Consider the following 144179-nt stretch of genomic DNA (forward strand, 5'->3'; position numbering starts at 1 on the left):
TTTATGTACATATTTGATATTGCACTTTGTGTATACCTTGTGAAAAATATCTACCAAAAATAAAAGATATCTTTTTTCACTTTGTTGTCTGAGTCACAGTAAGCTGCATGAATTGACAGTGAGCTCTAAGTTGTTGACCTAACAAATGTGTCTGGACTCCTTTTGAGCCTTTAAATATATAGGGCAGACCTAACTCTTCTGATTCATGGTTTTTCCTCCCCTGCTTGTCTGCCCTGCATCTGATCCAGGGGGCCCCTAGTTGTATTAGTGGCTGGGAACACACTGCCTCGCAGTCACAGCACAGTTTGCCCCTTTGCTTCCTTGTAAATGCAGTACACAGTTCAAACGTACTTCAAAATTAGCTGGATTTTTTCACCAAAATTGGTGCAGACATTGCTGTATATCTCTAGACGTGTTTCTGGGTTGAGCCCTTCATCAGTAGACAGCAGCAGTATTAGAGAGCAAAGAAAAATCATCTGGGGTATTTATGTTGCACCAACTCTGATGAAACACGTCAGCAAAATTTCAAGTAAGCATTTAAACTGAACTGTATATACCAGGATGCTAAGGAGTGAACTTTGCTGGGAGGTGAAGCAGTGTGCTCCCATCCCCCTTCTGGTTAATAAATAGCATATAACACTCTGTCTATCTATCTATCTATATTTCTATCTATCTATCTATCTATCTATCTATCTATCTATCTATCTATCTATCTATCTATCTATCTATCTATCTATCTATCTATTACCCAACATCAATCGCCTCTGGGTAGTTATAGTTAGGTCTGATTTTCCATGGACTAAGTGTTTTTTGCCGCCATTTGGTGAATCTTCTCAAATTTGTAAAAAAAAAAGTCCATCCACCGCGGTTCCTTCCTGGAAAGTTTCACAGTGATCCATTAAGTGGGGGGCCAGGAAAAAAGGGTGTTCCCAAAACAGAAAATCCCCATGCATTTTTCATAGACTTTTTGGGAAATCGATATTACAGAACTGGATGACACCAAATTTGGCAGGATGGTGACTTTTGCAATTTAGTGTAAATCTGTTCAGTAGGTTTGGAGATGTTAAGCTCCATACATATTTTTATTTCTGGATGGTTAGGTTCAAGGCACTTTCATCCCAATTTTAAATAAATACAACCTTGTGCTTGCCCTTTTCGGGGAGCAAGGCTCTTGTTGGAGAGAAGCTCTGATTGGCTGCCTGCAACATGAGGAGAAATGTTGTAGGCAGCCATTATAGGACTCGAGGACTTTGTTCCCTGTCCAGAGGTTATGAAAACAAATATTATAAAAGTAAAATGCCAGAATTTGTAAAGTGCGCAGCTACCTCCGGAGAGGTGTCCCGGCGCTAGGGGCCATTGGGAAGATTAAGCAAGCTATTGCCCAGAGTCACATGGTGCTGAGCTAAGCTGCCGCCAGCCCAGGGATTGAACGGTGAACCCTCTGGTCTGGAGTCAAGCACCCTGGCTGCTGCGCCACACCTCTTCCACTATGAAGTGGCATATTACGGATACTCTGTCCCCTAGGCCCTGACTCCCATCGGGCAAAAAGTTGTGATCCCGTGGGACTCCAACAAGACTCCTGACACTCCCATGGGATTGAGTCTAATTTAGAAAAATAAATAAATACACGTCAGTCAGGGTTTGAATGTTTATAATATTTGTGGGAGGGAGCATGCACCCCCCTCCCTGAACCAGATATGGGCTCCCCATCCCAGGGGCAAAACTAATTAAAAAATAGAGAGCTGGGGCCCTGGGACCCCATGCCCCAGAGCCAGATACGTTTATAATAAGGGAGGGGTGCATGACCCTCCGTCCCTGAGCCCAAATGGACCCTGGGAACCACTTCATATTGGGCTACAAATTAACTAGAGGGAAGAGGGGCCCTAGACCTCCCCTTGTGGCCCCCAATGTTATCCTTGGCCCTAGAGGATGGGGTTCCCAGGGGCCCATTCAGACTCGGAGAGGGGGGCCATACACCCCCTTCCCATAATATTAAAGTATTTGGCCCAGGGGGAAGGGGACTTCTCACATTTAAAGACTTGGGGAGGGGGACCATGCGCTCCACTGCCCTTTATTTAAGGTATGCGCCCGGGAGGTGGGGTCTCCAGGGCCCATTTAGGCTTGGGGAGAGGGGAAAATGCCCCTCCCCTAATAACATATTTTTGGGCCTCATGGGATTTGGTCTCTGGTGCCAATAGTGGGTTTGAAAGGGGAGGCCACACACCTCCATCCCCTTTATTAAAAAAAGAAGGCACCAGGAGCTGGGGTCTCCCAGGCACCTAGACACTCAGGGAGGGTGATGGGGCACCCATTCACTATTTAAAAACAAAAGGCTGAGTGGCATGTGGTTCCTGGGGTGAATAGTGGCTTGGAGAGGGGGGCTACACAAGCCCCTATCTAGGCAGGGGCCCGATAGCTGGTTGGTTCCCACCAGGGGATTTATCGCATGGCCTTTGACCGTGCATGTCGGGGGGTTGCTTGACCATGAGTGGTTGGCTGCAGAAACTGGTGGGGAATTGGTTTACATATGGCAATAAAATGTTACTATAAACTTTTTTTTTTAACCTAGAAATTCATCAAAAAACCAATGGATAAATGACATTATTGTTAGGTGAAGGTTTCAGTGCCAACATAAAGTTTTGAACTAATAAAAAAACTGAAATTCACCAGTTACAGACGTCTCTAGCATCTATATCTCATGCCCTCCCCATTCACTGCTAATTTCCCCACATATTGCATCACTGTCACTCATGACATCATTGATTACATCACTGCAGCATTTGAAATAACATTATGGATGTGAAGGATATGCATAGTGGAGGCGTGAGTTATAGTTACCTTAGGGCATGAGTTATAGTTACGAGAGATAAACGTAACTGGCGATTTTCAGTTGTTTTTTACTTTAAAAGGTTACGTGGGCAAGCAATTTTCACGTAATTATAATCCTACTTTAGCCTTTGGTTTTCAAAATTGTATTGTAGCTACCTGTATGCAATTATTGCTACAGTTACTCAACTTCGTACTTTAGGGCCTCATTACATGTCTGGCGATCCACTGGCTGCCAGACTCGCAGAAGCGTTGGAGTGGTGGTCTTCCGATTGCCCTATTACCACCAGGGTGGTGGGCTACCCTAGAACCACCACAAGCTCCAGGGATGAGAGATCCCTGGATGTGGCGCAGCAGTCTTGGGGCCGCAATATGCTTTGCAGGGCTGCTGTGGCCCGCCAAGAATATTACAAGTTTCCTCACCGCCACAGCACCGCCATGTAAAGTGTGGCTATGAGGAGACAAAGGGGGCCCTACAGGGACCCTGCAACAGTCCATGCTGTGCAGGTGTTGATTTTCATGTTCCCATTGCGGTGCCTATTTCATTTGCACTGCTGTGGTAACGATAAAGAACCGCCCACCAGACAGGAGAAAACTCCAAATCTAGTGAGCGGTTCAAGTACGAGTTTAGCGGTGCGGAAGTGGGACGGTCCTTCTCCTGTGCTGCAAAACTCATGATGAGGCCACTGTAATTGTTACTATTCTGTTTCAGTGACTACTCTGAAAGCCACAATGTCTTACACTCTTTCTGGTAAGCGCTCTCTCACTCATTAGGTTTTATCCTCGCGCTATTAATAATTAGAACATTGGAATGTTGGGAGCTCCATTGTAAACAATGGAGTTCTCCGGGCTTATAATGGCTGGTATAAGCCTGGAGCTTCAACATTCCAATGTTTCTTTGTTCACAGCTCTGGCTGTGAACAAAGGCTTCAGGGAGCCTGAGGGGATTCCAATCCCCTCCCATAAGGCTTTTTTTTTTTGTTAGAACATTCCGCCCTCTAGTGGCAGAATGTTCTAATATCCTTATTGCCCTTCGTAGCTGGCTATACCGGCTATTAAAGTCCCTTTCCCTTGTTAAAGGCCCTTGCCTTCAACTCGGGCCTTTAACGCTGGAGAGGGCCTTTAATAGCCGGTATAACCCTCTACGGCGGGCTATAAGGCTATAATACGTCTTTCTCCTTGTGTGCAATGGAGGGGTTGCTTTGTCAAAGTGTCTGGCTTGGCAAGCATCTGTGCACTTACCCTACCTCTAATGAAATCGAAGTGTGATATTTAGGCCGCCAGGGACACGTTTTGTATTCATAAAAATCAATAACTGGAGAGAGAGAGATGTTGGCGCCATAACAATCCTTACAGTCACAGTAATTTCTTTTATTTATTTTTTTTTTTTTTATTTCTGAAATTCTTTATTGTATATAGAAAAATATAATTTTACATACATGGAAGAGGCTTATACATGAGTGGAAAGAAGAAAAGAGAGAAAAGAAGAGAGAGGGGGGGGGGGCATTACATACTCTTGAGATCGTTCGCCAGTTCGTGGTCTCATAGTCCAAAAGTCTCATAGTCTGGTAGTCCATATTGCGCCCATTGGTATACCTTGGCGTTTGTTGTCAGGCGGCTTGCTCCCCGCGCCACCCCGGGGGACAGTAGAGAGAAGTCTAGGTTATAGGTTATAGGTTGAGTAGGAGATGTGCTCGGTGCTCTGTTGGCACTAGCCTATTTCGGCCTGTGGCCCCAGATGTTCATGGCGGCTTGTGTGATGATGACAGGTAGTGATCTAATGATCCCCACATGGTCGACTGTTTGTGTGTCTTCGGTGTGTATTTTGCTGTTATGTTGTCCGCCCCCCTCAGGAACGTGACCCAGTTGAGCCACGCCTGTGGAGACGCCTTTGATGTGTCCTTCCAGTTAGTTAGGACGACTTTGACTGCGGCTGTCAGCATGAGATCTATGAGGTCCCTGTCCTCCGTTTTTGTGATCGCCTGGGATGTAAACCCTAGTGCTAGGCCTGTGAGGTCTGTTTGTATGTCTGTGCCTGTGATCTCGTGGATAAGTGTTCTGATCTTCCCCCAGAAGTCCTTGATTTTTGGGCATTTTAGTAAAAGGTGTTCTAAGTCTCCCCTTTCTTCATCACAGTTCCAGCACACGTCGCTGTCTCTAATGCCTACAGTGGCTAAGCGAGCTGGTGTCCAGTATGCCTTATGTATCAGCCAGAATTTTGTCTGGTTCAGCGTGGCCGTTATTTTTTTCCGACTGGTGGACCTCCATAGCTCTGCTCTGGCTTCCTCACTGAGTGCTTGACCTGCTGCCTCCCCCCAGAAGTTCATGACCTTGTCATTGAGTCTGGTGTGTTTGGGGCTTAGGATCTTGTAAAGGTGTGCTACCTGGTGTCCCAGTGTGTTCAGACTGTTAGCCAGCTGTATTATCGAGGGTGTCTGGGTGTTGAGGTTTGCCTTCCTTATTGCGACCTTTATCTTCAGGAAGTTGTATAGTTCTACGCTCTCTAGGTTGTACTCTCCTTTTAGGGTGTCAAATGTTACGTCAGCGCCCTTTTTCTTAAAGTCATTGGCTGTGGATATGCCTTGGCTGTACCAGTCATGCATGTCTAGGACCTTACCCCTGTATTTTAGGGATGGGTTGTGCCAGATTGATTCGAAAGGCCCCCTTTTGATGCTCGTATTTAGCAGTTTGTCGATCTTGAGCAGAGCTCGTTTTGTGTTCCTGAGTATCGGGTTATTTTTTATTGCCGGGTGTTTGGTGGCCGTGAGGAGGGTGATGGGTTTCATGCCGTTTAGCAACCCTTGTTCTAATGTTAGCCATGCCGGGGTGTAGTCCTGTCTTGGGTCTAGCCAGTGCAGTCCCTGTCTAGCTAGACACGCCTCGTGGAATCGCTTGAAGTTTGTTATGTTTAGCCCCCCCTGTTCTTTTGATAGTCTAAGTTTTTGCATACTTATTCTGGCCCTCTTCCCTCTCCATAGGAAATCATTCAGTATCTTGTCTATCTTTTTGTGGAAGTCCTCTGTGTTGGTGAGGGGTAGCATGGCTAGCATATAATTGAGCATTGGTGTGATCATCATTTTAATTGTCTCCACCCTCCCCCACCATGTTGTGAACTTTGGCGACCATCCGTCTACCTTGGCCTTGATTTTCTGGATTATAACCTGTTCGGTATGTTCTAGTGTCGTGCTCAAGTTCCTCTCGAAGAGGATACCCAGGTACTTGATAGGTTTATTTTGCCACGCTAGACCTGATGTGCCGAGTACTGTCCTTGTTGTGTGGATGTTGAGGGGCTTGCATTCTGATTTATCCTTGTTAAGTTTGTACCCTGAGACTTGGGCGTACCTCTCAATTGTGTCTGTCAGTGCCTTGATGGATCTCTCTGGGTCCTCTGTCATTATTAGCACGTCATCTGCGTACGCTGCCAGTTTAAAGTTTTCCCCTCCTATTGGCACCCCCTTTATGTCTTCGTTAGTTCGTATCATTGTTAGGAGCGGTTCTATCGCTAGTAGGAAGAGGCCGGGTGAGAGAGGGCAGCCTTGTCGTGTGCCTCTGCCTAAATTTAGTGTGTTTGAGGTGCCTCCGTTCACAACCACTCGCGCTTTGGGGCTGTTGTAAAGCGCCATCACCATTCTTCTGTAGTTGGGTCCTAGCCCAAACTTCCCCATGCAGTGATCCAGGTAGGGCCATGAGACTCTGTCAAACGCTTTTTCGGCGTCCAGGGCTATCATGACGGCCGCTTTGCTGCTCTGGGCCGAGTGGTTGATGATATGGCATAGTAGTCTGGTGTTGTCATGGGACATGCGGTTTTTGAGGTATCCTACCTGGGAGTTGTGTATGAGTTTAGGTAGGTAGGCGTTAAGTCTATTGGCTAGTATCTTCGCGTATATCTTGCAGTCTACATTTATGAGTGAGATCGGCCTGAAGTTCTTCGCCTCTGTCATGTCTTTCCCTTCCTTTGGTATGACTATTATATTTGCCTCCGCCATTGATGGAGTCATGCGTCCTTTGAGGACGCACTCCTCAAATACCTGTTTCAGAGTGGGTTGGAGTGTTGTCAGGTGTTGTTTATAGAACCCAGCTGTGAATCCGTCCGGCCCTGGAGCCTTGTTCTCTTTGAGGCCGACCGTGGCCTTCTTTATCTCATCCTCTGTGACCGTGAGCTCTAGAATGTCTCGTTCCCTGTCTGTTAGTGTGGGTGTAGCTATGCTTTTGAGCAGTTCCTCGCCCCCATCTTCCTTTAGTGTGTCATCTTTTGTGTAGAGACCCTCATAGAAGTCCCTGAAGACCTCGAGGATGTCTTTATTGGCGGTCTGGGCTTTGTTGTGCTTGTCTTTGATTGCCCCAATTGTGTGTTGTTTTTGTTTCCCTTTCAGGTAGCTTGCTAGGTTTTTCCCCGCTGCTTTGTTGGCGGTGCAGAGGTTAATTGACTTGTATTTGTTGATCCAGGTCCCTGCTCTTTCGCTCAGTATCCTGTTGAGCTCATACTTCCGTTTGGTTAGCTCAGTGAGTGTGTTATTGTCTTCCAGGCTGGCTATGTGGCTGTTCTCTAGTGTTTTGATTTCTTTCTCTAGGTCTGCGATCCTATTGTTTCTTGCCTTGTTCATTTTCCCTTTTATTGTCATTACTACCCCCCGTATGGTTGCTTTAAGAGCATCCCATAGTACCTCTCTAGGCGTCTCTGGTGTGTCGTTGATTGTCAGGTATTCTCGGATTGCTGTGTCTATCTCTGCCTTCGCTTCTGTGTGTTGGAGGAGGCCGTCATCAAAACGCCACCTGCGTGTTGGCTTTTCATTGTGTCTGCCTGATAGTGACAGGCTTATGTGTGCGTGATCTGATATGGTCCTGGGTCCGATCTCTGTGTGGTCTATTAGGTGTGTGTGTGTTCCTGACATCAGTATGTAGTCTATCCGACTGTAGGAGTTGTGGGGGTTGGAGTAGAATGTGTATTCCCTGGCATCCGGGTTGCTTAGGCGCCACGGATCCTTCAGGCCTAGTTTCGAGCACAGGTTCTTGAGGATGTTAGGGCTAGCGGTTGTGTGGCGTCTACAGGGGTGCTTGTCTATAGCTGGATCCAGGACTTGGTTAAAATCCCCTGCAACGATCAATAGATCTTCCATTGGTAAGTTGTGTAGCTGGGCACCTATCCCCTCCCAAAACTGTTTGTCTTCACTGTTCGGGCCGTAAATGTTTGCGACGTGGTAGGTCTCTCCTGCTCGCTTGAGGCTGGTCACCAGTGTTCTTCCCTGGGTGTCAGCTTGGTAGCTAGTGATAGACAGGTTCGAATTCTTGCTTATTAGTGTTATTACCCCATTCTTCTTGTTTTGTGCCGGCGATCCCACCACCTCCCCTATCCAGTTGGCTCTTAATCGCAAAATGTCTGCCTCTTCTAGCCTGGTCTCTTGTAACACATAAATGTCGCTCTTAAGTTTCCTTATGTGGTCAAGCACCTTCCTTCTTTTAACAGGGCTATTTAGCCCTTTGACATTTAGGGAGACTATTTTGATGTCTGACCCTATGCTGCTCTGCCCGTTATGTGTCATTAATGCTGGTGTGCGTTCGCTGTGCTGGTGGGCTTCTCTTAGGATCATTTGTCCCCCTAGCCATGTGCCTGTTTATGTGTTCCTGTTTCTTTGTGCTCCTACTTGGTGCTGGTGTGAAAGAGAAATAAAAGATGCAAGAGATGCAGAGAAAGAAAAGATAGTCAGTAAGCCCATGTACAAAACCTCCCCCTCCCCATTTCCCCTCCTCCCCCCTCCCCCACTCTCGCCTTCCCACCCCCCGCCCTCCCTTACTTGCAAAAAGGGTGTGCGACGACAAAGTTCCTCTGCCCGCATCATCCCTGAGGTAGAGTTGGTTATATCTTTGGCAGTTGTGTTCTTCCATGTTCGGGTTTCTTTTTTGTCTTTTAGCCCTTCATTCTCTCAGTCTCTATCTGCATCTGCATCTTGGGCTTAACCTTCAATCCTATGTGCTGCATATACGCTGCTCTGTGCGTCATGTCGGTCCTCACTGTTCGCTTCTTTACTCTAATTGCTCCTCTAGCGGCGACGCGCTTCTCTTTGCTGCCCCTGGGCTTTTGTTCTCTTCCATGTCTTCCACTGCTGGACCTTGAAGATATTGTTTTAGGGCCTCCGGGCATTCGAAGAACAACGTCTTCCATTTGTCTGTCACCTTGAATTTCGTCGGGCTGACAAAGCTGAACGTGGCTCCTCTTCTTCGCAGGGTGTCTCTTTGCGCCAGGAAGCCTTTCCTTAGTTCCACTGTCGGTTTCGAATAGTCTTGGGTCAGTACTATCTTGCTGCCAGCCCATGTTAGATTCTGATTTTTCCTGGCGAAAGCAAAAATGGCCTCAGTCTGATTGAGTCTCAGCGGGTTACAGATTATCGCTCTTGGGCCTCTGCCTGTGGTTGGTTTTCCTGCTGGTATTCTGTAGGCCTTTTGTACCTCAAAGCCTCTCTGGAAAGTGATACCTGTGAGTTTTGGGATCATCTCCTCCAGCATGGCGGAACAGGAGCCTGCCTTATCTTCAGCTCCCTCTGGCACTCCCAGTATTCTTATGTTGCCCCTTCTGGCCCTATCGTCCTTCTCCGCTAGCTGTTTTTGTACCGCCTGCGTGGCTTTTCTCAGCTCTGTTATCGCCTTGGTGTTCCTGCCCGTTTCATCTTCTACCAGGCTTACTCGGCTTTCTGCAGCTTCTATTCTTGTGTTTGTTTTGTGCAGGTCCGCTCTGATGGCCGCCATCTCCAGTTGCATGTTCTCCAGCTTGAGTTTTGTCTCTCTTCCCACCTCATTGCCCTCGTTTACCTTCCGCAGGATCGTTTCCAGCGTTACCGGTTCTCCTCTTGCTTTGGTTGGGGATCCTTGGTTGTCAAATTTCGGTTTTTTCTGTTGGTCACCTGCCAGCTTCCCGTCGCTGCCTGCCATTGTTCGGATGCCCCTCCTTGACAGGATGTTGATCAGTCTTCCTCCTGCTTGCACCACCTTGGGTGTACTCGTTGTTTGTGCCTTTACCGCCTTGGGTTGGACAGCTTGTCTGTATCTGCTTGGCTCTCTGATGTGTCTTGTTCTCGTTTTTGCTTTTGCTCCGGCCAGCGTGCTGGCTGCCTGGTTGTGGCTCGCACGGCCACTGGTCCGCTGGTCCCTTTTGCTATTTTCGGCTTCGCTTGGCTTCGCGTGGCTTCGCCTGGCTAGAGGGGGTTGTGCTGGGGTGCCTGGGCGCTTTTGTCTTGACAGGCTGGGTATCTCGCACCCCTCCTACTGCTCAGCGGGCTTATGAGCTGCGCTGTATGTTTCCTCTGTTTCTGTTTCTGTGTTTCTTGTGGATATGTCGCCTTCTCAGGCTTGGGGTGCTTGCTTCTGGCTTCTGGCTTCTGGCCCTGCTCGTTGCCTCTCCGGGGCTGTGTTTCCCGCTTCGCCTCAGTTGCGGCTTGGCATGTCGCGGGTCTTCATTTCGCGCTGTTTTCTGCGGGTCACCCTTAGTCCGCCTTAGTCTGCCCTTAATGCAGCCCCACCTTTCTTGGTGTTGCCCCGCAATCGCTGCACCTGTATATTAGGGTCCCCTGTCACGCTGTTTCTGCGTTGCGCTGATCACCCTTAGTCTGCTGTTTATGCAGCCCCCCTTTCTTGTTGCTGCCCCCGCACTCGGCTTGCGTCGGTGTCAGTGCTAGTGTCAGTGCTAGTTGGCACCCTCCCCCTTCGCTCTTGCGTCCTCTGGAGCACCCTTCTGCTGTGGCTGATCTGTGTTAGGCACTCCTGCCTCCAGCTGATCCGTTTGTTCCGTTTGTCTTTGTGTCCTTGTTATTTGTGTCCTTGTTATGCCCCTTGTTATGCCCCCCCTTCAGCGTTGTAATGACTCCTCCGCTTCAGGCGCGTTCGACACACCGCCTCCAGCCTCCGGCTGATCCGTTTGTTCCGTTTGTCTTGCCTTGTTATTTGTGTCCTTGTTATGCTCCCCCCTTCAGCGCTCTAATGACCTCTCCGCTTCTGGCGCGTTAGACACTCCGCCTCCAGCGCTCACCTACGGAGCTCTTGCCGCCGCCCTTCGCGCCTTCCTTGAGCTCCGCTGGGTCCCGCTGGCGCTCTCTGGCATTCGCCTCTCCTGTCTCACCATCACTCTTCTTGGCTGGTATTACTTCCGGTTGTCTGGCTCTTCCGCTTCCGGGTCGCTTGGCAGCCTACCTTTCACCTTCCGCTTCAGATCGGGGAAGACTTCCGGTAATGGCGCCTCACCTCCGCTCACTTCCGGCTGCCTGGCGTCGACCCTCCGGGCTTCGCTTTGAGGACACTCCGCTTGCAAGGTAGGGGGGCACTTACTCTCCGCTCCTTCCTTCCACACTGCAGTTTGGCTTCTTCTTCTTTGTGTTGTCGTCCCTTAGGTGGCTCTCGCTATCAGTCAGCTGGCCTCGCACGCTTCAGTTGCGGGTGTGTCTTGGGGGTGCTCCGGTCCCTCTGAACAGCCTCGGAGGTGCCGCGGTCGCGTCTCCGACACGGAGCTCCTTCGCCTCACTTCTTGTTCACCGCTGTCCTTCACCCCTCGCTTCACACTGCCATCTTGCGTCTCGCTTTGTTGCCTGCCCGGTATGTTCGTGGGCTAATTTCTCCGTCGTTGTTGTGCTTCCCGTTCTTCCTGCTCTTCGGTTCGTTGCGCAGGACCTTCCTACACCTTGTGCACTTTCTATTGTTCCGTGGTAGTCGGTATTTTCCTGTTTGGCTGGTGGTTTTCCCCTCAGGGATGTGGAGCTGCCGGACCTAGACGACCGTCTCCATTGCCGTCCAAGCCACGCCCCCCACAGTCACAGTAATTTCTATATAGAAATAAATTGCTCGCCTTCGTTCCAAATGTATCATCAACAAAACTGTGACTTGAGAAATATTTCTTCTCCGTGGTAGTAGCTACTATACAGTGCAGTAGTCATTCTTAAGTGTAAAAATAACGTCCATTGAGAACAATAAAAAGTAGAATGTGCCCCAAGACGTCATTCAGTGACTGCAAAGATTTCCTATTTCAAGGTAGTTCGCCCCAGGCAATTATCTCCTAAATCTCAAGAGGCAAAGTGGTGTCTTTTGCACACAGACTGTCTACCCTTGAGTGCTCCAAGCACAGGTCAAGCAGTCATCGAGAGATAATGTGTTCTCTTTTTAGACGAGAGACTCCAGCAGCCTGGTAAATAAATGTCTGGTCTGGTCTACATGAAAGATGTAGCTGTTTGCAAAGGACTTCCACAGAGCAGAGTCGACTTGGTCCTAGGGGTGATATAAACTGGGGAATGTGAAACAGCATAGCTTTTTTTCACAATATTTGCAAACTTCTCTGCAGTTGCAAAGTTTTACGACGCTCCATATTTCCAAGAAAATCGTGCCTTTTGATACTATTTGTACTTGCAGAGATATTGTCTGCTTACATATGCCATTGTGTATCGAAAATTGCTGCAGACGGCCGATATGCAGAAAAAGGTCTCCATACATTTTCCATCTTGGCAAGGTTTAGTTATAATGAGTAAAATCTGGAAATATGATGGGAATTGTATTCTGATGTGCAGCATAAATTTGCAAACTTCCAAATTGGGAACTTTGCAAAACAGTGTCAGCATGAAAGCAACTGCCCACACCCCTAACGTAAAGTACTGTGATATGAATCTCAAACCAGTAAGGAGGAAAAATATCTGTGTTCTGTCATTTAGCATTACTGACCACTCTTTCAGTGTAACTCTGAACATTCCAAAGCTCTAATTAAAATTGGTGATAAACAGTGAAAATGTTGTTTCTGGAAAACTTGAGTATTGCTTGAAGTAGAATTTAAATGTAACAAGAGCAAATAATAGATATTGGTTGATAGGAGTAGATACAGAATTCTGTAAGAGTAACATTATTTGCACCTAACTCAAATTTAAGTGCACAAAGGTGTGGAAAAGTTGCATGTTCATTTGAGATTGGTAAATCCTGATTCACAACAAACACAAGGAGATGATGACACAGATCTGGGTTGAATCCGTCATTGTTCTTTAGCTCAGCTTGCGACCCCAGTTCAGCAACAGCCGTATGCAAATCAGTCTTCACACTGTTTCCTATGGGACCAGTCCAGCCTGAACTGCAAAGCCAGGTTTCCCTGGAACGGAAACAAGCATCCTGGGACCAGTTTCGGGCAACACCTATCATCAGCCAGTCTAGATTTAATCCAGTAACAAAATGAGAAAGGGAACAACGTCTGGGCATTTCTTCACATCGTAGAGCGAACAAAGCAAACACAAGGAGATGACGGCTGGAGCACTTAAACTTTTTAGACACTCCCCCCCTCCTTCAGTCACAGATATGGGTTAAATCCATTATTTTTCTTAAGCTCACTTCGCCACCCCAGTTCAGAAACCCCTCATCAGCCAGGCTACCTTGAATTCAGGGGCAAAGTGAGCAATGGACCCACGTCTGGGCAAATTCTGTCAACTTAAAGCGAACAAAGTAAACACAAGGGGATAATGGATGGAGCACTGAAACGCTTCAGACACTCACCCCCAGTCACATATCTGGGTTGAATTCATCATCATCCTTCAGCTCACTTTGCCACCCCAGTTCGGACCAAGGCATATGCAAATCAGTCTTGACCCTGTTCCTCGTGGGACCAGTCCAGCCTGAACTGCCAAGCCAGGTACTCCCTGGAATGTAAACAAGCATCCTGGGACCTGTTTCGGGGCAACACCCATTATCAGCCATGCTAGATTGAATCCAGTGGCAAAATGAGCAAGGGAACCACGTCTGGGCATACCCTCACAATGTAGAGCGAACAAAGCAAACACAAGGAGATGATGGGTGGAGCACTGAAACTTTTCAGACACACACCCCCAGTCACAGATCTGGATTGAATCCATCATCGTCCTTTAGCTCGCTTTGCCACCCCAGTTCAGCCATATGCAAATCCATCTTGACCCTGTTCCTCACTGGAACAGATCAGCCCAAACTGCAAAGCAAGGTTTTCCCTGGAATGGAAACAAGCATCCTGTTTCAGGGTAACACCCATCATCAGCCAGGCTACCTTGTATTCAGTGGCAAAATGAGTAATGGACCCACATCTGTGCATACCCTCCCAACATAGAGCAAACAATACAAACAGAAGGAGATGATTGACGGATCACTGAAACTTTTCAGACACTCACCCCCAGTCACAGAACTGGGTTCGATCCATAATCGTCCTTTAGCTCACTTTGCCACCCCAGTTAAGGCCCAGCCATATGCAAATCAGTCTTGACCCTGTTTCTCTTGGGAACAGTCCATCGTGCACTGCCAACCAGGTTTTTCCCGGAACGGAAACAAGCATCCTGTGGCTGGTTTCAGGGTAACATCCCTCAGCAGCCAGGCTAGATTGAATCCAGTGATAAAGTGAGCTAGGGACCAACATCTGTGCATACCCTCCCAACTTGGAGCGAACAAAGCAAACACAAGGAGATGATGGACAGAGCAATGAAACTTTTCAGACACTCACCCCCAGTCACATATCTGGTAAAATCCATCATCGTTCTTTAGCTGACTTTGATACTCCAGTTCCGACCCAGCCATATGCAAATCAGTCTTTTCTTGACCCTGTTCCTCATGGGAATAGTCTAGCCCGAACTGCCAAGCCAGGTTTTCCCTTGAACAGAAACAAGAATACTGGGACCAGTTTTGGGGTAACATCCCTCAGAAGCCAGGCTAGCTTGAATACAGTGCCAAGGTGAGCAAGGGACCAACGTCTGGGTATACCCTGCCAGCTGAGGGTGAAAAAAGCTAACACAAGGAGATGATGGCCCGGAGCACTGAAACTTTTCAGACACTCACCCCCAGTCACAGATCTGGGTTAAATCCATGATCATTCTTTAGCTCACTTCACCACCCCAGTTCAGACCTAGCCATATGCAATTCAGTCATGATTCACTTCAGGTCTTATGGATTTCTCAGCCATAAACACCTCTTACTGCTGGGCAAAATAATTATATTTTTTATCAGGTCATTCGAAGCTCAGTCTGGGCCCAAACTGATAGTGAAAATACTGAAGGCAAGGAAATTACTGGGCCCTGTACGAAATTGCCATATTTTGTGTGATGTCCTCACAATTTTTGCCCTATCGGTTTTTCTAGTGTTAGAACTCTGTGTACCCTATCCCAGCTAAAAAGAAGTAAATTGCCTTATCCCTGCCACAAAAAGTAAAGGGCATGTGCTCCCCCTTTTAACATGTTAATATTAGCTTAAACCTAATTAGTGCAATTAGCTTTCCTATAAGACCATAGTTTATGTCATAGAAATACACCCTTAGCATGGAAAGTTAAATGCCATCTATGAACAGCGACGCCTATTGTGCGTCTCACAACAGTGGCAGAGAACACCTGGCTTCAGGTCAACCCTCTGTTGTCTGACAGCAACAGTTTGAATCCTGTTACCTACAACTGTCAAAATTACTATTTTGGAGGGTGGGAAAACCTTATTGTAAATAATAAATACGCTAGCCTTAATCGCACTTTGCTGCGCAAGTTGTAGGATGCATAATAACTAAGAGTAAAAAATGTGTAATACTGGAAATGGCATGTTCGTTTAGTGAATAGGTCCTAAACAACATTATCACTGGTTAGGATGAACTTGGGACATAGTAAACGTATAGATTACACCCTTTATTCTATAACTTTTGACATGCACCAACTACAGACTCAATTGAAAGATTTATTTTTATATTTAACAAAAATCCAAGTCAGATATTCAATAAATATATTCGAAGATAACTTTGAAAAGTAACCTTTACAATGAGAGAAGCTGTTGGAGGATAATTTGCATTTGATATACATTAGCTCTCCTGCAACTGCCCTGCCTGTACTTGTCCTGAATATAGTGTGAAAGAGGAGTTAGAAATTACTCCGAGAGCAGAAACAATGGCTTGCAGACAGGGAGGCGTTTTCTTACCCTGGCAGGAAGACCAGCTGGGGGTCTAGGAGCTTAATTTACTTCAAATGGTCCTGGCCTGTCTCCAGAAAATGTTAGGTGACACTTGGAAAGACCCAACGTTTTTCCTGTAGTCAAGCTGGCACCAACCCCAGAAAGGGGAAAGCTGTGCCTAGAACTGGTTTTCAGAGGAGGGGACTGCTCATTAACCTGGACACACCTTTTGGTGTGCTCACAGGCTCTTCACAGGTGGAAAAGGTTTTCCCCATTTTGAGAGTGTGGGACACTGTGGGGTTGTTTACAGTAGGGCAAAGAGGAGCGGCTGAAAAAGTAGGTAGGGTTGCCCCTGGGAATGCTTACCCCATTAGTTAATGAGTGCCCAGGAGTCAGTTCTACCCACAAGCTGGTGGCAAGTGTGGCAGTTCAAGGTACGATCCTTATAATACTTTCCAGACCTGTGGAAGATCATAAGAGCACTAGACATGCTGTCTGGGATCTGAGAGGAGCCCTATGGGATTGGTCATTTTCCTCTTATACCCAAGTCAAAGAAGAGGACTTTAAGGGTCATTTGGCTGACCTCCTGTGTGGCTACAGAGACACAACAAGCTACAAGACTCCTTTTTTATGAAGTACCCAGATGATCTGTGGGAACTGGATGCGACTGAACTTTGCTGTTAGCCTATTCCTGGCAACCTGAGAGTCTCTAAGTGCCTCTATGACGTCCTTTCCAGCCTTAGAAGTGTTCTTCTATATTTGTTCGGACACCAGAAGAAAGTCTGCAAAGTTCTGAACATTTTTCCTAAAGCGCTTCAGGGGGACTTCCACTGCATTGTATTGAACTTTAGCTTGTCCAAACCAAGGCTCCCAGCACCTCTGAAAAAAAAAAACAACAGGCCTGATTACGAGTTAGGCAGTCCAATGGACCACCGGATCCCATGGTGGCAGTCCCTGTAACGCCAGACTGGTGGTCCATCCCACTGTATTATGAATATGACAGTGGGACTGCCACAGGATCGCCCCAACCACCGTGGATCATGGAACCCACGGCTCTGGGCACGGCGGTCAGAGGCCCTAATATACTGGTGGTGCCACTGCGGATACACTGAGCATATTCTGTGTTTTCTCACTGCCACAGTTTTCATGGTGGTGAGGCTGCCATTAAAACTTTGGCAGTGAGGGCCCCCTATTGCCTCAGGGGCGTAGAATGCCTGCAGCGGGGCACATGATGTGATCCCCTGTGTGCACTCACCCCCTTTTCTGCATGGCATGGATTTAACAGTCCATGCTGTGCAAGAACGGTCTTTGGTATTCCCATTGCGGTGCCTATTTAATAGACACCACCGTGTGAATGCCAAATGACTACCTGCCAAAGCACAAGATTATTCATAATCTGGCAGACGGCCAACGCTTCAAGACCGCCAATCTTGTAATCAGGCCCTAAGTCTAATTCACCATTGGAAGTTAGAACATTTTATAGAGAAATTACCCACGATCCACACCTCCAACAGGACCAAAATGCTTCAAGTATCATAGGCTTCAGTTCCGCTGTGGTGGCTACAATTTCAGTGGAAGCACACTCAGGGAAGATTTTTCTTCTCAAAAAATGAGAAAAAATTAGAACTGCGCATGCGCGGGCACCTGCGCATGCGCAGTTCCCAGAAGAAGATGCGATGGAGACGCAGGGGAGATTTGCCTTGTTTTTCCACATAGATCGGGGTAGGCAGAAGGGGCAAATTTCTGCACATTCCCTGGGCAGAACGGAGTTGTCCGCCCACTCCTAGAGAAAAGTAAAGAAACTAAGGGCCCGTTTATATCGCTCTTGCACCACACAACTTAGTACAAGAGTGACACAATTCTTTAGACAGATTTTTGAAGCCACGCAAAGTCACTATGCATGACTCTGAGTGTTTCCAAAAACCTGGAGTAAAGCAATGCTGTGCAAATCACTGTGTTGCATAACTTTGCCCTGGGAAGGCATTCCATGGGCGTTGCAGGAGTGTTCCAACACAACTCTCAATGATTTTTGACGTATTCCTAGATCGACCTCTAGGAACGACCTCTGACCCTGCCCTCAGGCTAGGTCGCCCCCACGCCGCTGCTGCCTGACAGTCTTGGTTCCCTGCCTGCCTACCTTACCCAGGACGGTCCCAGCCGCCGCTGAGCCGTCCATCCTCGCCGCACTTTCCCGCCGCTGCCTCCCTGCGGCCCCGCCCCCACCAAGCCCATTCGCCGCCCCGCTCCTGCCACCCAGCTGCTCCTTCCTCCCGGTTTCCCTCTTAAGGGGGCCGTGCGGCAATGCAGGGAGCGACCTCTGACCCTGCTCTCAGGCTAGGTCGCCCCCACGCCGCTGCTGCCTGCCAGTCTTGGTTCCCTGCCTGCCTACCTGACCCGGGACAGTCCCAGCAACCGCTGAGCCATCCATCCTCGCCGCACTTTCCCGCCGCTGCCTCCCTGAGGACCCGCCCCCACCAAGCCCACCCCGAGGTGCACCCACTGGCCCTTCACCTGCCAAGCATGTAAATTCACCTGCTTCCGAACTTACACCCCGCTCACCGAACACAGCAACAACAACAACAACAACCACCTCAAGTGCATCCTCCTCAACACCCGCTCCGTCCACAAACACGCCGTCGAACTCTGGGAACTCCTTGATACTAGAGCACCAGACGTCGCCTTCCTCACGGAAACCTGGATGAATGCCTCCTCGGCCCCCGACATCGCCATAGCCATCCCGGACGGCTACAAGATCACCCGAAAGGACCACGTCAACCAAACCGGAGGAGGAATCGCCATCATCTACAGGAATACCATCAGCGTCACGATCAACGCCGAAGACATACTCACCACCGCCGAACACCTACATTCCCAGATCCACACCAACCCCCAAACCACCCTCAGAGTTACACTCATCTACAGTCCACCAGATTACACTGGACCGACCACAGCTGCATCCACTTCACCTTAAAGAAAACCACCTCCCACCACCAGACACTACAGATCCCCCGCAGATGCTGGAGCAAAGTCACCACAGACCAGCTAACCACATCGCTGAGCCAGAACCCACCTGTCGACACCCCTGACAACAACGACGCAGCACACAATCTCGCACAGTGGATCACCAACTGCGCCGATGACCTCGCTCCACTGAAGAAACCCCCAGGCAAGACTACCAACAGAAAAACCTAATGGTTCACTGACGCCCTCAAAATCACAAAGAAATCATGCCGAACCCTCGAAAAAGCTTGGTGCCGCAAACGGACATCAGAAAACATGACAGCCCTCAAGAGCACCACCCGCGAATACCCCCAGATGATCCGCACCACCAAAAGGACATCGTTCAAAGAGCGGCTGGACAACAACACCCACAACAGCAAGGAACCCTTCAGCATCGTCAAAGAGCTCTCCAACCCCAGCGCCAGCAACGACGACATCACACCGTCGCTCGCCTCTGCAACTCCCTCGCCACATTCTTCCACCGCAAGATCGCAGATATACATGACAGCTTCGGACCCCAGACTCCACCTTCAGCCACCAAACCAACGACCCCCACCACCAGCCTCAGCGCATGGACCCCCATCAGCACTGAAGACACCACCCGCATCATGAACACCATCCACTCTGGCTCCCCCTCCGACCCATGCCCTCATCATATCTTCAACAAAGCCGACACCATCATCGCACCCCACCTCCGGAACGTCATTAACAGCTCCTTCACATCAGCCACCTTCCCTGGAAGCTGGGAACACGCAGAAATCAACGCCCTTCTGAAGAAACCAACAGCGGACCCCAAAGACCTCAAGAACTTCCGCACATCTCTCTGCTCCCCTTCCTGGCCAAAGTCATCGAGAAGACCGTCAATAAACAGCTGACTGCATTCCTCGAAGAAAACAACTCGCTCGACCCATCCCAATCCGGATTCCGAGCCAACCACAGCACAGAGACCGCCCTCATCGCAGCCACCGATGACATCAGGACCCTGATGGACAACGGAGAGACAGCCGCTCTCATCCTCCTGGACCTCTCGGCAGCCTTTGACACCGTCTGCCACCGCACCATAAATAACCCGCCTCTACAACACTGGGATCCAAGGAAAGGCCCTGGACTGGATCACATCGTTCCTCTCCGACAGAACCCAGAGAATCCGCCTCCCTCCCTTCCGCTCAGAGGCCACCAAAATCATCTGCGGCGTACCCCTGGGCTCCTCACTCAGCCCAACCCTCTTCAATATCTACATGAGCCCCCTCGCCGCCATCGCACGCAAACACAACATCAACATTATCTCCTACGCCGACGACACCCAACTGATACTCTCCCTCACCAAAGACCCTCTCACCGCCAAAGCCAACTTCCAGGACGGAATGAAAGAGGTCACAGAATGTATGAAGCACAGCCGTCTGAAGCTCAACTCGGACAAGACGGAGGTCCTCATGCTCGGACAATCCGCATCCACCTGGAACGACTCCTGGTGGCTCACGACACTGGGCACCGCACCGACACCCACGGACCACGCACGCAACCTGGGATTCATCCTGGACTCCTCCCTCACGATGACCAAGCAAGTCAACGCAGTCTCGTCCTCATGTTTCAACATCGTGTGCATGCTTTGAAAGATCTTCCGGTGGATCTCCACCGAAACCAGAAAGACGGTCACCCAGGCCCCCGTCACCAGCCGACTGGACTACGGGAACACCCTATATGCAGGAACCACAGCCAAACTTCAGAAACGCCTTCAACGCATACAGAACGCCTCCGCACGACTCATCCTCGACATCCCCCGCCACAGCCACATATCCACCCACCTGCGAAACCTGCACTGGCTCCCAGTCAGCAAGAGGATCACATTCAGGCTGCTCACCCACGCACACAAAGCGCTCCCCAACATGGGCCCGAATACCTCAACAACCGCCTCTCGTTCTACACCACCACCCGCCAGCTCCGCTCCACCAGCCTCGCCCTCGCCACCGTCCCATGGATTCGCAGAACCACCACCGGAGGGAGATCATTCTCCTACCTGGCAGCCAAACCATGGAACTCCCTCCCAGCACACCTACGACTGACCCAGGACCATCTCACCTTTAGGAAACACCTCAAGACCTGGCTATTCGAGCAATAGCGGCACCATCCTCTCCTTTCAGCCCCTTGAGACCCTCACGGGTGAGTAGCGCGCTCTACAAATGTATTGATTGATTGATTGATTGATTGATTTACAAGAACTTGTAAACCCTTTCCCTGTCATGCAGTGCAGCAAGATAAGGTTTCTTGATGTGCTGCATTTTTATGACTTCCCCATAAATAGGCACCTATGTTTCCTTTGCCTGCAACAATGTAGCTCATTTTAGGTGACAGAGAATTCCAAAATGCCTGACTTGTGGTTAGAAACCTGGAATCAATTATGAACAATCTATGAGCCAGCTGGATGAACATAGTTGGCTACTAACATCTTAGCTAGCAAGTGAATTCTGCCAATTGCACATAAAAGGACTAAGACATTTTTAAGGCTGGATCAGTTTGTCTAGATATAAAGTTACCTTAGACATTTGAACCTGAAAGTACATTGCTGGCGTCTTTGTTCAAATTTGACTGCTGTGTTGTCTAAGGCAGCAGTTATCACCCTGTGGTACGAGGACCCCTGCTGGTCTACGAAGCAAACGCAGGCAGTGCGCGCCTTCTTAGAAAAATGAATAATATTAACAAACTCATAAGGTGAATATAAAGGAATAAGCAAAATGCAAAATGGAACAAATTTGAACGTTCCGTTAGTGTGAAGGAATTTGCAATTGGAGATTAAAAATTGGTGTCTTCAGATCAATTCGTTGGAGCAGTGTAAATGCATCAAACAGAATACTTTATGGAAGATGGGTGGCCTCAGTTAACTTTTGAAAAGCCCCAGCCTTCCCATTAAAATCAACATTTTAATTTTGTTTATTTGTCTGCAAATGAAATACAATATTTCATAATTTGTACATTTGTTGAATGCTTGCTTTTGTATGTATATATATTGTTTAGGTTCATCAAACTTGCTTAAACTGGGTTCTCAGCTTCCAGTAATGACTCAGTGGAATCCCTGGATTCCAGTAATGATCCAGTGGGGTCCCTGATTTCTAGGAATGATTAAGTGGGCGGATACGTAGAAGTCAAAAGGTTAAGAACACTGGTCTAAGGCATAACACATAGGTCGAAGTAGCTGGTGAAGTCTGTATACAAATCCATTAATGTCAAGAGGGTGTGAAAAACATATGCCCTCACAACCTGAGCCTTCCATAATAGGACATTACTATATTTAATGAAGGCAAAGGCTACCTTTCTCACAAATACAATTTAAAAAATGGGGTATTATTCTGGGTACTTTCAGTCAGTTCCATTGCTATGCACACCTCTTTCCTTCAGGTGTACATTTAGAAGCACAGAGAAGTGTAGGAAAGACATTGAAAATTAGGGACATCTGTTTTTTTTAATTTTATTTTAAATATTTTTATTTGAGTTCCCCTCCCCCTTTTACATTGTACAGAGCACACAATAAAAATTCATTACATTTTACCATGCAGGATTGTCATAAATCATAAAGAAAATTATACAAATAAATCAAGCATAAAAGATAAACTATAAGTGAAGGCAAAGCAGGACATAGTTACAATAAGACAGCAATTTAACATAATTCATTTTCAAATCTACCCCGGATCTCTCTCTTTCCACTTCTGTATATGATCCCATATCTCATATCCAAGTTTTTTACTTATTCTTCCCCTCCTTGCATAAATCGCTTTCTCAAGGTTAAATATAGCTAATAATTTATTCAACCAGTGATGAAAAGTAGGTGGCAGTCGATCTAGCCATGCTGTAGCAATACAGAGTCTTAAAACAGCCATAGCCACAAATACAAAATATTGATAATTAGTCTTATCTATTCGATCCTCTATTCCTAGAAGTATAAGTGATGGTGTTAGAGAGATTTCTATGTTTAATGCTTTTTTAAGGAATTGTTCAATTTCCTCTTGAGTTGTTTTTAGGTGTGGACAAGCAGCAAACATATGGATTAAATCAGCCTGAGCACTGTCGCACCTCGGGCACGTAATGCCAGCCACTCCTCCCCACTGCGCCAACCTGGATGGAGTATAATACAGAAAATACAGCGTTTTAAAGTGCTGTGCCTGGAGTGATGCCGAGCATAATAATTTCTGCCCTAATTCCAAAGATTTAGAGAAACTTTCCTTCTCTATACCCACTTTTTGTACCCATTTGCCTTCATATTTTTCCAGATCATTTGGTTGATATTCTATTAATTCGGAATAAAATCTTTTAATTGTGCAATCTATACCAATCTGTATAGTATCCAAGATTGAATTTGTTGCAAATCCCGCCGGCCCTCCCATTTTTGTCAAAATAAAACTTCTAATTTGCGAGTATTTAAAGTAATGGTTAGTATCCAGCCCATATATTGTTTGTAAATTATTAAACTGCATCACCCCCTGTGCTCCTATCAGATCACCCAATTTGGAAATCCCATGATTACCCCAATCCGTAAATACTGCCCCAGAAAATATATCACCAGGAAAATTTGGATTATTACTCATCCTAGTATAAGCATTATATCGTCCTAGGCCAAATTTTTTCGAGAAGGAAAACCAAATCTTATATGCAGCCATTGCCGTTTTGAATTTAATTCTCTTAAAATAACTATGTTCTACAAACTTCAAGAGAAAGTTTTCCGCTTGATAACCTAGTACTATTGAGTAAATTGCCAACGTTCCTAACTCACAATATCCTTCACTCTCTGCTCCTCCGAGCAGACCTGTCATATATTGGAGGCATGCTGCCCAGTAATATAATTTTAAATCCGGTAGGGCCCACCCCCCTCGTTCCCGCGGTAGCGCCATATATCTAAGTGCCCTTCGGGTCTTCCCATGTGCCCACACAAATCGATTTACCATATGCTCCAGAAGCTTAAACCATTTTCCTTCGAATAATAAGGGTATAGCCCTAAACAAATACAAAAACTTAGGGAGAAAAATCATTTTGATTATGTTAGTTCGTCCTACTATTGAAAAATGTATATTATTTAATCTGTCCAAATCCTTCTTAGCTTTGTTTATTATTGGCGATATATTCAACTCCACAAGATTGTCCAGATCTAGAGTTATTGTTACCCCTAGATAGACTCCACTATGAACCACCCGAGAATCAGTACAAACTATTTTGCTATTTTTAATAATTTGTGTTTTTGCAGTATTGAGGGCATAACCAGACACTTCTCCAAATAATTGCGCTTCTGCCTCAACCAACTCTATGGCTTCTGTGGGTCTAGATGTTATAATCGCCACGTCATTATCATAAGCCAGGAATTTGCAAGGGCCCCTAGCAGTCTCTACTGGGGAGATGTTATCATTTAATTCTATACGCCTTATGTAGGGGTCCATATAGAGGGCAAATAGAAGCGGGGAGCAAGGGCACCCCTGTCGTGTACCCCTCTTTATCTGAAAGGGTAACGTATACCTTCTGTTTACTCTTATACGAGCAGTTGGTCCTGCATATAATACCTGTAGGGCTTTCACTATTCCCTCCCCAAATCCATCCTTCTCAAAATAAACCAAAGAAAGTCCCAGGAGACCCGGTCAAATGCTTTTTCAGCATCCAATAACATCACTGCGAGCGGGTCTCCTGAAACCTCTGCAAAATCAAATAAGGTAATAACTTTTCGTATATGATGGGTAGTACCCCTCCCTGGAATAAACCCATGTTGGTTAATACTAACCAAACTGCCAATTGTCTTCGCTATTCTCAGGGCGAGTATCTTCGAGTATACTTTCGTGTCTGTGTTATTGGCCTATAAGACCCAGGTTGTTCTGGTGGCTTTCCCTTTTTCAAAATTATAACAATGTCCGCCCCTGCCCAACTATTTGGAATTGATATACCTTTCTGTGCTTGCTGCATTGTGGCAATGAAATCCTTTTTAATTATATCCCAAAATATTTTATAAAATTCCAGTGGAATTTGGTCAGGTCCTGCAGCCTTCCCGGGCGTCAGGCTGGTTAAAGCGATCATTATTTCTTCTGGTGTAAACAAAACCTCCAATATATTAGTCTGTTCTTCTAATAGTGTACCTGCTGGTATATTGTCTAGGTAATTCCTTATTTTATGAATATCAGTCAAGCAATCTTGATCATACAAGGAAGTGTAAAACTTTCTGAAAACTTCTTGTATCCCTTCTGAATCTGTAACTACTGCTCCTGCATCATCCTGTATCTCTCTTATTTGCTCTATAGAGACATTCTGTCTTGTGCGAATAGCAAGAGTACGGCCAACAGTTTCGCTAAATTCATAGCTTCTTTATTTGTTGGCTAGATATATTCTCGCTGCCTTGTTAGCTATAGCTTCTTCCGCCTCCATCCTTGCTTTTGCTATTCTCATCTGTACTTGATCTAAGGGGGCACCTCTAAGCACACTCTGAGTTAATTCCTCCTCTGCCTCTACCACTGCTTGAGCTAGTTCCGCCTCCCTTTGTCTAATCCTTCTTCGACTTGCTACACTAAAGCTTATCGTCTCCCCTCTAATGGCCGCCTTAAATGAGTCCCACATATTCCCTGTTGACGTACTACCTCTATTAATATCTAAAAAGATCCTGATCCAATTCCTCATATGCATAAGGTAGGCATCATCCATAACACTCTCTCAAATGTCCAGACTCGGGGCAGGTCCGTACTCACCCCAATATTTAATGGTAAGACCAGGGGATTATGATCGGATATTATCCACGGTAGTCTTTCAATCTTGACTTTTGGTTGCAGAGAGTATGAAATAAAAAAGTAGTCTAGTCTAGCACAGACCTTGTGCGGGGCTGAATAATAAGTAAATCCCTGCTCAGTAGGTTTTAAGGCCCCCCATACATCCACTAACGCATTATTTCTTATAAGTTTATATAGTGAACGCTAAACTCTCTTTTTCCTACCATGGTAATCCCGACCGGGGGAAATTCCCAGTCCTCCTGCCCCATTAATATTAAAATCCCCAGCCAAGATTACATTAGGTGACCATGCGTCTAATTCCAAATCCAAAAAATCCAGAATATCCGGATCATCTTCTGTTGAACCATATACACTGCCTACAGTAATCCATTTCTCATTAACTTTACACTCTATTAGAACCCACCTCCCCCATTGATCTTCAAGTTTCTTCCTTACTGTTATATCCCTGCATTACGCTAATATTGCCACTCCTCTATTCTTAGCCCCTTGCTTAGAATATGCTAACACGTTAAATCCTAGTTGTTCTAGTAGGTGACCTTGTGTCCCTTCTACATGGGTTTCCTGCAGACAAACCAAATCCACATTTAGAGATCTTAACCAAGTTGCAACCCTCTGCCTTTTAATTCGATCATTTAGACCGCAAACATTAACCGTAACTACACGTATACTCATTAGTGTACATCAAATGGATTTCCCATCATGCTCATACAAATAAAAAAATGTTTTTAATATTTATCTCTTGGTATAATACATTCTTCCAATTGGACACATCAAATTTTCCTACACTGTCCTGCATGTGATAACTCAAACAAAAAACACTGTGCTCTGTACCCCTCCTCCACTCCCTCCCCCCTTCCCCCTCCCATGAAATATATCCTATTACTTCCGATGTTTGGGGGCCGCCATCAACGACTTAGAGCCTTCTTTTCTCCCTTTGACCTCATCCAAGTATGCCTGTGCTTTGATTTCTGAGAAGAAGGTTTTTGTATACCCATTAAAAATAACTTTAAGGCGACAAGGAAACATTAGATAGGCCTCACAACCGAGATTTCGAAAGGGGGTTATCAATTACCTCATACGCCATCGCCTTTCCACTGTCACATGACAGAAATCCGTCCGGGTAAAAAATGTTGTGCCGTTGTAGGATCGTCTGGCCTCAGGTTTCGCTTTCTCCATAATTTCCTGCCTTAAGAGGTAATTTCCTACATATATCAAAATTGCCCTAGGTTTATCTGATATTTGTTCTCTCCTTTGTACCATAGGGAACCTGTGAGCCCTCTGTATCTCACTATCCCAATTCCATACCGACAATTCTGGGAAAGCCCCCTTAAGTAGATCAACAACAAATGCTCGCACATCCTGCCCCTCTTTTCCTTCCGCGACCCCTAGAAGTCTAACATTGTTCCTTCGTTGTCTATTTTCATAATCTTCGAGCTTCCAATGGACATCCGACGCCATCTTTTCCTGTTCGTTTTTAAACTCATTCCATTTCCCAACATTCTCCTCTAGTCTCTCAGTTCTGGCCTCCACTTCTGTAACCCTGGCTTCCATGTCTGCATAAAGTTTATTCACCTTGTGTAGTGAGCCCTGTATTTTTTGATTGGCCTGCTTCGCCCTCCGAGACTCACTTCTTGCCTCCCCCTGCATTTGTTTCAAAGGTATTTTTTTGAGTTTGAAGTGGAGTAACGGCACCTTCTTGGTAGAGCTGAGAGGTTGCTGAGTAATCCCAGTCTAATTTTTTGAAAATTAGGGACATCTGAAGGATTTTGGGGGCCCTGCACCAACCTCACCCTGTTTGGAATAGCTTTAAATGTATGATCCAAATTCAGCTCTTTTATGCTCTCTATGTCAACATCTCTGACAGTGCAAAGGCACACTGTTCAAATTCTAAATGCTTTTACATCTAATGTTCAGGAATAGTGATAATATTATAACTCAGGAGCACACTAATATTACTGCAAGTAACCGCTGACGCACTCCCATTTCTCATCGGAGAGCTCCTGTTGTGATCTAAAATAAACTTTTTTAATGGATGTTGCATGAAACATAAACTCAACATTCTCTGTAACATGTATGTAATAGACGTCCACACATCACTACATTAAAAATAAATAAAAGGAAATTATATTTAAAACAATCTGGTTAAGAATTATTCAAGGCCATCATGGCAAGACTCTGCAGAGCAGAGCTGGCTCTATCAGCAAATGTCAGCGAATGTCTATTACATGAATTAAAGGTTTGCGGGTGCAAGCCTCATTTGCAAGGCCCACTCCACTGGCAAAATAACACGTCCCCTCTCCTCGGTGTAAAGTATGAATCAGAAAAAATAATCATCACAGCGGAAATGCCATGGGCCTCATTTATGAGAAGTGACGCATCGCTGCGTGAAAGCAGTGATGCGTCACTTCTCAGTGCGCCCTCCTTGCAACATGATTGATGCATTATATTTACAGTGTGACGCATCATTGCGCAAGGAGTTACAGATACGTCAGTATTTCTGACGTATCTGTATGGCCCAAAAGTGACGCATTCATGTAGTGTGTCACAAAAGTGACGCAACTCCAGCAATGTGTCCTTTTACATGGGGCAAGCCCCATGTGAAAGGGCCTGCGTCAGTCTTACGCCTGCTGTGAGGTAGGCACAAGATATTGACGCATTTGCGTCCTAGAAGTGGCGCAGTAAAATCTAATAGATTTAACTGCATCACTTCTACGACCCTTTCTTGCGTCAGAACGCCCCCCCCTGCATACATTATACCTGGCGTAGGTATAATGTGGGGCAAGGGTTTACAAAGTGATGCATCTACCTAGATGCGCCACTTTGTAAATATGGCGCAACAAGGCACATTTTTTACTCCACGGATGCGTCACAAAAAGTGACGCACCAGCAGCGTGAAAGTGACGCTCGGCCTCATGAATGAGGCCCCATGTATATAAGAATGCATGTCTTTCCTCACATTTGTCTGTAAGCTTTGCAGAGGGACAGCACATAGCTAGAAGTAGAATGAAATGCCACTGGTACCAAGCACCTTTCTTCATGATGCAATGAAAGTTGTAGCCTGGCCTGGAGATATTACAGTTTGGTGTAATGGTGTGTCATTTTGGTAATTTGCCATTATGCTTTTGACGTAATATTCCTGAAGTGATACTATCATCCCGGATCGTGTAACTAAACGCCATTCATGACAAAAAGTGTAACGCAAGAGTACACAGACTTGATTTGATTTCAATTTGTAAAGCGCAAAAATTACTCAGAGGCATCAAGGCGCTTATAAGCAAGTGGATGTTGCGTGTGTTTGTATAACCAGCAAACCTACCACTTTATCTACCTTTACTCCACCAATGTGTGTCAATTACAACTGCAGAAAAATCCCCGTAACTTCCACACTGCTAAATAAAATATGTGCACGTAGAAGCACTGCAAATCTGCTTTTGTGATCATGATTGGATGACGCATGAGAAATTGTCAAATTGTCTGGGCTAAACAGAGAAATTGTTTTCTAAATTCGACTGCTTTATCAATTTCGGAAAATGATATATATATTTTTCTTATTTACACATTTTTGGAGGTCATTCCTTTAAAATAATAATAATAACTCAAACGATAGCGGGCCAGACCGAATCTTTAACAGTCTGTCTGTTTGTTTTCTTTTTTTGCGCTGCCGGTTTTGCTGAAAAGTGTAAGGATAAGGCTCATTAGAAAAGGGACAAAATAATTTAAGAATAGCATCCACTGTTTCCACAATGCCTTGTTAACTGATTCGTAAAGTACATTTATTTTCTAAGAAAATAATAATTCATATCCTTTGTTTTAACACGATCCGGTGTAAAATCTCTTACGCAATCCATCCTCTTATGAACTTCACAGTTATAAACCACAAAACTAGGTCACACAAAAGCAGGTCATGATCCAAATGTCTGCTTCATTTTCAGTCCACTAATCCCTCAAGATTAAAACACAGAATCTTAATTTACTAGAGTATAACCTACCTCCCACGAACACCTGCTTCATATACTTCGAAGCAAGGGAGTACAGTCCAAAGCCTTGGGCTGGCTCCACTCCTTCTTATCCAACCGTACCCAAGCTGTACACATGAGACAGTATCACTCTAAACCAAGCACCATCGGCTGTGGGGTACCACAGGGTGCCTCTTTGAGCCCCACCCTCTTCAATGTCTATGTTTCATCTTTAGCCGACATTGGGAGGAAGTGGGGCATTGGAGTCTGCTCATACGCTGACGACACACAGCTGGTGGTGACTATGGATGAAGGCCCTGAGGTCATCAAATCCAAACTACACAACTGTCTAGGAGAAATGGCCCACTGGATGCACAAGCATTCCCTGAAGCTGAATGCCGGGAAATCAGAGATCCTACTATTTGGGGGAGCAAAACATGTATGGGATGCCACATGGTGGCCCCCTTCACTGGGAACGGCCCCCTCTCCCAGTCAACAGGCCAGGAACCTGGGAATCATTATGGACGATACTCTTTCCATGAAAGATCATGTCAGATCACTCTGCGGGAAAAGTTTTGCCATACTCAAACTCCTTGCTAAAATATTCCCTTGGCTACCCTTGGACTGCAGACGGTCCGTTACGCAGGCACTACTGGTCAGTCGCCTGGATTATGGTAATGCACTTTTCAATGGGATGAACGACCATCTATTCTCACGTCTGCAGATTGTGCAAAACCAGGCGGCTAAACTTATTCTTAACAAAAGTAAGCGCGACTCAGCATCAGAGTGCCTAAATAAACTCCACTGGCTCCCAATGCGTCAGAGGGCTGCCTTCAAGCTACTCAGTCATGCTCACAAGACCCTACATGGAACTGGCCCTTCGATACTGCAAGGAAGGATCGAATTTTACAAACCTAACAGAAATCTGCGATCTTGCCAATCTGCATTGGCAAAGCCTAAACGCATCCATAAGGTCAGAACAGGTGGACGTTCCTTTTCCCACCTAGCAGCCAAGAGATGGAACGAGCTCCCCCCCAAGCTAAGACACACCTCCAACTATCTTCAGTTCAGAAGGAATCTCAAAACGTATCTCTATACTAAACCATAAATCCCAGCTGTCACCCTAGCAGCTTCTCTGGCTCTTAGCGCCGTGATATCCTTCGGGATGATTGATGCGCTCTATAAAAACCACAAAATAAAAATAAAATAAAATAAATAAAATATGCCTTTTCAACTTGTTCAGTCAGACGGAAATCACATTTAAAAGCAGTGGATTCCTGAGGAAATTGATGTATTAATTTTCCACACCTCTGGTAATCCCGAAGAAATGATAGGCTGCAGGCAAACTGATTTGCTGCCCATCTCAAGCAGGCGAAGGTCACTCAGGTGTCAATCACATCAAACATCATGTCGAAAACGAGTTCTTGTTCAAGTTAAGAGCACGTCAGCAGGCTGCAACAAGGAAAGGAGTAACATTGATGCATACATTGTTTTTACTTTTAATGGGTAGCCACACTGAGGAAGGCTAGTGATGCAGTAGATATCTGCTGAATGTTTTCCCATGTAGAGTGGTGGATTGTGTACTTACATATATTTCCTCCCACCATTGATAAATTGATAACAAATAGGTTGATCAGGCTAATTGCATCAAGTCTGTGTCTCATTTCTGCCCAGGCACCATCATTATAATCCCTCCTCCTGGAAGGGGGGGCTAATTGTTACCTCTTACAGACACCCTACTTTGCAAACAGGAAAACATGTTGGGTAGGTGAGTAGGACATGGGTCGGATGAAGAAGCAAGCCGCTGGTGCTACCTGTGGGTGAGGACACAACAATGATATCCCTCAATGATAGTCCTAAAGTTAGGACTACTAACTTCTGTGAATACCGAAATGAGTAAGTGCCTTCTGTGAATACGAAAATGAGTAAGTGCCTTCTGTGAATACCAAAATGGTAGGAAGTTTAGGATTTTGTCTTAAGTTAGTTCTGTGAATCAGGCCCTTTATGTCACTGTGACTTCAGAACAGGAGGCGCACTCTACTTCAAGCCCTTTGCGATCTTCTTCAAGCAGGATACACAGCACACAGCAAAGTATTTGTCCTCTCCTTAGCAGAAACAGCCTCTGCAGACCAACTTCAAACAGCACACAGCTATGGGGCAGTACTTCTTCTTCAGCTTTCCCAGCTCTTCTCCTTCTTGGAGGTTCGTCTTGAGTCCAGAAGTATTTTAAAATTCTGTGGTCTGGGCCCCACTTTTTATAGCACACATTCCTTTGTTCTCCCGTGGCAGAGAAACTCTTTGCCCAGCTAAAACCAGGTCTTAACTTCCTGGTGCAGCTGCCTGGCAGGCGGTGGAGACAGCATTGCCCAAGGCAGATCAGGCCCATTCAGGTGGAAAAGAAATCACCTTCCACTAATCACTCCAAGGCCGGACAGTCAATACACAAACCTAGAAGAGGCACACTGGATGATTAAGTAAGAAAATACCCACTTTCCAAAAGAGGTATTTTAAAACACAGAATGTTAAAATCATCATTACTAAATAATGCATCTTTATATTCCAGGCATACTAATCTTTACCTTCCTATCTTGTTCCTATGGACAGTTATATTTATAAGATGATTACTGTTGAAAGGCTCTCTGTCCTATGGGATGTATGGAATATATATATATACATATATATATATATATATATATATTCACTGAAAAAACCATAGGTTATAGACCATATATAGTTAGGAATTAGCATTTAAAAAACCTTATTTTACTCACACAAAACCATTGAAATTCCATATATAGTTAGTTGCACTAACTATATATCGCGCACCCGCAATCCACTGCTGATCATGTCACATATTACATCATTCATGACATGGTCAGTGACATCACTGATGACATCACTGATGACATCTCAAATGACATCACTGATGACATCACTGATGACAACATCCAGTGACTGTATGTTTCTGTAAAGTTAAATATGTCTTACATATTGAAGAATGAGTGGATGTATAAGTGTCTGGATGAAGGATTTAGTAGGTGCGTGACTGACTGTATGAGTGAGTGATTAAATGTGTCTCACTGAATGCATGGGTTAGTGACTAAACTGTCTTAATTTGTGCATCATTATGTCTGTTGTGATGTAAACTGCTGCATGTGTTGATCATTGGCTATACGAGAGGTTATATGTGTTATTAATTGGTTGCCCAAGTATTTCTATGGGAGATTGAGTTTGTGTGGGGGTGGCTGGAAGGTGTGTGACTCTATGCATAGATGTGTGAGCAGTTTATTCACTAGGTGTATGAGTTCAAGACTGCATGTGGAAACAGCTACATGGGCAGTTGACTGTGTGCATGAGTGTATTGATGAGTGAATGGATATCTCAATGCTACATGTCATAGTAAGTACATATGTTAAACACAGTACATGTGAGAGTTGGCATATATAAATAACTGTGCATGAGAGCCACTGAATGAGTGAGTGGTTGTATCGATCATTGTGAACTTGTATCAGGGATTGTATAAGAGAGTAAATATGTGTTAGTATATGTTTCAATAAGTAAGGTGTGTTTAACTGTATAGTTGAAGAAATGGAGGTGAGATTGTTTCTTTGCATGACTGACTGGGTGTGTGAGTAACTCCATGGATGAGTGGCAGTGTGTGAGTGTCTGTATACACTGAGTGTATCTAAGGTTATATTAGAGTCTGAAGAGGTTTATCGTATTAGCACAAGAATGATGTCAAATGAGATGTCATCAGTGATGTCATTTGAGATGTCATCAGTGATGTCATCAGTGATGTCACTGACCATGTCATGAATGATGTAATATGTGACATGATCAGCAGTGGATTGCGGGTGCGCGATATATAGTTAGTGCAACTAACTATATATGGAATTTCAATGGTTTTGTGTGAGTAAAATAAGGTTTTTTAAATGCTAATTCCTAACTATATATGGTCTATAACCTATGGTTTTTTCAGTGAATTTCAATGGTTTTTTAATAGCAAATATCATAAGCTGTCGAATGTCAAGTACGTGGTAAGTAAAAACATTTTCGTGTTTATGCACACTGATCTGCTTTGAATGCTGCCCCCCACCCCTCATTTCTATTAGGAGTACTCTCTCTTTGCAGATAGTGAAGGGTAGTTAACGCAGGTCTTTGCCCCCGTTGCCCCCGTTGTAATCCGTCGTGCCTGCTTCTCTCTCCATTTGATTGATTGTTCTCTTTGGTTCATTCTCTATTTACAAACAAGCACAGAGTAGCAATACTCTGTTTAGTCTTTGCAGATAGCGAAAAATCGTGTAAAAAAACAAAAGGAATCGAGCAAAATCAGTAGGCCACTAATGGGATCTCTTTTTGACCTCCCTAAAATAGAAACATTAGGAACAACCTGTTGATAATACCAATGTGTATGTACATAAGCGGCGTTCATTTGTGTTCACAGTACCCCTTGTTGATTGTTTGAATCGAGCATTGAATTGTTCGAAGTTGATTCTCTTAAGAATCTTCTCTGCCTGCAAACGAGGAAGAATAGGAATATTCTCTCTCCCTTTGCAGATAGTGAAGGGTAGGTAACGCAAACCTTTAACACGTCGTGCCTATTTCGTTCCTCATTGATTGATTGTTTCCCCAAACATTGACTGTTTGGGAATTGGTTCTTTTTGGAGGTATTCCCTGTTTGCAAATATACGTAGGAAAATCTTTGCAAATAGTGAAAGGGTACGTAATGCGGACCTTTCTCCCCCGTTGTAATCTGTCATGCCTATCTACTCCCCACTGATTGATGCACCTGTTTCACCCGGACCATTTACTAGAGATACGTCATCTGGCCCGACCAGAGAGCACCCCTAGTGAAAAGGACATATGCAATAATAACGAAGTGATCACTGTATCCTGTTAACAGAAACTTTAGCATGAAACAACCTGGAAAGAAAAGAATAGGAAAACGAAAATCAGTAGGCCACTGATGAACATGAACTTTTATTAAACAACGAACAAAGAAACGATAACATAACGTAATGATAAAACCTATTAATGTCCTAGAAACAAGAAAACGTTAAAATATGCCAGTGGTGAGAGACCAGAAAAACAGTAAGAGAAACCAAATCACCCCTCGCTGTCCCACCGCCTGCCACGCCAAAAAAATCGATAGACTAGGGAAAATGCAAGTCAGTAGAACATCCGCCCCCACTCTGGAAACTTCCAAGGTGGGGCAGGGTTGCGGCTACGCCCAGCCGGGAGCAGCCCATATAAGGCGGGTCCTGCTGCCACGCCTCGGCCAGGAGATCCTAACGTAGGGTGTAGCCGGAGGAGAGGCCGAGGCCAGCGGGACCCGGCCAGGGGATTGCCTTTACAACGCTGAACAGTTGCAAGGGGGGGGGGAATGTCTCCTCGACCCTCCCATCTCTCTCCCAGTCCGGCCGCGGTGGCCCTTGAGAGTTGCAGGTAGTCCCGCCACATGCTCTTCCGGTCCGGCCACCAACGGTCGGGGGGCCGAGGCCGACGGGATCCGGCTGCAGCCGATAAACCAAGAAACCCGTTCATGGGGCCAGAGCCAGGGGCGTCCGGCCGACATCTACCGGAAGCCCGGCCCGAAGACGGACGGGACACTTCTTCTTTCTTGAATAATGGCTGCGACAACACTGGGGGGGGATGTCTTGCACATGCCTCCGACCCCCCCCCCCCTCGTCCTCATCGCCTGGTCCGGCCATAACAAATCTCAAGCGAGACGCCGTGGGGTGCACTGGGAGGGAGAGACGGTGCGAACAGGCCTCTCCCGCCTCCCCAGGTGGAGGCTTCCCAGCTGCACCCTCAGAGCTCCAGACGCCCGGAAAAGGGTTCTTCCACTGTGGCCATGCTGCAACGTCTCGCCCGGCAGGGTGGAGCCCGTCCGCTCATTTGACCCCGCGATCGCCAGTAGCTACCGAACTCTCAAAATGGCGGTCGACCTGGCAAGAGCGGGCCCAGCATAAAGAAATGGCCCGGTCACTGGTTGACTCCACCACCGTAGTCCTCCACGACCTTGAAGATTCTAGAGGAGCCGCGGGAGTCTCCGACCCCCGATGGGGAATGACTGCCATGATCGCCCGTGGAGTGACGAAACTGTATCCGCGGGACGTCGGCGCTCCCATGCTGGCGCCAGCCTCACTTTGAATTACTAGAATCCTGCAGACCTCAGTTCCGGTGAAAGCACAGTGTGACCCGGTAGGAAAAATTGTTGCACCCCCTCCCCTTTTTGACTGATAGTTCAAACCACCGATCCTTTCCTTTGCCCTTTTAACGGAACTTTGGACTGCCTCCCCCTCTTTTACATTTTCTAGAGAAAACAAAACATTAACCACTACATTAGCATAGCAGTTGACACCAGAACTGTTTTCAAATTGAAAACCAACAACATCTTCAACAGAATCCTTTTTGTTTCTGCTGTGACCCTGCTACAGCACAGGCATTGTCCCCAGCAGTAATTCTGCAATGCCGGTAAGAATAGCTGTGGTGCCTACTGGACTCACTCACCCCCGCGGCGCCCCACGCCGTTATTTGCTGGGCGGCAACTTACTAGACATCACTTTCGTGCCATCTAGATTTCAGCGCGTTCTGCTGCCTTGGAACTATTCGCACAACAGACTGCTACTGACGACCCACCCCCAGGCAACATCTTCTGAATTTTCATAATTTGAAAGAACTAGTAACATGTCCTCATCAGGAATTCAAAAGAAATTGCCACGGTCTCTTCGTTGTTTAAATGTTTTTACTGTTTTTGTTTTGTTGTATATATTTATATGTTATTAAAGTTTTATATTCCTACTACTTTGTTGGAGTGCTATATATTTTTAATGTGACACATAATTGTAAAAACTTTGATGTACAAAGAGTCATTCCTGGAATCTTCCGCTTCAGGCTCGGTCCCCTCCCCAATCACAATACAGGATGGTTTTCAGATAGTAGGAACACGTGTGGTGTGACGGATCTCATCGGGTGTGGGCCTTGATCTACTATAACTCCTTTGAAGAGGGGTGATTCTTTACAGCTGGGGCCATAAACTACATCTGCAGGGCTAGGTGATAGCCTGGACAATCGGACACAGAGGAAGAGGAGTGTCAGAGGGTGCGGTAGTGAATAGGGCGAAAGGGAGGTGTCGGGCGGGCACAGAGTGTGATTTTCAGGGAAGAGCAGCGCAGATGGGGGGAGGTTTATTGCCGATGCATAAGACAGAGAGCAGGTGTGACCAGTGCCTGGGGAAGATGCTTGCGAGGGTGGGGAGCCATGCTACGAATCGACAGCGTGCAGAGAGTGGGTCTGGTCAAGGCATCTAAAATGGCTGCCGTGCACGACAAAAGTGTGGCATTTCAAAAAAGGCAAGATGGCGCAGACAATGTTTTTCAACACTTCCTCATTTCCTTCGAATCGAACGTTAACAGACGTTGGTGCATATTACCAAAGTTAAGCGATATTTATCGCTAACGATGCTTACCAACTAATTTTTTACCGCTAAGCATCGTCAGAAATTATCGAAGATAAACCTTGCTATTATCAAGGTTTATCGCAAATGCGATAATAAACGGCCGCAATGCATGAATATCGCTAAAAAGTCAGCGATATTCATGCATTACCGAGCTAATGCTCTTAGCCATGTTATCCACCTCCCATTGGATAACATGGCTAAGAACTGCTCAGGGCAGGTGTTACTTTTTGGAGATATTCGCGCTTAGCGCGAATATCTCCAAAAGTTGGTAATAGGAGATAGATATCTTGCATGTTGTAATGCAAATTATTGTGGTATATGGAACTCATACCATAATCTCTCAGGAAAGCAGAAACTGATCCTTTTGGGACCGCCTAAAAAGGCCTAGGGGGTGAGGGGTACTCTACTTTGCCCCCTTTTCACGTTCCGAACTATTTTATTTTACTCTCTTCTGTAATTACACAAAATAGCAGCGATAAGATGCATCGGAGACACACAGTGAGAGAAAGGAGGCCGGAGATGAAGAAGAGATGTCAAATACACATTGGAGATAATATAGTGGCAGAAGGGAAGTAAATATGAGTAAACTTACCATGTAACATAAAAATGTTGCACTCTATACTATAAGTCTCATTTTATACTACAATCACTTCGCTACAACCTCATAAATTAAAAATAAAAATGAATAATGTCTCAAACAATTTTTGATTTCTAAATATAAATTTATTCTTCAGAATTTTCTAAATTTGAAAGAACTAGTAACATGTCCTCATCAGCAATTTCCTCATGAAAAGTCTGCAATGATGATTCTTGTAACTCTATGGTCTCCAAACATTCGATAAATTCGCCATCAACAGATTGATCAAAAAAATCATTCAAGTCATCTCCTCCTTGTGACAATATTTCATTATTGGTGCTGTCAATTTCAATCAATGTAGTGGAATCATTCAAGTCATCTCCTCGTGACAATATTTCATTATTGGTGCTCTCAATTTCAATCAATGTAGTGGAATCATTCAAGTCATCTCCTCCTTGTGACAATATTTCATTATTGGTGCTGTCCATTTCAATCAATCTAATGGAATCATACAAGTCATCTCCTCCTTGTGACAATATTTCATTATTGGTGCTCTCAATTTCAATCAATGTAGTGGAATCATTCAAGTCATCTCCTTGTGACAATATTTCATTATTGGCGCTGTCCATTTCAATCAATCTAATGGAATCATACAAGTCATCTCCTCCTTGTGACAATATTTCATTATTGGTGCTCTCAATTTCAATCAATGTAGTGGACAATTCAAAAGAAATTGCCACGGTCTCTTCATTGTGAGCCATTTTATTTTGAAATTGCTTGCTGTAAATTGCAGAAAAAAATAATCACTTTCATTTATCGTTTTTAGTAATACATAATATAAAACTAACTTTATCAAGTATTTAGTATAACAGAAGGACTGCAAATAAATAACAGAAAACATTTTTCAAATTATCTTCAAGTGTACAACATAGTTCCCCTTACAAAGAAATTGCCACGGTCTCTTCATTGTGAGCCATTTATTTTGAAATTGCTTGCTGTAAATTGCAGAAAAAAATAATCACTTTCATTTATCGTTTTTAGTAATACATAATATAAAACTAACTTTATCAAGTATTTAGTATAACAGAAGGACTGCAAATAAATAACAGAAAACATTTTTCAAATTATCTTCAAGTGTACAACATAGTTCCCCTTACAAATTAACAACTCACCTTTTTAAAAGTAGGAGAAGTGTTAGTACTGTGTAAATCAAACACCAGAAATTCACCACCAAAAATTCCTCACAAATGTACCTCAGACAGTAGTATCACAAAATGGCTGTGGTTTCCTCTCATTTGACATATATACATAACCAATTAACTTTCATCACACACAAATACAAAACCAAAGTAACATTTTAATTGGTTCTAAATTTCAACACTTTCAAATGTGTTTTCCCCATGCAATTTTCCATAGGACATTTACATACGTCTACAGCCTGAATGGCTGAACGGAATTACACCAAACTTGGCAAAATGGTACATCAAACCTAAGAGGTCAGGAAGGATCTACTATGCCCCCTTATGGTCATTTCCCCCTTCGCTTTGGCCTCCTCTTGTCTCTCAATCCTACCGAGAGACAAGATGGCGGCCGCTACGGACTGTTTGGAATGTTGACAGACGCCGGAGAACCAATCAGCTTCGCAAAGCTCCGTAACGCGAAAAGTACGCGAAGCGGAGCGCTGTTACAGATATATATCTTTTTTTGAACGTTAATTTCTCAAAATCCACTGGAGCACATATATTGAGACCTAGCAAAGGCACATCGGGCTACCAGTCCCTAATATTTTGCCAAGTTTCGTGCAAATCCATTCAGCCGTTCGATTATTATTATTATTTATTTTTTTTGCCCCGCGGGGCCCTTTTAAAACCTCCACATCAAACCTAGGGGGTCAGCGAGGATCTACTATGCCCCCTTATGGTCATTTGCCCCTTCGCTTTGGCCTCCTCTTGTCTCTCGATCCTACCGAGAGACAAGATGGCGGCCGCTACGGACTGTTTGGAATGTTTACAGACGCCGGAGAACCAATCAGCTTCGCTTCACAAAGCTCCGTTGCGCGAAAAGTACGCGAACTGGAGCGCTGCCCGGTCCGCTGTTACAGATATATATCTTTTTTTGAACGTTAATTTCTCAAAATCCACTGAAGCACATATATTGAGACCTACAAAAGGCACATCGGGCTACCAGTCCCTACAATTTTGCCAAGTTTCGTGCAAATCCATTCAGCCCTTCGAGCTAAAAGTGAGGCCATCCGCCCTATGGAAAACTGAATGTTAAAAACACGTTTTGGGACCCAACTTTTTTCTCGGCCCCCCCTTGACGAACCCCCCCCAAATTTTCAAGGGCTGCTCAGAAACAAAATGTGCCATTTTCCTGAAAATTTCAGCCAATTCCGTCCACAAACGCCAAAGTTATTAGACATAGAATTTTCAAAAATCCCATAGAGAAAAAATCCTAACTATATATACCTACTGGCGACCGCCAGTAGGTAATATGCACACACATAAATATATACATATGTATATACATATAGCAGTCAGCCGCTCATAATTGGAATAGGATTTTCCCCATCTCCCAAATTACTCCCGCTATTTAGCATTAGTTAATACACCCAGTCATCCAAAATGGGTCTGAGGATGCATTTTACAAAAAAAAACATACTGGTAAGTGCAATAGAGCATAAACACCAGCGTGAGCTGCGCTTGACAATTGTAGCCGAGCGGGAAGACTTTTTCCTCCAAATTACTCTTAATGATTCAAGTGGGTATTATCATGTCATAGAGTAACACTGAATTACTGAAATTACTCTGATTACTCCAGCATAATTTAAATTACTTCCAAGCCTAGTTTTTAAATGGAAGTAAGATGATTTTACTATACTGAACTATAACGTCACTTTAATCTGTGTCTTTTTCAGCGAATTTGAAGTGATTTATTTTGCATAAAGTAGTATGTTATTATATTCCCATCCCCTGTGGACATCTGCCCCCCCCACGATATACGCAGCCTTCAGTCATTTTTAAGATACAGGGTCCGAAGATAACTATAGCTCGCTTATCCGCCATGCACTGTTTTCTCAGCAATAATTTGACAGCAAATGTTGCACTGATATTATCAATGATGTCATAGAGGATATCATGAATTATGTAATATGTGGAGAAATTAGCAGTGCATGGCATGGGGGCAACTTATAGTTACTGTAGGGCACGAGTTACTTCAGATAACTCTAACTATAACTGTGAATTTCTATCTTGTGTGTGTACAATCTGAACCTAACTATAATGGCTTTGTAACCTTTGGTTTTTTAGTGAATGTCTATATGTTTTTAATTCTATTTCCTAACTCTAACAACCGCGTAACCTTTGTATTTTCAGTGAATTTCTACGTTTTTTCAATGGTATTTTCTAACTATATTGTCCCTGTAACCTGTGGTTGTATTCAGTGATGTATAGTTTTTTAAAACATAAAGTAATATTTAATTATCATACATTCATCCAACTGCCACCATTCACTGCCCTGCAGCCAACCCCCACCCCTGAATGCAGCAAACCACAGGCTGCACAAAGCATTTGACTATACATGCCAGTAGGCATGCCAAAGGACCTGCCCTCTGCCTAGGCCCTGTGGCTAAACTCTAAAAGGCAAAAACAACAGGTGATGGACAGAATGCAGAACAATGTCATACATTCACCCCAGTACAGAGATCTGGGCCTAAATCCTTCGTTTTGTTGCTCACCATGCCATTCCAGTTTGAACCCAGCCAAATGCAAATCAGTCTTGACCCTGTGCCCCATGGGAACAGTCCAGCCTGAACTGCCAAGCCAGGTCTTCCCTGGACTGGAAACAAGCATCCAAAGACGGGTTTCGGGCTTTCAGCCCTCATCAGCCTGGATAGCTTGATTCCAGTGGCATGGAGAGCATGGGATTCACGTCTGAGCATACCCATCCCACTCGGGGTGACAAATGCAAAAACAACAGGTGATGGACAGAATGCAGAACAATGTCATACAATCACCCCAGTACAGAGATTTAGGCCTAAATCCATCGTTTTTTTGCTCACCATGCCATTCCAGTTTGAAGCCAGCCATATGCAAATCAGTCTTGACCCTGTGCCCCATGGGAACAGTCCAGTCCGAACTGCCTAGCCAGGTCCTCCCTGGACTGGAAACAAGCATCAAAGTACCGGTTTCAGGCTTTCTTTTTTTTTTTTTCTTATATTTTTATTAGGATAAAAAGTGCATTAAAAGGACATTGTAATTAATTTGATACAAGCAAATAAAGCCAGGATTCACGTTCAGCATAAAATTGATATCAATATACACAGAATCAGCATTAACAATCAAAAAGGTAGTATCGGGTTAATAATAAAAACACGATGATAAAAGAAAAAAAAAAAAACAATTCACATGGGCCAGCCCGGTTAAACTTGTTAGCTCTAACATTATCACACTACCTCCTAAATATATCACATTCTTGCTTCTCTCCATTCTGTTATCGGTGCCCAAATACGTCTTCCCATCTCCCGTTTTTTTGCCCCCTTCAATTCATATAAGCTGGACTCAATATTGTGTATGACCAATAATCTAGAGAGACACATCTGGAAGGAGGGAGCGGTAACATCTTTCCAGCCCGCGGAAATTAAGATCCGAAGCACTGCAACTGACATAAAAACTAGGGCCTCCTCGTCCTTCCCAAGATTCAGCTTAGAGTCCATGCCCAATAGCATCAAGGTAGGGGATAGGTCAATCTTATGACCTAGCAGCCCTCCCAGAATTTCATTATCTCGTCCTTTATTGGGGCCAGCCGATTACAGTAAAAAACATATGTAATATATCAGCTTGCCCAAGGTTACATCTAGGGCAGCAGTCATCTTCCCTTACACCCCAGGTAAATAGCTTGGTCGGTGTATGATAAAGGTTAAAGATTGTTTTTGTAGTGCTGAGCCCGGAGGTTAGAAGCCTGAAATATCTTTTTATTCATGCAGAGAACGAGATCCAGGTCGACATCGGGATTCCCCAGTTTGGCTGCCCACTTACACTCCGTCTTCTCGATGTCGTCCTCGATCCTCTCTACAAGCAGATTATACACTACTTTAATCTTCTTGCAGCCTCTATCTAGTACCTCGACCAAAGGAAGATCCGCCGTGGTGGACAGCTTTGGTCTTAAGGCCTTAAAGGTTCGAGCAATTTGGCTATAGAGAAGCCAATTATTGGCTGGAATACCAAATCTGGCCTGCAGAACATCAAACCCAAGTATCCCATCCCCCTCCATAATATCCCCAAGGGTCTTAACCCCCAATCCCTTCCAGATATAAAGATTCCTATCGGCTCTCAACTGGGGAAAAAGACTAGAGTTACTCAAATGTAGATAGTGCCATCCCACCCCTTTCCCTTGGTAGCGACATAAGATTGGTGGAGCGCCTAACCTTACCATATTGCCAAATGAATCTTATAAATGAGGACTCCAAATTTGTCATTACTTTTTCATCAACGAATAGGGGAATAGCCCAGAATAAGTACAATATTCTGGGAAACATTACCATTTTAATGCATTAACCCTCCCTACCAATGAGAGATGCAGCACATCTATTCTTTTTAATTCAGCTTCTATTGATTTGATAAGGGGGGGGTAATTTTCCTCCACAATCCTATCCACTGATGCATTAATTTTCACCCCTAGGTAAATGGCAGAATCAACGAATCTGGGATCAGATTTGACAATATTTTTTGAACATATTATCTGAGTTTTAGATTCAATAACTAAATACCCTGAGCCAGAGCCAAAGACCTTTGCCATTTGAGCCAGAATAGGAAGCGCCTGCTGTGGGTTAGTAGTAATCACGGCCTAATCATCGGCATACGCCAAGATTTTATTCGAATGGCCATTAAATATCACAGGAGTTATCCCAGGGCAGTCTAAAACTTCCTGGATAAAAGGGTCGATAAACAGGGAAAAGAGGATGGGGGAACAGGGACAGCCCTGACGAGTCCCTCTCTTAATGTTGATTTTATCCGATTTCTCGCCCATTACCGTCACTCTAGCTACCGGGTCTAAATACATAGCTTTGAGAGCTCTGATAATCTTTTCACCAAAACCTCTCCCTGCCAGAATACCCCCAGAGAAAGCTCCAAGCTACTCGGTCGAACGCTTTCTCTGCGTCGAGCAGGATCATGGCCATCTCCCCTCCCCCCCGTGGCAGCCTGCGCATCAAACAGTGTTATTGCTCTGCATATATGGTCTGTTGTACCCCGACCTGGGACAAACCCATGCTGCCATGGGGATACAAGACCAACAATGACCCTGCCCTACCTTTTAGCCCATATCTTGGAATATATTTTTGTGTCCGCGTTGATCAACGATATCGGACGATAGGATCCTGGTTTCTCCCTCGGTTTTCCCTTTTTATGGAAAATTATAATATTGGTTTCCTTCCAGGAATCCGGGACCACCCCTGAATACATAACCCCATTAAACAGATCTACCACGAGAGAAGTGATCTCGGATTCCATAGCTCTGTACACCTCCAGGGGGATCCCATCTGGACCGGATGCCTTACCTGGGGCTAATTCCCGCAGTGCAGCTATGACCTCGCTGTATGTAATATCTTTGTCAAGTTCTTCTCTGGCTGCCTCATCCAAGCAGGGCCCCCTATCTACAAGTTCCTCCCCCTGATTTCTGCTGAGATCTTCCGCATCATAAAGCCTCTGGTAATAATTTTCAAAAATCCTCAATATATCTCTTACTTTGGTATACTCATTCCCACCATCGTCTATACATGAAATTGCATTCTTGGCTTTTTTTTGCCTTAACCGAAGAGCCAGAGCTCTCCCAGCTTGCTCCCCGGTTTCATATCTTTTGGCCGTGGAGGATTGGAATTCGCCAATCCCCTTATGGGTAACCTCCTTCTGTAATGCTGCCTTCAATGCTAGTAATGTATTTTGACTTTCCTTACTATCCCCCCCTGAGGCGATATCCTTAACATGCCATTCTTCTGCTTTGCCTAAGTCCTCCAATAACTTCTCCACCTTGCACCTATCTTCTCTTCTAAGCCTGGCTGAGCAGCTTATAGTCTCCCCCCTTAAAGCAGCTTAATGCCTCCCAGACCCCATTCCGGGAAGTGCTGTATCTGTTTGCTGCAAAAAATTCATCCACCCGTTTGGTAAGATGGTCTGTGAACCTGTTATCTACTAATAATCTTCTTTTAAAGGTCCAGTTTGTCCTTTTCCTTTCAACCCTTCCCAGATCATAAGTTATTACCAGAGGGTTGTGATCCGATATTAATCTAGGGAGCTTTGTAATGCAGACTCTATTTATCTCGGAAGATGAGATAAAAACATAATCCAGCTTTGTGTATCTCTGAGCGGGGTTTGAGAAATATGTAAAACCATGATTCAAAGGTTCTTTAACCCCCCACACATCCTGTAGCCCATGTGAACTAATAAGAGCATTTACTGCCCTAAAGGCTCTGGGATTCCGCCCTGCATAATGTGCTATGTTACCCCAATCCGCTGAAATATTAAAATCTCCCGCTACTACTAAAGGGGTAGGCCAGCTAACTAGTTCTGCCTCAAGATGGTCAAAAATCTCCGGGTCATCTTTATTTGAGCCGTAAATTACACTAAGCGTAAAACCCAATTCCAATTCAGCTATTGCCCATCTTCCGTTGCTATCAACTTTAACTTTCCTAGCTTTCCCCAGAGAAGTTCATACCAGGATAGCGACCCCCCCTAATGGTTGAGGTATGCGTTGAGCATGCCACCAGTTCAAAACCATTGAGGAGCAGCAAGTTCCTCTTGGCCCATGGGACGTGGGTCTCCTGGAGGCATAGAACATCTATTCTGTTGTACTTCACAAAATATGCTAATCTCTGTCTTTTGTTCCAATCATTCACACCCCCCACATTGATCGTGCAGACTCTAATGTTTGCCATTCTGCTGAGCGAAAGCACCTACAGCTTGAAACTGAACCTTAATCATCCTCTTCTTAGTCAATCTTATATCTTGTCCGATAATGGACCCCTTCTCCTTTTTTCCAAGTTTTCCTCCAATAACACACCTACCCCCCTCCCCCTCTCCCACCCTTCTGACCCCACCACCCCTTAGACCCCCCACCCCTGAACCCCCTACCACCCCTACTCTGTGAGGCGCTCAGACCTTGTCTGTGCGTGTGATGAAGCACGGTGATAGCGGTGAGGACTTCAAAAATACATACAAGCCAGTCATCACATCCAACATAGAGCCCTAGAAATCCCCCCAAAAAACAAAACAAGACCAGAAGCTTGTGAAAATCAACCGTTAGACAAAATCATCAAATCCCATATTCTAGTGCCACTAAACTTAGTTAGAACTTCACATCTGACCACCTAAAGAGTCCAAATATTCCTTCGCCTTTATTTCTGAGGAGAAGAACAATGTTCTCCCGTCATTGATGATTTTTAGTTGTGCCGGGTTTATCAAAAATGTCTGCAGCTTCTTGTCCTGGAAGGGCTTGATCACCCCTCTTAATCTCCAACGTCTTTCTACTGTTGAGTGACAGAAGTCAGGCCGGACAAAAAATGAAATCCCTTCACCGCTTCGTCTGGAGTTTGGCCTGGCTAAATCCGATATAGCCTGTCTTAAGATAAAATTGCAGAGAAAGATCAGGCCTGCCCTAGGCTTATCTCCCTCCTTAGTGTTCCTTCTGATTTTAAAGGGGGTGCGGTGTACTCTCTGCACCTCGGTGGTCCAGTTCCAGTTACTCAGCTCGGGGAATGCTTGTTCAAAGAGCTTGATGATATAGACCCTGATGTCCGTGCCCTCGGCCCCCTCCGGGATTTCCAGTACCCTCAAGTTGTTCCTTCGGAGCCTATTTTCCATCTCCTCGAGCTTCCACTGTATGTCCACAACTTGGGAGCATTGAGCATTAACCTTTGAGACAGCCTCGGCCCCCTCTGTATCAGTTGACACTATTCTGTCCTCTAGATTTGAGACTCTGTCACCAGTATTTATGCAGGCTTTTGATAACTTCCTGACAACGTCCTGCATTTTCCTCATAGTTGCCTGTGATTTCCGGTTGTCCTGACGCGTTTCTTCCCTATGTGCAATAATTTCCTGATGTATTGTCTCTAATAATGACATTTGGGCAAGCTCCGTGCCAGGACTACCCTGCAAAGGCTTACCGGAAGAATGATCCCAGCTCAGTTCGCACTGGGTGTGTGCCTGACCTTTAACCACCACTCCTGGGGCCTTTAAAGCAGTCGCCGGTTGATCTAATTCAGGGTCGCTCTCTGAATCCAGACAGGAGCTGCACGCCTCATCCTCCTCGGACCAGCCTGCTCCATCTGAAGCCGAGAAGAAGGCTTCGCTTGGGGCATTTTCTCTTCCATCCCCAGATCCAACAACTGCCACATTATTACATTGAGCCTCTTTCTCTCCCATGGTTCCTTGCTCTGATGGCTCTAGGTGTTCTGCCTCATTAGTATCCATATCCATCTGAGCCAGCAATTGAGGATCAAGGGTAAAAACCCCAGAGTCAGGAAGTCCCAAATGCCCATCCTTCTCCCTCGATAGTACAGCGGCAGCACCAGGAGTCCCTCCATCAATTGGATCCTCTACTTCCACCCCCCCCCTGTGAGTCTTCACCCTGTAGCATGGTCTCAAAAATTAGAGGGAGGGATCTGGGGGGGGACACTGCTAATATCTGTACCGACTTGATGGGCCTCCACATCCACATCCAGTACCACCTCCAGCGGGGCACCCCCTGACACCTTCAATGCCGCCTCGACCACCTTCTCCTTACCGGCTTTAGTAAATAGATCCGCAATTGATGTAGCAGCCGAGCGGGTCTGAGCAGCAGTCTGTTGTTTCTTCTTGAGCTGTTCCGGCGGCGGGGGTGTTTGAATCCCGAGTGCCTCTGGTGCAGCTTCCTTGTGTTGGTTCTTCTTTTTCCCCGCCGCGTTCTTAGCGGTCGTATTCACCTTTGGGGCCATAACTTGCTCCAATGCTGTACTTTGCAGACCGAAAAAGCTCGACTCTTCGGGTAACCCCTCACTGAGAGTTCCTGCTCCGGCTTCCGTCGTCCTCTGTTGCGGCAGCCTTCGACCAGGACTCCGCCCTCCTGTGAATTCCCGACGCTTCCGACCAGGCGAGAGAGCAGCGGGCACGGCAGTCAACTCTTGCAGTAAACGCCTAGCTGATCCGCGGCAAGCCAGCATCGTCAGCATGCCTTCGAGGATCAATCGTGATCGCTATATCTCACACTCCGGTAAGGTAGCTCCTGGCTACGTCTGAGTCTCCATTTGGCACGATTGAAAACCAGCCCTCACCGCTCCGCCGTTACAGCCACAGCTAAGCGGCCGCCATCTTGCCTCCAGCCTTTTCTTCAGGCCGGTTTTGGGCTTTCAGCCCTCATCAGCCTGGATAGCTTGATTCCAGTGGCATGGAGAGCACGAGAATCACATCTGAGCATACTCGTCCCACTCGGGGTGACAAATGCAAAAACAACCAGTGATGGACAGAATGCAGAACAATGTCATACATTCACCCCAGTACAGAGATATGGGCCTAAATCCATCGTTTTTATGCTCACCATGCCATTCCAGTTTGAACCCGGCCATATGCAAATCAGTCTTGACCCTGTGCCCCATGGTAACAGTCCAGCCCGAACTGCCAAGCCAGGTACTCCCTGGACTGGAAACAAGCATCCAAGGACCGGTTTTGGGCTTTCAGCCCTCATCAGCCTGGATAGCTGGATTCCAGTGGCATGGAGAACACGAGACTCACGTCTGAGCAAACCCGTCCCACTTGGGGTGACAAATGCAAAAACAACAGGTGATGGACAGAATGCAGAACAATATCATACATTCACCCAAGTGCAGCGATCTGGGCCTAAATCCATCGTTTTTTTGCTCACCATGCCACCCCAGTTCAGACATGGCCATATGCAAATCAGCCTTGACCCTGTGCCTCATGGGAACAATCCAGCCCGAACTGCCAAGCCGTGTCTTCCCTGTCTTCCCTGGACCAACCACAAAAAGCACAAAAACTCAGGCAAAATAAACCTATAAATGTACTGGGAAACATGACACTCCACACAATATATAAGCAAAAACTGCGTAAAACACCTGAGAGGACAAGTAAAGTCTCAGGCAACCACACCAAGCAAAATAAAATACTCTGTACTGAGGAACACACCACCTCACACCCAGTAAAAGAAAAGCAGGATACACTCACCCACAATAAAAAACTGAAAAAACCACGTGTAAACAACCCATTCACGCAAAGACTGATAAAGTACCAGCCAAGTAGAAAGTTCCAAAGATGATGTTGTATTAAGTTCCAGCTACACAAGATGTAAAATGGTAGATAAGATGCTAAGTTGATATAACGTAGCCCCACCATGAGGAGGCTCCCTGCTGCTCGGCCTGCATCCACCAACTGACACTCTCACAAGTTTCCAAGCAACACATGCATTCATCACATCACCATGCATTCCACACTCATCCTGGCTTAGCAGTAGGGAAGAGGAGCACAAAAGAAAGGAGAGGCGCCAACCAAGTCACCACAAGATCCCATCTTCTGGGGGACACAACCTTTTTTTTGGAAGCGGTACTATCTGCCCCTCCCTGGGTCATATTTATGGGAGAGGGGGCATGCAGCCCCCTCCCCGGTTGATTTTGGCTCTGGGGATCCAATGTCCCATGGTCTAGCCTTATTTTGAATGGGGAGAGAGGCATGCAGTGCTCCTCCCTGAGGCCGATTTTGGCCCCTGATACTCCGTCTCCAGTGTCCTGGCTACATTATTAAGCGGGAAGGGGCCCTCCCCGGGCAAATTTCCCGCCAGAGCACTGGCAATAAAGGGTGGGTGGCCTGGAGCACACCCAGGGCACCCTCTTTACCATTGTTAGGGGCTGCGGGCAGACCACCAATGCCCTGCTGCCCCAGCCAGCTCCGTACCTCCGGGGGTAGGAGCACCTAGAAATTCTGCTCCCAGTGGGCCACGGTGGGCAGGGAAACAGATGAAAAGCCGGATCCTAGCAGGCGGGAGCATTTTTTATGTTACCGCCCACAGAGAGAAAACATAGGGCCTGATTATGACTTGGGTCGTCTTTCAGTCGGACCGCCACCATGGTGGTCTAAATAATACTGCCAAGCCTGCTGCATATTACCAGCCCAATTATAATGTTGTAGCTGGGCTGGCAGGGCCATGGGGGTGGTCCCACAGCAGCGGCATGCTTGGGCTGAGGGTTAAAGCCAGCAGTCATGCCGGAGTCGGAAGACCATTGCCACGCCATGTGCACTATGAGGCATGCACCATGTCATGCATGTGCCACAGTGCACGCATGATGGTGCAATCCTAGGGGGACATAAAATGTGACCCCCTGCTTGTCCCCCTGCAGTACCTTTCCAACACCCTTTTCATGGTGGGGTCCCCGTCCTGAAATGGGTGGTGGAAAAGCAGATTGTAATCTGCTCTGTGGTGCCGGCATTGTCACAGCAATCATTTCCAGCCCCTCTCACCACTGCCGACGACTCAGGATCCTGGATCCCGGCCTTAGCGCTTTTCTCGTGACAGTCCCTCTGCCACCATCAGGATCAGTTAGGGGTCCATATGCAATGGTGGCTGTCAGGCCGCTATTCACGAGTATGGCAGTCCCAGGATGGCCGCACTCTTAATTAGGCCCTTAGTGTTTGCTCTCTCTTTCTCAGGCATGAGCAAACACAGGTTCCCTGCCTGTACCAGGAAAACTGCTATGTCCCGGACATAGCTGGATCAGTCCTGGAGATGCCGTCCCCAGGGCCATTATTGGCTCCAAGAGGGGGGCGTGCCCCCCTCACTTCTCATATGCATGGTCGGGGGCCAGGGTTTAGGGTCCCTTGGCCCAAAAATGGCCTATGGAGGGGGCCACATGTGCCTCCCTCCCACTAGTAAATAAAGAAATCACAGGTAACCACGCTTCATTTTTTAAAATGGATACCCACTGCAATTTTTTTATTTAACGTTTTTGGCCCCTGGTGGGATCCCTGTTGGACCACACCACCAGGCCTGTGGGTCAGGGTGTTCCAACCCGGCCCCCTTAGAGTTTTTTGTCATTTTTTATCGGGACTTGGCCGAGTCCGAGTCCCATGATGGCTGCAAACACTTCTTGGTTGAAGTGTTGCAGTCAATCAAATCCAACCGAGAGATCTTTCAGATTTGTGGAGGATTTGCAAGATGCCTTTAAATATTTTTTCCTTAATAACTCCAATAGATTTACACCAAATTGCAAAAAGGGCTCTTTCTGGACCTAGAGATAGATTTCTGCCAAATTTGATGTAATTCCATTCAGCGGTTCGGGCTGTAGTCGTGTTCAAAATCCCTATGGGAAATTGCATGGGGAAAACACATTTTGGCCCCCCTTTTCTTGGACCCACTTGACAAATCACCCCAAAAACATTCCAGATATCAGCTGAAGTGAGTTGTAAACTATTTTGGAAAATTCCATATCTGCGTGTATATATACATAGACCAAGTAGAAGGCATTTTGCCGAAACGCGTCGGTCCGTTCTGACAGACAGAATGAAGACTGTGTAAAAATGTGCCTTGAATACTAAAATAATTAAAATACCTGCCAGGAAGTGTTGCCTTTTCTGAACTGTGTGCCGCTGGTTCTGGTGTCCGCGATGAGGACGCAAAGGGATAAATATGTATAGATGTATGTAACAGCAATCCCCAAATGCAAAACTTCAGAAAGAAGTGGGCACCGACTCCAGACATCATGGTGATTTATTCTTTCTACTGCTTGCAAATGTCCATGATGCATTTCGGCCACAACCAGATGGCCTTGATCACATGAACACGCTGCAGCCTTACATCCTTATTTAAACCATAACAATGTGATTAAGCAAGCAAATGGGTAGAAACCGACAATAGACTATCGTCCCTACCATTACTGCCTGCTGTAGAAGGCAGATTGCCAAAGCAATTGAATAAATATACATCTCTATTCATTATTCACATAATGCTGTACTAAATTCATTATTTTGATAGAGATTTAAGACATCTATAATTAATGATAAATACTAAATAAATACTCTATAATAATAACTTATCATGACATTTCATTGTGATATTATTGCTGTATATGTGTTAAAAAAACTCTGGGGCATATTACCAAGGGCCTTATCGCCGCTTTAGCGGGAATTATTCCCGCTAAAGCGGCGATAATTTCATCGCCCTATTACCTAGCTGTCGCTAACACCAGTTAGCGACAGCTAATAGGCGATAGCGGGCATTTAGGGGCCCACTTTGCATGTCAGCGATATTTATCGCTAATGACATGCAAAGTGGGCGTGCCAAGATGTTAGCGACTGAAAACAGTTGCTAACATCGCTATCGACTATTACCAACTTTTGGAAGCGCGATTATCTCCAAAAGCTAACGCCTGCCCAGAGCAGTTCTTAGCCATGTTATCCAATGGTGGGTGGATAACATGGCTAAGAGCATTTGCTCGGTAATGCATGAATATCGCTGACTTTTCAGCGATATTCATGCATTACGGCTGATTTTTATCGCTTAGGAGATAAACCTTGATAATATCAAGGCTCCTAAGTGATAAAAATCGGCGATGCTCGGCGATATAAGTTTGGCCGCTAACCAAGCTGAGCGATATTTTTCGCTCATGCTTGGTAATATGCCCCTCTGACTCTCATAAAATTCATCCCAGCCAAATGTATCTGCACAACATGGCTGGCAATTGGCAATGCAGTACAATACTTATGTCCAAAGTCGTCATTTCTCAGAAAAATGATTGCTTAAAGTGCTAAATAAGTCTAGTGCTTGGTGCCTGAAAAAGTGCTTGGTGTTAACACTATGGGCCACTTGGTATTGACAATAGATATTATCCTACTTTCCTGTCGGCCATATGTGGTAATAAGTCTGATGTCATTAACTTCATTACTACCCATGGGTGCATTGTCTGGTTTAATATCAATATCACTGGGAGTTGGAAAAATAATAGATTCTCTAGTTCTCTCATTCGCTTTATTTATGGCCTGTTTTATGATACTAGCATCATATCCCCGTTTATGGAATCTGGTAGCAGCTTCTTTTTGGCTGATGTGCAGATCAGTTTCTGAAATACAGATTTTATGTAATCTCAAAAATTCCCCATGGGGAATGCTGTTTATCAGATGTATAGGATGGAAGCTAGACACATGCAAAATGGGATTGCCTGCTGTACTTTTTCAGTGCAGTCTACATTCTTAAATAGTTGTTTTTGACATATATCTGCACATACTAAAAATAGATGGTGTTAGCATCCATATATGCTGTAAATTCCAAATTCAATATATTTACATTGATATGTTCTACAAACACGTTTGCACTCTCCTTGGTTCCCTTCCAAATGATAAACACATCATCGATGTATCGCTGCCAGCTCACCACATTGTTCTCCCAATCATCACAGTGATCAACCTTAAAAACCTGCACCTCCCACCAGCTCACATGTAAACACGCGTAGCCGGGAGAGAAGCAGGCTCTAATGGCAACACCCCTGAGTTGTTGGAACACTTCTTTATCAAACAGGAGAAAGTTATTGTCTAGGCACCAGCTAATCATGCTGATCAACATCCTCTTATGATTGTACAGATGGGTTGATCTCTTAGTGTTCTACTGCTCTTAACCCATCCCTATGTTCTACACTAGTATAAAAGGAGGTTGTATCCAATAGTCATTAATGTATAGTTGTCTGACCATGGTATACCATATGTATATATATATATATATATATATATATATATATATATATATATATACCGATACTCTCGAACAGGCCATTTTTTGCAGAGATAATTGGTTGTCCAGGTACTGGTAATATGCCTTAACCCGTTAAGTGCAGCCGTCGGCCGTTGAGCGTTCGGAGTACTACCTGGCTGGTGCTGCACACGTTCAATGGCCGATGCAGCCCCGCCCGTTTTTAAAACAGCCGCACTGCTGCGAAAAAACGGCCGCGGTTAACGGGTTAATGAACCTTTGGGATGAAGTAAATGACGGGTAAAACTGGAAATTCTTTATGTAAAATTGAAATTCTTCTTTAGTGATCAGTCCTTCACATTTCCACTTAAACTCTTCTTTGAGTGCAATTGTAATGGCCTGCACATGTTGTAAAGTGGCTTTTTTGTAGCATGTGGTATCATCAAGATGTTTAAGTGCCTCCTTGAGATATTCTTTTTTCTGCCATAGTACTTCATTGCCACCTTTCACATTCAGTTTCTTAATTTCTTCCACTACTCGATCCTGAAAGGTGTCTACCCCATCCCTTGGCATCATACGCATAAAGGTTGAAACAGGTTTAAATGGACTCTTGATGGTACCAGAGGGATTGATGCCAGCTTCTCATCTGGCACTTTTTGTTGAAGATATTGTATCTTTATTTACTTCCTCATTTTGTAGTTCTAGTAATGTTCGTAAGGCATGTGCATCTGACACTTGTAATCTGTCCAAACCAATATTGGTGGAAGCTGGTCCCTGAGATTGATGGCTGGTGGAATTCTTGAGTATGAAATATTTGGAAAGCTTGCGTTTTCTTATCAATTAAACACATGTATCCTTGTTTGGTTATAGTTAAAATTGCTTTCAGGACAAAAAGTAAGGCCCAAAGATAGTAGTTGGACCTCTGCTTGACTCAAATACTATGTCAGATAGCTGTTTACTGTAGCTTGGCTGGAGCTTTGACAGCTCCTGCCAATAAAAAGCAAACACTCCAATTCTCGCGGGTGGGAGCTGTCAAAGTGCTCCTGCCCGCTGGAAGCCGAGGTTTCATATTTCCCCTGCCAGCATGCATGCGTGCAGGAATAGAGAATAAACAATTGCTCCTGCACGGAGGGAGCTGCCTTTCCAGCAGTTCCCTCTGTGCAGCAGCAATGCCGGCTCCACAGGAAGGTGGGAGCAAGCAGGGACAGCTGGGGCATTCTGGTTCCCCCCGCCATCCCGGTCAGGGATAACAAAGGCTGTAATTTTCCCCTTCGGGCAAAAAAATGTTGTCCAGAGATGCACCGTGTAATTGCGGTGTGCACTTGTGCAGTCATGAGCCAGCTAATTGGAGGGTCTCATCAGTGATGTCACTGACCATGTCACAAGTGATGTAATATGTGAGGTCATCAGCTGTGCATTGAGGGGAGTACGTTTTAGCGAGCTCAGGTAACAATAACTGCTGATTTTCTCTGGTTTTGTACAAGTGAAATGTGAGCCTAACTATAAATTACCTGTAAGCTTTGTTTTTTTCAGTGATTACAGTAAACTCGTAGGAGCAGGTAAACTCCCCAGTTTCTCACATCTTCACAGTGAATTACAGAGAGAATTCCTCGGAAATATGCTACATCCACATTTTGCGGTTTAGACAGTTCTTCGAATGAATCATCCTTCTATTATCTCCTCTCCTCCCGGTGAGCACTTTACTATCAGTTGTCTAATTCATAACAAATGCGTATTTACTTACTAAAGGAAGGCTTTTGGAAAGTTACAGCATCTGCAGTGGAAAGGAAAACATCTTACGTAAAACAGCAGCTCATTGTGAAAACCAGGCCTTTAAATGTTAATAAATAAATCCCTGTTAACATGACAACAGGTAAGCTAACTTAAACTAACTTAAACCAACATATTATGTTACTTCACTTATGTGCATATAACTTATGGGTATGACTACCCACTACAAAATTGGTGTTTATTATATGCATGTTATGCAATGTAAATTTTTGCACTTTTTATTTTAATACATTTTTTTTACAAAATGAAGAAATTTGCTGCCACACTGTCAGGAAAAAATGCATTTATTTATTCCAGTTACTTTGTGGTGGTTTATATAATACGATTTAGGTGTACTCATTAGTGGGGGCTATTTGGTTTTAGGTGAATGGATGGTGAGATAGATAGGCTGGGGGAGATTAGGTAAGGGGTTTAAGGTTGTAATCAATGAAATGAGGTGTCAGCCAATTGCAGAATTACAATGAGAAGAATTGAGGTAAAAAGGTGTGAGACTGAGAGGAGTCTATTCTCAGAAACCGAAGATATGCATAGGATAGAAGATGAGAAGAGGATCACACTGAAGAAATAAATGAGAGGAACTAAGCAAGAGTAAGTCAATGTCAACTTTTCATGCAGTATTTAAAAGTACAGGGGGAGAAGGCTTTCTGCTGTCAGTGAATGTAGGCTGTAGAGAGAAACATCATTATACAGAGCGCTCCATATCTGGGGCAGACAGCTTAAACGTGATTCCGAGTGCATACATCATTTAAACATTAAGACCACTGGCCTGGTGTGTGCCAAGCCTGGGACAGCTCTCCTAAACATAGTCTAGATTATACCAACCTTGGTACAGAGTATGTTCACTGCACTAAGGGAGTTGGTGCCAAAAGGGGGAAAGAATTATTTAAAGGTATTCCCTCACTATTCTGTAAATAGACGTTTTTTTCGGCTCACTAAATAATTGTGCACTGGCTGAGAGTGTCTCACCAATGCACAAACATATTTTATACCCTGTCTTGTCACCTAATCCTGTCCAAGTGAAATTTGTATTTGTGACTATTGTAGCACATGTAACATATGTATAAGCGAAGCAGAGTGACGAAGGGCTGTTGGTTCCACTTTGGATGTCCCTGGCATATTTCTGTGTACATTCAAGAGATGTAGTTGTTTTCATAGACAGTGGAAGTGTATTAGGATGCAGAATGGAGGAAACCTAGACAGTGAAGTCGGGACAAAGGAGACAATGCACCTCTAGATATTCGATTAGGTGCTTCCTGTAGCACTGCCACTTGGTAGCTGGTGGGGTAAAGGTGAAGTCTGTTGTTTGGGGTCAGAAGTGTCCTTGAGGTGAGAACAGTCTATTTTCTCTTTCCTGGTCACTCTCTTTGTGGTTGTCCACATCCAGATACAGACCCTCGTCAGCAGCAGACTGGACTACGACAATGCGCTCTATGCAGGAATCCCAGCCAAACACCTACGACGACTACAATGCATCCAAAATGCCTCCGCCCGACTGATTGTCAACGCCCCCCGCCGCAGCCACATCACCCCCCCTCCTGAGAGACCTACACTGGCTCCCCGTAGACAAGAGGATCACCTTCAAGCTCCTCACCCACGCTCACAAAGCACTCCACAACACCGGACCAGCCTACCTGAACAGCAGACTCAGCTTCTACACCCCCACCCACCAGCTCCGCTCCGCCAGCCTCGCCCTCGCCACTGTTTCTCGCATCCAAAGAGCAACCTCCGGCAGCCGATCCTTCTCCTACCTCGCCGCCAAGACCTGGAACACCCTCCCTACCCACCTACGGCAGACCCAAGACCTATCCGCCTTCAGAAGACTCCTCAAGACCTGGCTATTCGAGCAGTAACCCCCCCCCCCCCCCATCGCTTGAGACCCTCACGGGTAAGTAGCTTGCTTTACAAGTACTCTGATTGATTGATTGATAGATAATTCACACTTCTTTGTGCCTCTTTTGTGGGTGCTCCAAGTTGGATACTACTGCTGTGAGGAGCATCAGCTCACACAAAGCCACTCCAAAACAAGTTCTCCTGCCTGTTCATTGTGTTTGCTCCTTTCAAAATCCTTCTCTCATCACACTTTAGAACAACAAAAAGTGTGCTTCGCTCACAACTCCTCATGACCCCCAAGCCCCCCCAACTCCGAGCACACACAGTCCACTCACAAGCACTATATCCTGTAAGAGAAGCCTGCATACATCAATCCTTAAGTGATAAATCCATAAGCAACAGGTAAGTGAAATAGTAAATAGAATGGTATAGAACACTGTTGCAAAGTCATCCTGTGCCCTGGGCACCCCCCAACATTTTGCTGACTGATATTGATGGTAACTGATTTTGACTAACCCTGGGCTCTGCCTAACCAGGCCCCGGGCTAGTGTTAGGCTAAAAGAGACACATTAGGATACAGTTAAAATATCAACATACACTAGGGTACACAATGGTATGGTGGGGTACCCCTGTGATTGGCATGACCTCCTCTATAGCCCCCTAGTAAATAATAGGGCAGGGGGAATTTAAACTTCCTAGAAGTCCACAGTAGCCTGCGGCATGGCAGTTTGAAGGCCAGCAACCTTTTTCTGCACTTGCATGAATGTACTGCTGAAGCCTGAGTTCAGTTTAAAATCAGCCCTGGGTGCCAGGACTGCTTTTAAAAAAAGTAAATTGTGCCTAAATTCGACTTTGGTGTTTGGGGCACTTAAAATTAATAACCTACAATGTTTTGGCATATTAGGGACTTCCAGGGTCTCCCTAGGTATCCCTGGGGTGGAGGGGTCAGGTTTTTATAGGGTACACCCTTATAAAATGAGTTTTTATACGCCTGGGTAAAGTGAAGTTTCACATTTCACTCCCCACATTGTGGTACAGTGCTGCTCAAAATTGACTTTGATACTAGGAGCACTGTAGAGGGAAGATCTGCAATATTGCAACAGATTCAGAACCCCTAAAGTCTCCCCTAGTTGCACATGGGGTGGGGGTCCTGTAGATATAAGCAAGGTACTTATACAATATGTTTTGGTAAGTCCTGGCGCTGGAAAAATGGCCCAAGTCATTTTTCCCATTTCAAATCCCTTGTTTCTTAGGTTAACATGGTAGGAAATTATTGATTAATAACTATTGATAGAAGAGGACTAGAAATGCAATTTGAAGACTTCCCAAAATGGTATTAATAAATCCAACAATATGATATTGTTAAATTTCTCCTAAAGTGTACATACAAGAAGTTATAGAAATTTCTTGTTTGTAAGTCCAAATTCAGCCTTCCAGTGGTCTGCCCTAATTTGTCAGAGTTAAGTTGATTAGCTGGCTGTCTTGAAGAGGTGATAAAGATCCCCTATGGTTAACCAGCTCTGCTGGCAGGGCGGTGTGGTGTTCCATAGGAATCCCAGGCCAGGGGGAGGAGTCATAAACTATGGTCTTCAAAGGGGAGAGCAGAGATCATTGTCATTTACAGCTCCGAACTTCCCACCTTAGGCAGATGGTAGGATTAAGGAAGGTATGAGCAGACGCAGGGGGGAGAGTCTAAGTAAATTAGCCATCCTAGAGGTGTGTTTAGCCAGCTCTTACCTCCTTGCTGGAAAATCAGCCATTATGGATTTGGAAGATTTGAGGCACTCTGGGACAAAATAATGCCGCACTCTAAAAGGAGTGGTCATAACTTTGAGGAGTTACCCTGTTCCCATTGGTCAAAAGTGACCTCCTGCATGACCCAGAGAACTTGAAATAAGTATCTGAGAGGGGCAGAGCCCTCCGGATCTGCTGCCTGAAACTGAAAAGAATCAGAAGGGTCTGTCTGCGCTGAAGATTTTGAAGTGCAATTCCAAAGGCCAGGACTCTAAGTTTGCACCTTTTTGCACCATTGGAAACTACAGCCCTGTGTATCATACCTGCTTCAAATGGACTATAGAGTGGATTTCCTGCAAGCTACAGGTTAACAGAGCTCACCTGGACAGCCCCACAAAGAATTCCCCGCCTGGAGTACCAGTGGATTTGTAAGGATTTTGTTCAAGTGGATTGCGGAATTGAAGTTTCACACTTTCAAGGACCTTTTCGGACATTCCAGAACCTTGGATTGTGTGTTGGATACTTTGGGACCCGCAAGCAGATCTTCAGGAAGGAGTTCTAACTGGACCCCACCATCTGGAGCAGGCGGAACAACACAGTGGTGAGAAATTCTTCAGAACAATTTCTAAAGGTGTCCCTGTCAGAGAAAACAAAATGACTAAAAGGAGCACTGTTGCTTTCTAAGCACTAGAAGGTGACTAATCTTTACAATTTCATATCTCTGGTTCCATACAGTGGATATTTTTCATTTTGGTGTCATTTAAAAGATACAAATATTACCTATTTTTATAAGTTGGTGTTGGATTTTTATTTTGTGTTGTGTCTTAATTTTTTACTGAAATGGTGTTTTTAAATGCTTCACATACCTGTCTTTGAAGGTAAGCCTGTCTGCTCGCAGCCAAGCTACCAAGGGTTGAGCATGGGAATAATTTTCTAAGACCTATGTTGAGTCCTATCATGTGTTAGTGGCCTTATTGCCAGTGGCAGACCTACATTTGCCCCTACCAACAACCCACTTGCCAACAAACACCAACCCCATGTTCCACACACACTTTTCACACTTTCACTGCACTGCAGAAGCCGCAGATGAAACCTCAGGTATGTTTTAAAATGTTCTATAATTGCCAATCCCAATCATAATGTGAGCCAGTAACAGTGGACAAGTTGTGCAAGGCCAAACTAACTGTTGAAAGGTCACGTATTTCTCTGTGCCTCACCTGACTGAAAAATAAGCGTGCAATCCATGTGCATGTAAATGAGACAGTGACTGGCAAAAGGTTGAGGAAGCAACTGATATCATAGTTAGAGTCCTCAGGATTGGAATTACACAGGGATTGGCATTTAGATTACAATTACCAGTACTGTGATAATTATCAAACCCTCAGCGTTTTCCCCCAAACCTGCTGTCTCAGCTCTAATTATTGGTTTTGCCAATGCCTCTTTATTAGCCTATTTGAATGCAATCAATCCATTTGTAGAGCGCGCTACTCACCCGTGAGGGTCTCAAGGCGCTGTTACTGCTCAAAAAGCCTGGTCTGGCGGTGCTTCCTGAAGGTGAGATGGTCCTAGGTCATTCGTAGATGTGTGGGGAGGGAGTTTCATGTCTTGGAGGCCAGGTAGAAGAACGATCTTCCTCCGGTTGTGGTTCTGCGAATCCGTGGGACGATGGCGAGGTTGGCAGAGCGGAGCTGGCGGGTGGGTGTGTAGAACGACAGGCGGTTGTTGAGATATTCGAGGCCAGTGTCGTGGAGTGCTTTGTGTGCGTGGGTGAGGAGCCTGAACGTGATCCTCTTGCTGACGGGGAGCCAGTGCAGGTTTCTCAGGTGGAGAGTCATGTGGCTGTGGCGAGGGATGTCGAGGATGAGTCGTGCAGGAATCATGATGCATGTATGGTGCACAATTCGGCCAGGGGCTTTCTTCAAAAGAAAACACATCACAAGACAGCGACTGCGTTTCAATGAATGGCGGCGATTTTAGATTTACTGATCTAACACAGCGAATGGCCAAGTTACTTTTGTCAATGATCAGTCCTGTGACTGCTTTGAAGGTTGGCATCAGTGCGGTGGCTGGAAAGCTAGTTAGAATTCCTTACTGTTGTGGGTAGTCACTCCAGTTATTCAAGTGTATTTTGTCCTTTTCTATGTCCAAGTTATTTCCTCTCATACAATGACATTCAGTGCAGTAGCCAGGCTTGTAATGGGATGTACATTGTGTCCAGGGCACGAATCTTCAGCCAGGATTGCTTTAACGCGCAGAATGGTGTTAATTCATCTGTTAAACATCTGGGGCCTCATTTGTGAAAAGCGACGCATCGCTGCGTGAAAACAGCGATGCGTCACTTTTCACTGTGCTCTCCCTGCGACACTAATGATGCGTCATATTTACAGCATGACGCATCATGTCGCAAGGAGTTACAGATACGTCAGTATTTCTGACGTATCTGTAGGCGTAAAAGTGACGCATTGCTGGAGTGTGTCACAAAAGTGACGCAACTCCAGCAATGTGTACTTTCACATGGGCAAGTCCCATGTTGTTAGTGCATGCGTCAGTCTTACGCCTGCCATAAGGCAGGCGTAAGATTTTCACGCATAAGCGTCCAAGAAATGGCGCAGTGAAATCTTATAGATTTCACTGCGTCACTTCTATGACGCTTTCTTGCGTCAAAACGCCCCCCTTCCATACATTATACCTGGGGCAGGTATAATGTGGCGCAGGGGTTTACAAAGTGACGCACATACCTAGATGCGTCACTTTGTAAATATGGTGCAACAAGGCACATTAAGGCACAAAAAGTGACGCACCAGCGGCGTAAAAGTGACGCAAGAGCTCATAAATGAGCCCCCTGGTACACAATTACATGGCCGCACAGAGTAATTCAAATGGAAATTATACAAAACAGTGCAGCTGTCGAGCATTTCAGAATAAACCAAGGCTGATGGCTGCAGTTTTTATAGTCCTCCAGCAGGTTCCCTGCCAAGCACCCCACTGCTGTTGTGAATGTTTGTGCTGGAGGTGACCACAGAGACACCTCTTCTTGGAGTGATTTATTTATTATTCATGAACTGTTTACTATTTTCACCCAGCTCTTTGGTCTGCTAACGCGAGAATATTAAAAGCCCAAAAAGGAAGTCCCCCTGTCATTTTGCTGAAAATATTTATCCTGTGCACACATTAGCTAGAAAAACTCAGTGTCAGCAGAGAGTTGAAAGGCTTGGTCTATTTGCTATTGTTTCTCTAATTGCTTGCGTGTTTAACTGCCCTTTTAGCTGTGGAAAGCAAGTTACATCCATTTATTACAATTCTCTATTCGTCATTTCGAAAAAAAAGGTTTTATTGACTGGACACTCAGCTCAGTGTGCTGAGAGACTCATGAGCTATTTATGGGAGGGCGGTCTTCCGGGCATGCATAAGAGACTCAATGTACTTTCTACCTTTCCCTCTTACTTTCGTACACACACTGCCAAGTTTACATTCAGATATGTTAAGTCATTCTGTAATTGGGGTCATCGCAGGCAGCCGGTGGTTTTCACAGTCTGACAGACAGCATATTGATGATAGAGTTAGCCCATATGCATTAATTTCCATAATGATCATAGGATGGTGCACGGATAAATAAAAAAAAAAACAGGCTGCTTCTTATCACAGGTCTATCACATTTTATAACATATTTTCTTTTCTTTTAATATATCGTACAACAAAAGAAACAAGTACTAGCTAATTAAATTGGTCTCTTCTTTAAAAGTCTGAGCTATTTGTTTTGCCAGTGCTTTTTTATTTGCCCCATGTGAAGGCATGCATTATGACGCATATCCGGAAATGATGCCATGGTTTTCTTTTAAAGAAAGCTCATCCCAAGATGGCCGCGGATACATGTGCATGCGTTTAGATGCATGACGGGCATTGTGAATGTATTGATCTAACAGAGCGAATGGCAAAGTTAAATTAAAAGTTAAAAATTAGTAAAACAAAGTGCACAGGAGTGCATATAAAGGAAGCAAAAGTTCCATTGGTAAGTTGGAGTTAAAATAAGAATAAATCTGTTGAAAATAGGACAGGGATTGGGGAGCAGGGTAGTGCATCAGACAGCAGTAGAGGGAAAGGAGAGTTAAACAACAGCAAGCAGGGTGAGACACTTGAACACGCGTGAAAAAACAAGAAAACACATGCATTCTCTTGGTGCTCCTGCTTTCTTACCACTCTCTCGAGCGCTATGTATATAGAGAACATAGGTCTATCTCCTCTCACTAAGGGATTTTCAGAGGTCTGCCTGGGAATCCCATCTGAAATTGTCCTTGTCGTCTCAGTCAACTGGGCGTATAACTAAAAGTGTCCCAAACCGACTCCAGCTCACTTCTGAGCCTCGCCAAATATTTAAAATGTATCTTCAGCATACATAATATCATATGAGTATTTGTAAGTACACATTCACTTAGAAGGGTATCTTGGCGCTGAACAAAAAATGTTTACTGTTACCCAACTAAATGGTACTCCTTTTATCGATCTCAGAAGGATGAAAGGCAGGCTGGACCCACCATGATTTGAGTTCAAACACAGGCCCCTGCAGTGGGTGCATTAGTCCACTAACCTACTAGACCCAGATACAGATCTTCCAGTGTACTGCATCCTCCGTTGATCCATTCTCTGCCATTTATTCTTGGTTGCCACACATGGATATCCTCCAGATCATATGAAGTCTTAGGCACAGAGCACTCAATCGTACTTGTACTCCCTGTGCTGTCTGGCACAATCAAATGTTGAATTCTCTTGAAGCACCATCAACCGTTCACCTATTAGAGATTGTTGAGTTAGTAGGTATATCTCCACTTGAAATGTTATACTTGTGGATTTGTATTATATCATCTCTCCTCTCTTTTAGCTAGCTATAATATATGGTTTACTACATATTGTATATTATCTATATCATCTCCTCCCTTGTCCACCTTTCCTACTTTTTCCTTTCCAGGTTGTATGAGTATCTCAGATATTGTATCTTTTGATATCTGTATTATGATTTTTGTGTTAAAAATCTGAGACGTTAGCATTTCATAGTAATTTATTGTGTGGTCATAATATTATTTATTGTTGAATTCTCTTTTTTTGTGTATTGTTTATATACTGACATGCACTTCTCAATACAAATATGCACCAAAAAAAAGAAGCAACAACAACCATTCTTCTTGATACCTTCTATAAAACTGATTGTAGAAATAACACTCTCTAGCTACATTTGAGATTTTTAGACTTCCATTTCATTATATGATTCTTTGGGTTAATATCTAGGCCTTCTCATCAATCCGCCGTAAAACTAACAAGGAAGTCTAACAGTTCCCGATACATTTTGCTCTGTTGGGGCCCTTCAAGAGAATACCTGAAAGAGTTGGAAATCATAGCATATCAATGAATTCCATTATGGTTGGTAGAGTTACAAAGATTTATTTTAAAGAGAATGTACCTCATGAGATCATCCTGTTAATATTCAGGGATGTTTTTGTCTTTCTCAGTACACATCTCATGCAGTGAGTTCTGAGTCAGTCATTTAAAATGTGTTTTGCTTAACCATGTATTTTCTGTTAGAGACCCAAACTTATTAAGCAGGCAAACTAGCCTTGTATTATTGCTTATATATGATTCCATGCCCATATTGAGGCAGAATACAAAACAGGACACCTGATATTTCAGAAAAACATGTGCTTTAACACGTATGGCAGTTTTAAAAATTTGGATTAAAGGGAATCGCAGTGAGAAATCTAGGAGGTAAAGAAAAACACATGAGCTAGTATATACAATCTACATCATGGGTATTCACAAACTTTCTCTCGGGGGCCAAATTTACAGTGCGGTTTGTTTCTGAGGGCCGCACCGGTGGGGGCGGGGTCAGTGGGGGAGGGGGCGGGGCTAGATCAACAAAGAAACCTATGACCATGAGGTTGACCATAGGTCCCTGCAGCGGATGCCTTCTTCGACTGCGCCACCACACCCGGCATACACACATCTATCTCCCTCCCTCGCTCCCTCTCTCCCTCCCTCCCTCTCTCTGTCTCCCTCCATCCCTCTCTTGCTCCCTCTCTCTCCCTCCCTCGCTCTCCCTCGCTCGCTCCCTCTTTTTCTCCATCCCTCGCTACTTCGCTCTCTCCCTCCCTCGCTCTCCCTCCCTCGCTCGCTCCCTCTTTCTCTCCATCCCTCGCTACCTCGCTCGCTCCCTCCCTCCCTCCCTCTCTCCCTCTCTCGCTCCCTCTCTTGCTGCCTCTCTCGCTTCCTCTCTCCCTACCTTGATACCTCTCTCTCTCCCTCCCTCCCTCGCTCCCTCCCTCCCTGTCTGTCTGTCTGTCTCTCTCACTCCCTCTCTCTCACTCCCTCTCTCTCTCACTCCCTCTCTCCCTCACTCCCTCTCTCCCTCACTCCCTCTCTCTCTCACTCCCTCTCTCCCTCTCTCGCTCCCTCTCTCTCCCTCCTTCTCTCCCTCCCTCTGTCTCCCTCCCTCTGTCTGTCTCTCTCTCTCTCTCTCACTCTCACTCCCTCCCACTCCCTCCCCCTCTCACTTCCGCCCTCACTGCCCGCCCTCACTCCCCCGCCCTCACTCCCCCGCCCTCACTCCGCCACCCACACTCCCCCACCCACACTCCCCCGCCCACACTCCCTCGCCCACACTCCCTCGCCCTCACTCCCTCCGTCGCCCTCCCTCCCTCTGTTACCCTTACTCCCTCCGTCACCCTTACTCCCTCCGTCGCCCTCACTCCCTCTGTCGCCCTCAGTCCCTCTGTTACCCTCAATCCCTCCGTCACCCTTACTCCCTCCGTCACCCTCACTCCCTCCGTCACCCTCACCCCCTCCATCGTCCTCCTCTGTCGCCGCCCTCCCTCTGACTCCCTTTCTCTGTGTCCCTCTCCCTCCCTTTCCCTCTCCCCCCTCTCTCTCTCTCCTCCCTTTCCCTCTCTTCCTCTGTCTCCCTCTCTTTCCATCCCTCCCTCTGTCTCTGTCCCTCGACCTCCCTCTGTCACCCTCTGTCATCTCACCCTACTTGTGTGTCAGCCCCAGGTGAGACAGCTTCCTGACACACACAGCCGCACCCAAGCACTTCACAGGTCGTTAAAGGCCATTTACATGCTAATGAGGCATTGTTGAATTCCACCTCTTCTCAGGCCCCTGCAGCTCCACTCTGGCTAAGTGAGAATCGCCCGACCCTGGCCCCCATAGAGCAGCAGAGACTCTCAGAGTTGTGCTGCAGCAGACAATCTTTAAAAAAAAATACATTGGTAGGATGCTTGAAAGGTCCGTGGGCCACCAGGGACGGCTTGCCGGGCCGCCCCTGGCCCGCGGGCCGTGCTATGAATACCCATGATCTACACCATTGTTATGTTAAGTTATATATGGGTGCCGCTCGCAGCATTGGTGTAATTGTGCTGACTCTTGCCGCCAAAGGGAGCCAGTCGCAGGACTGCGAGGACCAGCAGTCCCGTCATCCAGCTCAGCTGTGCTCCTCTTCCTGCCTACATTTAACTGCTCGCGGCCCCCGCTTCGCGGGAGCCGCTCGCAGCAGTGGTGTAATTGTGCTGACTCTTGCCGCCAAAGGGAGCCTCATCGCGGGACTGCGAGGACCAGCAGCCCCGTCAACCATCTCAGCTGTGCTCCTCTTTCTGCCTGCATTTAACTGCTCACAGCCCCCTTTTCGCGGAACGCGTGTGGGCGCGCGCCAGGCAAAGCTCGGGCCAAGGGTGGGCCCATTTGAGCCCGTTCGAGAACGGTTGAGGACGGGACGGGGCCATTCTCTAACATCCACAACAAAAGGTTAGTGCCTGACCAGCTTCTTGCCACTTACCGAAGCTTTATAAAGTATTGATTTTTAGACACTTAAAGGTGCAGGCTCTTTTGTTCTTTTACCCTGTCCTTTGCAATGGCTACAAAGACTGGGAGGGGCAGGAAGTCCATCACTGGAGGGTCTATAGTGGGCACTTTGGACCAGTCCACGAAATAGAGCTGACCGAAAGGAGACTGTCAATGGACCCTGCCTTTAACAAGCGGTCATCAATGGGCAGATTGGCCCAGGTACTTTCTCCAAATCCCCAACACGATACTGAATCCATCAAGCCTGATGGAAATGGAGAGTGTGTGGGGACCCAAACAACGAATGCCGCCGGACGTTTGATCATCTCTCCTGTAAATAGAGATACTTCAACAAACGTTAAAAGCAACTGCACCCGGCTCAATGAGCAGCTTGAATCTCCCGCGCCAAGAACAAAAACAAGATCTGCACGTGGCTCCAAAGTAGGGGCAATCCAACCAACATCCAAGAGGAAGCGTGGGGGCGCCCCCATAAAAGGAAGAAAAGCAAACATCCAGAAATCTAACCCTGCAGGAGAAAGTATGGCGTCAACATCTTTAAACAGTCCCGTAGTATGCCAGCCTATCACCCAAGCGACTACCCCTGCAGGGAGCCCTAGAGCTGTGCATCCAACTGAGTCGGGGCTGGACTTCTGGTCCAAACTGGAACATATTTTTAACAAGACTTGCCTCCCTATCTATGACAGACTTACCATAATCGAAAATAGACTCACGTGTCTTGAATTATCATTTGCATTGGCCCAGACCCAGAGAGCAAAAGGGGTCAAAGGGGTAGCGGAAACGCAAAAAAGACCGTGTGGGCGAATTAATAAAGTTGAAGTTGATCACCATCTTACCACACGGACAATGAATAACATTGTTGATATAATTTCCCCTGCTGTGGCATCTAATGACACCACGAACCACCCTAGCGATATCACAATGACCAATCACTCATCATTGAATAGAAGGGTGGAGACAGGGGATGGCTGCGGGTCTGAGAACCAACAACCAGAGGGAATAGTAACACACCCTGTGATTCATTAACAAACGGCCTACCGTGTATAGATCTTCCTCCTGCGTCTATGCCATATGTGGTAGTCCTAGCGGGGGTTCCACCACTGAGCCAGGGTTAAAGGGAGGGTTACATAGAGTTTAAAAACAAATGTATTTACTGGCTCAATTGTAACAGACAACTCCCCCCTATGGTGTCTGCTGAAATTCTGTTTGCCAGGCGAGTGGATTGGGTGGGGTCACGGATAAAGACCATCAAGGGTGATTGTGTTATCATTAACTTTAGGGACAGAAGGGCTGCTGAATATGTCTGCGAATGGGTTCAGGCATGCTCAGCCACGCAAATTAAATCATTGTCATTAACTTATTTCTACCCAGTAGACTATATAGTCCCCAGAAATATGCTATCTGAAGGGGTCAGACAGGTTAGGAGTGATGTAGGGGGAATTAGAATGACCAACAGGTTTGATGTGCTATCTGGCCTAGAAAATTGTGATTGACGACTATCCAATCCTAGACAAAGGATGAAAAAGGTAGAACCTAGTGATGGCAAGTTAGTGGGGAATGGGAACCCAACTGCTGTCAATGATAACACCCAGAATGAGATAGTAGATCCCCAGTATCGTATAATCCAAACAAACACGGAGAGAATAGATTCTGACCCTCCAGGAAGAGAGTTGATACCAACCAGATCGATGGGAGAAACAGAACTAACTTTGTTTATAGGGACAAGAAATGATAATGGGCAGTTGTATTTACTAGATAGGCCTGGTTATGTGAATGATTTGTCCCAAAATAACAATTCTTACATATCGATGTTATCCTGGAATATCGCGGGACTGGGATTCAAAGTAGCTTTGCCTTACTGGTCAGATTTCATAGAAAAGTATGATATCTGTCTCTTCCAAGAGACATGGTCAATAGACCCAGTCTTTCGAATGGGTTACCTCAATTTTCAAGTCCCTGCAGTTAAGAAAGGCAAAGGTCGCCCGTCAGGGGGATTAGTGATCTGGATTCGACAGGCCCTAAGCTGTAAAGTGCAGCAACTTGCCTTATCAAGTAATGATATCCTTGCAGTCAGATTAACCTTACCCCTAGTTAGATATATAGATATTTACAAGATATATGAAAGAGGCCATCCGTGGGGTCGTAAATCGGAGGTAATTCCAGTTCTAGAGGATTTGTTAGATGCTATGCCCAGTAATACTTTGCCGCTTGTGGCGGGGGATTTCAATATCACCTTCGATAGGGCTGGCAGCACGCCCCTTGGATCACCGTTCATAATGCAATACGACGACATCTCCAAGTCCACCGAAGCACATGCCGAAACATTGGCATTTGATTCCGACGCAACGGAAAGGATCTACGCATTGATCAACGACGACTTAACCCAGACAACCACTAGCAGGACAAAGGAACAATGTATCAAGCAATTGCTTTACTTGTCGAAACGACGCGTGAACCAAAAACTTCACGCGAACACACTTATCAAGTATCACAAATCACTCCGTATTCCCCGCGGCCTCCGCATTGCGCTAAAGCCTTCCCTCTGCAAGAATTCCAAAGCCTTTCTTGATAAATGGTACGCCATTTTAAACAAGTGCAGCCTGGACCTAATCTTGCTGATCATTGAGGAATTGTCTGGCATCCTCCAAGAGCTGTCTGTGGAAATCAGCACCGCTGAAAACGAACTTAAAGATCTCATGACCCCTGAGGAACTTGGCACAACATTGGAAGACATCAACCGACAAATCGATCGTCACACCAGGGAGATTAACGAACGAAAGTTACGCAAATTTCGGCGTGATATCTTAGACTACAAGCTTGGGGAAGTTTACACTTGGGCGGAAGTTTACGCCCAACGAAGAAGAAATAAACCGTACTCCCAGAATACCGATACCTCATCCTCAGACAGCGACACCATTAATCGTCCTCCAAGACAACAACCAACGGAACGCACCAGCCCTAAAGATCAACCGACCCAAGCATCCACTTCATCTACAACTACTGCGGAGTCTTTTTTAGATTTAGGCCCAGACAGAACCGACGACCCCGACGGGGCAAAAGATCCAAGAAAGCACAACGGAAAGAGCCAACCTCAAACCAAACCCAAAACGAGGAAGAATCGTTAGTTATAAACATCTCTGACACCAACCTTTCACCATATCAAATCAGAACCTTACAAAAAGGCATGTCATTCGTCCCAACCAGCAATACGAACCTACTTGAATTAGAAGTCAGCACGTTCAAACTGACCAGGAAACTACGTCTTAAACACTTTTTTGAGAAAATCTTGGAACCAACGGTGGAAACCAAACCGGATCAACTACTGGGCCTACGGCCCACAAGCAACTATATGCCTCCAAGCAGCCATAAGAGTATTGACACTTTTGAAACCCTAGTTCGTCAGGATATCGCTAAGATCAATTACAATAAAACCAAACACAGGAACATCACCAATAAGGAACATGACACCTTGAAGAACATTGCGAACAACCAATCTATCAAATGTTTAAAAGCGGATAAGGGTGGCGCCCTCGTCATTCTTAACACGGATCTCTACACTCGTAGAGCCAGAGAACACGTCTTTGACGCTGAAACTTATTTACCATTGGAGGGCAACCCCACTAAGGAGTTTAAAACTTTGTTACTTAACATCATTGAAAACGCCAGAGTAAATGACACCATCGATGATAGAACCAAGCGATACTTGACCGTGGAACATCCAAAAAGTCCCACTCTTACCATGCTGCCCAAGATACATAAGAACTTAATGGATCCACCCTTTAGGCCCATCGTGTCCACACGGGGGTCAATTCATGAACCTACCAGGAAATTCATTGACCGCCACTTACAACCTATGGTAACAAATCTAAAAAGCTACATTCGCGACACTACTGACTTCATCAACAGACTAAACACTGTTGAAATCAAACAAGGTGAACAAATCTTACTATGCACAGCTGATGTTAAGAGTCTTTATACCTCCATTCCCCATGCAGGGGGAATTGAAGCTATCGAATCAGCTTTATTGAAATCAGACATTGCAGATCCACTGAAAACCTTCATTTTAGAACTTATGATTTTTACCTTGTATCACAGTTACTTTTGCTTTGAGAACCATTGGTATTTACAAATGTCGGGGATGGCAATGGGCAATTGCGCCGCGCCGACATACGCGAATATATACATGGGTAACTTTGAAGTCAACCATATTGAAAAGAACGTGGATTGGAATGACAACCTTAAATTATACGCACGATACATTGATGACCTCTTCTTCATGTGGACTGGTTCCAGGGAGCACCTGGAATCAGCTTTACACAAACTGAATACCATGGACGACCGCATTGAGTTCACCTGGAACATCTCACCTACAGAAATTACATTCCTGGATGTACTCATAAGACTCACTACAGACGGTATGGAAACAGACTTATACCGCAAGGCAACAGATCGCAATAACACCCTGCTGTATAGCAGCTTCCACCAAGACTCCCTCAAAAGACATCTTCCATTCAGCCAAATGCTGAGAATTACCCGGATTGTATCAGACGCACACAGAAGAGACATTCAAATGCAGACGATGACCTCTAGGTTTACCACGAGAGGTTATCCTGAAATTATTGTCAAAGAAGCGCAAGACAGAGCACTCACCGTCCCAAGAACCGAAGCTTTGAAAAGCAAGAAAAAGGATGTGAATCCGAGATTGACACTAGTTTCTAAATTCTCCACTGTGAGTAAGGCGTATAAAAAAATCATTTTACGACATTGGCGAATTTTGTCTTCTGAGCCGGATTTCGGGGATCTTTTTAAGGATCCTCCGATCTTCGCATATAACCGACCCATGAACGTTGGAGAAATCCTATCGAAACCCACTGTCAAACCGAAGAAACACACTGGCACACGACCGTGCCATCATTGTAACAATTGTAACAATGTAATCGGAGGCAGTACTATTCACCATCCGATGAAAGGTTTTGCGATCCCCTTGAAAGTAGACGCCACTTGTGACTCAGCCAACCTGATCTACTTACTAAAATGTCCGTGCGGAAAGGCCTACGTTGGCAAAACCAGCAGAAAAATTAAGACCAGACTTAACGAACATAAATCAAATATCCGCACTAAGAACACCAAGTCGAGTTTGGCCACACATTTCAATGAGGCGCATCACAGCATAGCCCAACTGAAGTATTTGGTACTGGAAATGGTCACCCCGCATGAGGGCAGAGACAACAATAAGACCCTCTTACAACGCGAGACATCGTGGATTTACAAACTCCAATCTTTGAAGCCATTTGGGCTTAATGATCGGACTGAACTGAGTTGCTACCTATGATTAGGTTGCCTGATACGTTGAACCCGCATTCTGCATGTTTATTGTTACAGTTATTGTTATTTTACAGGCTATGTTAACACTATTGCAACACACCTCTAGGTGTTTTCACTTTCACCTCTACAAGATGGCCGCTTTTCCTTTAATGGGATGTCTGTTTTCTATTTCTATTACCGCACACTTCCTCTCGAACTCCGCATTACCTACGCGAAGCCCGAGACACGTAGTCCACCTCTTTTGAACCTCCACAGTAAGTCACCACCACCGCTAGGCGTTTCTGGCTACCGCTCTGTTAAATTGTTTTTGTTTGTTCATAACCGCTAATGGCTTGTTTTATCACCCCCTGCAGCACTGATGTGAGCTGTATATTGATGTGGAAGCGTAAGACACTTCCCATTACTAATTTCATTCGCGCTTGAACCTTTCACCTTTTGTTTAGACCTGCCACATTTTTCACATCTTTTAACCTCATATTTATGTAAACTTTCGCACGCACTAAAAAGCGCCCCACCTGTTTATTACGCCCGCATGCGTTCCCGTTCACAAAACCACGGACCCACACTGCTCACAACGATTGCATGATTAGGAAATCACACCCGTTTTTTAACTACCCGCATGTATTCATTTTTTCAAATTGCATGTATTCACTTTGCTTTACCACCCTCTTCACCGCATGTGCACAATCTGATTACGGTCCACTTCTTGTTGATCTAAAATGATGTTATTGTATCCTTCCCAGAGTGCTCCTTGACAAAGGACTACACGAGTCCGAAATGCATCGGAGCATACTTTGAACTACACGTTATGGGATTACTCTATATTGAACATATGGCGTGATGTAACGCCTCGCATAATGAACCCTTGAACTCATTAAACATATGCAAACGCTGTAAACTTATGGATTTGAACTTTCTTTTGAATCAGCTACGCTGAGTCATACAAGTGTGCCCACCACAGGGTTGTGTTTACGTTCCACGTAACACACTGTTCGCTATTATCCACTGGACGTATTCTGGCTAGTTACGTCACCTGTTGGAGCACCTTCATCTTGTTTCACCGCATCAGCTCCCCCATACAACTTGTGTTTACCTTACATTGCTGTGCGCCTACGCCTCTCTCTTCAATTTAATATCACCTTCGAGCCACTAGGGCAAGAAGACCAGTGCCTTATGGAAGAGGAAGATACCAGATGGGGTATCCCCAACCTAGAGTTAATACCCATAAAAAAATGGACTGAGGTGGCTATCCAAGGGAAGGGGTTGTGCATGGGGAAAGGATTGAGGGCTGCTAATGCGCGAACACCATCGGATAGGCAGGGCATATGTACACATGATAATGGCCTTAGATCTAGCCGTATAGAATATTTGTTAGTTAGCATAAAACGGTGGCACTGCCTTAAGGATATGTTCAGTTCATTTCAATACCACTTTATTTCAATTAATTAAAATCATAAAAAGTACAGTATACAAGTCGATTTGGGGTACATAAGACACATTAAAAAAGACACAATTTAAGACATTTTTTAAAATATTTACATTACAGGTTTAAAACATTGTTTTGTCAGTATGAATTCATTTATCTATACCAACAGTGTCATTAAGGCCCGTCATGGTACGTTTCCTGCTGCGAATGGAAGCTACAAAGAAATTTGCCACTCCAAACATTATAAACGGGGACTCCATTAGCTTTAGGAATAGCAGCGCAGGTTTGGCTTGCTCAAACCCCTTACCCTTTAGTAAAGGAATAATGAACTTTTTCCTGGGCAAACTGTAATAGGAACAAAAAAAAGTAAAGTGCATTGTGTCCTGCAGGGAATAACCGTCACACTTACATGGGGCCACATCCACCGGCCTACACCAGACATTAGAGTCGGTTAGCAGCAAATGGATTTGGTTGAATTTGAATTTGGTCAAAACCCAACGATGGAACGGGATCGTCACAACGGTGAGGTACGGTTGAATAGATAAGGATGAAATTAATAAGTAGTGTTCCCTTACCGAGGTCTTCCTTAGTTGTACCGCCTCCCGCTCCAATTCTCTATTCTTAATAAAGTTGGTTTTGACCCAGCCCAGATCTGTTTTTACCAGGCCCTCTGGATTAGTGAAGATTTCTGGGCGCCCCAGTTCCCTAGAATTTTTTTTTGATATAGGACATCCACTGAATACATTTCATATTCTCCAAGTTCATACAGTCCTTTAGAATCGCATGATTAACCCCTTGGACGCTCATGACGAGCTCAGCTCGTCATGGAGTGCCCATTCATTTCAATGGAAATTACATTGAATGTCCAGGCACAAGCTCAGCATCCAAGTGGTTAAGAGAGAGGTGAGGATTTAGCCAAGTTTTTATCCACAGCAGGATAGGGGCCATATTTATAATGTCTCTAATGTAACCCATCCCAAGCTCCTGATGGGTGGCAAAAGTGGCTGCCGATTGGGGTAAACCTAAGAGTGCGCATAGGAATTTATTCTCCTCTCTTTGAATAACTTCAGGATGTTTATATCCCCATATAGTGGCTCCATATCTTGAAATTGCTACTGTTTTGGCTCTGTATATGGATAAAATGGCTTCGGTTGGTTTCCCCCCTAGGCGTTTAGCAAAGCCCAATATGGCAGCTGAGGATCTTTTCATCGCATTAACCTTTGCCGAAAGTTGGGGGGCCCAGGTACCTCTATCATCGAATGCCACCCCTAAGTAGGTGAAGACCTTAACTCTTGAAATTGCTGACTCATTACAGTAAAAGGCGTTAACATTGTTTTTCCTACTGAAGGACTGGACTTTTTAACAGTACCAGCGGTGCCAGGGAACAACACCTATAACCTTCATGGGATACCTGTTTCGGCGCACAAACTACAGAGACACGGGACACTTCCTTCGGCGTCAAAGATTCAAGGTTTATTTACTGCAGGGAACACAGAAGTCACAACAAGTACAACACGTGCAACTTGGGGAGACTGCTTCAAATTGGTTCTGTGGATCGCTTCTTTTATACAGAATTTACTCATAGGACAACATGGTACACAAAAGTTTACAACCTGGTTCCCATAATTATCCCCCAGAGGGGTCGCTTTGGTCACTTTGGTACACATAAGGTCCGGAACATAAGTGCGGAAACATTTGGCGGTTCCCAACTGTAAAAACCCATCTTCCCAACATTAGTGAATTCCAATCGGCAGTAAAACAGATCGAAATAGGGACAAAGACAGGTGCAGAGGAAGATGGAGACAGTGGGAGATTGAAAAGGGTGTAAAAGGGGAGGTATCGGGAAACACGAGATACAGGCATCAAAGAGACGTGCCTAATGAGATGCACGGCTGAGACAATAAACCGGCACGGCGGAAGCGGCTTAAGCGGGGCCGTCTGCCTTACAGTATCATCCCCCTCATCGTAAAAGATATTTACAAAGAACATGTGTCTTCCACAAATATCTTGAGAGTCCCAGGGTAACGAAGCGGACAGTGTCCGTTCGCTGGCTACTTGAGGGCAAGAGACAAAATGGATGCCGTATCTAAGATGGAACCCGTGGGTACAGATGAAAAACCCACATATCAAACGAACGGTTTAAGTTAGCACAGCGAAACTGCGCATACTTACTAAACTCATCATTTGTGGTTCTTAGATACCAGACTCGACCATATTCGTGCGAGTCGAAAACATCACTTACAATTATCACGGAACCTCAGACGCTCCTTTTGCCCTCATGTAGGCAAGCACTAGTCGGAATCATATTCGATATTCATCAGATCCTCGAGATGTTGCTGTAACATAGCTCTGTCCAACCGAGACCCTTTGGTAACAGGTGGCTGTCTCATACACGTTGTAGCACAGAGGCCACATAAGGCAGGACCACACTGCACGCAAAGGCAACACGTGAACAGGAACGTTACAACGACTCCAATGATCATCAGAATCTTCCAACCCCAAGTCGACATCAGGACCCAAAACCATCCAAGTAGCGTCCAATCCCCTACATCCACGTGTATGGATTCGGAGATCTTATGCAACTTCGAGATGGCTTGATAGACAGTCGGAGCGTTATCAGGAATGAAAATACAGCAGCTCGAATGGATCACCTTACATACCCCACCTCGATCTGCTAAGATCACGTCTAAAACCATACGGTTTTGTAACGTCATAAGTCTATCCGCCTGAAGTTCTGTGGTGATATTACCAAGGGCACTGGCAGTAATATTAGCTGTCGATTCTACCACTCGAGTCAACTGTCTCAGGTTCCTACTATTAACCATAGGTCCCCAAAATGGGAGGAAACCCTTGAAAAAGTCTCCTGCCTCTTGACCGGCAGTATCCTCTTCGCTAATTACGCCTCTCACAACTCTAGTTTTGTGATAATCTGCATCTACAGTAAATGTCGGAGGCAACAAATTTGCGATAAAACATGAGCCCATGAAGTCAGAGGGCAACCATGCATACGCACGATCATGACAAATAAAGTATGTACCTTTGGCAGCCAAAAACACAGGGGATGAGACCATTGGCAAAATATAATTTTCAGTGCAAGCACTCTCTCCAAGTCGGGCTTTCGATCTACGGCCGCGACCTATTAAACAAAAATTACCAATGTGGGGTACGACCCATATCGGAGGTGAGCTTTTAAGCTGTTTTTCACCAGTGAACACACTATATTCGCCTCTACTTAGGACCCTATAGGCTTGTACCTCTTCTTCAGGGATAAGCGAGGGATCATAGATATCGCTATCTAAATCCTCTATTGCTATAGACAAAGATTTTTGGTACGAGGTAGGACCAGAGTAGGGGGAACGTGGTTCTCGAATGGGGTGGAAACCTAGTGCGCTTTGAAACATTGTTTGAAATGCTCGAGCAGACCCTTGGGAGCTATACGGTAACACCAGATATGGAATTCCCTTATCCGTAGTATGCGGCATCAACCCACACACCCAACAATTAGTAGTGTTAACCACTAACTGATGCTGATGAAGGAGCTGAATAAAGGAATTGTTGCGGAATTCTGCACGTCTAGCCTGCTCGTGTTCAGGTAAAATGTGAAAAGAATGAGGAGAAACAGTGGAGGTGAGTTTAAAGTCAGGGGTAGGAGTAGGTATCGTAGAAGGCAAGAAGTAAGACATTGTGTAATATACTCCACCCGCCAATAATGCAGAAACAGTCACAAACAGTACGAATATTTGGAACACAAAACATTTGGTACGACTGAGTTGCTGCAGCTTGAATCTTTGTGCTTGAGCTCTTTCCAAGTCCATCAGCTTTGAAAATGCCATTCCCTATGATCGTCCGCAACGTTTCTTGACGCACTTCGTTCTGTGTAGCAATAGTCAATTCCTAGGAGTTCCCAGGCACCGACGGTCTTTAACCTAGCGTCAAGACCTACTAATCAGGAGGAAGTACACGTGCGGCCCTACGGCCTTTATTTCACATATATATATATATATATAAAAAAATCAATGTCTCTCAGCTGTGGAAACAAAAAGTGTAAGGAACGAAGCTCAATGAATATGTACAAAATAATTACAATAGTATGAGTGTTCAAACTGATCATGGAAAACGGGATAATGCACTTGTCAAGGGACAGAACGGTTTTTTTATTAGTCTTTAGTGCTGGATCTCAAAAAATATCGGGTTTTCCCAGGATGTGTCTGTTCGTTAAACAAAAGATCCGTAGAAGGGACAACGCCCTGTTGATCAGCTGAATGTTCTGGTCTTGAGTTTTCTGATGACAAGTGTTCAACAATGCCCTTTTTCTGCACTGAGGATTCTCCGACAGGTTGTGCGTCGCTGAAGGGTACAAACGCTGGCAATCCTTCGATTTCAGTTGATGCAATGCCTTTCCTCACCCACGAGTCTGCTGGCAACGGGATGGGGACTTTCTTGGTATGGGTGGCATGCACCCAATTTTTCCGCCCCTCGAGACGAACTGCAGTTCTCGTGGCAAGGAGGACCTGATAGGGTCCAGTGAACCTGGGATCCAAATTGTTCTTGCGCGAAAAGTTTCGCGTTACCACCCAATCTCCGGGCTGGAGCTGGTGGCCTGGACCCTCCGTCTGCGTCGGCAATGCTTCGTGAACCTGTTGGTGAATTAACCTCAGTTTAGCAGTCAAGTCATGAAGATAATCAATCAACATTGGATACTCAAGATCACAAAAGGCACCCGGTCTAGGGACCCCCCAAACATTGGCAGGGCGACCGAACACTATTTCATAGGGACTGAGCCCTACTCGGGAGTGTACAGTTGCCCTTGTTGACAGCAATGCTAAGGGTAAAGCGTCAGGCCACGAAAGACCTGTCGTAGCCTGAATCTTTGCTAGTTTTAGTTTAAGGGTGCCATTGTACCCTTCAACCAAACCAGCTGACTGAGGATGATTGGCACTATGGAATTTCTGTACAATCCCTAACCCGCGACACACACTCTTCATCACGCTCCCAACAAACTCACTTCCGTTGTCTGACCACACAACCCGAGGCATTCCGTAGCGGGAAAAATACTCTTTGAGTAAAATTTTTGCCGTGGATAAAGCCGTATTATCCTTAAGGGGGTAGGCCTCAATCCACCTAGAAAATGCACACACCACAACCAGCACATACTTCAAATTATTACATCTCTCCATGTGGATAAAGTCTAACTGGATAACTTCGAAAGGGTACGCAGGAGGGGCAAAATGGCCAGGTGGAGTGGGAGTGCCCTTACCAGGATTGTGCATCAAACACACCATACAATTCTTAACCAAGCGTTCAGCACATTTCGTAATACCATCATTCTTCCACACAGGAAACAGCAATTTACAGATACCTTTCACGCTAATATGTGCTAACCCATGTGCCATAGTCACAATAGCCAGCACATACGCATCAGGCAACATCCATCTTTTCTGTTCCGATAAGTCAATCCAACAACCATTCGCATCCAACTTTCCCGTACTTTCTTTCCACTTCGCCTTTTCAGTCTCGGTGGCCTCATTCTGAATTGCTTTCACACTCTCGATAGTGTTCTCACACATACTTGATTCTGCAGGCCACCTAACCGAACTCGTCACATACATTCGAGTGCTAAGGTTCCGGGCAGTCTCCTTAGCAGTCTCATCCGCAAACGCATTACCACGACCAACATCATCCGTCACCTTACGATGCGCACTACATTTAACAATTGCCACTTGCTTAGGCAACGTAAGTGCATCCAAAAGATCATTTACAAGCTGGCCATGTTGAATCTTCGTACCATGTGACGTAAGGAATCCTCTCTCTCTCCACAGTCGTCCAAAACTATGTGCCACACTAAACGCATACTGGCTATCTGTAAACACATTCACCCGTTTATCTTTAGACAACACACACGCTCTCGTCAAAGCAATTAACTCAGCAGCCTGAGCCGAATTCTGACTTAACCTTGCGCTTTCCACAATCGTTCTCAATGTAACTACAGCATACGCAGTTGTCACATCACCATTCGGCAACTTAAAACAGGAACCATCCACATATAAAGTACCATCGGGATCTGTCAATGGAGTATCTTTTAGGTCAATGCGACCCTTAGTTTCCTCTTCAGTTTTGAGATAGCAGTCATGTACTGCTTCACCACTTGATTCTGTGTCGATCGGCAGCAATGTTGCTGGATTCAACACATTACACCGTTTTATCCGTATATGACTGGCCAGCAACGTCAACTCATAACCAGACAATCTTGCACTTGTCAGATGTTGAGTTTTCGTTCGGTTCAATAAAGTGTCGACTGCATGCGGAACCATTACCGTGAGCATATTATCCATGACTAGACCTGCGGACTGTCGAATGGACGCCGCAGCTGCCGCTGTTGCCCTTAAGCAACTTGGCAAGGCTCTTGCTACTGGGTCTAAAGTCGAAGAAAAATAGGCACATGGGCGTTGCTTATCACCAAAAGGTTGTGTCAAAACACTCAACGCGCAACCATCCCTCTCGTGAACGTATAGTGTAAATGGCTTACTGTAGTCAGGAGTGCCCAACACAGGAGCCGAACACAACGCATCACGCAATTCAGAAAAACTTTTCTGACATTCTTCAGACCAAGGTACTGGGGATGGAACGTCTTTGCATGTAAGGGCTATCAATGGTTTCGCCAACAATGAAAAATTTGGAATCCATTGTCTGCAGTAGGACGTAATACCCAAAAAGGCGCGAACATCTCTTTGGGTTTTTGGCACAGTCATTCGGGAAATCGCTGCAATTCTCTCTGGGGTCAACCTTCTCCCTTCTTTTGACAATAAGTGACCTAGATAGGTAACTTCTTGACAACAATACTGTAGCTTTGAAGGCGATACCTTGTGGTGTAAGTCATGTAGATAATGCAATAATGATACTGTAGCCGTTTTGCAAATAGCCTCCGTATCAGCTGCCACTAAAAGATCGTCAACATATTGAATCAAAGCTGCACCTTTAGGTAATACAAAGGCATCAAGTTGACCTTTAAGTGCTTGGCTATAGATTGACGGACTCTCACAGTAGCCTTGTGGAGCGCGTTTTAGCCTAAAACTGCGACCACCTAATGAAAATCCGAATAGGTCTCTGCTTTCCTCTGCAATTGGGATGCTAAAGAAAGCATTCTTTAGATCGATCACTGTGAACCAGGAGGCAGATGCCGGAATCATTGTTAATAAAGCTGTAATGTCAGGGACCACAGGAAATTGTGGAACTACTATTTTATTTACCTCTCTCAAATCTATTACAAAACGATATACAGGAGGTTTAGTTGGGTCAGTTCGTTTCAAAATTGGCAATACAGGGCTATTACATACATTTCCACGAGTTTCTTCAACAACACCCTTTCCAATGAGATCATGAATGATTGCTAACAGTGCTCGTTCGCCCTCGAGAGAAATACGATATTGAGGTAAACGCGGTAATCGCGCATTTTGTTTCAATTGAATCACATAGGGTGGAATGTCTAACAGGCCCACGTCATTGGGACCTGTGGCCCATAGAGACGCCGGGAGGGAACTCAATTCCGGTGGGAATTTATCAATCGATAAATACATGGGAGAGATCACTCTCCGTCCCAATGTAAGCTCCACTCCTTCGGGGGAACAATACAATGTTGCATATAATCGTTTCAACAAATCCAGGCCCAAAAGATTTTCACCACAACCTGTAGATAGAATCAGTGGAGCGGTTAGCTCACGAGGTCCAATCATAAGAGGCAAAGGATTAGAGACTGGGTTACTAACAGGGGCGCCAGAGAATCCAACGGAAACGTTCGTTAAGCCAGACAAAGGTGCGCCAGGGAGTTTTGAATGCATGATGGAACTTTTCGTCGCACCAGTGTCTAACAGAAAAGGCTCAACTACACCCGATGTAGCCACTGCAACGTAAGGCCCACTCTGATCGACCGGAACTGACACTACTCCCTCTCTTTGTCGTTGGCTGTCCTAGTAATGGTCATTTACAACAGTCTCGTGCTCTACGTAATAATCATCCACATTATACTGTGCAGATCGAACTGACCCCGCATTTCGCTGGTCAAAGTAATTATTTGCATCTGATTGATTTTGATAACGATCACTCTGATTGTGGAATGAACCACGACCTCTACCACGTGGTGCCTGTTGAGGACCACCACCACGGTTTCCACGTGTCGACACACCATTCAGACGGTCCCGTAAGGCAAGACAATCATATTTTAGGTGTCCCTCTTTTCTACAATATGCGCACTGATTATACCCAAGTGAAGATCTGGAATCAAAGTTGTCAGAGCGCGGCTGTGTCCTATCGGGCTGTGCTCGTGGTCGATACTGCTGTTGCGAATCATTTTGGTTTGATCGTGGAGGGTATGCTTGCTGCAACAAAACCTTCGTTTTGAGTTCTTTCGTTTTCTTTTCTACACGATCACTTTCTTCCTTTTCCCTATTCTCATAATACTGAGCCGTTGCTAGTATTTGCGCAGGGGTTGAAACTGCCCACGCACTCTCTGAATTCTTCAATTTGTTGCTTAGTTCAGGCAGCAAATTTGACACGAATTTGTCAACGAATAACCGCTGGCCTCCCTCAGCGCCCATGTCCTGGCCGCTGTGGTCGACAAACGCTTCCTCAAACCTTGTAAAGAAATCTGAGACACTCTCGTCTTTCTTTTGCTTACAAGCTGATAACTTATCCCAGTTCACCTTCATCGCTGGCATGAGAGTTTTCATGAGCGTAATGATTTTCTGAGGCAAATCCAAAATCAGCTGTTCAGGCTTGGCCCCACCGACTTGTAATGCATCAGCTGCTAGCAGTGCAACCCAATCACCCCCTAATTCAACTGCGTGATTGGCTTGACGAATTTTAGCCCAAACTGGTTGCGGTACAACATTGCCAAACAACATGTCGATGTCGGCAATATTCATAATAGTAGCTTCCACCAGTTGTGATAACTCCTTATAATAACCAGCCGGATTTTTACGCGGATCAGGTAAGGATTGCTTCACTTGCAAAACTTCTGATCGTTTCCATGGAAGATGTATCCACACCCTTCGAAAATGCGGTAAAACCGCAGGGTTAGCTTGCGGATCTCCAGGCACCCACAGTGGCGGGACTTCTCTCATGGGATACTGACCAGGAACCGCTTTCCAGTTCTCAGTGGTATCATCTAATGACACCCGAGAATGTGCTGTGGGTCTGAATGCTAATAAGCGTTCCACGGCACGTCGTACATCATCTCCTATAATCATACCGTTTGAAAAGTGACTTTGAAGTTCAATTATGTCGGCCGGTACATCATCTACATCATCATTATACCATTCTTCTCTCAAAAAGTTACACATCTCCTCAAATACGAATCTCTGCGTAGGCTCATTAAACTGAGAAAATGTATCAAAGACTACACGCGGAGTGTAATTAGCAGGATGTCTTATCCACCTATGTGCCATTGTTACTAACGTCTCTTTCTCCCTACCACTAGGGATCTGACTCCGTCTCTGAGGAGTTTCAGATGAATCAGACGAAAATAACGGACCAGAATGAGGTGAATAAAGAGTAGCAACAGAGTTAGGAACACGCTTACGAACAGAAGGAGAAAGAAAAACAGGGGCAACAACACTGGAGGTGAAGGAAGGCATAGTAGAAACGGACAAGGTAGTCGGAGTAGCAGAAACAACAGTCTGCGAAGGTACAGGTACAGGAGCAGTAGGAACAAGAACAGGTGGTGAAACAAACGTAGGGTTAACAGCGGGCTGACCCGCAGCCGCTGGAGCAGCAAGAGGTACAACAGGAGGTACTACAGGAGCAACTACAGGAGCAGTAGCACCCTGTACATAAGGAGGTGGTGATTTCATCAAATATGACAGCAAGCAATCCTCCTTCAAATCTTCTTTTTTCTTTTCTAGATTATTCGGTAAAACTGGGTAACATTTATCTATTTTCATGTGATGCAATCTAGTAGCGATTTCCATGTCTTTTTCTTCTTTGTCTTGTCTACATTCTTTTATAGCTTGCATTACAGGAACGAACTCTTGTTTTTGATTCTTTTTAAGTTGTTTGATTTCTTTCTGCTTGGCCTCTTTACGCCATATCCGAAAGGAATCAAACATAGCTGGCCTAGCTTTCTTTAAAAATAATTTAGCCTCAAGATTATCTAAAATCGAAAGTTCAAAAGTTCCATGTGGCGGCCATCTAAGGTCACCGTCTTTCTTTGTATAACGGACCCAGTAATCATTATATATTATAGGACCCACCCCATGTCGACTATAAAGATCATGTATCGGAGTTCCAACTGGAGGTATCGGACACGAGTCCTCCAACCGGGAATCCATTGCGCAACATTTGAAAATACGAAACAAATCACTATGGCTAGGCATCGTGCACACTAACCTAGTATCAAACTTCAAGGATTACCGAAGCAATAAAACCTCGTGTAAGTCAAAACCCTCGGTTTCTGGCAATTGCAACTGTCAAATAATACTAAGGACCAATACTAAGAACCACAAATGCAATGGAACCATGCAATACAACAAAGCCTTAAGGCTATTACAAAGCTCGGAGAGCTAACCACAAAGCCTGAGGATGCTATTACAAAGCTCAGTGAGCTATTACCACAAAGCCTTAAAGGCTAACCACAAAGCTTTCAAAAGCTAGGACAACCACTAAGGACTGGGAGCGACCCACAAATACTTAACTCAGAACTTTAATGGCGTCACCAGGAAGGCCCGTCTGTCGTCTCGCTTGTACATAAGGTCTACGCCGGGCGTCGAAGACAGGTCGACAGTCAGGGCATCGGTCCGTTGCAGCCGTCAGGAGGCGGGAATCTTCGCAGGGAAAAACTTCGGGCCACTTATTTCGACAACAGGATCGATGAAGCGGGGTGCACCTTCCCTCGGAGATTTCACACGAAGTTCCTCACGATCATCAGGCTTTGGACCGGACCGGTACCGCTGAAGTCGCCCCACGTGGGCGCCAACTGAAGGACTGGACTTTTTAACAGTACCAGCGGTGCCAGGGAACAACACCTATAACCTTCATGGGATACCTGTTTCGGCGCACAAACTACAGAGACACGGGACACTTCCTTCGGCGTCAAAGATTCAAGGTTTATTTACTGCAGGGAACACAGAAGTCACAACAAGTACAACACGTGCAACTTGGGGAGACTGCTTCAAATTGGTTCTGTGGATCGCTTCTTTTATACAGAATTTACTCAGAGGACAACATGGTACACAAAAGTTTACAACCTGGTTCCCATAATTATCCCCCAGAGGGGTCACTTTGGTCACTTTGGTACACATAAGGTCCGGAACATAAGTGCGGAAACATTTGGCGGTTCCCAACTGTAAAAACCCATCTTCCCAACATTAGTGAATTCCAATCGGCAGTAAAACAGATCGAAATAGGGACAAAGACAGGTGCAGAGGAAGATGGAGACAGTGGGAGATTGAAAAGGGTGTAAAAGGGGAGGTATCGGGAAACACGAGATACAGGCATCAAAGGGACGTGCCTAATGAGATGCACGGCTGAGACAATAAACCGGCACGGCGGAAGCGGCTTAAGCGGGGCCGTCTGCCTTACAGTATCATCCCCCTCATCGTAAAAGATATTTACAAAGAACATGTGTCTTCCACAAATATCTTGAGAGTCCCAGGGTAACGAAGCGGACAGTGTCCGTTCGCTGGCTACTTGAGGGCAAGAGACAAAATGGATGCCGTATCTAAGATGGAACCCGTGGGTACAGATGAAAAACCCACATATCAAACGAACGGTTTAAGTTAGCACAGCGAAACTGCGCATACTTACTAAACTCATCATTTGCGGTTCTTAGATACCAGACTCGACCATATTCGTGCGAGTCGAAAACATCACTTACAATTATCACGGAACCTCACTTCCACCCACTACCATAACATGCGACTTTCCAGTATTTATCGTTAGATCAAGTGAAGACATAAAGTCACCAAAAGAGGTCAATAGTCTTTGTAAGCCTAAGGGAGTTCGTGCCAGTAAAACGGCATCGTTCGCGTAGAGGAGTACTGGTGTCGGAATTCCTACAAAGTGCGGTATATCTAGAGTAGCCTTACCCAAAGATTCTTCCAGGTGGTTTATATAAAGCGTGAATAGCATCGGGGCTAGAATACACCCTTGGCGTACCCCTCTACCAGACTTGAACTTTGCAGTACAAACTCCCTCTTGTGTCATTCTTATGGAAGCATGTAAATCCCGGTGTACCTCAGCCAGAAAGTGCACCAAGGGTTGGTCTAACCCTAGGTCCAGGAGCATAGTCCATAGCCTGGTCCGATTTACAAGATAAAAGGCTGTGGACAGGTCCATAAACCCAAGGTAGACCGATCCCCTTTATGCCACTGTGTATATATTCAAGATAAGGTGTAGATTGAGACACTGGTCTTCCGTCCCTCTACCCGATCTAAACCCATATTGGGCATTTGAAAGAATATTTTTTTTTCCAGCCCAGTCGTCTATTCTAGCTAAAATCACCTTCCCTAGTATTTTGACAGATGAATCTAGGAGCGATATGGGCCTATAGCACCTGGGGTCTCCTCTTTGCCCCTTCTTGAATACAGGTATGATAGTTGAACGGAACCATGATTCTGGGAGCCTAGATGTTATGGAGGCATTAAAAACATTAGTTAGTAATTTGGCCCAAAAACTAGCGTTAGCTTTGTACATGTCTGCCAGGACACCTTCGGGTCCTGGAGCTTTCTTCCCTGCTGTGTTTTCTATTGCCTTCCTAACTTCTTCTAACGAAAAGAAAAGTAACAGGCAGCCAGAATCTAATTCTAATGGTACTAAGAGTTCTAGTTCCAAATTACTCCCATATATATCTTTAAAATGGTTCAACCAATCTTTCTCACTAATATTGACTTCTAAGGTGTCGTTTTCAGTACCAGAGAACAGGGGGTTGTTAGCAATAGCCCAGAAACTGGAACTGTCCCTCAATGTCGCCTTGTCCATTAGGGCTGTCCAGGCATCCTTTTTTAAAGCACCTTTACGCGCCTGCAATGTAGCTTTATATTCCCTCCTGAGACTTATGACTTCATCTTTGTCCCTGGGGGACTTTTTAAGAGCCCCCAAAAGATTATTATAGACTCTGGAGTACTTGTTATCAAACCAACCCTTAGCTAGGGAATTTTTTTTCGGGGTATTAATAGTTAATTCTTTTGCCACAAGGGTACAAATTATTTCGTATGAAGTGATCATTTCCACCCCCGTCCTTGAGGAATCCACGCAGATGTCTAGTTCGTGTCTAGCTTTCATTTTTAGAGTATTAAAAAAGTCTGGTGGGGTTACTTTGCTCCACTTTAACCTCCTCCCTTGGTCTTTCGCTAATGTAGCAGTTTCTGCCACTGGATTAACCTGACTATTTAGGAATTTAATACTATTATCCAGTTCAAGGATTACCGGGTTGTGATCACTAAGAGCAGATACCACTGCATTATAGAAGATCACGAAACCAAGTAATTCCGGCGAGATGAATATATAATTAATTATTGACTCCGAGTTCCTTGCGCAATAGGTCACAACTCGGTCATTCCTGTCCTGGAACCCAGGTTCATAAAGATCAGCATTTGAGAGAAGGGCCTCCAAAGCTTCTCCTTTAGGACTGTGTTCAAAGTGTTGGTGAACTGCATTTACTGGACCATCCCTATCTTTATACTGACAATTTAAGTTGCAGAGATGAGTATTGAAATCCCCCATCAAAATGAAATGTCCAAAAGTGGATTGTTGCTCCTTATATTTCAAACCTAAATTTTCCAAAGATCAAAGATGCTCATTATGTGAGCCATCTAACATGGAGTTATGAAAATTAATAATTAATAACTTAGTGTCGTTCGACAAACTAATCTCCACTATTAAAAGGTTTAAAGAGGGAGAGACTATCTGTTTGGCTAAGCCCGCTATGTTTACAGATACCAAAAGCATAAGACCCCCTTTATCTCTTCCTGCTATTGTGCCACTTGCTGAAACAAAGAATGATGAGTAGCCTGTAACCCAAAAATCACACCCTCTGTCCCATGTCTCTTGAAACGCTATGATATCATATTGCTTAATGTAACTTAGCCAGATATTATCATCTCTTTTGGAGTGTAGCCCCGCAATATTCCAACTCATTAATTTTGCCTTTCTATTTAGTGTACCAAAATTAGTTTCTTCAGTTTGGTATGGTATTTGGGGTTCCCCGAAAGAGTCTGTAAGTCAATCCGTCTCTCTCACTTGTGATAAAGGTGAGAACCTATTTTGCAGGGACAAAGCCTCACTCTTTCTAGTACCGGGGTCTAAACATTGTTTCGGGCGTAGAGCTGTATTAATCGTGGTCCAACTATGTACCAGATCCTGTTTTGTGTTGGGTAATAAAATACGTGAAGGGTCCCTCCAGCTAGAATCTATTCTTGAAAGTGTGCCCCTGTCTTCTAGAGAGGGAGGTCTAATGTTTGGGTAAAAGAATCCTAGTGGGAGTGCACGGATCCCTTGGTCTGACCTATCCAAGCGTGATGCGTCCCAAAAGAGTCGGGAAGCCTCCTTCGGGTTGTCAAAGTTTACGATCACGCAATCCTCTTTCAGGAATTTTTTTGTTCGACCCAGCCATCCCACCCGTCTACCTGTTAGGATTCTGGTTGCTATATCTTTCTCCCCTGTACAATTTTCATTACATTAGGTTTTAATATTAGTTAATAGTGACTGTGATGATTCCCTCTCTCCTATCCCTAACTGAGGGACATTAACTATAATAGCAACAAAGGGAGCAGCCTCTGGGGGAAGGTTAATCATTGGCTGTTGGGTGAATTTAACCTTTGTGAGGTCCTTCCTATTGACTGTTTCTAGGACAAGGGGAGGAGGTATCACCCCCCGATCCTCTGTGATAGAATCTGCCTGTTGAAGAACCGAACAACTAGGAAGTACAGTTAATTCCCTTTCCTTACTAACCGATTGCTTTGAATTCATTTTCCTCCCGCTTATTAACTGATTTTTCTCAGGTCCCTGTACTGTCGGGGTGTCGCCTCTAGACTCAAAAGTGGGTGACCCTTTAGCGGCTAAGATTGTGTTCAATCGTTCACATTTTTTTAAGATCCCAGCAACACATTCATTTAATACGTCAATTATGTCTTTGGCAATTGATGTCAGTGTGGATTCCACTTTTTCTGTAAGAATATTCTCCATCATGTCCCAAATCATGGACTCCAGTGGGCTCAGTGTTCCTTTATCCACCTGGTCAATTTTTTGAGTCTTCCCTCTTTTGTATTGTCTCTTTTCTTGTTTTGTATTGAGGTTCGGCCCGACCCCTGGAGAGGGGATCACTGGAGTTGTGGTCTCTGTGTTTTCCCGGCCCGGGACATCTTGACTTATAGGATTAGCTGAAATGAGAGCCTTAGAGGGCCCAATTATAATCCTGGGTTCCAGCGGTATATGGGTTGCTGGTTGCCTCATTGTAACTTCACCCTCAATGTTATCTTTAGAAACCTCCAACCCCAGTTTATGTTCAGTGTTAGCTATTTCTTTGCTAAGCGCCCCCACCGCATTAGTCAGGTACGATATTATACTCTCGGAGTTGCGTGGGACTTTAGCCTTTAGAGCCCCACCGGCGGTAGGAGAGGGCAGTTTGCGCTTACCCATGTTGCTGGACCGTGAATGTAGGAGGGATGGCCCGTCCCGTCCCTCATCGTCCCCGGACGGCCACAGACGGCCCGCCCTTTGCCCGGGCTTCGCCCAGCATCCGCGCGCGTACGCGACGCTGAGGGAGCTTCCTCAATTTAAGCGCCTCCGCGCGCGCTAGTCCTCGGGATGCGTGGGCGGTGCAGGATGTTGTCCCAGGGCATGCTGGGAGCTGTAGTTCCCCCCAACTGCAGCCGTGAAGCTGGAAACAACGGCGGCAGGGGGAACAAGCAGCGTCAGGGCCCCAGCAGCAGGTGATGGAAGGTGTGTCCGCCTGCTCCCCTCCTCAGCCCGGTATGATTTGAAAACAGGTCCCCCATATGGTCATCATGGGTCGAATAGAAAGTGATCATAATCCCCTTATTTCATCATTTAATTTGCAGGTAGGAGAAGCGGCACCAGTAACCCATGGTGTTTCAGCACCAGATCTCACTCTAACCAATGATATGCGGCATCTAAAATAGAGCAAAATCATTGAACACCCCGAAACTCTGGTTGCCATAAATAGTGATGTCAATAAAGTACTAACAGATTTGGGAGCCAGAGTTAGTAGTTCGGACTTCCATTCTTTAGTAATAAAAACCCATATAGATCTTTTTGCTTGATTAAAAACATATTTTTGCAAAATATGTTCAGGTAAGATTACAAAGAATAAGAAACCTGAAGGGTGGTATAATGAAATTTGTCAACAAGCTCGGACCAGGTTGGGTTTAGCATTACGAGTTGGGGATCCTGGCAATGTAAGAGTTCCCCGAGACAGCTATAGGAAAGCCCAGATAGAGGCTAAAAAGCTGCATGTGAGGCTAAGAACCCAAAAGTGTTCTGGGACACCTACAAATGGGATAGGGGGGGACATCCAGATCCACCACAGAACAACGTAGCCCAGCATCTGTGGGTTGATTATTTCAAGGCGCAGTATGCTAAGCTGTGCCGATGAAAGGAACAATGAAATATTCCCACATACATTTTATACAGGCGTGGTTTTTACACTAGAAGAAGTTGATAGGGCACTAGAAACAGTTACATCTGGAAGAGTCCCAGGTATAGATTGTGTGCCAGCTGATGTTTTCTTAAACGATAAACAAACTTGGTGTCAATATATCGTCCACCTAGCTAACGCAATAGCACATGATGCTGCTATCCCTACCTCATGGAAGGGGGCAGAGATCATCCGGGTGTACAAGAAAGGAGACACATCTGTTGCAGGCAACTACAGGCCTATTAGCCTAATCGACTCAATGCAGAAGATCGTGGGTAGACTGGTCCTGTATAAAGCATAGACCTGGATGGAGGAATATAAAATCCTGACCCCATTGCAGGCTGGCTTTTGACCACTAACAAGTACAATTGATCAAGTGTTTCATTTTATCACCATCTATTGGAAGGTAGTGGTCTTGGGATGCCGTGTTTGTTGATCTAAAGTCAGCTTTTGACTTAGTACCACAAAGCAAACTATGGCGAGTCTTGGGGGAGATGGGGATGGCCCCGGAGCTGTTGTCACTGATCGTCCGCTTGCATGAGGATAACTTCGCCAGGGTCCGTTGGGGGTCATGGGGCGAGGTTACGGAGGCCTTTCCCGTTGACAGAGGAGTGCGACAGGGATGCGTCTTAGCACCCACCCTGTTCTCACTCTTTGTCAATGGACTGGCAGACCACCTTTCTCTGACCCCCACGAACGCTATAGTACTGGCAGGTAATCGTATTCCTATCCTCATGTTTGCAGACCATACTTTGATCATCTCGAAAACACCTAGCGGCCTCCAGAGGGCCTTACAGCGGTTTGAGGAATTTTGCCTCATTCGTGGCCTAGAAATTAACACGGCCAAGACTAAATTTATGTCTTTTAATGAACACAGATCTTTTATAGGCAGGGTGTATATGAACAAACTCCCTTTGGAACAGGTTAATGAGTTTACTTATCTAGGCGTAACCCTACAGAAGGACATGTGCTGGAAAAGCCAACTTGATCTGGCTGTCCTAAAACATCAACAGCAGTCAGGGATCCTTCTGTCCAGACTTAAATCTCCATACACCAAACCTATTAGTCCGGTCTTAGAGATATATGGTATGAAGATACTAAGCTCGGCCTTATATTGTGCCGAACTATGGGGGTTCGCAAACACAAAGGATCTTACTTTAGTGGAGAATGCTTTTTTATGTAAAATCACTGGTGTTCCACAAAGTACTCCTTTGCGGCCACTTTTTCTGGACCTTGGTAGGAAAGCGGTAGATGATTTTGTGAAGCTCTGCCCTTTACTATACTGGCGCAGAATATGGTGCACAGAGGAATTATCTCATTATGCTCAGGGACTCAAGGATATAATCGATGTTGACCACTTCCATAAAATCAAATTGTTGAAGGAGGTCAGATCGTTGCTTGAGAGGCTGGGTATGACCGAATTATGGGATGATCCCTCTAATGCTAACTTACCTTCTAAAAAGATCTTGAAGGAAAGATATTGGGAAATGGTTCACTCATCTGCAAGTTCTAAAGGACTCTCTACACATCTGAAAGGGCGTTTTTTAGAATATAAGTCCTGCCCTACCTTAGAGAAATATTGGGATCTTATTGAGAAGCTGCACGATCGAAAATTGTATTTTCAGTTTAGGGTTGGCACTTTTCCAACAAGGTTATTTACTGGTAAATGGCCTGGAGCTACTAATGACAAATGTATTAGGTGTTCTGACCAGAAGGAATCAGTAAGTCATATACTGTTCTTCTGCCCATCATAAGTTGCTCCGCGTCGTATGTGAATAAAACCTATATGTAATTTACTGGGCATCAGAAGACATGCTGTGGCTTTGCGAATTTTATGTACTGATCCCACTCCACCTATAGCCATAGCCATAGCAAAATATCTGAGTTCGGTATGGTCTATTCGATCAAAGATGCTGCTTCCGGCTACGTAGCAATAGTTCTCCTGAATTATTCTCTTGCACCACGTTGTATAGCTGTCCTATGAATTATTGAAATATGATAACAATGCTCTTATAGTGAAAACCAATTTTATTCCAATATTCTATTCGATAGTTATTTACATTAATTTAATCACATTTTTAACTATTTATTTACCACGATCAATTGTGGATGTTTTTAATATTGAGACGTACCTTGATATATTGATATATGATGTTTTTATAATGTATGTGCTTTTATGACTTAACTGTCGAATAAAGTTTATATGATGAAGTTATGTTATGTTGTGTTATGTTATGTTACAGCAATTTATTGAGCACACATCTACCCTGAGGAATCTTGGCACTGGTTACTACTGAGCAGGTAAGGATACGAATTGTTAAAGAGCCATGCTTTAGCTCCTTTCTAAAGGAGCTCAATGTGGCATAGCTCTGATGTGAGGGGGCTGATTGTTCCAGAGCTTTGTGGTTCCAACAATAAAGCTTCTGCCTCCCCTGCTAGCTCTGTGGAATCTGGGAATCATCATAAGGGGCACCCCTATAGAGCGCTAGGGATGTGCTTCAGAAACTCAGGTCCAGTCTTATGTAATGCTTCATAGGCTACACATAGGACCATTATTCCAAAACTGTCCTTACCTCTCTCCGAACGAACCCTCATATATCACTTCTGTTTTAGTGCCAAATGCAGATAAATACAATGTAATATATTGTTCTTAATGCGCTGTGTCACATGACGCTGCCCTGTCAGACTGCTTATTTTTACCAACAACCTCAAAGACACTTTGCCCAACCCTAAAATGAGGCACAGAAAATTACACTTTGTTTTTTTGAGATCATCACTTGAAACTTGATTTTACGTCCAGACCGGAGGGGGGAGGGGTCTGATTATGTGCCGTCTACTTTAAAATAGTTCCTGAAAGAAGCAAAGTACTACAGCTAAAGAATTTTGCAAAGAATAACACTCTAACCCCTCTTATATTGTGGCTTCCTGAGTGATAACTTGTTGTTCATTACCTCTTTATGAGTTGAAAAACTCATTGTAATTATAACTGTAAATTCGATAGGAAGGAGGCAGGATTGTATGTGAATGTTGTTACAGGTAGATTGGTGACATTGCGGGGCAGTAAAGGTAGTATTTGTAAAATAGCTCATGAATAGCAAACAATCGTAAACTTACTCAGAAGTGTAAGTTTACCTTTGTGAATCAGGGCCAATATGTTTTATTAATAATTCATTGCATTACAGTTTAAAGGGTGTTAAGAGAGATGCAAGGTATAAATCAAAAGTTCAAACCCTCATTCTAGTACATCTAGAACAAAGGAGGAAAGGCATGTTTGCAAGAGATAGCAGGCCTACTTGATGTTTGGGTGGCAGGTTACTCACAATCTCAGGGTTCTGATATTGTTCAGTGCGTGGAGCGCTGTTTGCATCGGAGATAACACAAATATCAAGGTGCGCGTCTCAGGTTTTTTTCACCCGAGAGACTAGGGCACTGTGGCGCTGTGCTCTGCTCCATATTTACAAGACAGCACAAAGTCACTTGGCGTGGCTTAACGCTGCCTTGCAAATATGGTCCTCCTCGATGCAGTTTTCTGCGGCAAAGGGCTGTGCAATGGGTGTTGCAGGGAGCGTTCCCATGCAACACACATTGCTTTTTGACACTGTTCCAGATTTACAAGGATCTGTAAACCTGAGGCAGCGCCGAAAACGTACACCTCCCCAAGGAAGGCACAAGCGTGGTGCAATGAGGAGAAATACTTTTATTTCTCTTTGGTTTTTGCGCTTTCTTATTGTACTGCATTCTGCAGCACACATAGAAGGATAAAGATAAAATTGATGATTGTTTTTGTACAGGAAGGTGTCCCTTGCTGCACACAAAATCATCCCTGCAACACAGGAGCCCTTTCACCATGGCTGCTTTTTTTTCACCGGCGTAGTGGTGAGTACAGGAATGCACCATATAAATGTAAATATAGTGCATTCCTACATGTAGAAAATTATGCCGCTTTGCGCAGCGGCACTGCCCTGCACCACTTTCTTGTGAATATGTCCCCAGGTAACATAGATTCAACATGAGGAAGCAACTACAATAGAGCACAGGCGGGCTACAGGGATCAGGTTAGTCCTGCTGAAAAAGTTACCTTCTACAGTCCAGCGTGAACAGTTCTGTTCGCGGTGGAGCAGGCCACGAGGAGCAAGGAGAGTGTTGTGAATGGTCGTCACTGTAAAGTGAAGAGCAGGCAGTCATCACTGTGGCACGAAGAATCATTCTGTTGGGCATCACAGACAGTCATTGCTGGAGATTCTGTAGCACGAAGTGCAGATAATGTGTTGCTGGTTGTCAGTAACTGTAGCGTGAAGAGGTGGGTTAACACAAGCTTTGCATTGGTGGGCGACGTGGGTGGCAAGATCTTGGTGCAAACTGACCCATTCGCAATTGTGGAGATCCCTTCAGGATTTGTCCTTTTCTTCAGGGAGGAACTCAACTGATTCCACACCAAGGGCCCAGGACCTGGGAGACACCTCTTGGAGATCAGAAACTTACTCCACCAGAGGACAGCAGAGCTTGGGCAAGTCCAGGTACAGGCCCAGGCAGGTCCAGTTGCAGCGGGTCAGCTAGGCAGTTGCAGAAAGGCCTCTAGAGCTTGTTGTGTCCTTGTTGCTCACAATAGGAGGCAAGTAGGCTGAAGCTTGGAGTCATTGCAGCCTGGGATAAAGGGTTCAGGTTGATTCTTCCGTCTCAGCTAGCAGAGCAAGCCTCAAGCCACAGGGTATTCCTTGTTCTGTAGTATACACAAATCCAGGAGTGTTCTAAAGAGTGGATCTTAGAGACCCATTTTCATACCTGGTGCCCCCTTTGAAGTGGGAGTAGCTTCTGCAGTATCCCTTCAACAGAGAGAATTTTCTGTCTCCCTTCCCTGGTTCTCGTCTGCCTGATTCCTATAGGTTAATGTGAAGTCACTTTTATATGAGTGCCTTTGAATTGGAAGTATGGTAGGAGGCAGCTCTACCCTCCTCCAGCCAAAATGGCCCTCCTGCCAACAAGAAGACCCTTTTTATGATACTGTTTGGGAGGAATAAACAGAGGCCAACTGCAAACTACACTGTTGAACCTGACCCTCTCTGCAGGGACATTCCCAAACTTTTGGCCTTTACCCTCCACTTTATTTTGCATATATCAGCCCTAAAGTAGCCAGTAGAACAGGTTGCATTGTAATTAAGAGGTTGGACGTGTACTTTTAAGTTTTACATGTACTGGGTGTGAAAAATTCACAAATGTGAAGCCTACTTGTCCTGTAGGATAACATAGGGTTGCGTTATTATATTTAATGAGCGCTAACTTCATGTTTAGTATCTATAAAATTGTAATGAAAAATCCTCTTTAATGCTAAGGTTGGATTTTGAATTACAATGTTGATAATGCCACTTTCATATAATTGACATCTACCTTTTGGTCCCTGCAGCCTGTCCTAGGTCATATGACTGGGTGTAACTGGCAGTTAGACTTTTTGAATTCCATTCGGACAGTAACAACATAGAGGGATTAGAAGTGCCTGAATGGGCCATCTGTTGGCAGGATGGAGAGGGCAGAGCTAGGCACAGCCCCACTTGCATCTGAACAGGCTGTGATCTGCCTTGACACAAAGGGCTTTTCACCTCCAAGTTGTCACTGCAGCCAGCCTGGAGACAAGGCAAGGAAGTCATGAAATTCCAAGCACCTCAAGGAGAAACTGGTAGACCCTTCTCCCAACTTCAGAAAAGGCACTGGGTATAAAAATAGGGCCCTCAAGACCCACTCTTCAGTTCACTTTCTGGACAAGGGGAAGGAATCTCAGAGGACATCCTGCTGCTGTGGACTGCTGTGTTCTCCACAAGACTGCTTTGCTGCACCTGGAAGTTCTGCTTTGCCGCCTTTGCTGCACCTGGAAGTTCTGCTTTGCCGCCTGGAGCCTGCCTTGAGCCCTAATAGGCCAGCCCTGCTGTTTGAGCCCTGCATAGTCACTTGAACCCAAGATTACCAGAATGATTCCAAGGGCTAGGTGCTGGCCTCCTGCTCAGAGCCAGTGAGTGCGTCTTGAACCCCAAGAGGTGTCACACTAATCCTGGACTCTTGGTTGTGGTGTTAAAGGTGCCCAGAAAGCCAAATTTCAAAACTTAGGAGTTAAAATATTTTGGGCTAAAAACTACTCTGAGACTGAGGGAATACTGGGACCAACCTGCTCGTTGATCCACACAAGGTGCACCACCGGTCAGCCTGACGTTGTGGCTGCTCTTCCTACGTTCATCTCGGCAGCAGCAAATCCGGTTCTGTGGTCCTTCACCAAAAGGGGTGTCCGAGCTCCTGGAACTGTCTTTGGCTACTGCTCGTATCTTATCCAGCTGGAAATTTTTGACTTCCAAAACAGTGAGTACGTCCGAACTTAGAAATCTTCACTGCGACTTTGTCCATCCACTCCCCAACTGACACTGCATGCTGCCTTGTCCTGCCTAACAATCCCATTTCAGAACGTTTTTCTCGAAAATTCTTTTAAGTCTAAAGGTAAGCACCGACCACGCCCAACAGACTTCTTCTATCCAACCTACTCTTCATTGTGATTGGCCATATTTTCCAATTTTGACCCGGTCTTGCACAACTAGATGACGCTTTGGTCTTTTAGTACTCACTTTTTAGGAAAACATTAAAAATTCATAACTTCGGTTCTACTGATGGATTTTGTCATTTTGGTGTCAAATAATTTATTAAAGTGTACTCTAAATTGATTTGTGATTTCTCTTGTGTTGTGTTTTCACTTTATTACTTTGTGTTTGCTGCATAAATACTTTACATATTAGGTCTACTTTAAGCCTGTCTGTTTTTTGTGGCAAGATATTCGGGGTTAAGCACAGGTTAATCTAGTGACTACTTGTGGTTCACCCTGCCAGAGATTGTGGCTGTTGCCTGTCCAGGGCGGACGCCGCAGTCAACTAAAAAACCCAATTTCACACATACACCTAGTTATATGACCCAGTAAACAGTCTGCAGGCACCAAAAGGTGAGCACAAGAGAATGCCAATTTTCTAAAATTGCTATTTTCAGATTTGCGACTTAAAATCTGACTTTACCATTAAAGCGATTTTTAAATTACAATTCCTCAGACACCAAACATGTCAGTTCCACCTGCTCCCTAACAAAAGTTATCTTATTAATAGTAATAAGGTGAAAAACAAATGATGGAGTTTTTCATTACCAGGACATGTAAAAAAATACATGTTTAACTTTTTAAACACATCACATCTTTAGGGTCTATCCTAGTGGTGATGTATGTATTAAAAAAAAGGTTTTGGCCTGGCAAAATATTTATATTACCAGGTCAAAATGGCAGTGCAACACTGCACACACTGCTGCAATGGCAGGCCTGAGACAGATTTTAAAGGGCTATATAACTGGGCGGCACAATAAGTATCCTTTCCATCATTCCTTACATACAGAAGGAAGCTTGTTGCATCCTACTTCCTCCCCTTGTGGGCTGATTTCCTAATGACAGGTAAAATACGCCTTGCCGATAACACTTTCTGAATTTTATTTAAGATAATATTTTCTTGATAGGTCCTGAATTATGAATTTGGTACTCCCTATTTTACTTTTGGAAATGTATCTACTCTTTTTCTTATTCTTATTGGAATTTTCACCAGCTGAATCTGATGAAGTAACAAATATTATTTCCCCTGAGAGCCTACATATTTACTTATCCCTTAAGTTTACTTCTCAAATGACATACTACTAAAACCACTGTGATATCTTGGGCTACTATCATTTGTCTCTTATCTCATCTTTTGACAACCCATGAGTAGAGGAAGTGGGATCCGGCAGTCTAATCGCTCTCTGCATGGTCACAACCAAACTTTTTGTCTTCTCTTGTTTTCTGAACCCGTATTCGTTGGCTTTTAGGACTAGGTGCACTTTACCACTACTAACCAGTGAAATATTTTTCTAGAAAACAATAATATGTTGTTATGTGATGTATTGGTTCTAGAAACTCAAGATTTAGATGATGACTAGTTTGGGAGTGTCAAAGGAAATCATGATTCTGAGGTGATTAAGAAACCCCAGGGTGAAGAGATGTAAAGAGATGTTAAGAGGTGTTTGAACCATGGGAGATACATCAACCCAGTTCTGGTGAATTGTTGCCAATGAATAATGTGGCTAGATATTTATATTCCCAAATGGAAAAAACCCTGGAGCCAGAGGAAACTAATTTCTGAGATCTGAATGCTCTAGACCTATAATTGAAGAAAAGGTTTGCCTTACACCATAGCTGTATCCCGAACATGGCAAAATATATGATAAAACTAGGAAAGGATTAGAAAAAAGGACTTGAACATTGAACATTTGTAAGGACAATTTATTTGATGTTGTTTGGCAAGTGGGAGATTTGTGATATAAATTGTTTAACCCCATAACTGCTGGGTCTTCCCCCTCACCCACAAGTGCTGAAATCTTTTTTTTTGCTATTTCGGGTAGTTCACGCCTAGGCCGCGTAAACTTTTTGTCCACATAAGGTATCCATGTAAAATTTGCCTCCTTTTCTTTCACTATCCTGAGAATTCTAAAGGTGATGAAGGTTTGTGGATTCCCCTGGATGGGACCTAGAAATTAGCCAAAATACAGCTACATTTTGGGTTTTTGGTGAAAAATTGGAAAAAAAAGTGCTACAGAAGAAAGCATCGTTTTTTTCCCCTGCAAATGGTATCAATAAAGCGTTTGTAATGATAAAATCCTCATCTTCCCAGCTCTCAGGAACAGGCATACTTTTGTAAGAAAACCAAAATGTTCTAGACAGTTTTGGCATTTTAGTGGGACATACCCGATTTTTCCATTTTTTTGCGCTTTCAACCCCATATATGTGGGTACCTATACCAGCATGTGAATTAGAGGGCATTTCTGAAAATTTATTATTTTTTACACACTGTCTTAAAATTGGAAGGAATACATGCATTAAAAGTCAATTTGCAATAACACTTGTTTTACTATTCTGTGTTCCGTTAAGTCTCCCGATAAAAATGGTACCTCACTTGTGTGGGTAGGCATAGCGCCAGTGACAGGACATGGCAGGGAAATCTAGGATGGGGGGACTTGTGTGGATTTCAGCAGGTTCTGTTAACCAGAATCCCTTGCACACCTCAAACTTTGTAAAAAGAAATATATTTTCCTCACAGTTCTGTGATGGAAAGTTCTGGAATCTGTGTGAATCCCCAAAATTCCACCCACCCCACATTCCCCAAAGTCTCCCGATAAAAATGGTACCTCACATGTGTGAGTAGGCCTAGGGACTGTGACAGGAAAGGTGCCAAAATGCAATGTGGACACACCACATTTTTACAGTGAAAACTGCCCTTTTTTGCTAAGTACCTAGATGTGGATTTTGAACACTAGCTCAGCTGGCACCTGGGGAAATCTAGCAAACCTATACATTTTTTTTAAACTGCACACCCAGGGCAATCCAGGACGGGGTGACTTGTGTGGCTCTCTCCAGGTTCTGTTACCCAGAATCCCTTGCAAACCTCAAATTGTGTTAGAAAATACTAATTTTTATCACATTTCTGTGATGGAAAGTTGTGGAATATGTGTGGGTCCACAAAATTCCACACAGATAGCATTCCCAAAAGTCACCCGATAAAAATGGTACCTCACTTGTGTGAGTAGTAAGCATGGGCGTAAAATCCGTTCCGCTCGCGGATTTTTCAGATTTTAGGCTAATTCGCAATCCGCGAACTCTCGCGAATTTGTCGAAAATCCGTGAATTCGCTCGCGGCGGATTTGTTGCTTGGTGATACAATATTGCGGCGCGCGGCGTGGTGCACGGCGTTCACTTTCCGTCATTTAGCGTTTGCCGAGTTGTTTTTCTCGATCATATTTTGCGAGTGCTGCGCCATTTTGGATCTTGCTGCGGGATCCCGCGGGAGTTTGGCGCCCGCGAATACGTAATCGCGGCTTGCCACCTTGCACAGAATGCCTCGCGAGAGTTCGCAATTGCGAACACGTAGTTGCGGCGGACAGGAACAATCTCGCACTAGCGAAATAGAGATTTTGCAATTCTGCACAAGAAATCCACCAGCAAACAGGATAAACCTTCAGAAAATGATGATTTTTATCAGAATCACTCCTCAGGTTGACATTTGCATGGCCTTTTTTTTTGCAAGGAGTCCATTTTTGGGGGGGGGAGGAAGGAAGTGCCCCACAGTCTCCAACTTCCTGTTCCTGTCCAGCAGGCTCCTCCCAGTGCTTTCTTCATGTGCTGGTCACTTTCATTTGGACCTTGACCTGGAAGGATTACTTTTTGTGGGTGCTGCTGGATATTTGGATTTGAGGCCTTTTTGACTTTCTTTGGATCACTTTTGGATTAGAAATCAACTTTCACAAGTAAGTTTGTTTGGGGCATTACAGTTGCTGCAACTACAATTTTGGAACTTTTTCAGAACATTAAATAAAATATATTGTGGGTAGCCACAGTATCCAGTAGGACCAGGGTTGGTTATGGGTGCATGATACAACTGTTTTGTTGAATTTAAACACCATTGAGGCCATGTATGGTCTGGGATTGTGCTGATTTGTTGTTTTTGTCGGTTTTTTGGGGCTGCTGGTGGGGCCCTTTGCCCAGGGGTGGTAAGTGTTGCATGGGCCTAGTCTTTCTGTGGGGTGTCTTCTTGAATTTAAACATCATTGAGGCCATGGATGGGCTGGGATTGTGCTGATTTTTGTGTTTTTTGTTGTTTTTTTGGGGCTGCTGGTGTGGCCTTTTGCCCAGGGGTAGTGGTGCATGGACTGAGTGTGCCTGTGGTGTGGTCTCACTCCCTTTAATGTAAACATCCTGGATTGCATTGGATTGTGGTGATTTTTGGGTGTTTTTCTGTTTTTTTTGGGGTGTACTGTTGATGTGGACTGGCCATGTGGGTGGTGGTGGTGGCCATCTTGAGTGCTGGGTGGTACAGGCAACATGTGCTTGGGGTGCAAGGGGCCATTTTGAAGAGAGGCAGTGTCTGAGGCCTGCACTTATTTTGCCTACTTTTCATCCATTATGCCCAGGGGTAGTGAGTGTTGCATGGGCCTAGTCTTTCTGTGGGGTGTCTTCTTGAATTTAAACACCATTGAGGCCATGGATGGGCTGGGATTGTGCTGAATTTTGTGGTTTTTGTCGTTTTTTGGGGCTGCTGGTGGGGCCCTTTGCCCAGGGGTGGTGAGTGTTGCATGGGCCTAGTCTTTCTGTGGGGTGTCCTCTTGAATTTAAACACCATTGAGGCCATGGATGGGCTGGGATTGTGCTGAATTTTGTGGTTTTTGTCGTTTCTTTGGGGTTGCTGGTGTGGCCTTTTGCCAAGGGGTAGTGATGCATGGACTGAGTGTGCCTGTGGGGTCTCTCTCTCTTTAATGTAAACATCCTGGATGGCATTGGATTGTGGTGATTTTTGGGTGTTTTTCTGTTTTTTTGGGGTGTACTGTTGATGTGGACTGGCCATGTGGGTGGTGGTGGTGGCCATCTTGAGTGCTGGCTGGTACAGGCAACATGTGCTTGGGGTGCAAGGGGCCATTTTGAAGAGAGGCAGTGTCTGAGGCCTGCACTTATTTTGCCTACTTTTCATCCATTATCCCCAGGGGTAGTGATTGTTGCATGGGCCTAGTCTTTCTGTGGGGTGTCTTCTTGAATTTAAACACCATTGAGGCCATGGATGGGCTGGGATTGTGCTGAATTTTGTGGTTTTTGTCGTTTTTTGGGGCTGCTGGTGGGGCCCTTTGCCCAGGGGTGGTGAGTTTTGCATGGGCCTAGTCTTTCTGTGGGGTGTCCTCTTGAATTTAAACACCATTGAGGCCATGGATGGGCTGGGATTGTGCTGTTTTTTGTCGTTTTTTGGGGCTGCTGGTGTGGCCTTTTGCCCAGGGGTAGTGGTGCATGGACTGAGTGTGCCTGTGGGGTCTCACTCTCTTTGATGTAAACATCCTGGATGGCATTGGATTGTGGTGATTTTTGGGTGTTTTTCTGTTTTTTTGGGGTGTACTGATGATGTGGACTGGCCATGTGGGTGGTGGTGGTGGCCATCTTGAGTGCTGGCTGGTACAGGCAACATGTGCTTGGGGTGCAAGGGGCCATTTTGAAGAGAGGCAGTGTCTGAGGCCTGCACTTATTTTGCCTACTTTTCATCCATTATGCCCAGGGGTAGTGAGTGTTGCATGGGCCTAGTCTTTCTGTGGGGTGTCCTCTTGAATTTAAACACCATTGAGGCCATGGATGGGCTGGGATTGTGCTGAATTTTGTGGTTTTTGTCATTTTTTGGGGCTGCTGGTGGGGCCCTTTGCCCAGGGGTGGTGAGTGTTGCATGGGCCTAGTCTTTCTGTGGGGTGTCTTCTTGAATTTAAACATCATTGAGGCCATGGATGGGCTGGGATTGTGCGGATTTTTGTGTTTTTTGTCGTTTTTTTGGGGCTGCTGGTGTGGCCTTTTGCCCAGGGGTAGTGGTGCATGGACTGAGTGTGCCTGTGGGGTCTCACTCTCTTTAATGTAAACATCCTGGATGGCATTGGATTTTGGTGATTTTTGGGTGTTTTTCGGGTTTTTTGGGGTGGACTGGCCATGTGGGTGGTGGTGGTGGCCTGGCCATGTTGGTGGTGGTGTTGGCCATCTTGAGTGCTGGCTGGTACAGGCAACATGTGCTTGGGGTGCAAGGGGCCATTTTGAAGAGAGACAGTGTCTGAGTTCTGCACTTATTTTGCCTACTTTTCATCCATTATGCCCAGGGGTAGTGAGTGTTGCATGGGCCTAGACTTTCTGTGTTGTGTCTTGAATGTAAACATCATGGATGGCATGGGATTGTGCTGATTTTTCTGTGTTTTTCCATTTTTTGTAGTGTATAACTGAACTGATGTTCCTCTGTCTTCCATTGCTTTTAGGTGCACAAGACTCAAGAGAACCACCAGTGCCAGGAAGAAGTCCTGCAGCGGTGTGTGTGTGCAGCAGCATAACGTCACGCGACGTCACGTCTGGACACAGACAACTCTGCAACTCGTGCAACTGCTGCCTGCTGTTCTGACCTGCTCTGAAGAAGATGGCCCCAAAAAAAGTTCCCCGTAGCTCCTCTAGCAAGAAAGTTGCCAGTAAGGAGCAGAAGAATCAAGTTACCAAGGAGACTGGTGTGCCGGCCGCCCCTTTTTTTGGGAGGAAAAAAAAAAGTACGCCGGAAGCAGCTGCGGGATCTGCTGGGGACCAAGCTGGGAGCAGCACCCCCGCTCCATTGTGCTCAGTGCCACCACCCCCACGCCAACTTAAGTCCAAGCCCTTGACTGCTGCCGAGGCACTTAGTCTAGTTGTTCAATCACCATCGACCAGTGATGTTGGCACATCGCAAGAAAGTAGCAGGAATGTCCCTCAATCAACACAGGTTGTTGTAACTCATCTGACGAGTGTTGAACAACCACAGCCGCAACAAAAACCACATGTGCAAGTACAAGCCCAAGTACATGTGGAAGGAGAGGCAGCGCAAGGAGATGCGCAAGCAGAGGTGCATGGAGGGTCACAAGTGCCCACAATAGTTGTTCCTCCCGAAGTAGGGGCACATCAGGAAATCGACAATCAAGGCGAGGTATCATTTGAGGAAGACACTCCTCCTGATGATCATTCATTGTCTTCCACACCCCTAGCAAGGAAGAGATCAAGGGTGGTGTCTACATCTTCTTCAAGCACACCTCCTTCTGATGATACGGATCAAAATTGGGAACCAGCACCACTGCCGTCTGAGAGTGAGGCACACCATGATCTGACAAAGGTAGTTAAGCGTAAAAGGAAGCTCGTCCAAAGTCTCAGAGTTATGGAGTGTGATGATGAGGCTCAACAAGAAGTGGCGGATACTGCTCCTGATGAAGACTCTGACAACGACGACCCAGTCATCATAAAGGTCACTGCAGCCTCAGCGGGCATGCAGCAAACAGACATTTTGACCCTAGCCCGAAAAGCTGCTGAGCGTGATGATGATGATGTTGTCAACGAGGAGGCAGTGGAAAAACCACAATCATTCGAGTTAAGTAGTACACCAACTCGTACCGCTTCCATATTTCTTTCTCACAAGAAGGGACCTCCATCCACCTCGACCTTAATTAGTGGCGGTGAAAGTGCACAGCGTACAAAAGTTGGGCAATCCAGATCCTCCACTTCATCTGGCATTAGCAGCATGACCACCACCACCAGTATCGCCGCCTCCTCCAGGCCCCACAGACACTTCAAGTCCCCAGTTTGGGACTTCTTTACTGTTTGCCCAAAAAGGGAAAAGTTCGCCATTTGTACCCTTTGTAAACTTGCAGTTAGTCGTGGTAAGTTAGGTACCAACTATGGTACCGGAGGCCAGAGAGGTCATCTTGAGAGACAGCACGCTGTCCAATGGTTTGCGCACCTAAAGGCGATCAAGGAAACCCGAATTGGAAGTCAAGAAAATGTTGATGTTTCATCTGATGATGACGAGGAGGAAGAAGACGTGTCAAACACTTCACTTACACCCAGTACCCCTGTCAGCAGCACACCCCATGTGAGGCACACTAAGAGTGTTGGAGCGAGTGAGACACCAACGCGAAAAAGTTCACCAGCGAGCATAATTGGGTCAAAGAAGTCATTATCATCCCGTAAATGCTTGGTCCAGGGCAACATTAGAACCATGTTTTGTTCAGACGCGCCATATGAACGCAACCACCCACTGACGCGTCTGTATAACACTAAGGGCCAGATGTAGGTAGCCAAATACCGGTCGGTAACGGCCGATTTCGGCCGTTACCGACCGGTATTTGGCTATTGAGATGTAGGGGGACGGAAACAGGGCAAATCGGTAATTTTACCGAATCGGTAAATATACCGGTCGGTAAATTTACTGACCGGTATTTTTACAGAATCGGTAAAATTGATATGTAGGTGGGACTCTTCTGAGTCCCACAAGGCCTACAAAATCGGTATTTTACCATCAAATTCAATTTGATGGTAAAATACCAATTCAGGTGTGCATGCACATGTGTGCATGCACACCTGTGCCATATGACAGGCAGACCTGCCCTTAGGGCAGGTATGCCTGCCACATGGCCCCCGAACCTTTTTTGGGGGTGCTAGAGGGTGTCAAAGTGACACCCCCTGCACCCTTGTCAAAATCGGTATTTACTGATTCGGTAAATACCGACCGGTAATGCCCCATTCATTCCTATGGGCTTCAAAGCCCATAGGAATGAATGGAGCATTACCGGTCGGTATTTACCAAATCGGTAAATACAGATATTTACCGATTCGGTAAATGGAACACCTGGATGTTCCTACATACCCCCCCTTCTTATTTACCGATTCTTAATTACCGAATCGGTAAAATTCGGTAATTAAGAATCGGTAAATAAGTTTTACCTACATCTGGGCCATAGTTGGCTAAAATGCTAGCTGTGGACCTTCTCCCTTTTTCTTTTGTAGAAGCGGTAGGTTTTCTAGAATTAGTGGCAGCGCTCTGCCCTAAATGGAAGGTTCCTAGCCGGTTCTATTTTGCCAGAGTTGCGGTTCCAGCTCTACATGAAGATGTGCTGGAGGTGATTGGGGCAGCTTTGCAGAAGAGTGCTGTTCACACTATACATCTGACAACAGACATGTGGACCAGTGGCGCAGGCGCTGATTACATGTGCATCACTGCACACTGGGTCTCTTTTTCAGGGGTTAAAGCAAAGCTAAACGCAGGTGTTGACCCGGACCAAGTTTTTTAAGCTGCTCGGAAACATGCAACACTAGCCATGTTTGGCTTGGAGAAAAGTCACACAGCACGAAACATTTTGGACGAGTTTAACAAAAAGGTCTTTCACTAGCTGTCCCCAAAAAAACGCCAGATTGGTTATGTTTCCACGGATAATGGCGCCAATGTAGTTAAGGCCATGGCGCTGGGTGACTATTTCAGAGTGCCGTGTTTGGCGCACTGTATCAACCTGGTAGTTCAAAAATTCTTGAGTGATAAAGACAGTCCAGCGTGTGAGGTAATGGCCACCTGCCGAAAAATGTGCAACCATTTCAGCCATTCTTTTAAGGCCCGGAAGCATCTGAGGAACCTGCTACATGAACGTCGAATGCCAGTGAAAGCACTCATCCAGGAGGTGGCAACACGTTGGAACTCAACGTTCTACATGCTTGAGCATCTGTATGAGCAGTATACGGTACTCGATCACTATTTCTTAACACTGGGTACAGCTCAGAAGGACCTGAGGATGGATGCGGCGCACTGGGAAATAGTTAAAAGCCTGACAGAAATGCTTTGTCCTTTTGAGGTCTTCACGCGTGCAGTCAGCAAGGAGGACTGTAATTTGGGAAAAGCTATCCCATTGTTGTGCATGCTGGAGCACCAACTGAAGGCGGTGTCTTCTGAGTTAGAAAAAGATGAAAAAAACAAAGACCCTTTTGTTTTGTCGGAGAAATTATTAGAGCGCCTACGTGGTGATGAACGTCTTAAAATGATCAACTCAGAAAAGCATTACATTTGTGCTACTATTCTGGATCCACGCTACAAAAATGCGCTGGCAGGCCAAGCATTCTTTCCTTTTGCTGATGAAGATGTTAAAAAGTACAAACGTTGGCTAGCCTGGTCAGCCAAGAGGTTTGAAAAAGAACGGCAGGATATTGAAGGAGAAGGCAGTATATCAGCATCAGCATCAGCAGGCCATCCCCAGTCAAAAGAATCCACTTCTGCACCTGTGGCTGTGGCACAAGTGACCTCTCAGCCGTTAAAGACACCGGCAACCGGATCATCTGCACCACACACAAGAGTAACATTGTCTGCTGAAGAGGATTGGCTATCTTGGCTTGGGTATGGTTCTCGAAAAAAGGTCACAGGCTCAGCAAAAAGTAAGCAAAGTGGAGGAACCGTTGAGGACCTTGAGTCGATGGTGCAGGACTATCTGAATGACTCAACAGAGGTCTTTCTTAATGATGAGCCATTGGAGTATTGGCATGGGAAAAAACAATTGTGGCCACAGCTCTCCAACCTGGCTATAAACTACTTGTCTTGCCCACTCGCAAGTGTGTCTTCTGAACGTGTTTTCAGTGCTGCTGGTGGCATTGTAACTCCCAAACGGAGCCGCCTCTCGCCCAAAAATGTGGAGAGGCTAACAATGATCAAGATGAATCAGCACATCATACCACCAGATTACAAAGTACGAGAAAGCACGCCGCATGAAGACGAGGAGGACAGCAACGTAGATGAGGGAATTTGTTCTCTGTTCGGTGACGCTGACCTCATCCTGCCTGAATTCGCAGAGTATGATGACGAACTCTTATTCTTATTCCCTGACACCGAGCCCTGAAAATGAGACAATAAATCAATAACTTTCTTTTTCGTCCTTATTCACTTTTATTCCTGTGTGTCTGTCTTTCTTTGTTTTGCACAGTTAATTTAATCCAAACTTTAATCACCTAATCACAAAAACAAGCCCATCAGCAGAACTGTCTTCACTTGTTTGCTTATTGATTTGAAGGTGCCGCAGTCTACATTCCTCAGGTTCACAAGTTCAGAAGAACATGCTCCTCTATCCTCCTCCTCCAGACTCCTATTTCCCTCAAAGCAGAGGGCTGGATTACGCCCAATGAAGAAAGACTCAGCACTTGTGGAGGTGTTCTACTTCTTTGCGGGTGAGTTGACGGCTCTGGGCCCATTGCTGTGAAGCTCTAATAACGGATAAAAGTGTTTTGGACCAAATATGAGGCGGAAATTTCTTGCCGTTTTTGCTGACTTGCTTGCCTTTGAGGTGCTCTTTGGCGGGGTTCTGGGTGTTTGTGGGTGACTTTTGGGGTCTGGGAGCACTGCTGCGACAGTCTAATCTTGATTGCATTTGCTTTTCAGGAAATCCGTGGTGGAAAACAGGAGTTATGATGATTGATGAACTAGCTGCACAGCGCGTTTGGACCGAAGGCCGAGAGATATTGTAAGTATGGGATTTTGCTTTTTGGCTGTTTGGGGGTGTTGTCGTGTGCTTTTTTGCGGGTGGGTTGTCGGGTCTTGGGGCATTCCTGGGAAGGTCGAATACCGGATAGAAGTGGTTTGGACTAAATCCATGCAGAATTTTTTTTTGCTATTTCTTCTGACATCTTGCTCAATGTAGCGTTTTCGGGGGCCTGTTTGGGGGGCTTCCTGGTGTTTGTGGGTGGGTTTTGGTGTCTCTGTCGGAGCACTGCTGCGACAGTCTAATTTTGATTGCATTTGCTTTTCAGGAAATCCGTGGTGGAAAACAGGAGTTATGATGATGACCTAGCTGCACAGCGCGTTTGGACCGAAGGCCGAGAGATATTGTAAGTATGAGATTTTGCTTTTTGGCTGTTTGGGGGTGTTGTTGCGTGCTTTTTTGCGGGTGGGTTGGCGGGTCTGGGGCATTCCTGGGAAGGTCTAATACCGGATAGAAGTGGTTTGGACAAAATCCATAAGGAAAAGCCTTTTGGCACTTTTTGTAACTTATGGTTCGTTAGGGTTAGCCCTATCAGCAGGATTGCATGTGTTTCGGGGTGTTCTAGATTTTTGCAAGTGGCTATGGATACTTTTGCTTGCTTGCAAGTGGTTTGAATACAATCCACGGTGGGTAAGGGGGTATTTGGTCCTACTTTTACTTTCAAAGTACGTTTTGTCACCATTTTTCTGCTAGGCCTGGTTTTTTAGATCTGATTGGGGGTCTTCTATATTTTTGCGACTGGCTTTAGTAAGGGTCTTGGTGAGAGCATTGCTGGGAAGGTCTAATTTTGTTCTAAAACACAGTTTACAGTACACCTAGCTTGAGGGGAAAGATCCGCTAAATTAATTTGGCCATACTTATTTATCCTTCAAAAGGTGACTCAGACAGAGTACGCAATTTCAAAAATATTGTACTGTCTATCAGGAAAATCAAAGTGTGACTTTTTGCACCACACAGCGTACATACCTTATATTTATTTATCAGTGGTATTGTAATAGCACTTCCTGTTTTCCGTTCAATAATTACAGGCCGGGTTTCAGTCAACATCCGCCAGGCAGGCAGTGGACAGGGTGTCTTCTGTCAGTGGTCACCAACATTGATGGACGAAGCGTCAGCTGGAATGGAGGAGTGCCGCTAATAAGAGGAATTGTTTGCTGCATGCAACTTACTTACCAAATTCAACCGGACAACTCCAATAACATACAGATGCAGTATCCATTGTTTTCTTCTATGAGTCTGACTGCATTTCTTGGATCTCTCTCTGCTTCTAAATTGACCCCTACAGCCATTTCTTTATCTTCAATTATTGTTTGTCCATGCTGTGCTTTTTTTTTCTTCTCTCAACAAAACCTACCCAAAAAGAAACCCCCATTCCCATCCATTTTCCAAACCCTAACCCTCTTCCCCCGGGCTGTGTGGTTTTGCTTGATGTGTGACTAAATGACATCAATAATTCCACACACTTGCTGGGGAGGATAAGGTCATAGCAACAGGCTGGTGAAGGAATCCGAGGATATATTCTAGACTTACTCAGCTTCAGTACTATTTCTTGTAGTAGTAGGAGCCAATGTCAAATAAATTAAACGCAAGTACTAGTTATACTTTCAATACTTTACCATTTATTAGGCTACATTGTGGCACTGTTCTAGTGTACTGTCACCTGCTATATTCTCTATTGTACCGTAACCGTTGTAATGCTACAGTAAGGACAAACCAGGTTTCGTTTTCTTTTTTTCCATAGGCATGCAACTGCCACTGTGTCACACCACTAGTACCACCGCAATGAGGACATTTCATCCGCCCAGGATTGCCAACCTTAATCCCCATTTCCCGTGGAGCCAGCCCTGGTCCTAGCCCTAATTTCAAACACAAATTACAGGTAAGATAAGCGTTTGGTGGGAGGTAGGATAATGGAGTATTAGGACTAGACGAGAGATTGACGGTAGTACTACTAAAGTCCTAGGACTCATCAGGAAAACAAACTTACTGTTAAACCCCCACCCACCAGACTCAAAAGCAGTAAAAAACAGGTATGGTCAGATAAAGTTTAAAAAAGTATATTTATGTAGCCCTAACAAAATAATCTCCCTCAAGACCCTCCCTAACCCCAACGATTGTCTTTCAAAAGTCCCAAAAAGAACCCAACTCCCAAATCCCACCCCCCAAAAGTCTCTAAAAAAGGGGCAAGAGACACTACACTACTGGAGGGTGCTGGTGAATTTAGCGGCCAGGGCATCATACTCCTTGCGGAGGGTGGCATGGTCGAAGCGGAGGCCCTCCACCAAGTTCTTATAGTTATGGACCTCCTGCTCCAGGTAGGACCCTCTGAGTCCTAGGCGGCGCTGGCGTGCCTTGCAGCTCCTGTGGGGGGCAGCTGGTGTCTTTGCTGCTTGGCGGTGGCGGTTGGCTTTGGTAGCCCGGCTCCGTACCGCTGGAGCCCTGCGCTGGCTGGCAGCCCGTGGGGGCACGGAGGAGGATGCAACTGTCCCAGTGGAGGATGTTGTGGTTCCACCGGTTGACTGCGTGTCCTCCTCCTCCAGGGCCACCAGCCGCCGATATTCGGCGACAGTGGCATCCAGCCTCCGTTGCCGGGCCATTCGAGCCTGCTCCCTCCGTGATGTCGATTTGGAAGGAGCAACTATATGAAGAAAGAAAGACATAGTCTGTAACCAATGCTCCTTAACATTTATAACACAAAGTGATTGAGCCGAAAGTTGTGTCACAGTACAAGTAGCAAATTGAAAGCACAGTACATAACTATTGAGGACAGTATCTATCTAACCTCCCAGGCTCCCACTTCTGCATCCTTGCTCTAACATTAGTGGGAGTTTAATGAACAAATTCTACGACCACTATGGACTTCCATTACAGTCGACTATGACAGTACACCAGTCTTATTCTTCTTCTTCTCTCTTGTTTAGGAAAATTGGTACGTTATCTTATACAAGCCGGCAGAATGCCAGCGCAGTGAACTTGCACCTGAGAAAAACAGACGCACACCATGATGAGTGAGACAGACTTGCGTTACTGTACCGGTCCAGTACATGCAGGTGGTGAAGCTATTACTTTTCTATTACGGGTGGCACTGAGAATACTCTGTTACAAGGGCTACTGCTTAATTAATTTACCTTTCACCCTACAGTGCAAATGAGTACTAGAAAAGGAAAATGAAGAAGCTAAATAATTTGATTATCTATCACTTCACATGGGATGTATTTGATGACATATGGGATGACTTTAGGTGCTTTGCTTATTATTGAGTGAACAGTGATACACCCACACATGAATGACGTACTACTACTAAACTAAAGTTATTAAGAGAGGTACGGAGTGTCCACCGTAATAACCAGATATATGCTGTGCTTGCAGTTGCAATACAAACTACTGCTACTATTCATGGTAGTATTGGACAAATTTACAATTTCTTTTCCTTGCCAGTTGCCAGTTGCCTTCCCTATGCCTTCCCTACAATGTAACGGACGTGCGGGTGCGGTGTTACATGCTCTTCAAGGTAACACTTAGTTCATCCAGTGACCATCTACTCTCTCTAGATACACATATGCTATCTAAGAGTCAGATAATACCATGCTCCAGGCATCCATCCATTCAAAGTATATGCACACAAACAGTTTCTGTTTCACCCACCCAGGCTTTTCTCCTTCCACCCATCCTTGCTTCATCATTGACCCAGCCATGCACCATACCATATTCTTTCCTTCCCAGCCACCTCGGGGACCAAGCAAACACATATCATTCTTCTTTGCCAGCCGTCATAAAATTTCTCGTCCTTCCTCACTTACTTACACCCTTCTTTCGCTTTTCGTTCATCCCATCCATCAAGTTCATCTAAGATCTTATTGGGATTCTTCTCACCAAAAACTTCACAGCTAAGTCGAAGTACATTTAGAGGAGGCTACTACCTGGTTGATTTATTATACACCCGTGCAGAAAGCACACTATGCAGTCTTCAATCTCAATAAGTAAGGAATATATAGCTTACCTCTTCCCGCCACCACCGTGTGAACCCTCACAGGAACGTCCGGCACTTGCACCGCATCCTCCCCAGAGTCCTCGTCCAACACCACCACCTCCGCGCTGGCCCCGCCACCAGATGTTACACCTACAAAGTACATTTAAGAATGTTAGAAATACACCACTCACTACTATATAATATTTGGTCTAGGAGGAATAAAGAAATGTTAAAAAAACGAAATACAATGTAATAATTTGTAACTGTATACTCTAAAGTAAAAATGACCCTTTTTCCAGGGAAGGCTGTTGTCTTGCTGCACATTTTGGCACAACTGATGAATGCTTGCTTTTTATTTTTAACACACGCCACTTTTTCTCCTAACAGAAGCTTGACTTCTAAGAACACGATCAGCGTCAAGCTCAAGTTCAAACCAGGTGAGAGCTCAGCTCGACCACAAGAAATGTGTCCAATTAATCGTTAGCACTAAGCACTTTTCCATTTTCAGTTAAACTTTTACTTTTATGACAAAGTGTATTTTATTAAATGTGTTTAGTTTTAATAAAGCTTTTAAACTTAAATAGACTCTGTGGTTTTTGGTCCTCCAGACTAGAGTGGATGAGCTAAAGGTTTTGGAATTTTTGCAAGCATGAGTGCCTCTGACACTTCTTGACTGACTCCGTACTCTTGTCCTGCGTTGGATAATCTAATCATCATTGGGGATCAATCATCGGTGACTTTGGGAGCTAAATGACTCTGCCACACTATCTAGTCAGTAAGGAGATTGGGGGTTCTTCAAAGTCTGATATCACTGAGGTATGTGGAAAGAAAGTCTACCTGCGCCTATTATAATTGATAAACAATGCACTATTTAGTGTTCATAGTACGGTTTGTGCAGATTTGTCCCTGCATCAGTAGTAGAATGGATTGTCCTCCTATCCAAACCAAAAGTAAAGTAGTATCTTATTCTTTCTTGGTGGTCATTCACCTTTTTATTGTTGGCAATTGTCAAAGCATAAACATTTAGAAGACTTGAAAAGACATTATGGACAATCCCAGAGGACTGCACTCAGTGCATAGAGCTATTGCTGACTAGAATGGGAGTCCAATGGAATTGCCAAATGTGCAATCTTAGTTAGCTACACAGACAGACTAATAAGAATAATCTAGTAATACCACAGGGAGTCATAGTCGAGGCAGGATAAGAATTTAGATCCAGTCTACAAGAAGATCAAAGACGATTTAGAAAAAATCGAATGAGGAACGCTAGGAAAAAATAGGTACTCTATATTAAAATTAAAACTTACTGGGGCCAGCAAAGGAGCCCTCGCCTGCCCGATCCTGGCCTGCATCCTCCTGAACAGCACCCTCCTCCTCCTCCTGTGTCCTCTTGCCCTTGGGGGGAGCTGATGTACAACATGAAAGAAAGAAAGACCAGAAAACATGGATGAGATTTGTCAACCAAATTAAACATTTCAAAAGAACAATAACAATATATTTTGGAGAAATAGCAAATAGATAGACAACTATTCCACAGGATATATTGACCAAGCTCATATGGTATACTACGTTATTCGTATTGCCTGATTTGCGGACCGTTGACTTTGAAAGTTCCTATGTAACTCACTAAACAGACTACTAAAAAGGTTTGCCTAGGCCTGGCAGGCAGCAGTCCGCAGCACGCGAAGTGACAGACAAAGTCCATCGTGCTTGCAGATCAGTGAATACTCAAACCATCAATCCACCGACCACCACCACTATTTCTTCTTATAGCCATGTGTCTAAAGGAAGTACTGGACTTCAGTCTGTTGGGGCTGATTTAGAAGTCCCTTGCGGCTCATTTTACTCCATTGTTGCGTGACTTTTGTGACGCAGCAGCAGAACAAAAGAGGCGCCATGGTGCGGCGTACATTAAAAAAAAATTACGCATATGGGAGATGCATCACGTTGTAAAGCCCTGCGCCATCAGGGGGCGTTCCGGCGCAAGGGAGGGCGTTCCTGCGCAGGAACGAATCCTAAAAGTGGCTGAGGGAAATCTACAAGATGTCAATCAGTCACTTTTAGGACAATGATGCGTGACTGAAACACTGCGCCTGCTTGAAGCCGACGTACGGCTTGATGCAGCACTGGGGAGATAGGGCACCGCAGAGCATTGCTGGAGCTGCGCCATCGTTGGCACGCAACTCCAGCAATGCGCCGCCTTTACGGCACAGATGCGTAAGGCTTCTGTGACGTTTTGGGCCCATGGGTGGTGGTGGTGGCATGGCGCACAATTACTGCCGCATCCCTGCTACTTTGCAGGGATGCGCCGGTAATTGAAAATATGACCCTTAGTGTCTAGCATTACGCAGTTCTTTACACTACACTCATACATAATTTCTCAGGCCAATGAAATGAACACAAAATACAAAACAAATAAGCATAGTAGCAAGCAAGGCTACTGAGAAGGAGAGCAGTGCACCTGAAATGCATAGAAGATTTTGAAATATAATTTACCTACAATGTAATCGGCAGCATTATTGCTCTTGGTAAAGAACAAAGATTTGCAAATAACAGAGCCGGATAAAACAGAGTAGTGATGAAATAGCTAGAAATAGCTACTACTACTCACCAAGCCCGGGGACCTCTACGCCGAGCGCGTCCAGCAAGTCGCGTTCCCGGTCCATGACATCCGTCCAGCGGTGGGTGGCCTGGTTATAGGTGCGCCGAACCCCAGGGAGCTTAAACATGGCCCGGCACACCTTCTCCCACCGCTTCCGGCGCTCCCGGATGCCATAGCCGGTTGCGATCTTGCCGCCTCCCAGGATGGTCTTGGGGAGGCGGCGCTGGACGTGGAATATTAGTGCGGCCACCTCCTCCGCACTAAAGATCTCCTGTGGCATCACTAGCTCCCCCCTCAAACGCCCGCACGGGAGCCGGGCACGGGGTGCGGGACCCTTCCCCTTCTCAGGGTGCTTCCCGGCTCCCTTTACCATGGAATGGGCAGAAATGAATGTAAATAATAAAGAAGAAATAGAATAGGGAAGAAGAAAAGGAAAGAGTTTAAAAAAAGTAGTTTAAAATTAACAAAAAGTAGCAGAAAACACAAAAATATAGAGCTAGAAAAATAGAGGGATAGATAATAAGTAAAATAGATCAAAAAAACTTCAAACAAGCAAAGGATGGAAGAGATTCAGAGAGGATACAGAAAGCATGCCCAGAACCATAGCAATGAATGAGAAACAAGATGGCCGCGCCCGTTCACGACCGCATGGGTAAGTTCGCGCGAGATTTTCCTCGCGATCAAGCGCGAAATTGTACTAGCGAGCAGCACACTTTGCGAGATTACACATAGCGGCCGGAAACGGAATTACGTCACGCAAACAAGATGGCCGCGCCCGTGTACGACCGTTAGGGTAACTTCGCAAGGCGCTTGTAGCGATACGTTTGCGAAGTTACCCTAACGGTCGTACACGGGCGCGGCCATCTTGTTTGCGTGACGTAATTCCGTTTCCGGCCGCTATGTGTAATCTCGCAAAGTGTGCTGCTCGCTAGTACAATTTCGCGCTTGATCGCGAGGAAAATCTCGCGCGAACTTACCGATGCGAGTCGGAAACGGAATTACGTCACGCAAACAAGATGGCCGCGCCCGTGTACGACCGTTAGGGTAACTTCGCAAACGTATCGCTACAAGCGCCTTGCGAACATGCACAAAATCACGCGAACATACACGCCGCAAAAAAAAAATAGTGTATTCGCACGCATTCGCGGCTTCCGAAATCGATCTCGCACGGATTCGCGCCCCGCAAATGGTGTGAAATTGCAGAAAAACGATTTTTGCTAAACGGAAAGCAATCAGCAGGTGCAAAAGTTCAAACTTAACATTAGTAACCATTCACTCTAGTGCTTCCTGAGGGGCCCCTCCAGAGTTCAGTTGCCCATTTGCAACTATTCTATGACCCTGCTATGACCCAAACAGCAGGCTCATAGAATAGCTACAAGTAGACCATAAAGGTCCTGTGAAAAAAAAATTCACTGCAACAGAAAGGAAATTACAGATAAGGAAGGAAGCAGGTGCAAGCAAGACTGGAAGTTTCAAAATTACTGACACATTAATGACCCCCAAATTAATTCATGGCAGTTGAAGAAGGGCAGGTGTGCTTGCTTTCACTGCAACAGAAAGCAAATTACAGATAAGGAAGGAAGCAGGTGCCAGCCAGACTGGAAGTTTCAAAATCACTGACACATTAATCAACCCCAAATTAATTCATGGCAGTTGAAGCAGGGCAGGTGTGCTTGCTTTTTTTCACCCCCATAATCTACAGTGATAAACAAACCTAATGGGTGGCAGTGAGGATGTACCAGAGGGTGGCATGGGTGTACCAGAGGGTGGCAGTGGTGAAACAGAGGGTGCTGTGAACCTGTGATGATAAACCAGACGTAGAAACAACATAGTCGCGGCCGTTGCGAGACGAAAAGTAAGTTCGCAATTGCGAAATGGTCCACAAATCCTCGCGAACGCTCGCCAACACAAAAAACACAAAAATCCGCAAATCCGCGAGAGTTTGCGGATTTGCGGATTGCGAATCCGTAAATACGCAAATTCGCGTACGCGAGATCCGCTAGATCCGCCCATACTTAGTGAGTAGGCCTAAAGCCTGTGACAGGAAACGGGCCAAAACACAACGTGGACACAACACATTTTTACTGTGAAAACTGACCCTTTTATTGCAAAGCGCCTAGCTGTGGATTTCGAACCCTAGCTCAGCCTGCACCCAGGGAAAAGTATTAAACCTATATATTTTTTTTAACTAGACACCCATGGAAATCCAGAATAGAGTGACTTTTGTGGCTCTCATCAGGTTCTGTTACCCAGAGTCCCTTGCACACCTCAAACTTTGTCTAAAAAAACTAATTTTTCTCACATTTCTGTGACGGAATGTTCTAGAATCTGCGTGAATTCACCAAATTCCACCCACCCTGCATTCCCCAAACTCTCAATAAAAATGTTACCTCACTTGTGTGGGTAGGCCTAGAGCCTGCGACAGGAAACGGGTCAAAACGCAATGTGGACACACCACATTTTTTCAATGAAAACTGACCCTTTTTTTGCAAAGTGCCTAGCTGTGGATTTTGTACCCTAGCTCAGCCGGCACCTAGGGAAACCTATCAAAACTATACATTTTTTAAAACTAGATACCAATGGAAATCCAGGATGGGATGATGTGTGTGGCTTTCACCAGGTTAGTTATCCATAATCTCTTGCAAACCTCAAACTTTGTAAAAACACAGACAATTTTCTCACATTTCTGTGATGGAAAGTTCTGGAATTTGCATGGATCCACGAAATTCCACCCACACCACATTCCCCAAAGGCTCCCGATAAAATGGGTACTTCACTTGTGTGGGTTGGCCAAGTGCTCGCAACAGGTAAGCATATTGAGGCGACATCCAAATTACCTATCACAAAACAACCTAGTTTTGCAAGGGGGGTCACCTGGATCTCTGGACCCCGGCTCTGCGTCCATCTAGGGAAACCTACCAAACCCACACATTTCTGAAAGTTAGACACCTGGGGGAGTTCAGGTAGGTATGTCTTGTGTGGAGGACCCCACACGTTTTCCTACCCAGAATTCCCTGCAAACCTCAAATTCAGCTGAAAAAATCAAATTTTTCTCACATTTCTGTATGGGAAAGTTGTGGGATCACCGGGTGGACACAAATATCCTCCCACCCAGCTTTTCCTCAGGCCTTCCAATACAAATGGTACCCCACTTGTGTGGGTGGGCCAAGTACCCGCAACAGGCAAGGACCCAAAACGTATTGAGGAGACATCAAAATGACCTATTACTAAACAACCTGGTTTTCCCTAGGCCATCATCTACCCAGCTTGACATCGGACATTGTTTTCCTCGCCTCCCCTTTGTGTTTTCTACCTGCTTCCCTCACCCCTGCTCACCATTCCCCCTCTACCTTTTCCCTCCACATAAGACATGTGTAAGCGCTTATAACTCACATTATTGTGTAATGTCATGTTTTTTTTCTCTTATGTCGATACTTGGCTATGTAACTATGTAACCTGTAATTCGCTAATCCTCATATAAAGTGCTTTGATACCTCTGGCTCCAGCCAGCTCTATTTAAACTTTGCAAATAAATACATACAAGAGGGGGCAACTGGGTTTTTGGCCCTGTACTCGGCTGCCATCTAGGAAGACCTACCAAACCCACACATTTCTGAAAGCTAGACACCCGGTGCAGTACAGGGAGGTATGGCTTACATGGACACCCTGATGTTTTCCTACCCAGAATCCCCTGCAAACCTCAAATTTAGTTGAAAAAATCAAATTTTTCTCACATTTCTGTTTGGGAAAGTTGTGGGTTCACAGGGTGGACACAAATATTCTCCCACCCAGCTTTTCCCCAGGCCTTCCAATACAAATGGTACCCCACTTGTGTGGGTGGGCCAAGTACCCGCGACAGGCAAGGACCCAAAACGTATTGAGGAGACATCAAAATGACCTATTACTAAACAACCTGGTTTTCCCTAGGCCATCATCTACCCAGCTTGACATCGGACATTGTTTTCCTCGCCTCCCCTTTGTGTTTTCTACCTGCTTCCCTCACCCCTGCTCACCATTCCCCCTCTACCTTTTCCCTCCACATAAGACATGTGTAAGCGCTTATAACTCACATTATTGTGTAATGTCATGTTTTTTTTCTCTTATGTCTTTACTTGGCTATGTAACTATGTAACCTGTAATTCGCTAATCCTCATATAAAGTGCTTTGATACCTCTGGGTCTAGCCAGCTCTATTTAAACTTTGCAAATAAATACATACAAGAGGGGGCAACTGGGTTTTTGGCCCTGTACTCGGCTGCCATCTAGGAAGACCTACCAAACCCACACATTTCTGAAAGCTAGACACCCGGTGCAGTACAGGGAGGTATGGCTTACATGGACACCCTGATGTTTTCCTACCCAAAATCCCCTGCAAACCTCAAATTTAGTTGAAAAAATCAGATTTTTCTCACATTTCTGTTTGGGAAAGTTGTGGGTTCACAGGGGGGACACACATTTCCTACTACGCAGCATTCCCCCAAGGCTAGTCTTGCTGCTTTTGTTAGATTCCCAGCAGAAACAAAATGAGAATCTAACAAAAGCAAAAACACTAGCCTTACAAGAACTGATGAACAACCGCAATATAGAAATCAATATGACAAAGGTGGAAATGTTGTGGTAATGGATAAGACACAGTATAGAAAGGAAGCATTGAGGCAACTCAACGTCTCGAGCAATTACAAAAAAATGAAACAGAATCCAATCAATGAACTGACATTGGCTTTACATGAAAGAACAGATTCATGGCAAGACCCAGGACTACTCAGCATGGAGGAAGTGAAATTTCCGAAGATTGAAAGTCCATTAATTCCCATATTTCCTCCTCAAAGTGCACAAAACATGGTCAATACTCCGAGGAGACCAATAATATGTACCTGTGGTGGGCTATACGAATCCATCTCTAAATACGTGGACTAGTTTTTGGCTCCTATGGGAACAGCATTACATTCTTACAAAAGAGACACCGGTGACTTCCTACAGATTTTGGAAAATACACACTGGAAAGATGACTTTCTCCTAGTTGTCGAAAAGTGTGGCTCAGTGGTTAGAGCGGCAGACCCTGATGCAGAGGTCTGGCCCAGGACCAGGGTTTAATTCCTGCCTCGGCAGGTCTTGGGCTCAAATTACTCGGACCTGATAATTCTCGCCTCAGTGCCTATTCTAATCATGGGTCCCACTCTGCATCTCTGGGCAATAGCTTGCTTAATCTCCACAAAGGCCCCAACAGCGCTGGGATGCCTGGCTTCACCTTGGGGGTGCCCAGGAGTGGACATTTCACAGGGAAAAGCCAGGAAGGGTTCCACAGCGGTATGCATTACAGCGCCAGGACACCCATGGGTATTAGTGCGCTTTACAAGTACAAATTACATTTACATTTACATTTACAATTGATGTGGTTTCTTTATACACGTATAAAAGCCATGACATAGGACTCACTGCAATTGAGTACTTCCTATTCCAAAAGAAATTAAAATACCAGGAACATTCTAAAATGATAATGGAGATGGTCGAAATATTATGTCTCAGGAATAAAAAAAATGTATTTGACGGACAGTAATATTGACAGATTTGTGGAACTGCAATGGGAGTTTCTTCCTCTCCATGCTACGCGAACCTCACCATGGATTGGTGGGAGAAGACTGTGGCTTGGGGAGAGGACCAATATACAGAAAAGATCATGCTGTGGTTGAGGTTTATCGACGACTTCTTCATAATATGGAATAGTACGACTAACAATTTCATGCAATATTTCAATCTGTTGTATGATAATGATATAGGTCTGATATAGGTCTGAGATTCACATGTAACACCAGTACTGAGACGGTCCAATTCTTGGACGTACAAGTTTACATAGAACAAGGACAAATCAAAACCACAGTATATCGAAAACCGACTGCAACAAACAGCATTCTACATGGCTCCAGTTTTCATCCAAAATCTCTAATTAAAAGCAGACTGTATGGGGAATTTTTGAGGATGAAACGAAACTGCTCAGATGAAAAAGAATTAGAAATCCAAACTAAAGCAACGGAATGTAAGTTCTTGAGATGAGGATATAAGTGATCACATATCAAGGAAGGCAAAAGAAGAGCATAGAAGGTATCACAGTAACAAACCTTGTTGAACAGGAGCGGGAATCCAAGTGATACACCAGACAAAGGAAATTCAAAGATCAGATTAATCCCAACATACATCAAAGAGAATCACCAAATAATAAAAATCATGAACAAACACTGGAATAGCCTCATGAAGGACCTAGACATTGGGAAGAACTTAGGAGACAGACCCAATAAAGTTACAGAAGGGCCCCATACCTGAATGACAAACTAGTACACAGGAATTTCACAAGTCCACAAATTACATCAAGGCTACAAAGAACATCAGAAAGGCTTCAATAAATGTAAAGATGCAAAGCATGTTGCACAGGAAAGAACATCAAGGAAATCAACGACTTCAAAGGGAGAACCTTTTTGATCAATGAGAAAATTAACTGTGAAACAACATACGTAGTTTATATGCTTGAATGCCAATGCAGCCTAAGATACATAGGAAGCACAATTTGCTAATTAAAGAAGAGGATTCAGAAATACTGGCGCATCGCCTCAATACCTGCCAATGAAAGGGGCGGAGACAGAACAATCAAACTGAGACGATTGGAATCAAGGTTCTGTACCAAACAACCGCATGGACTGACCAAGGATGAGGAATTGTATGTGTATCTGTAATCCTAGGAGTAATAAGAACTTTCTGCCAACAACTGCTATTGAGTCATAAGAGGTCTTAATTGTGACCTTATATCATACTAACAGAACAAATTGATAGACCATCAGTAATAAGGGACAGATGGCACTGAGCCAAAACAATTGAATCAGCGAATCCAGCCATAAAATGTCTCAATTGGGACTGTGTGTTGTACTCCTGGAATGAAAGAAAAAAACATCAATAACAATGGACATAGGGCACTGAGATGAAATTGTGTAATTGAGAGAGCTAGCAAATTTGCCACACTATAGGAAAGATACGATAATCTTACCAAAGAAAACAGACATCAGACTCACAAAAAACATTCGAAAGTAAAAATGAGATTGGATACATTTGCTATTAAATAGTAGAAACAGAAAATGACACAACCCGGGAACAGATTAAAAGGAATAGTGTACTTACCCCTTGAGAATGGTCTCTGGAGTAAGCAATTGAACCAATGAAGCTATCCAAAAGGGAATGATAATGGACAGCATAGGACCATTATATGTAAATGACAATCTGAAAACATTCATGTTTTGAATTCATTTCAACTCCATATTCCACAATGCCTCATTATGGGTTAAGTGGGCAATTGTATATAAATTAGAAATGGAAGATGGGCCAAACTAACCGTGATCAAGACTGTGATGGTTGAAACGTGTTGGTTGGTGGTGATTGTGATAAGAAAATAAATCAGCCCTAACCTACATTCCCTGGAGTCTGGAGTACAATTTACTTTTTGTTGGTACATATATATTTAAGATATTTTCTCTCTACATATATGTGTATATAGGTATTTGATGTGATCAAGGCCACTAGTTCGGCAGAAACGAGTCATGGCAGACTTTGGCAAATAAATTATTATTGCACTTACTTGGGCCCACGCTTGTTTTCCTTGGAGGTGGAGTGGCAACGAGGTGTTAAGACAACGGTTCTTAAAATGTGGTCCGCGGGCCCCTGGGGTCCATGATGCCTATTCAGGACATTGGTAAACATTTAGAAAATTAAATTGGATTCACAGATTAATAAAGGATGTATACATTAAAAGAACATTGAAAATAGAACCTTTTAAAAGGCCCGGCAAATATCAATGGATTTGTTAATGGAAGGGAAAAATGTTGTTGCTATCCTCTTCGTAATTTGTGGAGAAGCACAATTACTACAAATAGACTCCATGATGGACAATCGGAGGACTCAATTTAAGCAGTGGCATGCACACAAAAAAGAGAGCATGGACTAGGAACAAAAAAGTCAAAGTTAAGTGCTAGAATCTAGATTATCTCTTTCTCTTTTAGCAATGAATGAAAATTTGAAAGTTCCCATTGAGTTTCGATTTTGACGTATTTCTTTGTAAATCAAATATGATATTTCATAACTTGTTCATTTATTTTATGTACTGTTGTTTCCGTATTTTTGCTTATTGGTTTAAAGTTCAAATTGTAGAAATTGTTTAAGTGGAGGTGCCTGCTTCCAGTAGTGATTCAGTGGGGGTCTACAGACGGCAAAAGTTTAGGAGCCACTGGTTTAAGAGGATGGATTCAACGCACAATACTTTTCATTGGCAAGGCAAACTCAATCCTGGCTCCCCCGTGATTCACCGCTGCCTTTTTAAAGTTGGCTGCATGACCTACAAGGCCCTCTTGGATCAGGGTCCGGCCTTTATTTCCACCAAGTTACAGCGATATGCCCCTACCCGTGAGCTATGCTCATCTAATATGAACCTTCTGACTCCCTGTTCATTTAAACGGAAAAAACACGGCGGTCTTAGATTTTTGGCCTTAGCGCCACAATTCTGGAAATCCCTCCCTCTGGATCTTCGTCTTGCTTCCTCCTACTCCTCTTTCAGGAAATCTCTTAAAACATGACTGTTTGCTCAGGCTTACAATTAGAGTACACTTTGTGTTTGTTTGCATGTGTTTCTGCCCAATCCTAATGAGGCTACTTTTCAAGCTGATTAATACAGCTGTAGTGAAGGATGGTCCAAAGCCGCAAGGTATGCTTTTGGAGGTAATTTCGATAAGGAATTAGGGAAATAAACAGCAACCTTCCTGAACTTGGATGAGGTTTAAAGTGTAGGGGCACTCTTCTAGTCATTAGCAATTCAGATCTCAGTTTTAATATCAAGAATAACAGAGATACTTTAGAGGATGAAGAATGCAAGAAAACTTTCAAGCTGCCACAGAATCCTACTCTCAGTGAGGGGGGGCGGGGGGGGAGTGATGGCAGAGCAAATAATTCACATTTACGGGGACAAAACAGGTGAGTGTAACTTTCCCTTCAAGTCATTTCCAACCAAAGTTAGGAGGCAGGATGATACTTTATTTAAATGCATGGAAGATGTTGTCTTTACATCTCTGGGTTTTATAGCTATAATGGGCTACAGAACAGAATTTTTAAATGACTGATTCAAACCCATTATCTACACCAGATAAATATTTAAGGACAAGAGAAGATTTTGGCGGAGAAGGAGAGTCAGGAACTGATCAAAAAAGGTACAATAGAGGAACTCTCTTTGATAGAACTGTCTTCTGTGAGCAATCTTTTCCTTGTGTAGAAGAAGGGAGGTTATCAGGGCCAGGTTTAGGACCAGTTATACATTTCCGGAGTTAAATCAGTAGGTGAAGTATCGCCCATTAAAAATTAAGGTGATACATCGATTTAGAGACTTTCTCAGAGTTTGAGATTGGATGGTGAGACTGGATCTGACGGAACATAGCAGATTCTTAGGGGCAGATTTACAAGCCCCTTGCACCACTTTTGCGTCACTTTTCCCAGGCAGTCATGTGATGGTCTAGTTAAACAATATCTTATTGAATGCTCAGTATTGAATGAGGTTGATGGAACACGTGTAGATGACTGTATAGCTTCTGGAAGCCCTGGAATATGTTGTGCACTGGAAGAGGTCAGTTCTAGAGAAACTATGGAAAGTAGAATTTTCATGGTTTGTGGCAGATTCAGAACATTCAATGTTAAGTCTTCTGCACAAAAGATATGTCATGTGAGGAAGGAATTGAGAGTATTGGGTAAAGAGTTTTTTCCTTTGAAGGATTTGGCAAGGATCATAGAGTTGTTGTTCTTAATGAGTCAAGCTGTTTTCCCAAGTCCTTCACAGTATAGCTTATTTCAGAGATTAAAAGAAGGGATGGTGACATTGTCATCTAATGAAATTAAATGTGTGTGCAAGAAAAGGCATTTTTATGGGCGACAAAGTAGAGATGACGACAAATCCCATGCAAGCCTGTTAGACTGGGGTGCCAGGAATGGTTGAGCAACAACAGGTGGAAAATAGAAAGAAAGGGACAGGAGTTTATACATAAATTGTTTAGAACTTTTAGCAAGTTCTTTCACAGTGAGGAGTTTGGTGGCGGAGACCCCAAAGTCTTTTCCCTTGTGAATGGAATTTTTTTCTGCTGTTTGATATATCAACCGAATGGGGGGAAGGAGGTCACAGAAATTATCAGAACTAGCAAAGGATGTTTGGCAATATTGGTCAGACCATGATGGCCGGTTGAAATTCACTGTATGTAGTGTAGTCAAATTAATGGATATTGAAAAGGCAAGTATTTTTAAGGCTGAAGATCAAAGGAGGGCTATAGATCTATTTGCATTGAGAATTACAAGACAGAGTAAGATATTTTACAGTTGGAGGGAGCACTTAGAGGCAGAAGCAATTGATGAAGTTTGCAGAAATGGCCATCCAGAAGATGTTATGCCTTCTCTTTCATGGAATACCAGAGTTTTTTCACAGATTTAGAGAGGCTCTGTACCTCTGTTCATGATTAGTCCATGGTGGCTAGCTGAGGCGTGATTTCCAATGTTAGTGAGAAGTAGCGTGAAAGTTCTATTAGTTCTTCCGGCCTTTCTTTCATTGCTAAAGAATGTGCAAAGAGTGTTGCACAAGATCATTAATGGAGGTCAGCTATAGCTGGTAGAGTGGATGCTTTCAGGGGTTCCTGGGGTGTATAGACAGAATAATCTGAACCAAAAATATAGTGGGACAAATGATTGTGTAAGTTTCTATAGGTAAGCAAATTTTAACTATATATAAATTCACATATGTGTACTTTGACGATATGTACATATATATATATATATATATATATATATATATATATTCACTGAAAAAACCATAGGTTATAGACCATATATAGTTAGGAATTAGCATTTACAAAACCTTGAAAATTCACTGAAAAAACCATAGGTTATAGACCATATATAGTTAGGAATTAGCATTTAAAAAACCTTATTTTACTCACACAAAACCATTGAAATTCCATATATAGTTAGTAGTACTAACTATATATCGCGCACCCGCAATCCACTGCTGATCATGTCACATATTACATCATTCATGACATGGTCAGTGACATCACTGATGACATCACTGATGACATCTCAAATGACATCACTGATGACATCACTGATGACATCTCAAATGACATCACTGATGACATCACTGATGACATCTCAAATGACATCACTGATGACATCACTGATGACATCTCATTTGACATTACTGATCACATCACTGATGACATCATTCATGTGATAATACGATGAACCTCTTCAGACTCTAATATAACCTTAGATACACTCAGTGTAAACAGACACTCACAGACTGTCACTCATCCATGGAGTTACTTATACACCTAGTCAGTCATGCAAAGAATCAATCACACTTCCATTTCCTGAACTATACAGTTATACACACCTTACTTATTCAAACATATACTAACACATATTTACTCTCTTTTACAATCCCTGATACAAGTTCACAATCATCCATACAGCCACTCACAAATTCACTGGCTCTTATGCACAGTTATTTATATATGCCAACTCTCACATGTACTGTGTTTTACATATGTACTTCCTTTGACATGTTGCACTGAGATATCCATTCACTCACCAATACACTGATGCACACAGTCAACCACCCATACAGCTGTTTCCACGTGCACTTTTGAACCCATACATCTAGTGAATCAACTGCTCACACATCTATGCACAGAGTCATACACCTCCCAGCCACCCACACACACACTCAGTCTCCCATACAAATACTTGAGCAACCAATCAATAACCCATATACTTACTCATATAGCTACTGATCAACACATGCAGCAGTTTACAGTACAACAAACATAATGATGCACAAATTAACACAGTTCAGTCACTAACCCATGCACTCAGTGAGACACATTTAACCACTCACTCATACAGTCAGTCATGCACCTACTAAATCCTTCATCCAGACACTTCTACATCCACTCATTCTTCAATATGTAAGACATATTTTAACTTTACAGAAATACACAGTCACTGGATGTTGTCATCAGCGATGTCATCAGTGATGTCATTTGAGATGTCATCAGTGATGTCATCAGTGATGTCATTTGAGATGTCATCAGTGATGTCATCAGTGATGTCACTGACCATGTCATGAATGATGTAATATGTGACATGATCAGCAGTGGATTGCGGGTGCGCGATATATAGTTAGTACTACTAACTATATATGGAATTTCAATGGTTTTGTGTGAGTAAAATAAGGTTTTTTAAATGCTAATTCCTAACTATATATGGTCTATAACCTATGGTTTTTTCAGTGAATTTTCAAGGTTTTGTAAATGCTAATTCCTAACTATATATGGTCTATAACCTATGGTTTTTTCAGTGAATTTCATTGTTTTTTTTAAAGCTAATATCTGTAGCTGTAAAATGTATTGTTCTTTAAATCCAAAAATATATTTTATATGTTTATTAATAATTTTTTTTTTTTTATATTTTTTTTTCTTCGCTCCCGGTTCGCGAACCGGGAAGCTTCCCGTTAGCTCATCTTGATGCCGCGACCCAGTCCGCGAACCGGTAAACGTTCCGTTTGCGCAACTGCCGCGTTAGAAATCAACATCGTGACGCGTCGCGGAAGCGCGACGTATCACGTTGTCGCGTAATGCGTCTTATGACGCGCCGCGTTAGCGCACCCGGAAGTGCTCCGGTATGCGAACTGAGACGCGAAGCGCAGCTCCCCGGAAGCGATCTGCGGCGCGTCGCGAAAGCGCGAAGTATCGTGTTGCCGCGTAATGCATCTTATGACGCGCCGCGTTAGCGCACCCGGAAGTGCTCCGGAGCGTGAACCGAGGCGCGAAGCGCAGCGACCCGGAAGCGATCCGGGGCGCGTTCCGCAGCGCGTAACATAAGCGTGAGAGGTCATGTGACTTGGTAATAAAACTTTTCATTGGTTCATTTCACTTTTGGTTTCATAATGATGTAAGGCTAGGTCAGGTGACCTAAAAATAACACTTTTCATTGGTTTAGAACTATTGTTTTTCCCAAATGATGAAAACCCCTCCTTCTTTCCTCACTCTGACTTTCATCTTTGTGAGAGGAAGACCATTTTTGAGAGTTGAGCAATGGCTTCAGTAGTTGCTTCAGCTGGTGCACCCCCACCACCACCTCCACCTCCTCATGGGAAGAGAGGACCACCTCCCCAGTTTATCAGCCAGACAGAGGAGGAAGAGGATGAACTAGAGGAAGAGGAGACCGAAGGACCACAGTTCTTACAGGAGGTGCCCCGGGTTTCCCATCGGAAAGCCAGCTTTATTTGGCAGTTTTTTTCACTCCCTCGAGGGCAAAAAAAAGTAAATGCAAGGTATGTCACCTGCCTGATTTGTAAAGACCGGTTATCCAGAGGCACTGACAAAAAATAGAGCTACGGAAACTATACAATGCATCGTCACATGAGCAGGTGGCATCCTTTGAACTACAGTCGGGCGGAGATACGTGACATGCAAGAAAACCCAACAACAACTCCTGTGGCCAGGTCAACATCACTAATATCGTTGACAGGAGCAGAGGCACGGGAAACCGTGCCAAACATCCAGGAGAATTTTGCACATATGAAATTTACTTGTATGTACTGCGGTGCATTGCTATCATGTGGTAACATGAGCATTACGTTAATCAACGTAGCTTATGTAAATCACAATTGCCCTAACCGCCCCAGACAGTAATTTTTTTTTTGCTCCTGTTGAGCCCTTTTCAATGCCTGTTTTTTGTTGTTTCCCCTCCATCAAAAACGAAAAAAAACATAAAACTGTTCAAAAAATACAAAAAAAAAAAAAATGTTCAAAAAAAAAAATATATATATAAAACAACAAAAACATTAAAAAAAAAGTTCTTTTCAGAACTACCTCCCCTTTCAAAAAAAATTGCTAGAATGTTTAGCACTCTGGCAAGCTCTATTTCTTTTAGTTCGCTTCCCAGTTCGCTTCCCGGTTCGCGAACCGGGAGCGAACCAAAAATAAAAAAAAAAAAAAAAAAAAGAAGAGTAAGTATAAGGGAAGTAAACAGAGAGTAATGTTAAAAGAAAGACAGCTATAGGGAGTAAACCAGAGATACTGTTTAATAGATCTATTAACCGAAGAAAAGATTTAAGAGGGTATAATTGTGAAAAACAAAATAGATAAGGAAGTGAAAGAAAAAAAAGAGAGTAGAACAATAACAAAGAAGAGTTTCTTGGACAATGTGAGTGAATGTTCAAAATCAGAGTAAAACATGTGGAATAACAGAGAGAAAAAACAGAAAACAAAAAAGAAAAAATAACAGAAAAAGATTAATTGAAACAGCAAAGAAATGTAAATAACATAGAGCCATATCATCAACATAGGCAATAAAAGTTTTGCAGCTTTTATCGGCAGAAATGTGTCGCTAAAGCCGCTTTTGCGGCGGAAAACTGCCGCTAAAACAACTTTTGCAACACTTTTCTGCCAATAAAAACAGCAATAATTTTATTGGCTGTGTTGATAATATGCCCCTTAGTGTGCTTCAACTACACAGAAGAAGCATAATGAACAAGTAGTGAAAGAGTGATCAGTCAAAGACACTAAGAGTAATAGAGACGGAGTGAGTGAACAAGAGTGAGGAACTATGAGAAGAGAGGGACTGAGAAAAGGAGTGGAAGGAGTAGAGTAAGTAGGTAATAGAGAAAGGAATGAGGGAAGTAGCAAAGGCAGGAAACTGAGGGTTAAAGAAATGAAGCTGTCAAACTACTAGTAGGTGAATGTGATAGAAATGTAACGAAAAGAGTACAAAACATTTACCTTATAATTGTCATTAACTTACTCACTTTTTGTTTTTATACTTTCAATCTGTGAAAGAGAGAACAAACATTTGAAAAATATTAAAACATGTATTTAAAAATTAGAAAAGACAAGGGAAAAGATTGAAGGACAAACAGTTTTTCAACAACTTTGACACTTACAGAAGCTTCTGCTTCTCCAGGCCCCGTACACAGTCCTAAAGATATACATTTTAAACTAACAGTATCTTGATGCAGATGAAGTGAGGCCTATCTTGGAAGATGGTGCATTTTTTGCACTGCTGTTGTCTCACAAAAGTGTCGCAAGACACTAACATTTTAAATGATTGTTTCAAGATGCCAATAAGATGTGTCCTATCCAGAGGTTTGTTTGAGGTAAGGCCTACTCAGGGTTCGAAATGAAATTTCGAGTTGTTGAAGAGAACAGAGGACATAATACATGTGAAGGCCTACCAATGAAGTAAGTCATGTCCACTTCACTCTTGAACAAAGGCCAGACCTCTTCTGTGTCCGTGGACAGACCTAAACTTCATCTGCACAATGTCATTCGTAAACTTAGGAAACACAGGTGATGTAATTGAAAAATGTGGAGTTTCTTTTCCTCATTTCACAATCACATCACCTGTGTTGCCTAGGCTAAGGTATCTCATAGTGCAGATGTAGTGCAGCATATTAAACAGTACCCAGAAGTGCACCAATGCATGCAACAACTTTGACACTTACAAACGCTTCAGCTTCTGCATGCTCCCTACACAGTGCTAATTATATACATTTTAAACTGATGGTATCTTGCTGGAGATGAACTGAAACCTATCTTGCAACATGGTGCATCTTTTACACAAAAGTGACCCACAATGGAGCAAAAGAGGCACACGGCCACCATAAATCTGACCCTAACATTTTAAATGATTGTTTCAAGATGCCAATAAGATGTAACCTATGCACAGATTTGTTTCAGGTAAGTCCTACTCAGGGTTGCAGATGGAATTTAGGTTTGTTGAAGAATACAGAGGAGATAATACATGTGGAGGCCTATCAACGAAGTGAGTCATGTCCACTGCACTCTTGAACAAATGTCAGACCTCCTCTGTCTCCAGGAACAGGCCTAAACCTCATCTACACAATGTGATGTGTAATGTTAGGAAACACAGGTAATATAATTGAAAAACGTGCAATTTATTTTGCTAATTCCACAATCATATCACCTGTGTTTCCTTTGCTTAGGTATCTCATTGTGGAAATGTAGTCTATCATATGAAAGACTACGTAGAATATGAGCACTGTATGCAACAACTTTGACACTTACAGAAGCCTCTCCTTCTCCATGCCTCCTACACAGTTCTACATGTACATCATAAATGCAAACAGTACAGAATTAATTATACATGTTAAATGGTTTATTTTTGCTGTTCTCAGAATGTATCAAATTTCACTAAAAACAGTGACTTGAAGGTATTCATCATATAACAGCGGGGAAAAAAAAACACAATCAAAATGATTGTGTTTAAAAAACCCATACAACATAACAAATCAGAATTCAGAACTCCTTAAAGTTAACTTACTTTCCATGACGTCGAAGGATGTCCTATGAACAGCTTACACTCTGTTGTGCTGTTATTACTTTCAGACCGCCACTTTCTGAAAGAAAACCTCCATCGTTTTGAAAAACATGTTACATACAATAAATGACTTCTTGCTCTCTACCACACGTTTCCACAAGGCCAAATCATGTCTGAGCCATTTATAACTCTTAGAATTCGTGTAAGCCAATCCCGTCATGTTGTATTTCCGCAACTTTCACAATTAAAATGTTGAAGATCATTTTCACAATCCTGGACTAGTAATATCTTCCCCTTCTTGCTCAGTCATGTTCTACATTTCCTATGACACTGATACTGCTTACTATGAAGCAGACTTACACTACCTCTATGACTACTACAATTATTTAATTCTCTACATCACTTTTAATCACAAAGCAATGTAAAACAGTAGACAGCATTGCAGACTTAGATTCCCTCTACTCCATGTTTTGATTGGCTGCTTCAATTAGCTTATAAAAAGAAACAGTTTTTCTGAACTCATTCAAAGTGCACTTATTTCTCCATGACGTCCAGTGTTATGGTAAGAAGTTATGTCTCTATACTACACTTATCCTCAAGGCCAAATCGTGTAGGAGCCATTAGAACTTCTTGAAATTCCTCAGAGCACATCCCGAGATTCTTTCCCTAAAATTTTGGTTTTAAAAACACCAGGTAAGAGTTTTTGAGGTCATACGGCAATTTTTTTTTGAAAACTAAAACAGAATCGTTGCAGAATGACCAGCCATTTCTAGACTTTAAATAAGCTGTGTAATGTCCTGATGTTATTGAAGGACCGTCATGATATATAATTGCTGCAGTTACAAAAGTCCTTCCTGATATTGACAACTGTGAAGCCACAAAATTTTTAATTAAAGTTGTCAATTTTGTTCCATCAGGCCTACATCGTTGGAACATTAAAATGACATACTGGCCATATGTTCGTATAAATAATGTGGACATCATTTCAGATTTACATTGGCTACACTCCATGTTGTGATCAGCTGCTTTTACTAGCTTATTAAAAGAGACTGATTTACTGTCTGGCAAAGTTAAATATATAAATCTTTCTGAGTCTACACTAGTAGTACTTGATACCCTACAGTTCTCACAGTCATGCTGCCATTGATAAGAAAGCCCAAACAGGTGATCTACATCTACACCTTCATCATGCAATACATCAAGCATATACATTAAAAACTCCTGACAATCTTGCTGACTATTTTGAGAGAATTGTGTTTGGCCTGAACATCTGTCTAACAGATTTCGAATTTCAGACACACTTTCTATGTTTGTTCTATCAGTGCTACATTTCTCTAACACAGAATTTAACAAACTGCAAAATCTTTGATCAGAATTGACCACAATCTCTTGTTTTACATTTTCTGGAGAAAACAAAACATTAACCACTACATTAGCATAGCAGTTGACACCAGAACTGTTTTCAAATTGAAAACCAACAACATCTTCAACAGAATCCTTTTTGTTTCTGCTTATAATTTCAGGTTCATCGACTTTTCGTCTTTTTGCTACAACCTCCCCAGTATTGGTCACATTTCTTCGTTTCCGGCCTACCACACGTTTCTCAAACAAAGGATATTGAGGCAAATGTGGCGCATACTCTCTTCTTAACCTATTGTATTCCTTAACACAATCTAGATCCGCACAAATGTTTGTGACATCACACTCAATCAAGTACAATCCCGATAAAGTTCTAACTCGTGACAATGCCACATATGCCATACCCTCCTTGAACACAGAACTGCCAATATTCACCAATGCACTGTCTACACTTAAACCTTGCGATTTATGGATTGTCACCGCATATGCCAAGCAAACAGGAAATTGCTTACGGCGAACATATAAGTCTTTTACAAGCAAAAATCTAGCAGAACAACGACCAATTAGCTGTACTTCCTCAATGCCATCAAATTTAATTTTTAAAAATTCAATTCCATCTCTATTTCTGTATTTCACAAAATCAACAACATTACCCATTGATCCATTTACCAGACCTCTTTCAACATGTAAATTCCTTCTTAAAATTATACGGCAGTTCAAGCACACATTCAGAGTCTTTTCGAAACCTGCAGTTTTAGATATACTCTTCTCTAATGAATCCAATTTTGTTTTCAGATTCTCAGACAAAATAATTGTTGATCCCATATGCTCTACTCTGTCAATAGCTTCCAGTTTCACAATCTCTTGCTTTTCTAAATGCAACATTTTGTTGTTGAATTTGGCACATTTTGCAAGAGTTGGCATCAAACATATTCCAGATTTCTTCTCAGTAATTTTCTGAAAAATATTCTCAGGCACAACATCTTGGTCTGGATATAAATTTGTCAGTAATCGTGCATGTAAAGCTTCTTTCCCATGCTCGGTCACTTTTCCAATTCTAACATCTTGTAGAATAGTCTTGTAAACTTCATCCTTCGCCTGACGCATATTTTCATGCAGTTCAGCATAATTGAAGTTTAACCATATATTGACGTTGCCAATGCTCCCTAGGCACTTCCTGGTATCTTCATGCGTGAGCATTTTGAACACAGGTTGCCCTTTCACTGGTGTCAGCTGCAGAAAATCTCCGAAAACAATGATGTGTTTGCCACCAAATAACACATCATACTCTGTTTTGAGAACTTCTTGCATTCTCAAATGCACAAAGGCAAGCATGACATTGGAAACCATGCTTACTTCGTCAATGATAAGAAGTTTCATTTTCCTCAAGACTCTTGAAACTTCACAACAAGCATCTCCAGATAGCTTGTGATATTGTAATTTGTTGTCATGCTCCACTGGCAGCATCAGTAAACGATGTAAAGTAATCCCTTTAATGTTATGTGCTGCCAGTCCAGTTGGAGCGGTGACAACACAAGACAGCGATGACTCTGTCCTTTCCTGCAAATAACATGAAATTGCTTTAATGAGGAAACTTTTTCCAGTTCCCGCTTCTCCACTCACGTACAGTCGGACAGGCTTCAACGACGTACATGAGCACTCTTTCTTGTCATGACTTAATCCATGATCAATTTGCATGGTAACTTCGTCATATATTTTCCTCTGCTCAACGTTGAGTTGTCTTTCCAACTCTTCTAAGTTAACCGCATCCTCCTGAGCATGTGCCATGGCTCTTTCCACTTCATTCATAGCAGTGGCAGCTTCATTTTCGATAACAGGTCCTCCTAGTGGATCCTGACTCAATGAAGCAGAACTCTGACTGTCCTGAGAACTGTCTCTGGCAATCTCGGCTGCAATCGTTGCTTCCTGCTCGATTTCCGCATTCAACATTTCTACATATTTGGGAAAAGCAGGACATTCTATGGTCTCCTTGGCAGCATTGAAAGAGTCTTCGTAACAGAGGAAATCTCCAAGCAGTTCCTCTTCTGCACGCCAAGGCTTGAAAAGTTGCAAAAGTGCTAAATAGAAAAACTCCTTTTTTTCAGGAGATTCGCCACTCAATTTTCGATGGTTTATCAAGTGGCATTTTCTTTGACCAGACATCCCTCACTTCCTATTACAGCATACACTCCTTTCTCAGTATCTTCTTTGATGTTCCTCTTGAATATGTAATTTTGAAGAACCTCATACAGACAAACATTCTCGAGGTGACTGCTTCGATTTGGATAATATGTATCCAACATGTTGGTCTTCAAAATGTCGGTACTGTTTGGCTCCTTTTCCGCCAAATACTCAATTTCCCGCAAAGGTTTGAGAACTCGATTACGCGTTGCAGCAAGACCAAGACTCGCCCAAACGATACTCCTGGACTTGGCATAGAGACTTGCTGAAGGCAACCGGTCAGAACATTCGTAAGCTCCGATTTCTCGATGCGACAACATCTTCAGACTGAAACTGTACAACTTCTTGCTGAGGCTCTTTTCATGGGAAATGTCCTCCCATATATCCTTCAATTCTGTCTTCTCTTTTTTGGTGATGTAAGATGTCACATACCGAGCCACAGCCATACAGTTATCAGCCACAAACTGTATATCCATGTTAGCATTCCACATGGACAAAATCACCGGGTTGTAGTTGTTGATGTACTTAGACTCTTCGTTCCTCTTCAAATTGTATGTGTTTTTAGGTGATTTCTTCATCACATTATGTCGCAGCGAAGACATCAAACTGTTCACTCTTCCTTTAGAAATCACCGGTCGTGGAAAGCCGAAACGACATTTGGTGTAGAACTTGTCCTTGTTTCGGAATTTACGACGACAGTACTTTCCACATCGATGGCTCTGGAAACGTAGAACTTTTTCTCTTAGGCTTTTCTTCTCCTTTGCGTTTGGAACAGCACACGTAGAATACTGTTGTATGAAACTCATCACTGAGTCTTCTGGATCCGTTCCAAATTTAGGTGCATCCTTGATCCACAGCAACATATGTATATGAGGAGCACCTCTTGCTTGGTACTCCTTTCTCCAGAAGAAATCCAACACCTCTCCAAGAGGTGGATTCTTCTTATTCATGATGAAAGACATCATAGCTTCAAATCTATGATTGAAGTACCTACATACATTGACTGGATCCAAAGAGCACAGTTCTCCGGGTGTCTTGAATTCGATGTTTTCTATGTTAGCATTTGCCTCTCGTAGAAATTCAAGTAAGTCTTCCCAGCCATACTCGGCACAGCTCAGAGTGAGGAACCATGTGGGAGTTCCTAAGTTCCTCAGCATACATTTTAAATCACCATGACGACGGTACCAGTACTCATTAGTACCACGCTGACACGCCATGAGATTAATCAGGTGAGAATCCAAAATACTGTCTTGGACATTGACTTTATCCATAAAGTCACTTGTCGAGATGTTTTGCATGTGTATACCACTTTTCAAGATGTGGTTCACTGCATATGACAGTCCAGACAGATCGCTTTCAAACAGGAGATGAAACAAATAGGGAATGCATTGTCGAAACCTAGCATCTCCTGCATACAATCGCAAAGTCCGGTATTCAGAAGCAGGAATTTGATGAGGTCGCTCATCATATCTTCCTCCCTGACCTGTTGGAAAAAGCTGTGGGAAACACCGAGCTTCCAAACTTTCCTCCCAAACACTAATGGGACTCCCTTTGGCTTGTTTCATTTGAAACAACTCAATAGCATTCCCCATGACTTCCTTGGAATGCAAAGGATGAACACTATAATGTTCATATATTTCTTCACTAGTAGAGGGTTCTACTTTCTCAATTTGACCAGCACACAAATCGCTATCCTCTTCCTCACTTACTTCCTCTTCTGCAACATATACATTCTTATAGTATTTTTTTTTTTTTCAAATACAATGTTGCCTTTTTAACTTTCCTAACATCCACTAAATCTTGCCATATTTTCTTATTCTTTGTCGGAACCCCATTAACTAAGATAACCAGAGGTTCCTCTTCCACTTTTTCTACTCCAATTGTGTTAATGTTTTTCTTCAAATCTAGAGGCAAATAAACAACTCTTCCCTTTAATCCTCTCTGTAAATCTGATGGAGGCAATTTCCCTGTCTTTGGCTCCATTCTTACAATAGCCTGAAAGGGATGGATACTTTGAATCAAAATAGATTCATAAGTATTTAAATCCTTCAATTCAGAAGGAATCTCAACCAATTCCAGATTATTATGAACTGCTCTAGCAGGCATCTGGTTTTGATTTAATTTGTTACAACAATAAGTACACACACGTTGATCCAATCCCAAATCAAAACAATTTTCTACCATCAAGTATGTTGTGAAATCCTTCCATTCACTATTATTTTCCCTTTCACTTTTTGCATATAAATCCACTAACTTAGTCTGATTCTTATAATAAGTGCGTCGAAAACACACACAAGTGAAATTTGGCCTCTCACTTGATTTGACCTGAAACGTCGCAATTTCCCTCTGGAAATTATCTGTACTGGAAACCTGTACACTATCTTCCACATTACCCGCTTCTTCTTGGTCAATTTCAACATTCTCCTCTTTACTTCCAAAGTAACAAAACTCAATTTCTTCACATATATTCTTCACATCTATTTCAGAACCATGCAAAAGAGCAGCGCATAATTGTTTAAGCATAATTGCTGGACTCTTAGCATAATACAACATTCTAACTAATTTCCTCACTTTATTATGATGCACTGCTAGCATCCTGAAATGATGAAAAACACTCTGGCATACTCTCCTGGAAAGACAAGCCAGTGAATGACCATGCAAACCTGTCACTTCTCTAACTTTGCAAGGATCTAATTCTTGCAACAACTTCATTTTCTGCTTCAAACTTTTCTTATTAAATGACCGTTCAAAATCACAAAGCAAATTGATGGAATTCTGTCGCACACTGCAAATACTACTACACTTCCAGGTGTACACAGGACCCTTAGGACGTCTTCCTAAAACTTCATTACCTAACACCTCTTCTGCCTCTGTTGTCACAAGTTTTTCTTTTTCAACTGGACAACCATCTTTCACTTCATAAGCTCGACCACTGGTGTCAACTGCATGCACCAAATCATTATCCTGGAAATAACTCTCCTCAATAAAAAATGCCTCACAGCTTGAACTATGCATCCATTCTCCAGAAAAAACTTCACAAAAATTACTACGATTAACTATTCTCTTCCATCTACTATTTCTTTTGAAATCATAAATTGCCTTGTTTAGCTTCCTAATTCTATTGATTATCAAAATAAATAACTTACGTTTAATTTCAAATGCCTGATCAATAACTTTCTCAACTATTTTTTTTCTCTTATAAAAAACCACTTTCTGTTGACCTTTCTTAATATTTTTTAACAAATTGCCAATTATCCTGTTGCGGAACATTCGTTTACGAATGTCCCTAAACTGTTGTTTCCTTCTACTACCATGCACAGAGTTATCTCTTGCTCTAGCAGTAACATTTTTCATTGGCCTTTCATTTCCGTTTGAATTGCTTCTCTTTTTCTGGACTGAAACATTTTCTGTAGTAATATTTTTTTTACTACAGATATTTCTTATGAATGTTTTTGTACTCTTACCCGGTGCTTTCTTGGTGACTTGAGAAATCTTTTTGTTAGAGGACTGCTGCTTTTTTTCATTGACCTGCTGTCTTTGACGTTTTGCAGCCTTTCTCAGTCTTTCTTTAGTTGGCATGGTGAAATCTTGAAATGATCTGCAGTTGAATCTGTGGTAAAATATATTAAAAAATGTTATTAACCACTATTACCCAACAGTAAATCAATAACAGTAATCAAAAACTTAAAACACTACTTGACATTTTTACATAGAAGATTTTTTAGTGCTTGGCAAATTTAGAATACACAAATAGCAGAAAAGAAAAGGAATTTATATTCATTTTACCTGTGCTGTTTTATATGTGAATCTGATCTAATTTTATGAGCATATTTCAATATTTTATTGAAGACACTACACATAACCTGTTTTTGAAGGTGTCTTTATTTTGAAATTAAACGGTTTACATTTTTACTTTTTATTTATTATAAATTTTTAAAATAAATGTTTATAGTTCCATAGGCTCAAGCACGTCAGCTTCCCATCCTATGTCATACAATTCTGACAAATCTGCATCCTCATCACGTTCTTCTTCATCCTCAGGATTTAAATCATCCAAGGGATCAACATCCACTGATGTTTCAATTACGAGTTCAATGATGAGGTCGAAATCAACTGATTGCTGATTGTCGCTCATGTTGATGTTGTCTTTATCTTTAAAGAAAGATAACAACAATGAGATGTTGCAGAGTAAGAGACAAATCTCAGAGATTATAATAGTAAAATTGTTTAACAAGAGTAACATTTTGCAGCTATTATTTAGCCATGTCCAGCGATGCTGAGGAGGTGAAGCCTATGTCCAATTTTTCAGTGAACAGGACTCATCTCTTCTCTCATCTCTTGGATAAGCCTCACCGACTCTGTGTCCCCATGCACATACTTAAATGTAAAGGGGCAGATTTATGTTAACTGGCACATCCCCAGGGATGCACCAGTTAACGTGCACCACTGCTCTGCCACCCATGGTGTGCCGCATTTACAATCAGATAGGACAAAGCTGAGTCAAAACCCTGCGCCTGCTTGAAACAGGCATAGGTCTTGACGCAGCATTGTGGAGATGGGGCACCCCTGAGCCTTGCTGGAGCTGCATCGCACTTGCGATACAACTGCAGCAATGCGCCACTTTTACGGCACAGATGCGTCACACAACTGTGCCATTTTTGCCCCATTCTGCGCCGCATTGTAAATGCAGCACACCATGGGTGGCGGAACAGCGGCGCAGGATGACTGGCACATCCCTGGTGATGCACCAGTCATCATAAATCTATCCCTAAGCTTCTTATCTTGTTAGAGATGAACTGCCATATGTATCATCAAACTATTTTGCATTTCCTAAATAGCGAATTTTAAGGAATAAATAGCGATTCTTTACCATTCCTAATTTGCGATGAGCAAATTGCTAATTGCAAATTACCCATTCATTTCCATGGGCCAGGAGGCCCATAGGAATGAAGGTGCAATTTACGATTAGCAATTAGCTCATCGCAAATTAGGAATTTTTCCAAGGATGCAGGGGTGTCTCAAGAACACCCTGCTGCACCCCTGAAAAAGAAATTTGGGGGCATATGGCGCACATACATGCCCTAAGGGCATGTATGGGCGTCATATGGCACCTTTTGTTTTTTGGAAAAAAAGCTTTTTGAAAAGAATTCGCAAATAACCACCAACTAGAAGTTGGTGGTAATTTGCAAATCCTTAATGGCATTTTTTGTATATTTTTTGTTTGATACATTGCATTTAAGGAGTCGCAAAATTTGCAAATCCTTAAGTGCAATCGCAAAATAAGGAATAGCAAATTTTGCTATTCCTTATTTTGCATCAAACTTGTTTGATACATACCATTTGTCTAATTAGCATTCGCAAAGGCCGAAATTCGCAGAATTTTGGCCTTTGCGAATACTAATTAGCTTGATACATATGGCCCCAAATGAGGCCTGTCTTGCAACATGGTGCATCTTTTGCATCACTGCTGCATCGGTTTCATGTGGCACGGTTTTTTTACACCATGACACATCTGCCTAAATGCATCAATTTGTAATTTTGTCGCCTCATAGCAAATCTTTTCCACCGCCGCTGCATCAGAAAAGTGACGCACAGTGGCGCAAAAGAGGCATACACCTATCATAAATCTGTCCCTAGCATTTTAAATGATTAATTCAGGATGACGATAAGGTGTAGCCTATCCAGAGGTTTGTTTAAGGTGAGACCTACTCAGGATTGCAGATTAAAGTTACACTTGATGAAGAATACCTAGGAGATAATACATGTAAAGGCCTACCAATGAAGTAAGTGATGTCCACTTCATTGCGCCAGTCATCATAAATGTATCCCTAAGCTTCTTATCTTGTTAGAGATGAACCGCCATATGTATCATCAAACTATTTTGCATTTCCTAAATAGCGAATTTTAAGGAATAAATAGCGATTCTTTACCATTCCTAATTTGCGATGAGCAAATTGCTAATTGCAAATTACCCATTCATTTCCATGGGCCAGGAGGCCCATAGGAATGAAGGTGCAATTTGCGATTAGCAATTAACTCATCGCAAATTAGGAATTTTTCCAAGGGTGCAGGGGTGTCTCATGAACACCCTGCTGCACCCCTGAAAAAGAAATTTGGGGGCATATGGCGCACATACATGCCCTAAAGGCATGTATGGGCGTCATAGGGCACCTTTTGTTTTTTGGAAAAAAAGCTTTTTGAAAAGAATTCGCAAATTACCACCAACTAGAAGTTGGTGATAATTTGCAAATCCTTAATGGCTTTTTTTGCATATTTTTTGTTTGATACATTGCATTTAAGGAATCGCAAAATTTGCAAATCCTTCAGTGCAATCGCAAAATAAGGAATAGCAAATTTTGCTATTCCTTATTTTGCATCAAACTTGTTTGATACATACCATTTGTCTAATTAACATTCGCAAAGGCCGAAATTCGCAGAATTTCAGCCTTTGCAAATGCTAATTAGCTTGATACATATGGCCCCAAGTGAGGCCTGTCTTGCAACATGGTGCATCTTTTGCATCACCGCTGCATCGGTTTCATGTGGCACGGTTTTTTTACAGCATGACACATCTGCCTAAATGCATCAATTTGTAATTTTGTCGCCTCATAGCAAATCTTTTGCACCGCTGCTGCATCACAAAAGTGACGCACAGTGGCGCAAAAGAGGCATACACCTATCATAAATCTGTCCCTAGCATTTTAAATGATTAATTCAGAATGACGATAAGGTGTGGCCTATCCAGAGGTTTGTTTAAGGTGAGGCCTACTCAGGATTGCAGATCAAAGTTACACTTGATGAAGAATACAGAGGAGATAATACATGTAAAGGCCTACCAATGAAGTAAGTGATGTCCACTTCATTGCGCCAGTCATCATAAATCTATCCCTAAGCTTCTTATCTTGTTAGAGATGAACCGCCATATGTATCATCAAACTATTTTGCATTTCCTAAATAGCGAATTTTAAGCAATAAATAGCAATTCTTCACCATTCCTAATTTGCGATGAGCAAATTGCTAATTGCAAATTACCCATTCATTTCCATGGGCCAGGAGGCCCATAGGAATGAAGGTGCAATTTGCGATTAGCAATTAACTCATCGCAAATTAGGAATTTTTCCAAGGGTGCAGGGGTGTCTCAAGAACACCCTGCTGCACCCCGAAAAAAGAAATTTGGGGGCATATGGCGCACATACATGCCCTAATGGAATGTATGGGCGTCATAGGGCACCTTTTGTTTTTTGGAAAAAAAGCTTTTTGAAAAGAATTCGCAAATTACCACCAACTAGAAGTTGGTGGTAATTTGCAAATCCTTAATGGCATTTTTTGCATATTTTTTGTTTGATACATTGCATTTAAGAAATCGCTAAATTTGCAAATCCTTCAGTGCAATCGCAAAATAAGGAATAGCAAATTTTGCTATTCCTTATTTTGCATCAAACTTGTTTGATACATACCATTTGTCTAATTAACATTCGCAAAGGCTGAAATTCGCAGAATTTCGGCCTTTGCGAATGCTAATTAGCTTGATACATATGGCCCCAAGTGAGGCCTGTCTTGCAACATGGTGCATCTTTTGCATCACTGCTGCATCGGTTTCATGTGGCACGGTTTTTTTACAGCATGACACATCTGCCTAAATGCATCAATTTGTAATTTTGTCGCCTCATAGCAAATCTTTTGCACCGCCGCTGCATCACAAAAGTGACGCACAGTGGCGCAAAAGAGGCATACACCTATCATAAATCTGTCCCTAGCATTTTAAATGATTAATTCAGGATGACGATAAGGTGTGGCCTATCCAGAGGTTTGTTTAAGGTGAGGCCTACTCAGGATTGCAGATCAAAGTTACACTTGATGAAGAATACAGAGGAGATAATACATGTAAAGGCCTACCAATGAAGTAAGTGATGTCCACTTCATTGCGCCAGTCATCATAAATCTATCCCTAAGCTTCTTATCTTGTTAGAGATGAACCGCCATATGTATCATCAAACTATTTTGCATTTCCTAAATAGCGAATTTTAAGGAATAAATAGCGATTCTTTACCATTCCTAATTTGCGATGAGCAAATTGCTAATTGCAAATTACCCATTCATTTCCATGGGCCAGGAGGCCCATAGCAATGAAGGTGCAATTTGCGATTAGCAATTAGCTCATCGCAAATTAGGAATTTTTCCAAGGGTGCAGGGGTGTCTCAAGAACACCCTGCTGCACCCCTGAAAATGAAATTTGGGGGCATATGGCGCACATAAATTTTAACAACATTCCTTTACCTCAAAAACGATTTTCAAGTCATAATTTGAAAACACTGCACATGGGGAAATGACTTAAAATGTCCTTAAGACACATGAAAGCGTTTTTTGATTGCCTTTACAGCATGTTTGGGTCACTTTTAACATGGCTATGTAACGCAAACATTCAAAATCTAAATTTGCCATGCACAGGTGTGAGCATATTTACAAGCAATTTGCTCCACAGGGAAAGGTCTTACATTAAAATGGGAAAAATAACATCAGAGACACTCAATTGCCTTATAAAGAAGCATACACCATTATGTCCTTGTCATAAATATTAAAACAATTCCTTTTCCTCAAAAACGATTTACAAGTCATAATTTGAAAACACTCCACATGGGGAAATGACTTAAAATGTCCTTAAGACACATGAAAGCGTTTTTTGATTGCCTTTGCAGCATGTTTGGGTCACTTTTAACATGGCTATGTAACGCAAACATTCAAAATCTAAATTTGCCATGCACAGGTGTGAGCATATTTACAAGCAATTTGCTCCACAGGGAAAGGTCTTACATTTAAATGGGAAAAATAACATCAGAGATACTCAATTGCCTTATAAAGAAGCATACACCATTATGTCCTTGTCATAAATATTAAAACCATTCCTTTTCCTCAAAAACGATTTACAAGTCATACTTTGAAAACACTCCACAGCTCCTATGCACATAAAAACCCTGTCAGTACTAATACTTCACATTTTCTCCAATTACAATTTCTCAAAGAAACAAAATCTATTTGTAAAACACTTGAGACAAAGCAACATTTGAAAAACACAACTTTCTTCATAATTTTCTCCTTAAAGCACACTATTCTCTATCTAAATTAAAGAAATCTTTTCTCACCTTAGCAAATACTTTGAGTTTCAAAACAGTCTCAGAAACACACCAATTTGTCTTCAGCAGAGCAAAAGGTATGCACTCCAGAGTCTGCAGCTATCAAAAGCACACAAATGCTGTAATTCTTCACACATATCTCTCATGTCACCCAATCAAAACTCTTCCCTCACTTTTTTTCAAATCAAAACCCTTCCCCCCTCTGCCCTCTCTGCTTTTTTTGCATAGCAACCACCTCTTGGAAGACCTCTGGTGTTTGCAAGTTCACACAACAATGTTGCAATTGAACTCTGAACTCTCAGTGCACCTGCATATCCAATGCATTCTTTCATTTAATGATTTTTTCTTGACCACTCAAAATACATCTTTCAAAGAACTCATCCATGCACCCTAACTTTCTGTTTTCAGCAATCAAAATCCACCAATCACTCTTACTGCTTCATTAACACAGAAACTCCACAGTTTTTTTCATTTTACACTCTTATTTTTTCAACTGCCATTTCATTGCCACACTTCATCTGACTGCAGGAGAACCTTCTCTCACCATGTTTTCTGTCTGGATTGTTGGACATAGTTACATCTATTGGGCTCAGAGGTATGCTGAGAACAGAAATTTACCTAACCTCAATTTACAAGATGTGGAAATTAAGTGGTTTGGCCACAGAGGATTAAAATGTCACCAATTGATACCATTGGTGAAAACCTTTATGCATTTGCCAAAACCTGACCTGTTAATTGTGCACTGTGGAGGTAATGATTTGGGCACTTTGACTGGGGTAGGTCTGGAAATGCTTTTAAAGGACACCTTTGAGCAATTAATGGCACTTTTTCCTCAGACTGCCTTGGTATATTCAAATATATGCCAAAGACAGA

Source organism: Lissotriton helveticus, chromosome 2_2, assembly GCF_964261635.1.
Source record: "Lissotriton helveticus chromosome 2_2, aLisHel1.1, whole genome shotgun sequence".
Classification (NCBI taxonomy): domain Eukaryota; kingdom Metazoa; phylum Chordata; class Amphibia; order Caudata; family Salamandridae; genus Lissotriton; species Lissotriton helveticus.